The sequence below is a fragment of the Talpa europaea genome (assembly GCF_964194135.1).
Source record: "Talpa europaea genome assembly, chromosome: 4".
Taxonomy (NCBI): domain Eukaryota; kingdom Metazoa; phylum Chordata; class Mammalia; order Eulipotyphla; family Talpidae; genus Talpa; species Talpa europaea.
In genome coordinates, this window is record NC_140070.1 from 108,060,114 (window position 1) to 108,204,292 (window position 144,179).

Sequence of the window (144,179 nt, forward strand, 5' to 3'; positions counted from 1 at the left end):
TCTTGAGTGCACCTGTGTTCTTAAGTGCACCTGTGAGGTCTCACACTCAGGTCATCTCAGTTCCCCCTGGGGCTGCCCCGTAATATAGCCAGATGATGAGCTATGTAATGTGACGTCCAAAAGGATCTTGAGCACAGGAGCACCTGTCCCTGTGAAGCTGGAATATACACCCTGACAACAGGTGGATGTGTTTACTAACTTGGAAGCCCTCTGAACCCTACGTTTTATGTAAGTTTTATTATATAAGCATAACTGATTAAAACATTGCCATTAGGGATTAACTCAATCTCCAGCACCTCTCTCCTCCCCAGAATTGGAAGATCTGAAAATTCTAACCCTTTACTCACTGGGTTGGTTCCTGAGGCAACCACCCCGCCCTCATACAAGTCACCTGGGGAGTCCATTAGAATAATGACATGTAATGAATGCTATTCTTCACACCTATCACTCAAGAAATTATAAATATTTTCAAACTTTATGTCAGGAATCAGGGATGAAGACCAAACATATTTATTTCTTATTATATCATAATATCACAAATTCCCCTCTTCTAGCTGAAAAAAGGGACGTGAATGCTACCTGTGCCATGTTTTACAACTGAAGGGTTCCCAGGGAACATTTAGTGTTTCTCATTATTTTGTATCTCTTCTACCTAATGCAGCAGTTCTCCTTTGTAAGGTCAGGGACCCGTATGAGGACCTACTTAACAACCATGAACCATGGGCCTCCCCGGTGGCACAGTGGTTGAGTGCTGGGCTCCGTGTGAGGATGCCTGCAGCCTCTGCAGCACCGGCTTGATCCCCGGCTGCAGGTGAGGGTCCCACATGGCACAACAGACCTCTCCTGTCGTGCCCGTTGCCCCCCTCAGCAGTGTATTTCGTCAGTCTGCCTGTTATGCTCCCTACTCTGGCTCTGGTGAATTCTGTCACCCTCCCATGCTTCTGACTGTACCCAGTGCTTGTATAAATAAATAAATCTTCGAAAAAACAAAACAAAACCATGAACCATTACCCTATACAAAAATGCACACATACACACATAGATGTGTAATTTTGCAGCAATATGAGGAGTTCATAGACAACTGCAACGTGTAGTCTCCAGATTAGGAATCCCTACCCTGGTGTGTCTAACAGTCAAGTGCTGTTTGAAGGTCTTAGAGAATTGAGCAAAATGCTATTACCTCTATAATATTAGTGGAAGGAGAAGATGAGAAATTTTGATGAATTTTTGAAAGGTGTAAATGGTAAGATGAATAATAACAACAAAAAAGGCTCTGTACAGGGCCTCCCCAGTGGCGCTGTGGTTGAGCGCTGGGTTGCGAAGCTGCCCGCAGCCTCTGCAGTGCTGGTTAGATCCCCGGCTGCTCCCCGGCCACCGGAGGAGGGTCCCACATGGCGCACAGACCTCTCCTGCCGCCCGCCGCTCTCCTCAGCAGTGTACTTCGGTCCCTCTGCCTGCTCTGCTCCCTGCTCTGGCTCTGGTGAATTCTTTCACCCTCCTGCGCTTCTCACTGTAGCCAGTGCTTATATAAATAAATAAATAAATCTTTAAAAAAAAAAAAAAAGCTCTGTACAAATGTACTAAAAATACTATATAAATTTAAGGGATTTGACCACCATTTGTGCAAATAACATGTAGAGTTATTAAAGTAGAAGAGAGGGCCTCCCCGGTGGCGCAGCGGTTGAGCGCTGGGTTGCGAAGCTACCTGCGGCCTCTGCGGCGCCGGTTCGATCCCCGGCTGCTCCCCGGCCACCGGAGGAGGGTCCCACATGGTGCGCAGACCTCTCCTGCCGCCCGCTACTCCCCTCAGCAGTGTACTTGGGTCCTTCTGCCTGCTCTGCTCCCCGCTCTGGCTCTGGTGAATTCTCTCACCCTCCCGCGCTTCTGACTGTACCCAGTGCATGTATAAACCAAACAAACAAACAAATAAATAAGACATGCCTCTAGAAAATTAAAAAAAAAATAAAGTAGAAGAGAAACATTGATCTTCCTCATTCTCTGGTTGCATACAGTTGACCCTTGTTGGGCAGGTTTTTGAGGCAGTAAGCAGTTTTTTGTGGGAGTACAATGTACGAGATGCTGAATCAGACATTTGGGAGAGAAAAGAAAGATTTTGAAGCCTGTTGTCCTGGGAGGGGGGACGATGGAAGCAGAATAAATGCATCTTAAAAAATAAATACACTAAAAGGAATTAATGATTTTTGTAGGGAAGAATTTGAGTATAGGCTGGAGGTAAGGAGGGTGTGAAAGAATTCATCAGAAACAGAGTGGATAACAGACAAGGAAGATTTATTGAAATATGCTTAGAGAAGCAGTGGGTAAGATGGGAGAATTCTGCTTGTGAAGATGGATTTGGGGCTCCCTTTATAATCTGTTTCATGAGCTTTTTATGACTGAGGAGTTGGTTTGGGACAGTTAGTGCTGGGATGTCTGATTTGGGCATTGACCTTTGACATAGAATATGTCCTAGAATATGACATAGAATACTTCCATATTCCTGGCAAAAGTGATCAGTCTTACAGCCTGGTTCCCATAGCAACCTTATCAATTCCCTTTATGTTTTCAAGCCTCCCAAACCTTCCTTCTGGGAAAGGGGAAGAGGTTTGGTTTTTGACCTTATTAAATGATACCCTGCCAATGATGTGTTGAAATAAACCCGTGGACAAGCTGTGGAGAAAGGAGGTGGTATTAATTTTGCCTGGAAGTGAACTTAAAAAGAGCCCTAAAGATTGGCAAGTTTGTTAAGGGGAAGTTTTCTTTTTTCCCCTTTTAGCCACAGGAGGAAAATTGCTGGCTCCCTTTACTTGACTACATTAGTCTTATCACTGGGATCTGTACCAGCTATTTCAAGGAGAGAAAAAGGCCAAAGTACATACAGCCTTGTCTCCAGTAATAAGTAGAGTGGCTAACATGTGCGAGGAACTCTGCCAACCATTTCCTTCTGTTATCTTTAATTCTGACAGCAAAATGGTAGTGAGTGCTATTGCCATTTTATGAAGAAACTGATGAGAGCTGGAATTTGTCATGTTCACACAGCTGGAAAGTGGCTAAGCAAGTCCTGAAGCTGAGTCTATGTGACTTCAAATCTACTTTCTTCTAGATCACATGGCTACTGTGGGCGGAATTAAGGCCTTATGATATGTGTGGTGCACTTTGTTAGAAAAGAAATATCAGGACCAACATGGAGTCATCTGTACCAAGCCCCACCAAGACTTAATACCTAACCTAACTGTAGTTTAAACCTCTCCCAGAACTGGAATTCTAAGCCAATCTATCTAGAATTTCCTCGTCAGCACTAGTGAGGTCCTTTGCACAAGTTCCCCTACTTTCCCCTAAAGGAAAGTGACTTTGCTTGAAATAATCTTTCTTTTGCTAATAACCTTTTCTCACTCTCTTTCTAACTATAAAAACCTTCCATTTGTACTTTTTCAGTGCCTTTCTACATGCTAAATGGGATGGTGCTCTCATTCTTGAATTTATTTAATAAAACCAGTTCGATCTTTAAATTTACTAGGTTGAATTTAACAATGCAAACACACACACAGCAGACATGTGACACAGGTTTAGTGAACAAATAATAAAGGTAAAGAAAAGAACAAAACACTAAACTTCCCAGCAACAGTGGCTGCTAAGAAGTCAGTGCCCGCCATCTTCTTCCTGCCGCTGTAGGTGGAATAGTAGGTCCTGAATAAACTCCACCCACTGATGTCTTACGGACTCCACCCCCACCTCTTTGCCAAAGAGAGCCCAGGTGAGGAGCACAGCAAATCCCATCATGCCCAGAAACTAAAGGGGGATTGCTGGGAACTAAGGGTGGAAGTAAGCAGCCAAGATTGGTGTAAAACTGAACACTTATGGGCCTGGAGGGGAACTCAGTTTTCCAGCCTTCAGCATGCCCTGGGATCCCAGCTCAGACAGCGTTACCGGTAGGATGTACTGACCAATTAATCTCTCTCTCTCTCTCTGCTCCTCTTCCTTTTATTCCCCTTGTAAATAAGCCAACCATTTATTGGTCTTGTTCTGAGTTTTTAAACGCGAGGGTAAGGACTCATACCCAGGCAATCTCATTTCCCTTTGGGGTTGCCTAGTAACACTGCCATATAACCAGTGAGACCCCAGAGTGCAGAGGGACTCCCCAAACTCTGGAGAAATGTCATTCTTCCAGCTGAAGCAGCACCTCAAGCTCAAGTGTATTCATTTAGTGGTTACTGAGGAGCAGACCCTGTGCTTGGTCCTACAGCTCAGCAGGGAAAATATGGTTGGCTATAGGAGAAAATTCTCACACTGATTTTTGGGTTCTTTTGAGGATGGACAAAGAAACAAGTTAACTTTGGACATATTAGTAGGAGAAAAAAGCCACTGTCCCTCAGGTGAAGTTATCTCATTGAATAGATTATCTCATTAGTGCTGACCAGGGAACTCCAGATGGGTTAGCTTAAATTTCCACTTTTGGGAGAAATTAAAAGTGCCATTAGGTTCAGATATTAAGTCTTGATGAGGCTTGGCATAAGCAACTTCATTTTGGGGTGTTGTTTCTTTTTTCTTAAACAGGTATAACAAACCCCTTTGATCTCATCAGTTAGATTCAACAATTAGTAACTGGTGGCTAATTTTCTTTTATCTCTAATTTCCCTGTGGTATTCTGAAGCAGATCAGATCATATCATTGTCTTCCGTGAAAATTTCAGTACAACTTCAAATCCCTTCTACTCCAGAGATTGATTTCTTCTCTTTGTAAAATATTTGCTGATGAAGCTTAGTCCTTTGTTACATGAAAACATCACAATTTTGGTGATTGTACCCAGTGGTATTATTTAATGCAAACTACATCCTTCATAGCATTTCCTCTTATCTAGCAACTGGATAGATGGTAGTTGATCAAATACAGGTTGTCATTTTGTCAAGATTATTTCACAACTGGTATGTTATCAGGAGATATCTAGGATATGTGTAATATCAAAAGACATTTTGATAGTCATAGCTGATCAAAATCTGAATTCAGCATAATTGCCCATTACTTTATTACAACAAACAGACAAAACAGTCTCAGGATAACAACACCAACACTACATTTCACATTTCATTACTAAAAACATTTAAGGTTAGTTTGTTTGATATGCTTCCATTTGGTCTTTGGGGGATATCCCGGCAAGGATATATAGTTAAATTCCTAAGTTTTAAGGTCATTTGAAAGAGTTTCTTGCTGTGCAGTTTTCCACCAACTTGATAAACAAATTAGTTTTGTCAAATCTAAATTTGCTTTATGGTTTTCTAATATAATTACAAACTTCTGAAATAAATCCACTAAACGAAAGTTTAGAAAAGACTAGGAACTAGCCTATCTTACCACTCTGCTCCTTTTCTCTCCCTACATACAAACTTTAAAATATATTTTATTGTGCTTTTATGGTTCATAACTTTGATAATTAGATGTTTATGCTCAACTAAAATTTCAGGAAGCAATTTAAAAAGCACAGTATTTTTGTTTGGGATAAAAAAAAATTGCGATTCTGGGCTCACGGATTCAAATAGAAAATCTAAAACTGCCCAAGGAGGGACAAAGTCACGGGTTTTTAATCGAAGGAAAAGAAGAGATAAATGACTAACGAATCAAGAGCTGGTAAGTAAGAAAAGGTTTAAACTGTTTCTGGCTCTACATAATTCATTACTGTTTTTCTAAAAAAGGTTGTAAAGTAAACTGACTGAGTCTATCCTCAGGCTAAAAAAGCCCACAATCATCAGTTTTCAAACAATTGTTTGCTTAGTGGTTTCTTAAAACAATTGTTTTTGGCCCAGTGCAAAGGTCTTTGGTCCAATGAAAGAGACAGGTGGTACAATTTTTCTATAATGTCTCTCTCCCTGGTGGCGCAAGGCGTTGAGATGCAACCTATGAAGCTATCTGCAGCCACTGCAGCATGAGTTAGATCCCCAGCCAGGGAGCGGGCCACATGGCGCAGCAGACCTCTCCTCAGCCGTGTATTTCAGTCAGTCTGCCTGTTCTGTTCCCACTCTGTCTCTAGTGAATCTTCTCACCCCCCACACCTCTGGCCTATACCCCAGCTCTTGTATCATAAATAAATAAATCTTTTTTTAAAAAAAGAAAAAGAAGTGAAAGAGTTTGAGATACTGTAGCAATTTGTTGCTGGAGTTGATTCAGTACTGTCCTTCAGGACACTAAATTGAGGTCAGGAGATGGTGCCATGTGGTTTGCAGGGTACCTTTAAAGAAGACAATGCAGGGCAGAGCTGGTCACGTTCCTTAGCTGGAAAGACGGCAGTCCACATTTCCCTCAGAGCTGCTCCTTCAGTTTCTGATGGCACCAAGATCTCTAGAAGTCCCTGAAGACTCTCAGCTGTCTAAATGTTTCCCCACAGTAAGGGTAAGGGTGTGTTCGCATCTGCCACAGGCACTATCTGGAAGCAGTGTACATTGGCTCCATTGGAAGCCAAGCTTGTGCCCGAGAGGCGATGACACCCTTTCTTAACAGCTCTGCCAGACTTGGCCACTGTCTGCTCTGGATTGTCTCCACATGTGGAGAGACCTTGCTTTGCATATGAGACTGTAAGCTCCCCAAAGGGTCCCATCTATGTCACCACCCTGCTGCCCATGGTCCCGGGGACTAGAGCAGCTTTTGTAAAGATTTACAGAACCATAGTTAGGACATGAAACCCTTTGTAAAAGTCTAATGTCAAATGCAATTATTATTACTAGAGTAGACACTTGATAAATATTTAGCAAATGATTAAACAAGTGGTGGTGTGGAAAAAAAACTATGTTGGAAATAAGTGTTCCAGAAATTTAATGTGGGGCACTGAAGAAGGGAGACAAGTCTGGAAGGATTTGACTATGGTGGGGGGTGGGGGTGAGCATTTCTGGGAGGGGTAAACTCCTCAGCACTCAGTTCTTCAACAAGTACTATTTATTTGCAACAACATTTTGGCTACAGGAGCCTATAAGGAAGTTGTGAGAAGTAGGGTCCAAAGGTAACCAGTGGTAGCAAACACTGATCAAAAGTCACTTTGTGCTGAGCACTGAGCATAGAGGTTTACCTGGGTGAATCTGCTTCATTCTCATGACAGCCTTGTGAGCTAGTTATTATTATGATCATCTTCAGGTAATAGATGATGAAATATATACACAGAGAAGTTAATTAAGTTAACTGAAGAGTATCAAGAGCCAACATATTTAGTGCATTAAAGGTCAAACTAGAACTTCGAGCTCCCACAGATAGGGGAGAACCACTGAAGGTTCTTGAGCAGAAGAGTGATATGGTAATACTGGTGCTTCAGAAAAAAGCAATATGGTATAGTAGTGAGAAGTTTGTACTTTGGCACCAACTGTTGTTGTTGTTTTTTTTTAATCCCAGTCCTTCCACTTGTTAGCCATCCAATTTTAAGCATATTAAATTGCTCTGTTTCTCAGTTTTCTCATTCATAAAATAAGTTTAGAATAAGGCATCTAGCTTTTAGCTGTTATGCGAAATAAAAGGGATGATAAATGTAGAGCACTTGGAACAGGACTGGGGTGTGGGCATGTATATGACAACTGCTAGCTATTATTGATATGTTAGCTGTCTACTAGTTGGACTGGAGGGAGGTCAGAGGCAGGGAGGCCAGCAGGAGGCATGGACTGAAGTACTGCTGCCTAGGGGGATGGCAAGTGGAATAGAGAATAAGATTTTGAAGAATCAGGGCCTCCCCATGTGGCGCAGTGGTTGAGTGCTGGGATGCGAAGCTGCCTGCAGCCTCTCCAGCGCCGGTTTGATCCCAGGCCACTGGCGAGGGTCCCACATGGCGCACAGACCTCTCCTGCCACACCCACTGCTCCCCTCAGCAGTGTGTTTCGTCAGTCTGCCTGTTCTGTTCCCCACTCTGGCTCTGGTGAATTCTCTCACCCTCCCACACTTCTGACTGTACTCAGTGCTTGTATAAATAAATAAATAAATCTTTAAAAAAATGAAAAATTAAAAAAAAGATTTTGAAGAATCAATAGGATTCATTAACTGCAAATACAGGATATAGAAGAATAGCTAATGATGCCTCTCATAGTCTTAGACTCATTAACTGGAAGGAAAAAGGCTTCTGAAAGCAACAGAAAAAAATAGAGGAACTCATTGGGTGGGGGCGTGGCAAGACTACACTTCAGGAAGGCATAGTGGCTGGATGAAGATCTAGGGTTGTATTGCTAGCTCTGCTGCAAGCTGCCATATCACCTTGGCAAGATCACCTCTTCCTACTCTGGGCCTGTTTTCCATGAGTAAAATGAAACTTTTATATTTGAGAGCTCAAAATTCTCTCCCCACTCAGATAATCTCCAGTTTCCCCTGGGTCACTTTATAGGGAAAGGAGAATGATACTAACTTTTAGGTTTGTTGAGATTCAGGAGTACATAGCAGGAAAACAGTAATATAAGTGTTACAGCAGGATTCTGTCAGGTAACCAGGTAGCACTCAGAGAGGAGGAGGGAAGTTATTTACACTGGTGGACCCAGAAGAGATCTCTCTCCAAAGTCTGAACCTGGAGCAAATAGGTTACAGCGTATTTATTGACTAAAGCAAGGGGTACAGTCATCTGGAAATGCATAAATCAGGATGCATGTGGCCTGAGGGTGCTTATCAGCTGTTCCCTGAAACTTTCAGTCTACAGGCTATCTCCCAACTTCAGCTACTCAACAGGTCAGCCTGACATTTTCCATTTCATAAGAAGAGGAACACTCCCCCCCCCTTTTTTTTCCTTCATGCCCCCTTAAAAGTTGTACTTCAGGTCCTGGAATAGCTCCCTTAGTCAGGCTCCATAAAACAGCCCATCCCATAGGTCCAGAATCTCTCAAGAGATTCTGGAACACTGTTAGAGAAAGTCAAGTTTATTTGATTTAGCGGTACTCTCCTCTACTTGATTGGTTCCTAACTGGGCTTTGTTTTTCCACCAGATTAAAGAAGAAAGAGAAGATTGTTTTTAAAAGTTCACTGTCCCTAGCACTGGCGTCAGAGACGTGGTCACAGTGAAATTGGAACCCTGTTGGTAGCAGCAGCCAAAAGAACTTATGTTTACCCAAGGGCACACCCGAGGGGGCGAACCTTCACCTGCACAGGTGTGTGTCTGGACTGACCTCAGGCGGTGTCTGCAGCTTCCATGGTTTGTAGAACACACGATCACTCTTCTAAGAACTATCTTTTGAAATAGAGTTTCACATAAAATATCACAGAAAGATAAAACCAAGAATGAATAGTGAACATGTTCAGTGCTTGCCAGTCGACCCAAATAAAAAAAAACCGGGGGGGGGGGGCATTTTTTTCCCACCAAGTCAACACAGCAGAATAATACTACAGAGAGAGGGTAGCCATTCTCCCTGGTTTTTAAAGCTAGCATATATATTTGTAGACCATTTTTCTCAGGTTGTGACTTTATTTAGTAATTAAAAACTAACTCTAGCATATAGTCATTGAAAGTTATTTTAAAAATCTTAATTTTGGGCCTCCCTGGTGGTGCAAGGGGCTAAGTACTGCACTATGAAGCAATCCACAGCCTCTGCAGCACGAGTTCGATCCCCGGCCATCCAGGGAGCAACCCACATGGCACAGCAGACCTCTCCTGTCTCGCCCGCTGCTCCCCTCAGCAGTATACTTCGGTCTATCTGCCTGTTCTGTTCCCCACTCTGTCTCTGGTGGATCCTCTCACCCCCCGCATCTCTGGCCTGTACCTCAGCTGTTGTATGTATAAATAAATCTTTAAAAAAAAACTTAATTTGTCTCTCAAATTTAATGATTAGAAAAACTTTGACATTTAGTAGATTTCTTTCAGTTCCCATGGAATTACCACTACCATTCATGTCACTAAATATATATTGGGCATTTTTATATTTAATAGGATCCTGATTGTCAAAAGAATTTTAAAGCCCTGTGCAAAGATGCTAGTGTTGTTGGTAGATTTATAAACTGAAAATATGGCCCACATTTTACAGATAAGAAAACTAGGGCCCTGGGAAGCAGAAGGACTTACCAATCATTTCCCTTTATTTTAAATAATAGTGCTGGGCTCTGGTGACTCAAGTAGATGAACAAGCAAGGAATTGATAATCTAGCTCAAGAGAGAGGTCACTGAAAAATTAAATCCATAATATCTAATTCCTTGTTTATGCTTTATTCAAAGGGTATGTCCTGGTGTCTCTGAGGGTAAACTGGTGACTTAGGAATCCAAGTCTTCAAAAGAAGTTGGAAAGCTGTTAGAAGTAGGGACAGCAGTGACTGGCTCTACAGGTATACCCACGGCTTCCTGGAGAGATCACCGGCTGCTGAGACCAATAGTACTGAGCCCTGAGAGAAGGGTGAAATCTCTGTGTGAGCCATCAGGAAATCTTTTTTTCAACCAGCACCCACAGGTGACCTCAATGACTGTTTAAGTACCAACACAGAAAACATGGGAGAGAAGTGAGTGTGGGGAGGTTCAGGAAGGGTGGTGTGGGGGGACACATCTTTTGGCCAAGTCATTTCATTGAAGTCAATCTCAGTGAAATAATCGGAAATATGGACAAAGATAAGTCTCACCACAATTACTTATAATTGCCTCTGTTCTCCCAAAATTTTTCTCCATTCCTTGCACTCATCTGAAATACTTGTTCCTCTAAGTGATGTGCTATAGCTTTTTCATATTTCCAGGCATCCTTCCATCCATCCATTCATCTATCCATCTTGCATCTTTCATTTTTTATGCTTTACCATCCTTCTAGAAGCAGCTAAGTGTTGCCTCCTTCCAGAATAATTTTTTTGTCACTAAGTGTTTGGGGCTGAATTTGTCCTCTAAAAATTCATATATTGAGGTCATGACCCCAATGCCTCTGAATGTGACCATATTTGGAGACAGGGCCTTTAAAATGATGATTACGTTACAATGAAGCCTTAGAGTGAGCCCTGATCCAGCCTGTCTGGTGTCATAAGAAAAGGAAATTTTGATGCACACAGCACGGTTGTAAGCACAGAGGAAAGACCATGTGAGGACATAGTGAGAAGGTGGATGTCTAAAGATCAAAAGAGAGACCTCAAGAAGCCACACCTGGGCCTCCCTGGTGGCGCAGTGGTTGAATGCTGGGTTGCGAAGCTGCCTGCAGCCTCTGCGGCGCTGGTTCGATCCCCGGCTGCTCCCCAGCCACTGGAGGAGGGTCCCACATGGTGCGCAGACCTCTCCTGCCGCCCGCTGCTCCCCTGAGCAGTGTACTTTGGTCCTTCTGCCTGCTCTGCTCCCTGCTCTGGCTCTGGTGAATTCTCTCACCCTCCCGTGCTTCTGACTGTACTCAGTGCTTGTATAAATAAAAATAAATCTTTAAAAAAAAAAAAAAAGACAAAAACATGCAATATCACTCCAGCTTTCATATGTGATGCTAAACAAATGGGATCTTAAAATATTCAAAGATAAAATTAAAAAAAAAATTAAAAAAAAAAAAGAAGCCACACCTACCTATACCTTGATCTTGGAACTGTAAGAATATCAATGTCAGCACACTGAGTATGTGCTTCTTTGTAAGTCCTTTCCTCTTTGGGTTTCTTCCTTTTGTCATCTTATAGAAATTAGAGTGGTCTGTTTCCAGTCATTTTCCTTCTATCTTTTAAGTTTCTGGAGGAACTTACTCAGTTTTTTTGGTAATTTTTTATATCATTTTTCATTTTTGCACAATGTATGCATTTTCATCTTGGTTATAGTCCCCATACAATTCCTACCCCTCTTATTTTGACTGTAATTCCTCCTACCCCTGGCTCATTTCACTGAGCATGATCCCTTCCAGCTCCATCCATGTTGCTGCAAATTGCATGAGTTTATCTTTTTTGATTGCTGAGTAATATTCCATTGTATATATGGACCACAACTTCTTGATCCAGTCATCTATTTTGGGGCATTTATATTCTCCAACTCAGCTCAGTTTCTGACTCTTAAAAGGCAAGAGTTTAATAAATGCCGAATAAATACATTATTATGAATGAAAACAACATGCAATGTAAATGACCAACAATGAGGCACTGGATGCACAAATCATAACAAAGCTGTGATAATGCTTCAACCAACTTTTAATAATGTGAGGGAATGATTATGTTCTTATTATCAAATGGAGGAAAAAGTAGGGCAACAGACTCTACCTTCAGGATGAGTTCAACTAAATTAAAATGAATCAAATGCAGCATGAAGGAAAGATGCACAGTGTTCATAGTGCCTTGCCCAGGTAGTGGCATGAAGGTTGTTTTTGCTTTTGCATCCAATTGTGGAAATTCATAGCCCTGGTGCTTCTTATTGAGAGTCTTCCTTGCATACCCAGGAAATCGCCACAACAATCTGTACCTACCTCCTTCATTGTGTCTCTCTTTTTGCATTTCAATTTCCTGTTTTCTTATTTCTCTGTGTACTAAACTATAAAAACCTTGGGATGGGAACAGTGTTTTTGAACTATTATCTTTGCAGTGCTTATAGATTCAAAACACACAGTGGTAACTCACTAAATTATTCTTCAGTTAATGATGGCAACAATAAACACAAAAAGGGATTTTTTTTTTAAAAAAGTAAACTCACTAACTTTTTTTCCTTATGTCTGGCAATTCAGAAATAGGCGAGCAGAGGCAATGGTTTATTGTTATGAATGGAGGCCAATAATGACTCCAATAACCATGCACCAAAAATAAGGAATGAGCCTGGCTCAAAGCAAGAGAAGGACTTTGTGATCTGGGAAAACTTTCTGAAAGGCCCATACATGAAACATGTTAAAGGGTCAAAAGGAAAACAGCCACATTTTTTCAGAACTTTCAAAATCTCTTATCTCAGTCCATTTGTTCCTCTATTACCTGAGGTCATAATAATATAGGACATGCATGTTTGCAATGAACAGTTATCAGCAAAATATCCAGTGTTGTTTCTAGAAACTAATGCTTCTTCCTCTGTGGTTTATCCTCAATTTTGGATGAATTTTAGCAATGAATCTCCACAACCACTATTGTGGATGGATGGGGACATGTCTCCATAAAATACTAGGTCAGGGTTTCCTTCCAAACTTCAGAACTGCATTGTAACTGTTTGTGAGACCCACAGCAGGCTCAGCACCTTGGGTTCATCTTAGTTTCCTTACACTCGCAACAAGGTGAAACCCAGCGGGCCTGAAGCAAAGGTGGAGAGTTCAGAAAAACACAGCTGCAAGTTGTCGCTTGTGCGTAAATGTTCTTCTGCATCACACACATGCTGCTTTCTGATTTGCTTGGCTCTGAAAGCTTAGCTTTCGGGCTTTAAACTTAATCCCAACAGACCTGAATGACGCCTTTAATTATGCCTGTGATGTAGTAAATCGACACCCTATTAGAAAATCATTCAAGTATTAAACATTTGGGAACTTAATACAAGAGAATTGCAACATTGTAAGCCCTCAGGCAGAAGGAGATGCTGCTGTTAATCTGTTTTATGTACTGAACAGGGATAGTTGACATTGTGCAAGACAGAGCTGAGTTATGGGTCATAAGCCCATTCATATATTTCATCAAGCTAAAAACTTAACTCTGACCTTTTAAATGTGAAATATCCAGTATACCTATCCCCACCCCCATTCCACACCTATTCTACTTAATATTTTACCCTTTGTAGTCCCTTTTAAGTTGAAATTAAGTCCTGATTTGCAGGCAGAGAATATTCATTTGTTCAGTAAAAATATCTAGGATTGAGTACTTTCTCTGTGCCAGACACTGTCCTGGGCACTTGAGCTACATCAGTAGATGAAACAAAAATTTCTGCCTTTGTGGAGCTTATATTCCAATGTGGAAAAAGCATAATGAAAAAGAAAAGTGTATAAGGTGTTTGAAGATGACAGGTGATATGGAAAAATTAATAATTTGGGGAAACAAGTATTGTTGGGAGTGGTGGTGGGAATTGCTGTCTTCAACAAGGGTCAGAATACATCACACATAGAGGCCTGTGCAGACCTGAAGAAGGGGCAGTTAGCCAAGAAAAATGTTTGGAAGAAGAGCACAGTGAGAAGAACCAGCAGAGCAAAAACTCTATGGTTGTGTGCGCTAACTGTGTCAGAAGAACCCTTAAGGACACGCTTCAGCCAGCGAGGAGCTAGTCTATGAGGTAGCATAGTAGGAAGGGATGTAAGAGAGGGAAGGGAGGTGGGGTCCAGGTCGTGCTTTGTACCCTCTGTTAGATGTTTGTTGGCTTTTCTAGTCAATACAGGAAGTAGAAGAGGTCAAGTGACTGAACAAACAGGCTGGTTCTTTGAATAAGCAGAATGGAAACACAGGCCAGGCTCGGGCTTCACTTCTCTTTATAACACTGCAAATTGCCTAATGTTGACCTATTTTAGAGCTTCCTCTTGAGGGGAGAATTAGATCATTCTTTTTTTTTTAAGATTTATTTATTTATGCATACAAGAACTGGGGTACAGGCCAGAGGTGTGCAGGGTGAGAGGTTTCACCAGAGACAGAGTAGGGAGCAGAACAGGCGGAGTGACTGAAATACACTGCTGAGGGGAGCAGTGGGTGAGTCAGGAGAGGTCTGCTGCATCATGTGGGTCCTCTCCATGGCCGGGGATCAAACTCGTGCTGCAGTAGTTGCTGGTTGTTTCATAGTGCTGACACTTAACCCCTTGCAACACTAGGGAGGCCCCAGAATTAGATCATTCTTAAGGCTCCTTTCAATTCTAAGATACCATGACTTTAAACATCCCTCTTCAACACATGATTTGAGCAGAAGGAAAATGTCTTACTGTCCAAAAACCTCACACATCTGCAGTCACCAGACCTAATGTCGCCAGACAAGCCTTAAGACCTCAGCCTTTCTGGAGTCTTTGGATGCCAAGGAAAGATCAGGCAAATGCTACAGAGCTTCTTCCTAGAGAAAGGTAGAGCTATATATGCACATAGAATGCTGCTCACAGCTATGGGGAGTTTATGAGTCCCTTGAAGCATAACTACAGACCCACGCCATTCCACTCTTTAAGAATTAGTTCATTAAGAATCCTTGCAATTTTTCCTTCAACTTGCTGTTATGAAAGTATTTCAGGCATTCAGATAAATTGAAATAGTTCACTCCTCTGCCACTTCCATTTAAATATTTTAAATGTTAACATTTTACCATATTTGCTTTTTTTTAACAATATATATTTTTTTAAGATTTATTTATTTATTTATACAAGCACTGGGTACAGTCAGAAGCGCGGGAGGGTGAGAGAATTCACCAGAGCCAGAGCGGGGAGCAGAGCAGGCAGAAGGACCGAAGTACACTGCTGAGGGGAGCAGCAGGCGGCAGGAGAGGTCTGCGTGCCATGCGGGACCCTCCTGCGGTGGCCGGGGAGCAGTTGGTGCTACAGAGGCTGCTGGCAGCTTTGCAACCCAGCGCTCAACCACTGCGCCACTGGGGAGGCCCCATATTTACTTTTTTATGTATCTACCTATCTCCTATGTTTTGTTGTTCTCAGACTATTTGAAAGTTGCAGATATCATGGCACTTTATCCCAAAATACCTTCTTCATGCATCTCTTAATAAGAACAATTTCCTAATACCACAACACCATTGTTAAATCTGAGAATCTTCTATCCAGTACAAATTCAAAGTTCTCTTCATTCTAAGAACTTCTTTTACAAATTAGGATTCCAAGGAAGGTTCACACATTACATTTGGTTGTATGTTTGTGGTTCTTTTTTTTTTTTTTTTTTTTTCAAAAACAGTTTCTGCATCATTTGGTTTTTTGATTGTTGATTTTTAACATATTGCCTGTTTTGGAAGAGTCCCTATTTATAGACCTACAGAATGTCCCCAATTTCTGGATTTGATTGAGTGTATCCTACTAGAGTCTAACTCATTCCTCTATCCCTGGCATTCCCTGTAAACAGGAAATAAGATAAAATGGAAATTTGTGAATTGAATTAGATTAAAGTCAAATCTAAATTTGGGAAGGGGTAATCTGTTTTCTAGATATTGATTGGTTTAGGTTGTTGGCACTTTAGAAGGCCATCTTTAGTCTTGTAAACCTTTATTCCTAGTGCTTACCCACTTAGGTAAGGATGTATGGTTCTATATAGACAGAGAGGGACTGAGAAGGAAGCTTTCCCTAGCAGTAGGTAGAGCAACACTGAATTGGAGATTAGCCTTGAAGTTGATCATTTCTTACTCCAGGGCCCTCAGTTTCCTGTTATAAACATTACAATAGCAACACTTTCTTTTTAATGAATTGTTGGGTTTAAATGAAAGAATAGATCAGGAATTCCTTTCCTCATCAATTGAGAAGATCTATAAAGAAGCAGATCTGCTTCTAATACTGACACCAGGTCCAAAGGGATCATTATTCATCTCAAGTCAGTATGAATCATCCATCCATCCATCCATCCATCCATCCATCCATCCATCCATCCATCCATCCATCCTTTTTGATGAATTCCTGATACTTCTTAACAGTTACTGGAAAGACTGCTGAGGTCAGTTTTTCATTGAAGACTTAATGGCAATAGTTCTCAATCAGGGCAATTTTGCTCTCCAGGCACCAATTGGCCATGTCTGAATACATTTTTTATTGTTAATCTAGGGAGCAGTTACTGGTGTCTAGGGGTAGAGGCCAGGGATGCTACTAAATATCCTATAGTGTATAGGACACCCCTACCTTCACCCTGGCAAAGAATTATCCAAATGAAAATGTCAATAGTGCTGATGTAGAGAAACCTTGACAAGTGTTAGATGATGAACTACTAAATATTACTGAAACTTAGTCCAAAATCCTGGACAAAATCCTCCAAATAAATATTCAGGTTTGAGGTGGCTTAATTAAAATAGATGCAGAGGGGCCTCCCCGGTGGCGCAGCGGTTGAGCGCTGGGTTGCGAAGCTGCGCGCGGCCTCTGCGGCGCCGGTTCAATCCCCGGCTGCTCCCCGGCCACCGGAGGAGGGTCCCACATGGCGCGCAGACCTCTCCTGCCGCCCGCTGCTCCCCTCAGCAGTGTACTTCGGTCCTTCTGCCTGCTCTGCTCCCCGCTCTGGCTCTGGTGAATTCTCTCACCCTCCCTCCCGCGCTTCTGACTGTACCCAGTGCATGTATAAACAAAAACAAACAAACAAACCAGCAAACAAATAAATAAAGCATGCCTCTAAAAAAAAAAAAAAAAAAAATAGATGCAGAGTTCCAGACTGCCCTTTCCAAGGGTTTCAGCAAACTTCCTACAGAGTTCAGCCTTGCCTAGCCAACACCCACAATCAATTCCTGGCAGTAAATCTCTGTCTCCTACAGATTCTTCTTTGAACTCTGCCTCTTGTAAGAAGGGTCAAATTTACTGAAAAAATGTTAAGGATTTAAGCCTCTTCCTACATTTACTAAGGCTGTAGGCTAGTTTACTGAATATTTATAGCATAGCTACTACCTGTTGGTTATTGTTCTAATTGCTGGGACTATGAGGAGCAAACAAAAGAGAGAAAGTTTCTATCTTCATGGAGGTTACATATCAATGACAATAACCACTTGGGCACATGTTGTAGAAGATCAAAAGGTAAAGTTGATCTTCTCACCTGGAAATTGTGGTCTGTGAATATTTGAATTGGTATGGAGAAAGGTGAAGCAGAGCAAGTTTGTTTATTTGTAGGAACACATAATTTCTAATGAAAAGATAAAATCAAGTATTTGGGGGACCAAAGGATCTATTAGGTACTCCTTGAAGGAATATTTGAGTTATGTAAGGTCCCAAGTCTTCTTTAAATATATGTATATTTTTAAAGTGAAATTAAGTTCATACATTTATTTAAAGCCCTAAAGAGTGAAGGCAAAGATAAACAGCTGGGACTACATCAAATTAAAGAGCTTTTGCACAGCAAAAGAGACAATAACAAAAACAAAGAGAAACCCCACCAACTGGGAGAACATTTTTGCACCCAACACTAATGATAAAGGACTGATCACAAAAATCTGCAAAGAGCTGATGAGACTCAACAACAACAAAGAAAATAATGCAGTCAAAAAATGGGCAGAAGAGCTTAAAAGAAACTTCTCTGAAGAGGAAATGCAAATGGCCAACAGGCATATGAAAAAATGTTCAACATCACTTGTCATCAGGGAAATGCAAATCAAAACTACCATGAGATACCATCTTACACCAGTGAGAATGGCACATATTAAAAAAACTAGCAACAACAAATGTTGGCGAGGGTGTGGAGAAAAAGGAACTCTTCTGCACTGTTGGTGGAAGTGCAAACTGGTCCAACCACTGTGGAAAGCTGTATGGAGATTTCTGGACCTACTAAACATAGAGCTTCCATATGATCCAGCAATTCCACTCCTAGGTCTTTACCCAAAGGACACAGAAACATCAATTCCAAAGAACACCTGCACCCCTATGTTTATAGCAGCACTGTTTACAATAGCTAAGCTTTGGAAACAACCCAAATGCCCAAAAATAGATGACTGGATCAAGAAGATGTGGTACATATATACCATGGAATATTACTCAGCATTCAAAAAAGATAAACACATGCAATTTGCAGCAACATGGATGGCGCTGGAAGGGATCATGCTCAGCGAAATAAGCCAAAAAGAAAAAGAAAAATACCGGATGGTCTCACTCATAGCAGGAATCTAGAAAACTTAAATAAGGGACCAGGAAAATGAATAACTATAAGAAAGTGAAAATCAAAATCAACAAAAAACTATGAACCAGAGACACTTTTAGGGGGGCGGGGGTGGGAGGGGAGGGATTGGGGTCAGAATGGGGGGGCTGCAATTGTATGGGGAATATAACAATAAAATTTATTAAAAAAAATAATAAAAAAAGAAAAAAAGAAAAAAAAAAGAATAAGAATTGGAGCATCAAACAATTCATATGCTATCACTAATACATTTAATTGATTGTTAACTAGAGAAATAATTAGAATTCTCATTACCCAGCAGGGAGGGGGCTAGGCAGAGAACAGTAGATGCAGATATTAAAAAAATAAAACACTTTATTTTTATAAAAAAAAAAAAAAAGCCCTAAAGAAATTGCAGAGCTGGAAACATTGTAAAGGGAACTTCTAATATCGCCTCAAGAGATTTCATTTTGGTTGCCCTTTGCTGTTAATATAAGCTATTGAGTGTATTTAAGAGTAGTGACAAAGGACAACATGGAAAAAGTGAGATGTCCCTGATGTCCTTCACCTCAAATCCTTGTCCTCTTTCCTTTTGTCTGCAGTTGTGGAATTTTCAGAAGTTTGGAATGAGGACTATATTAGATTCCAGGTAACCTCAGAGTGGAGGCGTGTTTTGGATCAACTCCCTTTTGCAATGTTCATGAAAGTCTTTGGCAATGGCTTTTCCACACAAGAACTCAATCAGTATTGCCTTCATTTGCCAATAATTTGTAATGCTGGAGACGCCTTTTTGCTTTGAATAAAAAAAAAAATCCAAAAAGAAATGCAAATGGTTCTTTTTCATGATTACCATAAGGAAGCAACTATCTTCAGTAAACATAAGCTAGCTGTCAGCCTCTGGCTCTTAAGATATTGATTATGGTTTATAGCATGATGAAAATCTACTGGCTTTAGTGTGACACTCAGGTGTCAGTGTGACCTACAGTCTTTTCACTGAGCAATTCTTGTTCGGTGCCAGGAGCCAAAAGGAAATAGTTGACCACCTGTAGCTGGAATTGTTCCTCATTTGCTCTAGAAGCCAGAACTGCCAGCTCTGAAAATAGGTCACAAGTGACTAACAGTCCCCGAGAGGCTCAAAGGAAGTGGTTGCAAAGGTCAGGCTAAGTTTTTAATGACTATCCTGGAGGCCAGCGAATGATAGGCTTTCAGGAGCTTCTCTAGTTGGCATCTGCAACAGCAACGTGGAAAGGAGATGGATAGACAGGTGTGGCGATGTCAGCTTGATGCCAGAACTCATAAAAGAGGTGTCTTTGCTGTGCAAAAAGTGTATGTCTACAAAGAGCAGGATTCAAGGCAAAATCATGAAGGATTTGTGGCATTTTAACTTCAAAAACCCAATATAGTCTCGCCAAGAGGAAAGTCCAGATTGGGATGAATTCATTCTAATCCTATAATGTAGGGATCTCATGAAGTCAAATATGTTTCTGTTAATACACATTTTCACTGGCCATTTGCTCTAAAGTTTACACTTTAGTGCTATTCACTGACACAGTTCTTAGTAGAAATGTTAGGGTACAGTTACAACTTAGCCATTAATTTTTTACTTGTCCTATTGGCCCACAACACAATTTCACAATTTCAGAACCAGCTTAATTCCAGATACTACCAGTGTCCAAATAATAATCATTGTCTCACCCATACAAATAGGGAACTGTAGAGGCAGGACCAGACACAATGCAGGTTTTCTGATCCCATGCAGACCGGGTAAAGGAGGAGTCAGAGTCCTCAGTAGTTTTGCAGGTTTTTTTATTGGGGTTCAGCGGGTACGTGGCAGGCAGGGGTGCTGGCTGGGGGGCTGGGAGGCTGGCAGGCCTCCCAGCCCCCAGCAAGTCTTCACTCTATATGGGCTCTCTAGCGTTCGTTCTGCTGCTTCTCGGCTTCTGCTTCAGCTTCATACTGCTACTGCTGCTGCTGCTGCTGTCCCCGTGACGCCGCCCTTAAAAGCACAGTCTTAGCTCAGCTGAATCCCATCTACCTATGCCCACACCCTATTCCAGGTGCCCGCCATCAGGCATGCATTCAGGACAAGGATCCATCATCTCTCCTGATGGCGGAAGGGCAGAAAAGCCTGACATTCTCTTTACCCTACAGTCCACCCCCTCAGGGTTTTCTGCCATACAGTCTATACACATATATACAATTTTCTAAACAAACAATGCAGCCATGGCCCACAAAAGCAAATACATCACAATATAACAAAATACAACAGAACAAAAATAAGTCCAGGCAGGGCACCAACTTAGTGCAAAAGACAATTATTGGTACCAGCAGATAAGCCACCAAATCTGCTGCCGAAGGAACTGCTCATACGAGGGAGGGGAATCACTCACAGCATCTACTGTATCACACCAGGAGCCGTCAGGCTTCCTGGCCTTCTCTGGCTGTAGTCTCGGCTACAAGGCACACACAGCATCCACCCCCAGGATGCACTAGCTCTGGGATTGGCAATTTTATTCTGTTGGGGGTAATCGCCAACCCTCAGGGTTTCTGTCTGCAGTCGCTCCAACACTCGGCCTTCATGGCCACCAATGCGACTCACAGACCCCTGCACTCAAGCCAACCCACTGCACAATCACATGGGTCGGGATCCAAACTCTGCATTCAGCTTGGGCTCCACCCCAAGCCACGTTCCCCACCCGTCCCCCAAGGACAGGTTCCTCAGCTCCTCACCCTCACTTAAGAATGAGCAGGGCATCACCCACAGGTGATTTTACGAGACTCACAGGGCTTCAGCATATCCAGGCTGCTTAACAGCCGCTTAGGGCTTCTCAACTTAGCATCAGTACCAGCTTTTGCTGCCTTAGTTGGCTTTTCTCCTCCACCTGGCTGCTGGGCATGCACAGGCTGCTTTTGGCCATCAAGGCCCACTGGCCACCCCCAGATTCTCAAAAAAAAACATAACCTGCCAAGGTCCTCCGCCTTTTGGCGGGATTGTCAGTCCAAGATCATCAGTTCATCAGTCTATCAGTCCAAGTCCATTGGCCTCTCCCTGCTTCAGCAACGGCCTGCTGCCTCAGGGGTCATTGGCTGGTCCTTTCCGGTGTCGTTGGCTGGTCCTATCCGGTGTCGTTGGCTGGTCCTTTCCGGTGTCGTTGGCTGGTCCTTTCGGGCGTCTCCTTCACGCCAGGTCTCGTCCTGTAGCTCATGGACGTATCCATCTTCTATACCGCCATGGCGCCTCCAGCGTCGTCACAGGCAGTCTTTTACTCCTTAGTCCCTCCAGGTCTTTGGAGGGCTCCAATACCCGTCTGCATGGATCCTGCCGACTTACGCCAATTGTAAGGGCAGGACCGGGCACTGTGCATGTTTTCTGATCCCATGCAGACCGGGTAAAGGAGGAGTCAGAGTCCTCAGTAGTTTTGCAGGTTTTTTTATTGGGGTTCAGCGGGTACGTGGCAGGCAGGGGTGCTGGCTGGGGGGCTGGGAGGCTGGCAGGCCTCCCAGCCCCCAGCAAGTCTTCACTCTATATGGGCTCTCTAGCGTTCGTTCTGCTGCTTCTCGGCTTCTGCTTCAGCTTCATACTGCTACTGCTGCTGCTGCTGCTGTCCCCGTGACGCCGCCCTTAAAAGCACAGTCTTAGCTCAGCTGAATCCCATCTACCTATGCCCACACCCTATTCCAGGTGCCCGCCATCAGGCATGCATTCAGGACAAGGATCCATCATCTCTCCTGATGGCAGAAGGGCAGAAAAGCCTGACATTCTCTTTACCCTACAGCAACCTACTATACAGCAGGGATAAGCACACTTTTTCTGTAAAGGGTCAGATAGTAAATATTTTGAATCTTGGTATTATAACATAAAAGTCACTATAGATAATCTGTAAATGAAAAAACATGGCTGTATTCCAATAAAACTATTTATAAAAACAGGTAGCTGGCATTGACCTGGGAACTTAGAGGGCAAGAAATTAGACTCAAGGCAGTTTCAAATCCTGCCACTATTACTTGTTAGCACTGTGACCTTAGAGAACTTTGTTAACTTCTCTGTGCTTTGGTATTTTCATCTAAAAGTTGCTAACTATACTTACCTTACATTGTTGTGATAGATTAAGTTAGTAATTTGTAAAGTACTTAAAAGAGTGCCTAGGAGATAGCAAGTATATGAAAGGGCTTGTTAGATAATCAGCCATCCTGTGAGGTGGACAATATTATTTCCACTGAAATTTGAAATTCAAAGAAATATATATATAGGTATGTAGGGTAAGGAAAAATGTCAGGCTTTTCTGCCTTCCCGCCGTCAGGATAGATGATGGATCCTTGCGGCCCTGAATGCCTGATGGCGGACACCTGGAGTAGGGTGTGGGCATAGGTAGATGGGATTCACCTGGGCTAAGACTGTGCATTTAAGGGCGGCGTCACGGAGATGCCAATAGAAGCAGCAGCAGAAGCCAAGTGAGAGAGGTCAGAGAGCCCAGATAGAGTGAAGACTTGCTGGGGGCTGGGAGGCCTGCCAGCCTCCCGGACCCCCAGCACCCTTGCCTGCTGGGTACCTTGTAAATCTAAATAGAAAACCTGCACTGGTCCATTCCTGACCTTACAATGTATGTTACTATTAAGAAAGTTAGACTTGAACCTAGTTTTCTCATTTCCGATATAATTGCTCTTTTCTCATCAGAGATGAAATCATCACATCTAAACAAGCAAAATTCCCTGTAAAGTCTAGGAGGCGGGTCTTGCCCCTAAAACCATCATTTTAAAGGATGGCTTGTGTTTCTTCCACTCCCAGTCCACACAAAGACCTACTATAAGCTTCAGTGTGCAGGAGCCAATTTGTATTGGCTCATTAGAGCAGATTGCCAAATTTTCAGGAATTTCATGAGCTGCTTAAACTGTTGGTAGCTTGAAATTGGCTGTGGTGGGAGTATTTACACCATGAAATTGGCAGGTGCTACAAATAGGGCTTATTTCCTCTAATGGACCAGTTAGCTAGCACATGCCTGGTCTTATGCCATGAGCGGACAATCCTCCAACAGAGAGTTGGTAAACAGTATTCAGTGGCATGTGATCCACCATATCCTAGGGCACTATGGCCTAAGAAGAATGCCTGGCTCATAGCTAGTGCTTTGTGGCAGAGATTTAAAAAAAAATTACACACTTTGCTTAGCAACAGAAACAAATCAGTGGTGGCCCCTGGTCTCTGATTTCTAGGCATCTGACTCACCATTCTGCTCCTTGTTCCTGTTCCAACACACACACACACACACACAAACACACTTGTCTGCATTATTCAAGTTAAATAGGGACAGAATTACCTAGGAGGAGCCAAAGGAAAGAGTTTACTGTGCAAACATAATTAAATTGCCTTTTTTTACTTACCTTTTTTTCTAGGAAAGGCAGTGAGTGTGGGGGTATTGTTTTAGTCTTTCTTAAAGTGAAGTCTTCCTAATCTAAGCATGTGTGCTCTAACCTTTTGTGGAAACAGCAGAGGAAATACAAAGGGGGCCTAAAGCCAGTAAGAAGAGCTGGTAGACAAGTTGCTGCTTCTTGTGAAGTTGTGAGCCTCAGTTTTCTTCTCCATAAAATGGGAATCATAGCCATTTCATCACTGGTGTGACATAGTGATTGTAAAAATCAGTGATAGCATATTCTCTTCTTACTTAGCATACATATTACTATAATGAACTGCATCATGTGTTGGGTGGGTCCTCCACTGAGGGCTGAGGGTCTGGAGGTGGCTTTGTTAGGTCTTGTTCATGGGGAATTGAGAATTAGCATTATTAAATAGATAATACAAGGAGCCTGGATCCAGAATGGAGCGCTGTGACTTCACTGGTCCTGTGGGGAGAGTTTGACCCCAGACCAAGTTGATTGGGTTGAATCTTGGCTGTACTATTTACTAGTTCTATGACCTTATGTGCATTATTTAACATCTTTTCCTACTCTGTAAAATGGAATTGTAAGCTTTCCTTAATTTAATCTGTCAACAGGGGTGATAATAGAACCTACTTCCTAGTATTGTTCTAAATATTAAATGAGATAATACATGTAAAGTTCCCTTAGTTTCTTTTCTATGAAAAATACAGATAATGGTAATGACTTCACTTAGTATGGGCATTAGTGTGATGCTCAAATAACACATGAGAACACTTAGAAGGGTAGAAACAAAAACATGGCTACAATATAGACTAATAGACAACAGGGGTGTTGAATAGATACTTACTCAAGGTGGTAACTGGAGTGAAAAAATACACAGAAGAGGGATTCTTAACAGCCTGGGAGTCAGAAAAGGCATTTGAAGGAGCTGTTGTAAATTGTAAATTCATTCATTCATCAGACAATAAACATTTGTATATCTACCATATGCCAGGCACATATACCCATAGGCTGGGTATGTAGTGATAAACCAAACTGACTCAGTCTTTTCCAGTAGCAGCACTAAGAGATGGCCTGGAAGGAGGGAGAACAGGTGTGGGGGCACTGATTTATTTGTCTATTCCCCATAATTTCAAGTTTTTGCTTATTTGCAAGAATGGAAAACCGATACTTTTTCAGTTTTACATAAAGTGCCATGCAAACACAATCTCAACACAAACTCTCATTTCAACTTCCAAAAAAGATGTCGACTTTTAAGTCCTTTCTTGAAACATTTTGGAAGTGCGACTAAATGGTTCCCATTTTTACAGAGCTTAAAGTATGGTGGGAGAAAGAGATATTAAATGCATACATAAACTCTTCAGAAATAAAAATTGCAATAATGGTTTTAAAGAAAATAAGGGGTTCACTAGAAAACAAAACAGAATGAATGGCCAGGGAAGGTTTTTCTCAAGAACTGATGTATACATATTTAAGCCAATGGCTGAACTGATGAGAGTTTGCCAGACAAGGGAAAAGGGGAGAAGAAAGAGTAGTTAGTTCAAAGGCCCTGAGGCAGGAAAGAGATTGGTGTATTTGAGGAACTCAGAAAAGACCTGCTATAGTTGGAATGAAGTAGGGAAGGAGATTTGGGGTAGGAGCAAGACGAGGAGTTCCAGCGAAAGAGGTCTGATGGGCAGGCCACATCCAACAGTGGATCTTGTGGGTCAAAAGTTCACATTTTATTTTCAGTGAAATGGCAGGCATTTGAAAGCCTTCATCAAGAACTGTGCTAAAGACAGCACTATCAAGCTATCACCACCCACTGCAGCACAAATTCGATCCCCGACCTGGCAAGGGAGCAACCCACATGGCACAGCAGACCTCTTCTGCCTTGTCCACTGCTCCCCTCAGCAGTGTATTTCAGTAGATCTGACTGTTCTGCCCCCCACTCTCTCTGGTGAATCCTCTCACCCCTCTCATCTCTAGTTTACACCCTGGTTCTTGTATACATACATAAATAAATATTTAAAAAAAAAAAAAAGAACTGTGCTCCAAGTCACACACAGCAATAAGCTCTGACTGCTGCGTAAAAATGGATTGGAAGAGGATATGCATGACAGTGAGAAAATCAGCTGGAGGCTAATGCAGTAGTCCTGAGAGAAAGAGAGGATGGCTTGGGCTATTCAGGTGGCAGTAGAGGTAGAGAAGTGTAGAGGGATTGGAGGACTTGGCATTGTATTGGAGCAGGTGGCTTGATCATAGTGCCTTTTGCTAAGGTTGAGAAACCAGAGAAAGGAGTTGGTTGGCGGGAAGAAAGGCAAGAGTTGAACATTGTATAAGTGAATCCATGACGTAACAGTGAGACATCATGTGAGGATGACAAGGAGGTATGGCACAGGACCTGTGAAGAGAGACCTGGGCTGTGCATATATGGTAGAGTGTTATTAATGGACACATAGATGGTAGCTGTAGCCATGGTGGAGAGCACGTGTGGATCAGGGCTCTTATCCTTTTTTGGGGTCCCAGACCCCTTTCAGATGCTGATGGAAGCTATACTTCTTTCTTTAAAAATATAAAAAATATAAAATGGAAAAAAATTTTGCATTCAAGTTTAAGGAATTTATAGACCTCCTGCAGCCTATCCACATCTCTTGTAAGGTCGATAGATAACAAATTAAAACAGCAAGTTACACAACTTGTGAAGAGAGAGACATGGTTCCTGGATTGAATCTTGGGAAACAGCATCCTTTAGCACCATTAGGTAGAGGAGGCACCCATAAGAGATTGTGATGGAGTAGGCAGAGAGGGAGGAGGAATTCCAAAAGAACATCATTGAAACTAAGAGAAGGGCCTCCCTAGTGGCGCAAGGGGTTAAGCAATGCACTATGAAGCAATCCACAGCCTCTGCAGCTTGAGTTCGATCCCCGGCCAGGGAGCAACCCACATGGCACAGCAGACCTCTTCTGTCTTGCCTGCTGCTCCCCTCAGCAGTGTATTTCAGTGAGTCAGCCTGTTCTGTTCCCCACTCTGTCTCTGGTGAATCCTCTCACCTGCCCCCACACCTGTGGCCTGTACCCCAGTTCTTGTATGCATAAATAAATAAATCTTAAAAAAAAAAACAACTAAGAGAAAAGTGTTTCAAGAATGGCAGATAAATGTTGCTGAGAGGGCCAATAAGATAAGTTTGAAAAGTGTCCACTGAAATTGGCAACAGCGGTGACCTTTGGGAGGCCCAGCACTAGACTACAAAAGATTGTCTCTCCCAGGAGGAGGCATTGCTCCTCTGTAAAAATGGTTAGGTAAGGGAGGAACACTGGAGCAGATGAGGGTTGATGCATACATTTGTGGGTGGCAAGAGGAGGGTATGGTATTCCCTCTTGTTGGTCTGCATTTTCTGAGTGAAATAGGAAGCAAGGTGACCGTGAGAGGGGAAGGCAAGCAAAAATGGAGCTTTCAAGGATGGAGTACATGGGAAACAGTCTTTTTGGAAAGTAAAGTTAGAGCTAACTAGGAAGACTATTATCTATTTGGGGTTGTGATCATGGATTTGTTTTTTTTTTTTTTTTTTTTTTTAAAGGGGGTGACCCACAAAGGGGGTGACCCACTTGCCCGGGTCCCACCCACATGCTTTTTTTTTTTTTTTTAATAGAGGCATGTTTTATTTATTTATTTTATTTGTTTGTTTTGTTTATACATGCACTGGGTAGAGTCAGAAGCGCGGGAGGGTGAGAGAATTCACCAGAGCCAGAGCGGGAAGCAGAGCAGGCAGAAGGACCGAAGTACACTGCTGAGGGGAGCAGCGGGCGGCAGGAGAGGTCTGCGCGCCATGTGGGACCCTCCTCCTGTGGCCGGGGAGCAGCCGGGGATCGAACTGGTGCCGCAGAGGCCGCGGGCAGCTTCGCAACCCAGCGCTCAACCGCTGCGCCACCGGGGAGGCCCCCCATGGATTTGGTTTTAACAATTAAGTAGGATAAGAGGAGGCAAAGGTTGGGCCCAAAATGAGCAGGGGCCTGGACCCAGAATCATCAAGGGCCAAGAATCAGCAAGACTTCTAGAACTTCTCAAGACTTGCTCCATTCCTTTTCTCTTCAGATTCAGGCTTCTCACTTTCTAATCCATTTTTTCCTTTAGCCTATAAACATGCTTAAACTTTTCCCAGTGACTCAGCATGTGCTCTCAAGTCAATATCCAAACTGTTTTCTCTCCATCCTCAAAACATCAGTAGTAGCAGGGAGCTTTTTAAAACATGCAATTGCTTTTTTTCTCTCTAGAGTTTTCCCTTGCCTGCCTGTGTGTTGCCTTACTTTGGGGATTTTGGCTGCTTCCTAAAATCTGGGACTCTTCATGGTCTTTAATAGCTGGCATGCATTGACAGCATCCTGCTTCCAGCCTTGAGGTACATAGTGTAAAAGAAGTATGAGGCAAACACCTGTAGCATTTTTTAAACTTACACATTCTAGATGTGGGTCTGCTACTCCTAAGCGGCCTGTTCAGCCACCATTTTGTTACCTGCAATTCTGCATTCCTATACAAGGTCAGAACTGCCTAGTCAATCAGTCATAGCCAAACCTTACAAGATGCTTTTCAAATCAACCAAGAATAGAAAGCTTGGGACTTCTCTGGAGGTGCAAGGGGTTTAGCGCAGCACTGTGAAGCTGTCTGCAGCCACTGCAGCATGAGTGTGATCCGCGGTCAGGGAGCTACCCACATGGCGCAGCAGACCTCTCCTGTCTCACCCGCTGCTCGCCTCAGAAGTGTGTTTCAGTCAATCCTCCTATTCTGCTCCCCACTCTGTCTCTGGTGAATCCTCTCACCCCTCGTCCCCCTCTAGCCTGTACCCCAGTTCTTGTATGTATAAATAAATAAATCTTAAAAAAAAAAAAGCAGAACGCTTGATCACTCTCGGAAGGGTAATGCATGGTGAAGTATGACTGGGAACGCCTGGGTGGGGGGAGGCTGAGTTCCGCTGTTTGACAAGGGACCCCAGAAGCTGATCAGTGGAATGCCTTGTTGATAAGATTGAAACCCTGGCTGGGGATCTAGGGCTTGATTTTTTTTTTTTTTAAGATTTATTTATTTATTTATACAAGTGGGTACAGTCAGAAGCACGGGAGGGTGAGAGAATTCACTAGAGCCAGAGCAGGGAGCAGAGCAGGCAGAAGGACCCAAGTACACTGCTGAGGGGAGCAGCGGGAGGCAGGAGAGGTCTGCGCGCCATGTGGGACCCTCCTCTGGTGGCCGGGGAGCAGCAGGGGATCGAACAGGTGCTGCAGAGGCTGCGGGCAGCTTCGCAACCCAGCGCTCAACCATTGCGCCACGGGGGAGGCCCCTAGGGCTTGATCTTAATTACAGTACCAAGTCATCAAGCAATGAGAAGTGAGAAGTGCGTGGTGGTGGGGGGGGGGGGCGCAGACTCACAGCCCCTGATACTATAGATGACAGAGCACATTTTCTAGTTTCACTCCTCCCTTTTCTTTTTGTCCTCCTTTCCCTCACAACTGATGCTGTATAATTATTCTATCAATAAAAAGGCCAGGATCTTGCTTTTTGGCAGCATCATGCGTCCTATAACTTGCTCTGAGACTCCCATTTATCAGTGTGGTGTTGTCAATGCAACACTAGATAGTTCACTCTGGAGGCTAGGCGAGCTTGTCTGAAGGAGACGGTTTAAAGGCTGCTGTTAACAGTTCAGTCTGGAAAGGATAGCTGAGCTCACGCCAGGGGGAATGGAGGTAGGGATTTCAGGTATAGTAAGGAGGTAAATTAGATAGGATTTGGTGTTGGGACAAGACAGAAGACTGAATCAAGTATGAATCACTCAAGGGCTGAATCAAGAATGACTCACTCATTCCCAACTTTCTAATTCCTGATGACTAGCTGGTGATGCCAAAAGCGGAGGGAGGGGCCCCTATGGAGGCAGAAGATGAGTTGTTTTGGACATGTTGAGTTTGGGGTGTCCTTGTGTTATAGGGTAGTCCTGATACAAAATGGGTTGCCTGACTGTGGGTCCTCACCTGCGTGCTTAAAAGGATTTATCAATGCTCTACTGCAGGCACACATGAAAGGTTAATAAAAGGTTTATTTACAAGGGAAGGGCAAATGAGGAAATGTACAGCTCAAGGAGAAAAGTGGGAGACAAAGTTTTAAATGCGTCCTACCCGATCCGCCGATCAGGAATCCCAAATGGCACTCTGAGAGCTGGCCGCGAGCCAGGAGCCCAGCGAGAGAGCGAGCCCCCCAAGGCCCACGTGTTTGGTTTTTATACCCAACCTGGCTGCTTAACTCCACCCTCAGGTCCCAGCCACCTTCCCTTTGGTGGCGACAGATTTGTCTTTCCCAATGTCTTGATGCCTTTGGTCTGGAGTGGGGGTGGGGCCCACAAAGCCTCCATGGAATTAGCTCAGGACATCCTTTCCCCCCAACACTTGTAATATCTAGCTAGATTTGCCTGGCAGGCCATTGGATTTTTGGGTCCAATTATTATTATTATTATTATTTTTAAAGATTTATTTATTTATTATTTATACAAGCACTGGGTACAGTCAGAAGCAGGAGGGTGAGAGGATTCACCAGAGCCAGAGCGGGGAACAGAACAGGCAGACCGACGAAGGACATTGCTGAGGGAAGCAGCGGGCGGCAGGAGAGGTTTGTGCGCCATGTGGGACCCTCCTCCAGTGGCTGGGGAGCAGCTGGGGATCGAACCGGCGCTGCAGAGGCTGCGGGCAGCTTCGCAACCCAGCGCTCAACCGCTGCGCCAATGGCGAGGCCCTTTGGGTCCAATTATTGTGGAAGAGGTCTGTACTGGAGACAGCTATCTGATAGCTGAAACTATGAGAGTGGAGGCAATCCTCCCAGAGTGAGTGGAGTGAGAAGAACTATGGGTTTCTACTGGCGTCTTGCATTTAAGGTGCAGACTCACAATTGATAGCACTTGACAATACCACCAAAGGAGGCAGAGGCCTTATTTACTGAGAAGTGAGAATTGGAGAAGTGCACTTTTTAGGGGACCAAGGTAATATGAAGATTCCAGAAGGTGGTTGTCAGCTGAGGGGTCTAATGTAGCAGAAAGATCCAGAGAAAAAAAGGTCTGGAGAATGCCAGATTTTGGGGAAATGACAGTCTTGGGTCACTCTTGCTTGAGCAGGGTGAGGGAGAGTGGTGGATGGCGGTGGAGAAATCAGTAAGTGTTGAGAAATGAGGGAGGAAGTGTAGATAGGGCACTGTTAATAGGTCTGCATGCAAGGGAGGGAAGCAATTTCTTGGACGCTGACTGGAGAGGGCACTTCGGGTGGAGGGTTCTGCTTGACAGTGTTATTTTGAGGACTTGAGAAACTTGATTTTGTTTCAAGGTTGAGGGGAAATGGCCGGGAGATGAGAGAGGTGGGAATGGAGGTTTTACGGGCTCACCCCCACCAACGCATTTTCTACCAGTGTGCCCAATATGTCCACATCCCTTATGTCACTCAATCCTTTGAATACTGAGATCTTTGAAAGGGAAGGTGAGCCTAGGGGTTGGGGAGGCAGCAGTGGCTCCATCAGTGCAGTATGCAGTCCACACTACCTACATAGTGTGAGGAAAGGAGAGGAGGCTGTCCAGGGCCGTGAAACCGAGGGGAGCCAGGAGAAGCGTTTTCCAGGCTCCCAGTGAGGTGTCATCGTGCTGTGGCTTGGGGCGGTGTGTTGCCCCAGGTGAGGCGTCACCATGTGTAGTGGACCAGGGGTGACAGCCTCCCATTAAATGTTGCCCTGTGCTACAAAATAGAGGCTTGCTGCTCCCTGCCCCTGGACAGGTATCCAGGAGAGCAGCGCACCAGAAACAGCGCTTGCCAGCGTCTTTTTTCTTAAGCTTAAGCAGTTAGAGCTTCTGTTAGCCGCAAGGTGTAATAACAATGACAGCAGGACCGAAAGGCGTAGGCGAGGTAGACTCAAGGTCGAAAGACTTCTACAGCCAGAGGCAGCTGGTTTTTGTGCGCTCTCCACGCGCACCCGGCGCGGTCGCCCTCGCCAAAGGGAAAACCAAACTTGCGATTTGGATGTCCGGCCGGGGGCGGCGGGTAGATAAATCTTCTGCGGAGGAAAGTATTTCATTTGCATTCAGCACTGACGGAAGAGACTCCTTCCCGCCGGAGGCACTGGAGCGGGCGCGAGGAGCTTTCTCTTGCCTCTGCCTCCTTCCCCGCGAGCCTAGCCGCTTGTGAAATGCGGGTTCTAGTTTCTTCGTTTTCGGAGCAGGCTGGGAGGAGGGAGAGTGTTAAGGAATCAAAGAGACCGGGGGGCCTTCCTGGTGGCGCAAGGGATGAAGCGTGAGCACTATGAAGCTATCCGCAGCTGCTGCAGCAGTTCGACCCCCGGCCAGGGAGGTGACCCGCATGGCGCGGCAGACCTCTCCTGTCTCGTCCGCTGCTCCCCTCAGCAGTGCATTTCACTCAGTCTGCCTGGTCTGTTCCCCACTCTGTCTCTGGTGGATTCTCTCACCCCCCACATTTCTGGCCTGTACCCCAGCTCTTGCATGCATAAATAAACCTTAAAAAGAAGGAAAAAAAAAGAAAAAGGAAAGAGCCCTGGACTGGGAGCCAGGATCTGGCTTCCTCTCCATCCTAGCACCTCCACTCTGGGGAATTCTAGTCGGGGACCCTCGCAGGGCCTCAGTTTCCCTGTTCACAAAATGGGGATTTGGACTATGATTTTGTCTTTCTACGGTGAGTTGCAAATTCACCTCCTCCCGCCAAAAAAAGCCGTCCTCCTAAGTTAGTAATTTCTTTCCCCAACGCGCAACTCTTGAGGAGCGCCTTTCCCCGCCCTTTCTTTGCACGCCGGGGGAGGGCTAGAGCTTAGGCCCTGAGGGTGGGTGGGGCCAGCCACTCGCCCCGCCCGACACCGTCGGCCCCGCCCCTCTGACGTCCCCTCTGCGCCCCTCGGCCCTCGGCGCGGGGATGAGGCAATCACGTGACCTCACATCCGGCGCGGGAGTCCCGAGCTCGCCGCGCGCGCTCCCCCGCCCGCTCGCCGGCTCTCCCCGCAGCGTGATCTGGGCGCCACGGCGGAGGGGGGGGCCCGCTACGTAGCTGGCGGCTGGAGGCTGTTTCGGAGCGCAGACCGCCCCCTCCCCTGCCCGCCTCCCCCTGCCGCCCTCCCTTGTTCTCTCCCTGCCTCGGCTGCACGCCGCCGCCGCGGGCGCGGAGGAGCGGAGCGCGGACGCCCCTGCGCCCGGCTCGGCCCGGGCCGCGGAGCCTCCCTCTCTCACCCGAGCCGCAGCGCGGCGGTAGCGGCGGCGGCTGCAGCGGCGCCTCGAGCCCGAGCGACCCGCGGCCGCCGGCGCCGGCCGAGGGCGATGGGGCTGGGCTGAGGCGAGGCGGCGGCGGCGAGACCGGCGGCCCGGCCCCGGCCCCCCGCGGTCCTTCGGCTGCTCGGGCCGGGAGGCCGCCGAGGAGACGGCGCGGCGGCGGCCGGTAAGCGGCTCCGGCTTCCTGAGGTGAGCGGGGCGCGGAGAGGGTGGGTGGTGGTGATGGGGGAGGTTGCTGGAGGGAAGGGTGAGATCGGGAGCGGCGAGTACCAGGGGCGCCTGTGGTCGGCCTGCCGGAGCCGGAATCGGGCATCTGCTTTCTGGGAAGGGGCGTGTGGGGTGGGGACTGAGCGCTGCGACCGCGGAATGTCAGGGGCAGGTGAAGCGAGGCGGGATCCACGTTGTGGGTGTGAAGGCCTGGTTTGAACACGCTGCTTGAGGGGAGGGCGATTGTTCTGGGGCTTGGCAGTGGGAGGATGGACTCACCCTTTTAGGACGACCGGGAGGTGGTGTGGTCGAGGACAGGGGGTATGGGCAGGGCCCTTGATGGGTTTGTGCGAGCGCTGACTGAAGGAATGTTGAGTTCGCTCTTAGCCACCGAACCGTAGAGCGCTTTGCCAATCTCGCCGCATTTTATTGATAAACCCAGAGGGGCCCCCGGGGAGAAGTGACTGCTGACTTGCCTAAGCCTCTCACTTTGACTTGTAGTAGTGAGGGCTACAAGAAGTCCAGGGCCCTTTCCTCTAGTACCTCCGGGGTCTGGCTCTTCGTGACCTTTCCTTCTGCCCATTCCCATCACAAAGTTAGGTTCTGGTGGGTGGTGTGTGACCTTTTTGGGGGGAGGTTGGCGGTGGGTGAGGGAACCAAGTTGGGTTGACAGCTAACTCAGTTCCAGCTTCCCCATAGGAAAGCTTTTGTGACAGGTGTTTACACTTTCCTCTCCTGTAGATCTGACAGAAACATCCTTGGAGCTTGGTGTCTGGACATAGGAGGTATGAATCACTCACACAATTAACTACTTTTAATCATCAGTGTCTTAGGACTATATTTAGTGGTTATATTAGAGCAAAATGACTGGGTATGGAGTCGTAAATCCAGAAACAGAAACCTGTGTTTCCTACATATGATTCTGAATTGAATGAGTAGAACACACGTACACATGTAATGACTGTTTTAGATGTAAGTCGGGCAGTTAGCACTTTTTAAAAAAATCTAAGAAATGTGGGAACCTTAGAGATTATTGCAAAATGGACACCATCATCTAAAGACTTTGTTGCTAAAATGAAGGTGTTCTGCTTCTGATTTGTCTTTTGAAGGGCGATTACATGGTTAAAAGTACTCTACAAGGCACATGTATTAATTTTGTTTTACTGTAACATATGTGGCATTCTTTTCTCAAAAGGATTGTTGCTTTGCTGAATTGGCTACACTTGCCACAATGAGTATATATGGGCATCCCATTTTTGTTTAGCCACCCTTTTAAAAGGCACATCAGTTCCTGGACGTTTGAAATAGTAAACCTATTGTTATGGAAATTTACTTTTTTGCTACTATCCTTGGTTTTTGCACTTTGTTTTATTCAGCATTAGATCAGGTGAGGGTGAGAGTTAAGTGAAGTTTTTGACCATTGTCATAGCAACAGAGCCTGTTTTTGATTAGGGATTGAGTGGAAGTAGTGATAACACTGTTTGGTTGCTTCAGTTTATGAATAGTAGAGAAATAAAGTGGCTGTTTATTTTGAAAATAAAGTTGACAGGCAGTGTTCAAATTATATAGCAGGAGGGCCGATTTCTTTCTATAATCTAACCAGGTAGCTTTATTTGAAATACCCCTGGTAATTAAAATTTTAATTTACTACTAGGAAGATTTGCGTTATTGTGAAAGAGCTTTATAAGTTGTTAATGTTTTCCATGAAATTTAAAGTATCTGAACGTAAACAATACTCAGGGGATAGCACGATAAGAAAACAACAGTCTTAAACATGACAGCACCTAAAATTTAAGTCATGTTGCCTGGTACATTGGTTAAAATGTGGACTTCAAAGCCATAGACAAGTGATTTTTGAATTCCAGCCTCATTACTTATTAGCTATGTGGCCTGGATCCAGTCATTTAACCTTCTTTAGTTTCTTCATTTGTCAAGTGGAGGCAATAAAGCCTACCTTAGACAATTGTGAGGCTAAGAGGCTCAGTAAATGATAACTTACTATATATATTAGTTTATTAACATGTAACATATTCAAAGAAAGTTGTGTGTGTGTAGAGGGGATACAGTTGAGGATTGCTGTATTGTTTTTTAACTGGAGCAACAGGCAATAATGACATGAATTATATTCAGACTTTCATAGCAAAAATACCATGTGTCTTCGAAAGCCCATCCTTAAAACACAAGATATTTAATCTCATGTGTTTCTAATGTACATGCAGTGTATATTTTTGTCTTTATGTCTTTGGGTATGTTGTTAGTCCTTGTCCTCGCCCTCTTCCCTCCCCACCCCCCACTGTTACTCATTGTTTCTTACTGGTAACAAAATTTAAAAATATGTTTAATTGTGTCTAATAGGTTTTTATATGCCTTAATTTCATTTAAAAACCGAATTTGTGAACTAGCTATATCTCTTATTTATGTAGCCTTTGGATCCATTTCTTTAAATGTTTGGCACTCATTCTTCATACATCAAAGAGTTGTCATCTATCTCTAGAATATGCCGTAGCTTTTTAAACCATTAGTTTTCTAACCTCATACTTAATTTTTTCCATGATTACCTAAACTTTCTTTAAATTTCCCCATGTTTTTCTAAGTACAAGAATTGTACTCCTTATTTACATGGCAATTATAATAATTTAGTTTACTAAGTAAAATGCAATGTACTACAGGAAAATCAGGAACACTTAATTATTTGAAAGACAAGAGAAACCTAGCAAATTCTTAGTTAAAATAGATTTTTATATTACAAGTCCTTTTGATAGGAAAATATATATTTTTATAATTATTGCCTCTGCCGTAGAATGAGTTGATGAATAATTTTGACCTTATCCAGTCAGTTTTTGGCAAAAAGGATAGAATTAACTGCTTAGTCAGCTTCATAATCATGAATGATTCTGTCCCCTCCCCTTCCAATAGTTTCTTATCTTTGGGGCAGCCCATAGTCAGTGAGCTCTTTCATGTTCCCTTAAGAGTTGTGGTGATTAGAAATTATAGTAGCACGTAAGACTTGTGATTTTATCCGCAGTAAGGAAGGAGACTTGATTAGGACTTCTTGGTTATGCTTATTAGGATTACGTTGTTACATCAGCTATGCCAATACTTTTTTTAGTGTTTATATGTGGCAATCACAGGCATAGATGGTGGGTATACATTGATGAATGAGTTCTGCCATTTTAGAGATAGTCCTGTAGGTGAATACAGTTCTTGTGTAAGTCTAAAGGATGCCATCACACCAGATTCTTTGGGAATGTGACTCCCTGGAATGGCCCTGGGTTGCTTTCATTTAAAAGTCCAAACTCTCCATCACCTATGAGTCCATCTGTATCTTTATCATGTCAAATAAGGCCATTCATCATCATCTGAGCCGGTACCATCTTTCTTAGCTACATTTCTACCTCTTTAGTAGCCACCAGTGCTCCAAATAGTTGAAATAATTTGTATTCCTGACAGTTTCTGGGATTTTTCACCTTATTTCTGTATGTGGTAATTCTGCTCGGATTCCATCCTTCTGTTATATTTCTGTTTTTTTCCTCATTTATTTGAGGTCTTAGATCAAGGGATAGTTCTTCTCTAAAGTCTTTTCTGGGGCCTCCCCGGTGGCGCAGCAGTTGAGCGCTGGGTTGCGAAGCTGCCTGCAGCCTCCACAGCACCGGTTCGATCTCCGGCTGCTCCCTGGCCACCGGAGGAGGGTCCCACATGGCGCGCAGACCTCTCCTGCCGCCCGCTGCTCCCCTCAGCAGTGTACTTGGGTCCTTCTGCCTGCTCTGCTCCCCGCTCTGGCTCTGGTGAATTCTTTCACCCTCCCGCGCTTCTGACTGTACCGTGTTTGTATGAATAAATAAATAAATACATCTTAAAAAAAAAATAAAGTCTTTTCTGTGCATTACCTACCTCTTCCTCACTACTCTTTTTTATTTTATTGCAGCACTCAACCATTTGCTTTGTATGTTTGCTTACTTACCTGTCTAACCCACTATATTTAGCTCCTTGAGGTTGGAAATTTAATCTTTGTAATTTCCAGCATTTTGCACAGTGCTTGGCACATATAAACTTTGAAATTCTAACACATGACTTTCTGTGAAAGCAGAGATGGTGATAAATCATAATTATTCTTACTAGAATGCTAATTTAACGTTTACAGACTTAACATTGAAGTACTAGGATATTTGGGCAACATTTCTTGTTAAATTAATTTGCTGTTTCCTAAACCAAGCAGTGATCTGGAGTGAGATTTCAACAGTTTGTCTAGAGTAAAGGCATTCTTTTTAATTCATTGGTGAACGTGTTGGTGAGACTTTCTGTCCATAGCAGTGAAAAATTGACCAAAACTGGTCTCTCGAGCAAATAAACAGCTTTTCAATCCAAGAAGAATGGGTGATCCATAGGGTTGCCATAGCATCAGCTTCATCTCTGTCTTTGCCAGTAGCAGCTATTGTTGCTACCATGAGGTGTGGATAGAGTGAAGAACGGGGAAGCTCAGTCAGGTAGACTCCCAGATTTTTATTCTGGCCAGCCTTCCTGTGGTGGACTGCAGTAACCGTGTCTCGCATCGTCATACTTCTTTTAAAATTTTGTTACTTAGAGATTTATCTTAGATTTGTCAGCTTTGAGCAGATATAACTCATTTGTTATTAATTTCTAAACAGAATGACTTTTGGTTAAAGAGGAGAGGAAGTAGTTGATGTAAAAGAACAAAATGCTGTGTTGGGGGTTGAGATCACTAGGTGTCCGGGAAAAGGAGTATGGGGATGAGAAATGAGAACATGCTACAGACAAAATTAACTTTATTGTGCAATTTTGCTCAGAAAAAGAGGAAAGGTTTTACTCCTTTCTCATACCCCGTCTTGCTTGTGTCATTCATTCACTACATTTCTGGGTGCTAGCCTGGTTTCCAAGCTTTATGGTATTAGTCTGCAGTCCAATATTGTGGGATAGATGTGCTCACAGGTACAGAGGAAGGACAAAAGTGGGAGAATTCCTCTGCTGAGAGGTGGAAGGGACAATAAAATCTTAGAGAAGTTACTTTACCAGGGTTTGGAAGGACTAGGAGGAGCTCTTCAGTCAGACTAAGTTAGGGAAGGGCCTTTTTGGCAGGAGGAGCAAAGTATATAATAAGGAAAAGGAGTCAGGAGACAATAGGGTTCTTCGAGGGACTGTAAATCGTGTTCTATATAGACGGGCTGTAAGGTTTGTAAGAAGCGAGTAATAGCCGCTGGTGAATTGGCAAATGGTGTTGACAGTCTTCTTCGAATTAGTTTTGACTTTGTCCTCTTCTTCCTTTCATCCTAATGAATCGTCCTCTTCTCTTTCCCCCACCCCCCAACTCTTCATGGTAGGGAACCACATCCAGATGTTTGGTATAATGCTTTTCAAAATCTTGGTGGTAAGAAAACTGCCAGATTTTATTTAATCTGTATCTTCAATTTATATGAGCACAGGATGCCTTTTTACATTTCTTATTTTGGAGGAACTTTTTTACTAGTTAGGGAAATGCTTTTGCAGACTATGGGAAGCAATTGAAATATTAAGCAGAGAGAGAAATGATACTATCTAGATTGTGCATTGATTTGAATGAGAGAGATTAGAGAGGGCATCAGGACTGAGTTAAGGCAGAGTCAGTGGGGATCGGGCATGGTGATGGATTTGTTAAGACAGAAGCATAGAATTTAGTCCAGCTGGATATAGGTTTGGAATAGGAAGCAACTAGAATGACTTTAAAATTCCTGGCATGTCTTTTTAGTCAAATCACATAAAGGAATAGAAGCAATGGTTGTGGGATGGGGCAGAATTTTGGAAGAAAGATAAGATGAAGCTATGAATTTTAGTTGTGTGCAAAACATGTAGTAGATGCTTGAATCTGTGGGTCTGGAGCTTGTGAAAGACAAGTGCAGAAAATACTGTTTGATAACCACCGTAGATGGGCCAGCAGTGCCATTCTTGTGCTTTGGTGATGTTGTTACTTAGAGAAAAGCCTGGAGTATTAATAACTAAGAAGTGGGCAGAGGGAGTGGAGGCTTGGTAACCTGGCTACCTGCCCTGTCACCCAGGCTAGTGTAATATGAAGTAACACTCAGCAGAATTGTGGGAGGTAGAAAAGGTCATTTGTGGGCTGTCTTGGGAAACCAGTCACTGTTTTCCTTATAAAAGAATATATTACATTTTGGGACAATAGCTGGTTTTCAAATGAATTATGGGAAAATAGTCCCTTGAAAGATGATGCTGTCTGCGTGTCATTCCTTAATTGCTGATTAGACTTTTTGAGATAAAACACTGCATGCTTGACTTTATAGAGAAAGTGGAAAATGATAATCCTGGTTAACTGATGATTATTTTTTCCCTTGTTTTAAAGCACAGTATTGACTTAACAATTGGTAAGTAAAGTAGGTAATACTCTAACAGTGTTCTGTAAACTAAAAATCCCTGTACAGATGTCAGTTTCTATTAATATGGTTGACACAGTATCCAAGTACATTGATTTTTTAAAATCCTGAATAAGGGGCTAGAGAATGACCACAGGAAATGATAAAAGTTCTTGTTTCTTTGATGGTTGTACTGTGAATAAGGCCATTATCTCTGCAACAGCAATTTAAAGTGGTGGATTTTTGAAATAAGTTATTGTGTGCAGATACAAGGACTTTGAGCTACCTTTCTATGCTAAGTCAACATGGATAGATTTCAAATCAGGAAAAATGAGTGAAGTGCAAAAAGACAGGTTGACTTAATTTTAAAAGGCTGATCCAAAGTGCCTGTCCCTTTAATTGTAAATTTGCAGGATTGGACCTTTTTGTACAGGTGGTTCCTTGGTGATTTTATGTTGCCTTGTGGTAGGATCTTCATGTCTGGAAGAAAGAAATGAGAACCATACTATAGTATAGATCATGAGTTAAACTAATTTTGCTTTCTTGAAAACAAAATACAATAATTCTGAAGTAAGCCAGAATTAACTCTGCTGAGTTAATGAAGAAAACTTCTAGTTTGGGCTCATTTAGAATTTGTTTTGCTTATACAAACTGTTACTAGAACTCTTGATTTGTCAGTTCCAGTTTTATTAAATGTTATTGACACATGATTGCTTTTGTGCTGTTTTTAAAATATTCCTGCTTCAGCTAGGTGTTTTTGCTTGTCAGTACCCACTTTTACCCTCAAAGGAAAAAAGGACAAAACTTTTATACTCTTATAAGTACTCTGATAATACAGAGACGTTTGAAGAAACCATGAATGAAACATACATGTGTAGGTATACGCGAAAATGATTTCTAATTGGGTTTGTTGGATCAAAGTATGTGGGGTTTTAAATTTTAATACACTGGCAGTTGGTTTTCCAAAAAGGTAGTACATAAAGATTCACTGTTAGCAGCAGTGTATAAAGGGTGTTGGTTTTCTTTTTCTTTTTCTTTTTTTTTTTTTGCCATTTTAATTGGCAAGTAATGTTTTACCTCATACATTTATACTTTACCTCATCTTGTTCTCGAATAGATTTATGTACTCTTTAATTGTTATTGCTCTGTTCTCTTCTGTTATACAACATTGTGAGACCCCTCAGTTCTAGTTTCAGACAATTGTGAATTTGGGAGTAATCTTTACAAAGGGAATAATAACGTACCTGCCTTTTTCACTCCCTACCATAATTTGCTTCTGTTTATTGCAAGTCTTATTTTTCTATTGAGACACATGAAACAGCAACTTCTACTTTTCCTATGTTAGTGTCTGTAGTGGTTCTAAGAAAATTTTACATGTAATTTCTGTTTAATCACTCTTGATCAACAGCTGTTCCCTTAAGGCTTGTGGAAACAATTATCCTCTTTCCTTACCAAAGCTGGAACGTCACCTAGTGGTACAAGGGTGAAACAGCAGACTATATACAAATTATATATTTAATGAAGATCATCATGGTTGGAATGTATCATGTGAATTACATCTCATTTAGTGGAGAAGAATTTGAAATCAAGACGGTGAAGGAACTTGTAAAATAGGTTCTGTTGAGTGAATTGTCTTTTACGGACAGGTCAAAGCTGACTCTTAGTTCTGTGCTCTTTTGTTTTTGTTTATGTTTTGGGGTAAAAGTTGCATATCTCCTATTGTTCCTGGTAGTAGTGAACATAGCATACATGTTCACCTAATTCGTTTTATAAAATAATTTGGAATTTGCTGTTGTGTATACAACATCACAGGCTAGTGCTTTTCCTCAGAGGGACCAAAATATGGGGGGGGGGGATATAAAAATAAACATCATCTGTAGATTACTAGACATATACTTGATAAAGGAGCCTTAAAAATGACTATTTCATCTTGTTCTTAGGGTAAAGTGACTTTAACTAAGTGTGTGGTCTAGGCAAAGGATCTGTTCTGATAGATCACCAAAAAGTATTTTAGAGGTTCCCCTATAAAGTTAAGATCAAGGTTGATCAGATGTTATAGGATTAGAAATTTGAACTTATCCTTAGCTTTCTCTCTTACCTGTTTTTTTAATTCTTTTTTTAAAAAAAAGATTTTATTTTTATTTATTCGTGCATACAAGAACTGCTGGGGTGTAGGCCAGAGGTTTGTGTGTGTGTGTGTGTGGGGGGGGCAGTGAGAGGATTCACCAGATAGTGAGAAGCAGAACAGGCAGATCTATTGAAATACACTGCCCAAGGGAATAGCTGGCAAGACAGAAGTCTGCTGTGCTCTGTGGGTTAGCTCCCTGGCCGGGGATCAAACTCATGCTGTAGTGACTGGCAATAGCTTGATAGTGCTGTCTTAACCCCAGAGCCACCAGGGAGGCCCTCTTAACCTGTTTTAAGCATATTATTGCATGTAGATGGTGAAAGCATTCTAAAAGCACTGAAGCCTCTTCCTCACTCCCACCCCATCCCTAGGACTCACTAGCACATTTTCATTGTTGGATTTGTCACCATTTTATTAATGTATTTGACTTTTTGGTTATCATAGGAGTGGGTCTAAGCTTTCTTTCTAGGTCTTTTCAGTTTTGCTAGTTTGGAATATTCAGTCTGTAGGCCTGGTCTTACCTAGTGGTGCTATCTATGATTTATGATTGCCCACTGCACCCTTTCATATAATAGGTGGTAAAATTTAGAAATCACTTTAGCAATTGGAATACTTAAAATTTTCAGTCATTGAATATGAAATTTTGAATATGAATATGAAATTCATTGAATATGAATGTGACATAAGGAAGATTTATGGGGAAGTATAAAAGTTTTAAGATCAAAGTAACAAATAAAAGCAAAGCTCTCATAAGTAGACATTTAAAAATGTTTACTGTATTGTGGGCCTCCCCTGGTGGCACAGCGGTTGAGCGCTGGGGCAGCCTGCAGCCTCTCAAGCGCCAGTTCGATCCCTGACCACCTGCGAGGGTCCCACAAAACAAAACAAAACAAAACAAAACAAAACAAAACAAAACAAAACAAAACAAAACAAAACAAAACAAAACAGTGTTTACTGTATTGCATTCTATGTAAATGATTTTGAAACATTTCCTTTTTTATGAAGTGAAAGTAAGACATGATATCATTTGTTACTCCATAGGTATACTTTTTCCTGCTTTTTATTAATTAACTGCTGGATGATTGTAATAGAATTACTCTTTTGTGAAATGATGACTGTCTTACTCCATGGAGTTTCTCTGAATAAAGGGTTGATTTCTTCCTTAAAAATAGTTTTATAGTGAAAGTGATAGAAACATTGACCCTAAGGTAGGTAATCACATTATCTTTCCTAATTAGAATTTATTTAGTTATAGCTCTCACATTGTTTTGTAACATACAAAAAGTGTAACTATGTAAAGACTGTGCTTTACAAATGTAAATACAGTTTTAGTTTGTTGTATGTTGGATACAATAGTTTTCCTTAAACCTAAACACAGAAACAAAAGCTTGTATTATAAGAGAAAGTTCAAGATGGGAAGTGATAAAATGGTTATTGAGTAGAGCTTTGTTAAAATTTAACTGGTATCCTTGTAAAATTTCCATGTATTCATTAAATTATATTATGTCATTCTTATTGTTAGAAGCTGGTTTGAAGTGTGGAGTTTTGCCCTCAGAGAGTTGTCACAATTTGGTTATGTAGTTAGGGGATTGAGATTTTCTTTTATTTTTGTATAAATATTTGCATGGATGTGAAATTGAGGTTGTCCAGTGAGTAGAGACAGGATTTTATATGTATTAGGGTATATTTTATTTTGATTATACAGGGAGAACTGCTTTTGAATTGCAGAGGTCATCTTAGTTTCTGTGGATGCTACAGATTTGAATATGAAATAATGCTCAGAATGCTGGTAGTACTGCTTACTTCACAGTCTTTCAAAACACCTTTTGCTGAGTGGTCCTTGAAGATGGGTTTTTCAGTTCTTTATTTAACATAGGTAGGTATATTTAATTATCAGAAAAAAAATCTAGAATTACAAAACAAAGTAGGATGATGCATTTTGTATTTTAGCAATACAAAGTGCCCCAAAAAATCTTAATTTAGTGTATTTTTTAATTTTAAAACTCTGGAAGTATATGTTACAAACTTATGAACATCATTTGAACACTTAAATTCCTTTTATTCTTAGTTTTGTGAATTTTGAATAGTACATTTTTAATTTTAGTTTTTACGTTAGTCTGAATGTAAAAAATTAAAAATGTACTGTTCAAAATTACTTCAAGTTTTACTTGAGTTACAGATCATTCTCTAAATCACCTTGTGAGTCACATGCTTTGGAATTCTGTTCTTAAAACCCTTCCATATATTCTGTTATACTACTATTGTGACACAGCCGTGAGAAACTTGAGTTTGAAATAAAAATGGTTAAGAGATTTGGGGAGGTCTGTTCCTGTTGAGACTACTTCGTCTTGTTTTAGGAGAAGAGATCTGTCTAACTCCTGTTCTTAATTAGAGACTATACTTTGAGTGGTTCGTAGTAATTATATAATGTAAAACCAACAAATAAGCTTTCAAAAATTAGCTTTAGATTTGGTGAGATTTATTCCTAATTTCACTTTGTCTTATGCTGTTTTTACTCACACAAAATCAAGTTCATTATAAATGCAAGGAAGGGTTTGGTTAAGGACAATAGCCAATAAGCTCCTTGCTATTTAGATGACATCAAGGTTCAGGCATGCACTGTAGAATTGGGACTTCAGTGAGCTAACTAGATATGATTTAATTAACGAATGGGAGCTGTATTAGTGGCAGTCAGATGGCAAAGAGTCTAACTTTTGAAAATCCATTTTTGCCATAATCAGTGTTTTACAAAATCTTAAGTTTTATGTCTTAATCATTTTGAAAGCAGTTTAAAAAGAATGAAAACAAATTTTTGGCAGAAAATTTATTTGAAGTGAGTTTTTATATTTAATTTTATTATTAAGAACCAGCTTCTGAACTCTGCTAATATCAGCAATTGGGAGGAATGATGATAAGGTGAGATAGGTAAGAAAAACTTAACTTGTTTTCTATGATCTAGAAGTTGACTTGATTGAAAAAATACATGCACTCTAGCAAGTCATCAAAATTATACCTCTCTAATTTAAATGGATTTTACAGGTTTGCTATTAAATGCTTCAAATGTCTAATTAGATATGTCATAGAATAACAATTCATTTTCATCTCAATGAGCAATGTATTTAAATATGTTTATATAGGTTTTTATTTTCATGGAAGTGAAATGTTAAGGACTTTGTGTCTTAAAATTTTAAATCTATATTTGCAATTGTATGTGTTTTAAATGTAAGCTGTTGGAGTTGTCTCATTGGTGTTTGGTTTTTACTGGAAGTTTATGGGAAAGATGAATTTGAATTCTTAGTAATAGCCTATGAAGTATAATGTGTTTAAAGGGAAATTGGTGATTTTTAGAGCAACTTTTAATTTAAATTTTAAATATTTCAACTTTGGTAAAATTTGATAAGACTTAAGAATTTTGCCTTAATAAGCTAAATTTCTAGTATAACTCATAATAAAAAGAGTAATGAGATGATGGGGTCAAGAATGGACCTTATTGGGTTTCAGTACTTTGACAAATGGCATGTCTTAGTATAAGTTCTTAATGTTTATGCCTGGCGTTAATCGGACTTACTGAATCTTTGGGTTTAGTTTCTTTTCATCTGATAGGGAAAAGTTTTGGAAATTACCATTACATATTTTTGTTTTTCCTGCCTTCCATGTATATTTGAAGTCTCACAGCCTGTTGATAGATGCTGTTGCCTTTTTTTGTTTGTTTAAATCTAGTCATTTTTCATTCTGTTGTTACTTCCATCTAATATTTTTCATTAAATAAATTGTATAAATCTTTACATTCAATTTGGTTCTTTTTTCTTACCAAACGTGTTCAGTCTTTCCTCTTTCTGAACGTATGAACTACACTTAACAATAGCTGTTTTACTGTCCTTGTTTTCCAGTTCTGTTGTCTCTGTCATTTCATGTTGTTTACGCATTATGTATTTTGCTTATTTGTATAACTGTTAAGTTTTAATTGGATGTCAGACATTGTGACTTACTGGAATTAGATCTTTTGTTTTCTACAAATCTCCTTGAATTTTGTTGTGTGAGGCAGTTACATGGAAACAATTTTATTCTTTAGGTCTTTTAGCTTTGTTACACAGGAGTAGCTTTTAATTTAGGGCTAATTTGATCCCACTACTGAAGCCAACCTTTCTGAATACTTTTTGTGATTCCTTTGACTCATGAGGTTTTTCATCTCTTGGTGGGAACAGGCACTCTTCGCCTAACTCTGTGTGAACCTGGTGCTAATTCACCCCAGTCTGTAGCAGCAGGTAATAAATAGCTCTTGAGAATGAGTGTCACTTCAAGTTGTATCGATTTGATAGATTGGTCTTACCTGGGTGGAACCACTCTGTAAGATTTTAACACTACCCTAGGCTGAGAATTATTACTGTAGTGTCCAAAGTGTTTTGAATGATAATGCAACTTGTTTTGGAAAAGTTGACTAGATACTGCTAAGGCTTCTTTTTTAGGATCACAGTATTTTTTTTAGGATAACAGTATTTTGTTGCTTACCTAAAATAAGAGATTTTGGTAGTCTTGTGCTTAGGATTAGTTAAAATCCTAACAGTTGGTTTTTTACTTGGCTATTAATTTACATCATGTAAACATTAAATAGCTATTTCTGTCTTAGCACATATTCATCAGGTCGTTTATTCAAGAAGAATTTTTTGAGTGCCTGACACATCAAGCGCCTGCTATACAAAGCATAGATGAATAGAAATATGGCATCTGGGATTAAAGACGTAATGTTCCCAATAGTTTTCCAGAGGCGAGCCTACTCTATCAACCAGTAGCCCTCAAGCTCTTTGGCTCTGACTCTTCCGTATTCTTAAAAATTACTGTGAACTGTGAGCTTTTGTTTACATAGGCTGTAGGAAACACATTAATTAAAACTGGTTATCTTTAGGGCCTCCCTGGTGGCGCAGCGGTTGAGCGCTGGGTTGTGAAGCTGCCCGCAGCCTCTGCGGCGCCGGTTCGATCCCTGGCTGCTCCCCGGCCACCGAAAGAGGGTCCCACATGGCGCGCAGACCTCTCCTGCCGCCCGCTGCTCCCCTCGGCAGTGTACTTCGGCCCTTCTGCCTGCTCTGCTCCCCGCTCTGGCTCTGGTGAATTCTCTCACCCTCCCGCGCTTCTGACTGTACCCAGTGCATGTATAAAACAAACAAACAAACAAACAAATAAATAAATAAAACATGCCTCTAAAAAAAAAAAAAAAACTGGTTATCTTTAAGAATATTGATAAAACATAACAAATTTATTACATATTAAGTAAGATTTTCTGAAAAACACTTTCCAAACCATCATTGATATTTATTTTGCAAATCTCAATATGTGGTTCACTATCTAATATTTGCCTCTCTTCCCTTAGTTATCTTCAGCTGTTCTGAAGCACAAGACCTTTCTAACCACTGTAGATATGGACAAAGAAGAAAGGAAGACTATCAACCAGGGTCAAGAAGATGAGATGGTAACCAACTTTTACAATTTACTTGTGAAATATGAAGAATTTATCTCTGCAATTTATTATTCTGAGGGAGTAGAAAATTGTGTATTTAACGAAAAATGATAGTGAAGTCATTGTGCTTCTTTCCTCATTGTCTTGGGTTACCTATTAATTAAAATTCATTATTATATAACTTTTATGCTACCAGTGATAAGCAAGAAACAATGCAGATTAGGAAAACTTTATGAAAATAATCCAATAGTTTTTAGTCTAGTGGAGCCCTTTTCATTATCTAAGCCTGGTGGGGGATGGAAGGTAATTGAAATAATCTGGACAGTGAGGTCAAATTGAGTAGTCACTGGTTTTAGGACAATTAATAAATCATTGGGGAAAAATAAGGCTAAAAGCTACTACATCTAAATGCAGTGTGATATTCTGGTTTATATCCTAGAACAGAAATGAGCAATGGAGAAAACTGTTTAAATGCTAATGAAGGCTCATTTTGGTTAGTAGTAATAATGTGTCAGTGTTAATCTCTCGATTTTGAAAACAGTACCAAGACATTAACATTAGGGGAAGCTGGATGAAGTGTATGTAGGAACTCTAATATTTCTGTAACTTTTCTGTAAATCTAAAATTATTACAAAATTTAAAAACTCACCAAAAAATAAAAAACAACTACAAGATAAATTCTGGAAGAATTTAAAAGACAAATGTAGAAATGAAATTACTTCTACATAATCTCTACATAATTTAACAGGGCATCTTATATTTTATCTAACAATCCTATCTGTCATAGTTCTGGTAAACTATGAATATACACTTTCCATGGAAAAGTACTTACTAAGCATAACATAGATTGTGAAACCATAATATATAAAAATATCAACAGATTTAACTAAAAATTGTAACTTTAAAAATGAACTTAACAGAAAGAAAATTTAAAGGTAACTATGAGTTGTGAAGATATTTGCAGTGATAAGGCAGTGATACCCATTTAGAGAGCAACTTTGGACTTTATCTCTGACATAATATTTAATCATATGATCACTTCCATGCAGGAGATTTATGGCTATAACTTAAGTCGCTGGAAGCTTGCCATGGTTTCCCTAGGAGTGGTTTGCACTGGCGGCTTTCTCCTCCTCCTCCTCTATTGGTTGCCTGAGTGGCGGGTGAAGGCCACCTGTATTAGAGCTGCAATTAAAGACTGTGAAGTGGTGCTGCTGAGGACTACTGTAAGTTCATGTATTTATTTGTAATGTCTTTATATATGCTTTGTTCAAAATACTAATATGAAAGAGTACCTCTGTTAGGATGTTATGAAAAATTCTGGTCCTAGTATTTTGAAAACATCAGTGTTTGAAATAAATAATATTATGGTGACTAGAGTTTAAAGAAACCTTAAAAATGATCAAATTCACCTTGTTTTTATAGCTCTTGATACATGAGAAATTGGATACTTGCCTGCCAAGGTCCCTGGAGAGTTAGGATTGTATCCCAGATATCTCATTCATTAGACCTGCTGCCTTTCTACTATGTGATGCTACTGCAGCCCAGATTTTTTTTATCTGAATTGGGAACATTTTATAAGAGGCTTTATCTAGCCTCAGCATGTAAATGTGTAAATTAAGAAATTACTCATGATCTTTTATTGCATATTGTATCAGTTAAGTATGTAGTATAAATTGGTGAATAATGCGTAGCACTTCACATTTGAATTTATGGCTTTTCATAAAATGGGTTTAACATTTAGCGAGTAGATTGTAATGCTTTCTTGATTAGAGTTGAGTAAATAATATATATATAATGGAAATCAAAAGGTAGACATTTATGTAATATATGTAATTGAGTCTTTATCTCTTCTAAGGATGAATTCAAAATGTGGTTTTGTGCAAAAATTCGCTTTCTTTCATTGGAAACCCACCCATTTTCAAGTCCAAAATCTGTGACCAATAAGATTTCAAATGGCCATGCTGTTCATTTATCTGAAAATCTGACAGAAGACAATAGGCATGAAATGAGTAAATATTCACAGACCCAGTCACAACAGGTATTGTGATCTAAGTATCAAAGTTTCTTTAAAAACCAGAATAGTTGCATTTTATGCTATTAGGGAAACCTACGATTTTGCACAGTTATTTGAGATAAATGTATATCATATAAAAATCATAAATGGCACAGTTTAAATATTATTAAACAAAACATACTACATGTCACTCTTGTGAATGATTTTAATATGTCTTTGTGTGATAGACTTATGTTAATAAATTTAATTGTTAATGCTTTTTGATATGTGTTCTACAGATTCGTTATTTTACCCATCACAGTGTAAAATACTTCTGGAATGATGCCCTTCACAATTTTGATTTCTTAAAGTAAGTGTGTTTCTCTTGTTTGGATTATGGGTATCTTGAAAATGTTCTAGTTAGAAATAATTCTAGTGTTACATAAAGTTGAGGAGGTTTTTATTTCATAACTGGTGCACATATTCATTAACAAGTCCCTCCTGTTACTTAAATACTCATTAACTATTTTAGAATAAAATCCCACCAGCAACATATCTTGCCAAAATTTATATGAAAGTAAGAAGTATGATTCCAAAACCCACTGAATCTGAGTTCTTGTTGAGGGTTCGTTTGTTCATTTACCCTTGTTGTGGGTAAATTTTGACTATACCTTATATACTCTGTTAGAATGTCTGAATTATCACCTCCCATTTTGCTGAAATGAGGGCTGGAGTTGATAGATGAACAGAAACCTAACTTTGCTATGTGCAAAGGATGGGAAATTGCCAAATGTGTTAATAAGCATTGGGTAGGACAGCTTGGGGTAATACCTTCAGAGGTATTTTTGTGACGACTTCAGTTGCATAAGGGTTCTATTTTTATTGCTTTTGTTAAAGTGATTGTGATTACTACAAGCACTCCTTAAGTATCATTATATTAAAGGAGTTCTTAATATTAGCAGTAAAAAAAGAATTCACCTTGTGAATATTTGAAATGCTCATTCATGCCTGGATTTATTTCTCAGACACACTAAAGAATTGGATGTTCTGGAATGGACCTGAGCATTTTCATATGCTTAGTACCATTCCTAGTTAGACCTTTCCTAGTTAGAACCATTACTTTATAGAGCAGAATCAGTGAGCTGCTCCCAACCCCCTACCCCTCTGCTTTTTTTGTTAACTGACTTGAAGTTTATCTCTGCTTCCTTTGGAGAAAACTCACCAACCTCAGTGGCCTTTTTCCAACCATAGAAACTTGTAGAACTTGAAACTCTTAACCAATGATAGGAGTTAATTATTGAGCTTAGTTTTTCTGTCTGGGGGGAAAAAAAAAGTGAAAAGGCATTAGAATTAAATGATTTTTAAGACTCTCTAGAAAAATCTGTGATTAGTATTTCTGTTAAAGTAAGCATAATTAAGACATTTTGGGGGGCGGGGGGGAAGTAGATATGTTTGTTGACTCCCAGTTAGAATTATTACAGATTTTAGAAATTATGACTTATAAATTCTTTCCTTCTCTTGGGCATGTGTTAAATTGGGAAGATTTGGGTGATGCTTTTGTATAAGAAAAAAGTAGGATTTCTTAGTGTGCAGTTAAAAAAAAAATAAAGAGGGAAAACTATATGGATAACAAGTAAAAAAACTTTAAAATCTTTAGTTTGGAATTCTCAAGTTAGTTATACCTTAGTTAATTTTATTAGTTTGTTACCTCTTATAGCTTTAGCACAGCCTTAGAGGATCATATTATCAAAACTTCAGTATTTAGAGGCATAATACCATGTGATAGATACAGTGAGTAACTTAGAAGTTTGCCACATTTGAAAATTAGAGCTTTCATTATTTTATATTAAGATCTTGAGATTTAAAATTTCTTATCTCAATTTTTGTTAAGGGTTGCTGTTTTTCACACTTTAAAATCAGGAATATAGAAAAATGAGGCATTAAGAAATTTGGATATTTTAAACTTTGTTTAAAGTAAAAACTTTGGATTTATTTAGGGGACTGGATGAAGGTGTTTCTTGTACGTCAATTTATGAAAAGCATAGTGCAGGACTGACAAAGGGGATGCATGCCTACAGGTAATTTTTATCCAACTAAAGTTAGATCTATTATCAAAACTCCTAAGTAAAGTAGTATATGTAGTCCACCCTTTTATCATGTAGTTGTACATACTAGCAGGTATTTGACTATTATAAATACAGTAGTGGACAACTTAATTGATACTTTATTTGGGTAAGAGCATCTCTCAGCTTAAGAATTATTAACATGTTGAAGTTAATACTTAGAAATTGATATTCATAAATAAAAACATGTCATATTATTTCATCAATTCTAAGATGCACATTTTCCCAGATTTTAATATCTCTAAAAGGGGGATGTGTTGTACAGTTGGTGGAGTGCTATCATTTGCTTCACAAGACTTTTATCTTTTTTCATGCTATATAAAATAGAGGTATGTCTTACAATCATTAGCATCTTAGATTTTCTGAAATATATTATTGTAAGTATGAGCTCAGATTTGCCACAGTGGAAATTTGTAAATTGGAAGACATCTTTTTTTATAGTGTTATTTTTTGCTAAAGTATTAAAATGTACCAGCATATTAGATATTTTAAAGATAAATGCCATTTTCAAATTAAATTAGAAATATTTGTTGAACAGTTATAGATTGTTCTTCCAAAGGGTTAGAATATAAAAAGATTCATTCAGACTGATACTTCATAAAAGGCAAAAAAAATTCTATCATATGGAAGGTACTTTTAAATTTTAGATATTTAAGTGGGAGAATTTAAGCAGCTTTTCTTTAACATTTTTAAAAAAATGTCAGATGTACATGTTTTGAAATACATGTTCTTAGTACAATATTAGAAAAATGGTGCAGTACTCCTCAAATTTATTTAGTCTCTTTTAAATAATAATTGCAATTCAAAATTGTTGAGACTTAATGTGTTGAAAGATGGGGAAAATGGCTTTCACTGACATGGTTATTGTAGACTGGAAGGAAAGATAACTTGTCACAAAATAGTATGAGAATGATAACTGTTGAGTTATTTAGTATTGACTATTTTGATTTAAATACTGAAGGAAGAGAATTTAAAGACGACAAATACTTATGAAATGATTGTTTTAAATTCCAGATTTTAGCAGTCTATGGTTTGAGCTTTATCTAATGCAGTACCTTCCCTAAATTGTACTAATGCTAAATAATACAATGTAATATTATTATTCTATTTTCCTGTTATAGAAAATTGCTTTATGGAGTAAATGAAATTACTGTGAAAGTGCCTTCTGTTTTTAAGCTTCTAATTAAGGAGGTAAGACTATTGTACGTGTCTCAAATTTGTGCTTAATATATTTGCCAATTTGAAAAGAGGCATGATTTAAGTAATAACGTATTTTTCATTTTCTGTTTACCAACTTCTTGTGGCTTATTTATTTCTTTACTTGGAAGATAAAGGTAGCAACCCTGGGAGATAATTTGGGGCATGAATTATCTTTCTTATTTTGTCCAGCTTTGCTTTTCTTGTCTGTAATTGTGGTTCCCCTCTCCCCCAAAAAGGAAGTTGCAGGAGGTTTTGCCCCAACCTATCTTTTCTTTTCCCCTACTTTAAAACACCTTTTCGTGTTTTCTGTAAGTGCTGTTTTGTGATTTGCTATTGGAAACTAGATATTGCACCAGAAATTGGTATATAAAAGGTCACATGGTGATTGACATTGAGAAACTTGCTCTTAGTCTAGGAGAAAATGCATCAGTAGTTGTAATCACTACTCAGTTTTAAGTGTCCTAGAAGAGGTGTGAATGAAGGACTTGGGGCATGTGAATAATGGAGTAAGTGAATTTGCCTTAGCTGACTGAGGGTTCCAGTCTTCCTTCTGGTTTTTGGCTAAAAATCAGAAGTTGACTGTGTTGGGTTCCTGAGAGTACTCATACAGTGTTGCTTTAGAACAAAGTAGAGTATTAGCGAGTAGCCTTGTTTGTTACATGGTTTCATCAGTAAATAGTTTTGATCATTAGAAAACTTCCACAGCTGTTCCTTTATAAAATTATAGTAAATGCTCTCTAGTTACTTCATTTGATTGTAAAGTAAAATGGGACTATGTATGTGAAAATGCTTTGAAAAATGCAGAAGCAATAATTTTAAGAACTCAGAGGGGTTATTAATTTGTGTTTTAAGTTCATAAAAGCAAATATTAAAATTTTACATTCTTAGTAGTTCAGTAATTATTTGAAGTATACTTTATTTTTAAAGTAGAGTGCAGAACAACTAAGTTAACATAGTCCGTTTCTAGCTGAATTTAAATTTGGGTTTGGCATAAATGTAAATGGACACAGATAATTTAAGTTAAGCTTATTTGGCCAAATATTAGTAGCTTTATGACAACGAGTACTATATTAAGTACATCTTGCTCTACTCTTTGGGTAATAGTATATGTTGCTCTGTGATACTATAGAACTTACACTCTGTTTTGCTAGTTACTCCAATGAAAAGGTGGAAAAGCTGTATGATTATATATATCGCATTCAGTTTAATTTAAAAATCTTGTTTTTCAGGTTCTCAACCCATTTTACATTTTCCAGTTGTTCAGTGTTATATTGTGGAGCACTGATGAGTACTATTACTATGCTCTAGCTATTGTGATCATGTCTATAGTATCAATTGTTACCTCCCTATATTCCATTAGAAAGGTAAGTACAATTTATTATGAGTTTTAAACTGTATTTGTATTTTGTAATAATAGATTAGTACTTGGTACAAAGTAATGTAGTTATTTTTTTAGTTATACAAATATGTCCTCCCCGTACCCCCTTTTTTTGTGAGATGGAGAAGACAAATGCTGTTTATAGTCTTAACTACCACTTAACTGCTTAGGGATGGGTCTATAATTTCTTGTAATAGACGAGAATACCAGAGAGGTGATTCTGATATTTTTAGGATCGGCTCAGTAAAGTGCTTATTTTGTTTGGAACTAAACATTGAATGATCTTTGAATCATTTAGTCTTGACAATTTTAAAGGCAGAGTAATATGCATTTGCCTTATTTAATAGAACCCTTGCTTTTTTCTTTAACGTCTTGAAGAGTGTGTTTATTTTAGCTCTTTACAAATTTATTTTCTCTATTTCAGCAATACATTATGTTGCATGATATGGTAGCTGCCCACAGTACTGTGAGGGTTTCAGTTTGCAGATTAAATGAAGGTAAGTAATTCAGATGATGCATGGAAAATTAAAGTGATACCCATTAAACACTGGTGTATGAAGCAAGCCCTTTGTATTATACACATAATTGCCATTTCTGAAGAAATAAAAATGCATGTTTAGATTTGTATTCTGCTTTTCTACCAAATGTATTCGTTTATGCATAATTGTAATTTTCTTATCTACAGTGTAACAGGTACCATGTTGTATTCTGGGGATGCAGTGGTTACTAAGATGGACACAGTCCTTGCCATCATTGAACTTAAGTCTTCTGGGAAAGACAGATTATGAACAGTAACCATAAAGTATGAAAAATATTTGGAAACTTAGATATTAGAGAGCTCATTTATTGTATGTGTCAGGGATAACTTCTTTGGTAAGTTACCAAGTGGTTGAATTAAGCAGATCAGAGGTAGGTGAGAGGATGGTATGGTGGGGATGAAAAAGAGACAGGAGGGTTCCAAGTGCCCAAAGCCATGGGAATTAGTAAGCATATGGTCATTGTAATAACTGAAAAATACTCAGCTTGGCAGATGCAGCAACGTGATGATGGACAGTCTTCTATGGCTTGTTAAAGGATTTGGACTCATTCAAAAAAGCAGTGGAAAGCCATGGAAGGATTTTAAGCAGGAGAGTGATAGGATGATATTTGCCTTTTTGAAAAAATTATTTTGACTGCTATGTTCAGACTAAGAAGAGTAAAATTGAAGGCATGAAATGATCAAGGTGAGGGCTGTGGAGATGGAGAGAACTGAGATGGACTGTAAGATACTTGAATGTGGGCATTGAACAGTATTTGATGATTATTGGCTGCAAGGAAATAGAGCATTGTTAGACCAGGGGTTTGGGCATTGTGAGGCCATTTAATTAAATAAGGGGCACTGGAGAAGCAGTATTGTAGGGGGGGAGGAAATATTTTGGACATATTAGTTTGTCTGGTGAGATATTAAAGAAATAAAGGGAGGGTAGCAAAACATCATTGACCTTGGAGGCAGTAGCTACTTTTTTTTTTTAAGATTTATTTATTTATACAAGCACTGGGTACAGTCAGAAGTGTGGGAGTGTGAAAGCATGCACCAGAGCCAGAGCGGGTAGCAGAGCAGGCAGCAGAGCAGGCAGCAGAGCAGGCAGAGTGACGAAATACACTGCTGAGGGGGGGCAGTGGGTGTGGCAGGAGAGGTCTGCCGCGCCATGTGGGACCCTCGCTGGTGGTCGGGGATCGAACTGGTGTTGCAGAGGCTGAGGCAGCTTCGCAGCGCAGCGCTCAACCCCTGTGCCACCAGGGGAGGCCCTGGCAGTAGCTACTTTGATCAATCAAGAATACCAAATCAACTTGCTTTCTTTTGGCTCAGTACACTTCATCTACATGTAAAAACAGTTGGGTTTAGCAGATTCTTTTCCTATGCTTCTGATTATTTGCTGCTTTAGGTGGGGGTATCTGCCTCCCCTAGCTGCAGCCTCAGAGATGTAGCTTATTGGTGTACTCCTCTTTCCTCTCTGTTGTTGCTGAAGGTCCTGGGCCTGGTAGGAGAGACTACATTTAACTTGTATCTTCCTTATCCCATTTATGTAGTCTAGCAGGTTATTGATACTGTGTTTCCTATACCCATGAGAGGAATAGAATTTATGTGAAGTTAAAGCTTTAAAAGTCAGGTCTTTAAAACAGGGATCTTATTTAAAAATGAAGATTATTTTACCTACTATGTACTAAATTTCACTAGATTTCTTTAAAACTTACTTTCTCATAACTTAGTAAACTACATTATAGACTAAGACTATAGACTAACATTATAGACTATAGACTAACTCTACAAACAATAGGTTTTTCCTGACCTGTCTCCGTGTAATTCTCTTCTGAGCGTGGAATTAAATCTAGAAGGGGAAAAGAATGAAAGAGAAAATGTGCAAATATGAGGCAGCCCTAAAGAAAACCCCTGCTAGAGAAAATAATTGCAATGTTTAATTTATTTTGAATATAGTCATAAATGTTAGGGCTTTCAGGAATTTTAAGAAGACAGTGAGACTTTATGGGCTATAAATGGTGGCAACCAGAAGAAGAATGCTGTAAAAAATGATATTGAAATGTTACTAAAGAAAGTATGATATTTCCAGTCCTTTTTGTTTGTTTGTTTCCCAAAGATTATAGAAATCTGCTTTTATTTACACATTGCAGAGGAGTCTTGTGTGTGGACTCATGCCTATTTACTAAGGACTGATAACTAAAATCAATCATTGACCTTGAAACCCACCTACCTGTTTGATTAGTGAGGACTTGGCATCACCTCTGTGCAATTGCTTTCCTGTCAGACGACAGATTAGCTGATATGCTGAAACACCATGCTTTGTTAGCCTAAGATATTTGTTGAAAGTCTTCTTTTATTAGAATTTTCCTTTTTAGCTTCTGTTTTTAACTTTTTGTTAAGATCTTTTTGCTGCATTTTTATTCCAAGTTAAAAAATATTCTTTACAGACTTTTCTTTCTTTAAATACAGAAATAGAAGAAATCTTTTCTACAGACCTTGTGCCAGGAGATGTTATGGTAATTCCATTAAATGGGACAGTCATGCCTTGTGATGCAGTACTTATTAATGGTACTTGCATTGTAAACGAAAGCATGTTAACAGGTAAGAGGAGTGGTTTATTAACAATACTAGGGTTAAGTTACTGTTTAGATTATCTCAAGATTAGCTATGTGGTTTGTACCCTTTCCTCATCAATGCCATGAACGTGAGTGGACCATATTCTGCATCATACTCTACTGTATTAAATCACTATGCAGGTGTTCACTGTATCTCTTGGCTTGCTTCTAGCCACTTTTCATATGAGCAAATGCTTTATAGTAAGGGAAGAGGAAAGAGGGTTTTTGTCCCCAGAGAATGCATGTTATTTCCGTTTTGATGAGTAAAAAGTAGGAATAAAGATTTTGTATTTTTTCTTAAACTGGGAAGAAGTGGACAGTAAGATGACTTTCCTTTGGAAATACACATCTGCTGGTAAAGCTTAATATCTTTTATCACACAATTTTTTTTTATTATCATAGTCACTCTGGCAAGAAGGTGATTCTATATAATGCGTTTTCAAGAGTTGTCTTAAAACTCATATACATAAATATCTCTACACACTTGCTGCCTTTGAAGCAAGAAATATTACTCCTACAGAGAATTAAAATTTAATATTAGAAAGAACTTGAGTGTTGTTGGTTGACAGAACTCCCATACTACTCATTCTCTCCCTTGTCCAGATGCCTTTTCTCTTCTTGGGGGGCATGAGGGGATGGTGTAGAGTGGTGATGGATGTGTAGTGAGTGGTAAGGAAGGATGCAGAGTGCTTTCCAGTTCACTTCTTATGGGTCAGAGAAAAGGTGCTGGGACTATGACAACCACCTGGTCTTATTTGAAACTTGACCCAATCATTTCCAAATGATTACCTTTGAATTATCCATCACTTTCAGGGATTGCTGTGGGAGACAAGATTTAATGTTTTTTGGGTAAGGAAATTGATAGAAAGTTAAATGGGTTAAGCTTTATTTTTCACATATGTGAACTCTTAATACCTGTTGTAAATAGTATGATAACATTTAGGTTATCTAAGATTTGTGTATTTGATACTGATTTCTATGCTTTAATTTTATGATTTTTTTTTTTTTTCTCAAGGAGAAAGTGTTCCAGTGACAAAGACTAACTTGCCAAATCCTTCAGTGGACATAAAAGGAATGGGAGATGAATTATATAGTCCAGAAATACATAAACGACACACTTTGTTTTGTGGGACTACTGTTATTCAGACTCGTTTCTACACTGGAGAACTTGTCAAAGCCATAGTAGTTAGAACAGGTAGAAAACACTTGTCTCTTCTTGCATGCTTTAACATATTTGTCTACTCCGTTTTTAAAAAGATTTTGGAAGATAATTCTTTTTTTTTTTTTTAAAGATTTATTTATTTATGCATATAATAGCTGGGGTACAGGCAAGAGATGTGGGGGGGTTATAGGATTCACCAGAGAGAGTGGGGAACAGAATAGGCAGACTGACTGAAATGCACTGCTGAGGGGAGCAGCGGGCAAGACGGGAGAGGTCTGCTGCGCCATGTGGGTTGCTCCCTGGCAGACTGGGGATTGAACTTGTGCTACAGAGGCTGCTGATTGGTTCATAGTGCGATGCTTAACCCCTTGCACCACGAGGGAGGCCCCTATTTTGGAAGATAATTCTTAGTATAAAAATAAAATAATTTTCTTCTTTTTTTTAAAGGATTTAGTACTTCCAAAGGACAACTTGTTCGTTCCATATTGTATCCCAAACCAACTGATTTTAAACTCTACAGAGATGCCTACTTGTTTCTCCTATGCCTTGTGGCAGTGGCTGGCATTGGGTTTATCTACACTATTATCAATAGCATTTTACATAAGGTATGCACATGGGACACAATAGGATTTGATTTGTAGGTATTGGCAAGTGGCTGAGGATTTGAAATGTGACTAGTCAGACTGAAGAAGTGAAAATGGAAATAATTTTAAAACCATATAAGAGTAGTAACTATTATATTAGAAAATGTAAATAATAAAATGTTTTCATCGTAGTGGAAATTCCTTTGCTGATTCTTGTTTGTTTTGCTCATTACCTAAAAGGGAGAGGTGGCCTCATACTGAAAGCTTTGTTTTTTCTCTCTTTTTTTAAGAGATCCTGTCAAGTTTCTTTCCTGTAGAGAGTGGCCTGGTACAGTGCTTGTCTAGTATGAGTCAATATCTGACAGATGTTCGTTGAACTTTGAGATGTATAGTGGGTGACATAGAGCTGTAACACGAGAGTTTTCTTTAAATAGCTGTCATTCTGCATTCCATTGACAGTTCATTGGACTTTTTCCTTTTGCAAAACTTCTGAAGGGAGAAAACTTTAGATGGTTAATAGATGTTGGTTTGTGGATTTTTCCCTAAAGAAATACTCACATTAGATCAGTAAATATTGCCAGTCTTACATGTATTTTTGTGTTAATTGTAGGTAGAAGCTGGGTCAATAATTATCGAGTCTCTTGATATCATTACAATTACTGTGCCACCTGCACTTCCTGCTGCAATGACTGCTGGTATTGTGTATGCCCAAAGAAGACTGAAAAAAATTGGTATTTTCTGTATTAGTCCCCAAAGGATAAATATCTGTGGACAGCTGAATCTTGTTTGCTTTGACAAGGTTAGTTCAGTTTCATAGATTATTCAAAGGTTATTTTGTAGCTTTTAATATTTAATTTTTTTGATCAACTAATATGCACACATTTTTTCATGTTCCTTCAATTTTCCTCTTTTTCAACTTACTGACATAACATTTTTCAGTATTTTTCTCATTTTTTTCAATTTTTGGTCCTTTGATTATTGCTTATTTGCCCAGACCTGAAATTGCATAATCATTCATATCCAGAATTGTGCCTTGTAGTAGTAGTGAGGTTTATTAATCTCTCATGTATTTAACAGGATAGGCTTCATACATATACACTGAAATTTTATTGTTATTAAGTAGATATGTTGATTGTTCTATGATTTTATTATGTTTTAAAATTATGAAGTCATTTAAAATTTTATGTGAACATAACAGATCTTGTACCTGTTTGAAATGTGCTTTGCATGTCACATTGGATTCCCCCTTAGCAACTGAAATTAGTTTTGTTAAGTTTTATTTTGAGAATTAAACTGACCAAAAGACTCTTCCAAGGAATTTGTTTTTTGTACATTTTCATTATTAAGGAAAAGGAAAATGGGCCATATCCCATGACCATATATATGTCTGGAAAATTTCACTTACATTTGTCTTTTTGGGGAAACATTAAAATATATGGAGGAAAAAATTACTGGTATAATGTACTCTTACGCAGCATTAACAGTTATCAACATTTTGTGAATGGTACTTAATCTATACCCTCATTTTGAAGGTGGCAGCACCAGACATTGTATTATACCTACTTCAGTATGTATTTCTAGAAGATACGATATTTTCAAAAAATTATCACTGCTTATTACACTTATCAAAATTAACATTTCCTAAATATTGTCTAATATCCAGTCCTCATTCAGTTTCCCCGCATTTCTAAAAATATGCCTCCAATTTTATTGTTCGATTTTGTTTAAGTCAAACTCTAAATAAATATTATAATGGTTAAGTAATATAAGCGTATAAACCTATCCTCTACACATAATTCCCATCCCCTTTACATAGAGAACTGTACTTTAACAAATAATGTTCTTGTACCTTCCCCCCCCACCTGAAGTCATTATATAAGTAAGTGTACACAGATCTTACTTCTTTTTCTTTCTTCTCCTTTTCCTCCTCTTTTTACAGCTATATAGTATGCTGTTGTGTGTCTATAACATGATTTTCCATGATTCTTGTTTTTAGAGGCATTATTTATACTTTTTACATTTGTGGTTTTTATTTTTAGACTGGAACTCTTACTGAAGATGGTTTAGATCTTTGGGGGATTCAACGAGTGGAAAATACACGGTAACTATTAGCCAGACTTGATCATTTGTTGGCTGATTTTAAATAAGTATTTTAATATATGAACTCTCAAAAATACCGAAAGTAATATAGCAGACAGCTGTGTACCTACCACCAAGATTAAGTAATTGACACTTTGCATATTTCCTTTAGATTTCATTTAAGAGATTTAAAGTATTACTGATATTACTAAAATCTTAAATCTGTCTCCTTCCCTGTCTCTACCATTGTTCTGAAATTGTGTGTTATTATCTTTACATGTTTTTATGTTCTCATTGTATACATACCTGTAATCAGTAGCTATCTATAAATATACAAAACTGATTCATTCTACACATTTTGCTTTTTTTGTTTCTAGTATTCATGTTGATAATGTATAGATCTAATTTATTAATCTTGACTATTTAATAGTAGTCCATTACATGATTAAACCATAACAGCTGTCCAAGGAACAGCTTCAGTTTCTCCTTCTCTCCCCCCTCCACTTTCACAGTGAAGCAAGTATATTCTTAGTCACAATTTCTTGTGAGCATTTGGTTGTATTTCAGTAAATTAACTTCTCAAAAATGTCAACTCTGGGTCATTTACATTAGCTTGTACATCTTTGTTAGGTGTTGCCTGATTTTAAGTGATGTGTTAACTTACTTTTCCCCTCAGTAAATAAGAGATCCCATTGCTTCACATAATTGCCAAACTTGGTATTGTTGGACTTCTAATTTTTACAGATGAGTGGATAGGAAATGGTATTTCATTGTGGGTTTATTTGCATTTTACTCATACTTACAAAGTTGAATATATTTTCACATTTTGGAAGGAGAAACATTTAGCATTCTTAAACACTTTGTCAGTTTATATCTTGATTTTTCTGTTCTGCTATTACTCTTTATCTTACTCATTTGTTAGAAGTCTTGTATTTTCCTGATGTTAATCTTTTTCATTAAGACCCTCCACCTCTGCTTTATCTTTTCACTTTGCTTTTTGTTGTCTTTTGATAACTTAGAAATTTTATTACTGTTGTGTTTATGTAACTTTTTTCTCTTAAAAATCTATATTTGGCTTATATAGTTGAAAGGCTATTGTTTGGTTCTTGTAATTTCAGAGTTGTTAAATCTGGAAATATTGTGACTTTATCTACAATAATGTATGTTTGCTTTTAAATTCCTATTATTGTGCTTTAGATTCTGTGTCATCTAATATTTAAATAACATGCCATCTTTTGCCTAATGTTGACTTGGTAGCTTTTCCTTCCATCTGTTTGCTTATCAATCTTTTTGTGCCATTGTATTCACAGTTACTGTGATTTCAGATATTTGAAATTATTGCTACCAACTCTAAACCTAATTTAATTTGCACACAAATTTTCTCAGAATTTATTCTTCCTAATCTTTTACTACTTCTCAAATTATTAATATTCACATTTGTAGAGTCTAAAGTGCTTGCTGTCTTTACTGGTTTCTAAGCCAAAACCACATGGACTATAGAATATACATATTTGTTACATATATTTTGTGATTCTGACTTTGGTTATATACAGTATGCATACTTACATTTAACTAAGTTTATGAATATCTTTGCTAACCCTGGCTTCTTGTTTTCTGTTCCTCTAGGTTAGATTGTCATCTTCCAAAACTACATTAATTAGTAAATTTCTGTTTCATTATCGCTCTTGAATGATAGTGTAACCATCAATTTCTGGGTAGACAGTTGTGTTCTTTTAGCATTTTGAAATTTTTTTCCACTTCTCTTGATTTGTTATAGCTATTTTAAAGTCTTGTCCTTGATATGTGCACTTTTCACAATCTTTTCATTTGTGTAGGACTCATTTTGCCCTTTGATTTAAAGAATTCATGTTTTGGGCCTCCCTGGAGGCCTTACGGTTAAGTCTCAGCACTATCATGATATCACTGCTGTGACCAGAGTTCGATCCCCAGCCAGGGAACTAACCCACATTTGGCGCAGCACACCTCTCCTGCCTCACCCACTGCTCCCCTTAGCAGTGTATTTCAGTAGATCCACCTGTTCTGCTTCCCACTCTATCTCTGGTGAATCCTCTCACCCCCTGCACCTAGCCTATACCCCAGTTCTTATATGCAAAATAAATATAAATCTTTTTTTTTAAAGAATTCATGTTTTCATATATTCTGCAAAGTTTTTAGCTTCTTTCTTTTATGGATGTAACCCCATTTTTTTGTTTTCTACCCATCTAGGCAGCCTAACCATGTGTTGGACAAGACATTTCATTTGTTTCTTTTCAAATTTTCTTCTTCCCCCAACCCTCATATCTTGGTCTTTGTTTGCATCCTTTCAGTTAGCTATTCTATTGTTTATGGGATTCTGATTTTGTCTTTGGGAATTGTTTTTGAGAGTGGATTGAGTTTATGGATTGATCTTTAGCAAGACTTTCCTGTGAGACTTTTTTGTGGCTGTGTTTTGGGGGCTCCTCTCCAGAGACTTTTTGCTGTGCTTGGTCAAGTCTTTAGCCAGAAGTAGCATTAATGTTTTCATACAAGGTTTAATGTTATGGTCATAACTAGAGGATTTCCAGACCAAGAGATAGTATTATATTCAAAGTCCAAACTCATCCTGAGTAGTGTGGTGTTTCAGAGTTTATGCCCTAAAACCAGTGCTTGAATTCTTACTCTGTTACTCATCCACTGAGTAACTTTGGCAAGTTATGTAACTGCTCTGCTTCGGTTTTCTTCATCTATAAAATGGGGATAATAAGAATCTTCCTGTTACGGTATGAGCATGAGATGAGTCAGATATATTTAAGGTTTTTAGACCAGAGCCCAGTACTTAAATACTATATAGACATTAACTGCTCTTCTTGAACTTTGGGTGGAAGGAAAAAATAATTGTATTCTTAGTTATGCTGTTGGGTCTGTGGGTAATTTTCTTGTAGGATGCTCTTCTCAGAGGTGTGAGTCTTTATGATCACTGGCTATCTTGGGTAAAAGGAATTCTCTTAGTTCCAACTTCCCACTTTATTTGTGACCAGGACTTTGTCTCCTCTTTTGGTCTGGTTATTAAAACTCATGTGCTTGGGACAATGAGATGGCTCTCACCGTTTTCCATCATACTGAGATGCTCATAGCATCAGCTCAGCTCACTCCCTTCTGGTTTCCCTTTCTCTCTCTTACTGGTCATATTATTCCTTTCTTATGAGCTTAGTTTTGCTTTTAAAAGAATATCTCACACATTAAGTTTTTGTCATATAGCCATAGGTAGAAATTTCGTTTATTATTTAGAGTCAAATACTTTCTGTATTGTTACCTCTGAGTTAATTATTCAGAATCTAAGATAATTGTATTTTAACGATGTTTAACTTTCAAGGAAGAAAATGTTTTTAAATGCTAGAAATTACAGTGAAAATTACATGCAGAAATGTAAACATTTTATTTCCATTTTAAAAATTACAAAACCTGAATATTGTTGGAATATTGTTTTGAGTCTTAGGATTTAAGAATCTAATTCAGTGCATGTCTATTTAGTTTTCTTTTGCCAGAAGAAAATGTTTGCAATGAGATGTTGGTAAAATCTCAGTTTGTTGCTTGTATGGCTACTTGTCATTCACTTACAAAAATCGAAGGAGCGCTTTCTGGTGACCCACTTGATCTGAAAATGTTTGAAGCCATTGGATGGGTAAGTTCAATATTTAAAAGTACAAATAACTTCAGTAAAATATAGTAAAAATTGCCTTGCAGGAGGATTAGTTTTTGCTAATCATTGCTAATTATTTTGTTGACAGTCTTGTACCACAAAGGAACTCTAGTTTTGAAGGATGCATCACTGAGAAATACTTAGAAGTGTGTAGAAAGATGTATCTTAGTTAAATTGACTCACTTAAATACCTTCAATAGAGGGTGATCTGCTCAGGCCACTGCTTTAGGTTCATAAAGAAACTAACTGACTAGGGCAGTAGACTGCAACGGTGAGATGTTCATTCTTCAGCAGTGCAGTTGATTGGCCAGAGATAAAAAGTATAGTCAGATATCTTCAGTGATCTTCTGTCGCTGTCTTCTACTTTCTATATCCTTATGCATAGACACACCTGTGTTTTTGGTTTGTTTATAATTCCCTTATGTTTATTTTACCATTGATTGTTTTCTTGGTGCTTGCTTTTGATTGCTTGTTATTACTATTTTATAGCATTTAGTTCTTTATAGATATAGTAAGTTTATAAGGTTCCTTCTGGCTTCTGAACTGTTTATTTTCTCTGGGTTTGCTTCCCCCCCCCCAACATTTAAATCTTTCTCTTTCCGTGCTTTTGGTTTTGTTATACATTTTCATTACCATTAGTTATTATACATTGTATACATGCCATTATACAGTATACGTTTTAGTGGTTGAAGAAAAGAGGATCTGTTTTGATGATTCTGGCTACCTGAGTAAGGTGTTTTGTCCTTTCCCATATATGGGTTGGTCTGTTTTCCTGAAGTTTTTCCCTGAATGGAGGGGCTAATTAGAAGGAGTTTGTGGTTGTGGTGTCTTGGGGCTGCTGGGAGGTGGGTGGACCACTCATTAGCAGACATTATTCAGTTTTAGAGGAGCAGAATTAGTCTTCAGGTTGCTTTCCTCTCACTCCCACAATACTGCAGAGGCAGAACTTACTTTCGAACAGTAGCCCTCCCTCATATTAACAGCCCTTCCTTTAAGGTAGGCATTTCATATTCTCATGAGTGACACTAATTGATTCATTTTTTCACTTTTTTCTTAATTCAGCTATTCTGGCTATAAAAAAATGTTCTTATCTTTACTCTACGTTGTTATGTTTATTCTGGGTCACTGTTTCCATCGCTGCCATACCCATCAGTATGTTTCAGTTTACCTTTCTATTTTGAAATCTTCTTCCCCTGCTTTCCTTTCTGTTTACTTTTACAGGTTTTTTCCTTTTTTGGCATTTTGTTAATATTTTGAAAGGGAGGGAGATGAATGAGTGAACATATGCTCTGTTACCTTCTGAAAGCTCATAACAAACACTCATCAACTTTAATTTCCTAAAAGAGACACACTTCATTTATAAAGAGTAAAGCAAAATATGGCTGATTTCATCTTTGATGTTCTCTAAAGTTTCTCTCCAAAGGAATAGCTTTTCAGTAGATTAAGTATTATGTCAGTGGATTTTAAAAAATACTTATTTTTGTTTATGCATATAAGAACTGGGGTGCAGGCCCTGGAGTGGGGTGAGAGGATTCACCAAAGACAGGGTGGGGGAGCAGAACAGGTAGATCTACTGAAATACACTGCTGAGGGGAGCAGCAGGCAGACAGGAGAGGTCTGCTGAGCCATGTGGGTCAGCTCCCTGGCTGGGGATCGAATTCATGCCACAGTGGCTGGCAGTAGCTTGATAGTGCTGAGACTTAACCCCTGCGCCACCAGGCAGGACCAATATGTTAGTGTATTTTTAAAAAATGAATAAGTTTATGTGGTAGCATGTTTTGTAGATCTTTCGATGCCTTGATGCTTGAGAGTGTTTTCACGTAACTGCTGTTTAATGTCATTGATGCCCTAAGATACACCTCAACTTCAGACCTATTAAAATGAGTTTTAGAGTTCTATAATTTAGAGTTGTATAAAATTTGGCTACTTGGAAGCAGTTCCTTTCCCTGTCATTTCTCCATTGATTCATCCAGTTATAATAGAGTCAAATTTGTTTATTGTTTGCCATGAATATGTACTTAATACACTTTCTCTTTTGAATTTTTTTCACCCTAAGAGTTTTAAAAATAAATTTTAAGGGGTATTAGAGTCATGGTATCTAACTCAGCGTGTGTTAGGCTAAAACAGTAACACATCATTGGACCCAAGTATGTTCTTGACTTAGTAGTTCTGTTATCCATAACTGAGCTCCATGCAATAGAATCCTTTCCTATTAGCACAAGGGAACCCCTATATGATAGACTGAAAAGTTTTGAACTACAAAAACCTTACGTTTTGTTGTAGAAGTAGTGTCTACAGTCAACAGTATAAAAATTAGAAAAGTTTTTATTTATTCTGTACTCTGCCTCTTCTCTTCAAATGGGTTGCTGGAACTTTGAACACACACACACACACACACACATATATACATATATATATATATTTATTTAATGATGTAGTAATGCTCATTTGCTTCTTGGCCACTTTTGTTTTACTTAACTGAAAATAGTCATAATGTTTGATTTAAAGATGTAACCAGTGAATTGAATTTTATGAAGCACATGTTGAATATTTTCCTTTCAGATTTTGGAAGAAGCAACTGAAGAAGAAACAGCACTTCATAATCGAATTATGCCCACTGTAGTTCGTCCTCCAAAACAACTGCTTCCTGAATCTGTACCTGCAGGAAACCAAGAAATGGTAGGAAATTGCTTTAAACTACATAATACTGTTGCTCACATTTAATCTTTAGTGTGGAATGTTGGTAGAAAATGAAATCGTGTTTCCTTTATGAAATTTTAACTGCATTTAAAAGAAACTAAACCTGGTATGTTGCAGGCATTTTTTTTTTTTTAAAGAAAACACTGAGATTTACTTCATAGTCCTTTTACTTTTTCTTCCTGTTTACAATGCAGCTTAGTGCCTGGTGATTAATCCTTTTCACCTTTGCATCTACATTTCTAAAATTTAATAAAAAGAATGTGTAAAAGGTTTTACATTCAGGCAGATGTTTAAATGCATTCCCTTAGCTTATTTAAGCACTTACTGTTAATATCTTTAGGATAACAGAATATTTGAAAATATTCAAGGTATATTTTTAATAAATAAGAGATGGTAGAGAAGTGATCTTGAAAACTGACTTGAAATAGTCAGAGTTCGCTGCTATTTCCCACATGTTTTATGGGTAGTTTATTTTTTTGAGTATGTTATGAACTTAATCTGTACTCTTTTTTTGTTTTTAGGAGCTGTTTGAACTTCCAGTAAGTGAAGAATGTTTACTTATTATACATATTTGTTTCAATTCTTAAGTGATAAATAAATGCTTTGTACATCTTTTGAAATTATATAGGCTATTTATGAGATAGGAATTGTTCGCCAGTTCCCATTTTCTTCTGCCTTGCAACGTATGAGTGTGGTTGCAAGGGTGCTAGGGGATAAGAAAATGGATGCCTACATGAAAGGAGCACCTGAGGTCATTGCCAGTCTTTGTAAACCTGAAACAGGTAAGGAAACAATTGGGCTGTGAACAAAATTCTGGTATTTGTGTAAGCCTATACTAGTAGTTTTAACAGTGACACATTTTTTTCTTTTTAAAAAAGTTCCTGTTGATTTTGAAAAAGTTTTAGAAGATTACACTAAACAGGGCTTCCGTGTAATTGCTCTTGCACACAGAAAATTGGAGTCAAAACTGACATGGCATAAAGTACAGAATGTTAGCAGGTAAGCTTGGTAAACTTTTTGTATAGTTTTTACAATAATGAATCATTTATTTTATGTTAGTGACATAAGATAAATTGTAGTTGTGTATATATTAAATATTGAATGTGTGCAAATAGATACAATACGTTTGTTTTAGGTGATTGAGATAAAAATAAAGAACAGCTTTTAGGAACTACTTTTAATTATAATTGCTAAGTATTTATTGAGTGCATGCTATGTGGCAGGCATGCTTATGTTTTAGTAATATAATTTATAGAAGATAATCTTCCCCTGATGCTATCCTTGTTTTTGAATAGTGGTTGGAACCAAGTGCTAATTTGCATGTAAGTCACATAACTAATATAACTAATTTTCACCCCAACTCCCACCCTACCCCCTACCATCAGGCAAATGATACTACCAGTATTACATTTATTTATGTATATACATGGATTTCACATGTAAGGATTGTCACTTTTATTGTAACTGGTCTAGACTTACCCTTCGAGGATAACAGTTTTGTTTCATATTTCCTGGTGTAATTAGCATTTTGTAAGTGAAAAGAATAGTCATTAATTGTTCTGCTAATTCTGTCAAATAACTTCTTTCTCCTTCCCTTCTGCCATGGTCTTTTATTCAGAGAGTCAGCTTTTTTCTCCTGTCTTTCCTCACTGTAATGTGTGTCCCTTGTTAGCCTCCTACTAGGAGTTCATAATCAGGAGCATACATCAAGAAAGGAACAATAAAAAAAAAATTAACACACACATACTTAATTTAAAAAGGGGAGAGGCAAATAATACAAACAGATAAATATCAAAAAAAGACATGCAAATGACTGATGCAACATGAAAATGATAGATAATTCAGTTCTTGGGGAGCTATAAAATAAAACCACAACATGCTGCTTTTCTCCTAAGGTTGCTAAAATATGAAAGATTGATAATGGCAAGTGTTAGCAAAGATTTGAAAAAGTTTGAATACATATTGCTATTACACTAATGTATATTTGTAAAGAATATGCATAGTATCCATCACAGTTTAAATTTGCTTATACAGTTTAACCCAGCAAAGTCCCGTTCTAGGAATCCAGCCTAAAGAAACATTTCTAGGGCCTCCCCGGTGGCGCAGCGGTTGAACGCTGGGTTGCGGAGCTGCCCACAGCCTCTGTGGCGCAGGTTCGATCCCCGGCTGCTCCCTGACCACTGGAGGAGGGTCCCACATGGCGCACAGACCTCTCCTGCCGCCCTCTGCTCCCCTCAGCGGTGTACTTCGGTCCTTCTGCCTGCTCTGCTCCCCGCTCTGGCTCTGGTGAATCCTCTTACCCTCCCATGCTTCTGACTGTGCCAAGTACTTGTATAGATAAATAAATAAATCTAAAAAAAAAAAAAAAAAAGAAACATTTCTACATGTAGATAAGGTTCATGTTTAAATAGTGTAAGTATCATAATACTCATCAACAGGTCAGAGGTTAAATTACAGGCTATTAATAATTATGTTAATTATTCCAGCTACATTAAGTGAGAAAGGTAGGCAGTATTTTAGTACAGTTCTGTTTTTCTGAATGAGAACTAAAGATGTGAAGTGCATAATAACTGAAAGGAAATGTAGGAAAAACTACATTAGGAATTCTACTTATTAAAACAGAATCTTTGGGGGCTGTGGTCTAAGCATTAACATTTTGGGAAAAAAGTGATAACCAAGTAAGCTAATGCATATGTAAAATAAATACTATATCCTAATTCCTATTAAAGGCACATTAGGCTCTCCTTTCTCTAGATCTTCATCTTTTGCCATTTCCCTCCAATAAAGTGTAACTAACTCTTGAAATGTCTATAGTTCTTGAGCCTGTCATATGTCGACATCCTCAATGCCTTGTATAGGCTCTTCCCTCTGCCCAGAATGCTCTGTCCCTCCCTATCTCCTTCTCTTTATCCCTTTTTTTCCTCATCTTTGAACCAAGACTGTCTCTGTGTTTCATTGTTTCATTGTACTTATAGGAATAGGGCTTTTTCTTTTTTTGTTATTTTTTCAATAGGAATAGGTTTTGACATATTTCTTAGATTTAAGTTGACTATTGTTTTTCTCATTAGAAGGTAAGATTTTCAATGCTTTTATCATTCATAGGGTTAGGAAGCAGAAACACCTGCAAGCAGAAACTAGTGCCTCAGGAGAACTACTGCAGTGCTTCTGAGTCAATAGATTCACATTGATACAGCTTTATGCTTTAAAATGCTTTTTTAGATTTCAGAGCTTGTTTTTCTTTATCCCACTAGCAGTGTCACTTGTATTGTTTCATAACTATTTCCTAATATCCTTACCAACATTGTTAAGTTTACCATTGTTAAACTTAGTATTTCAAAGATGTTTAGTTTTCATTGCTGTGTGCTTCAAGTACTTTCTTGTACAATTTTTGGGTAGAAAAACCACTTGGTTGGTGCAAGTCTGAAATTTTGGTCCTTAACCTCACATTTTTTTCTGTTGGCAAAAATATTTATTTGATAGTATTTTAGTAACTTGAAATTTCTTAAGAATGTAGCTATCACTGAGTAGACTTTCTAGTCCCATTATAGTGCCGAAGCACATATTTTTTCCTGCATCTCTTTGCTTACATGTCTGTTTCCCCACAAAAACATCATGAGAGTATTTGCTTTTGACCTCCTAGTTACTAGTACCATACTTGGTGCATAGTAGATATGAAACTCTTTCAAGGAATAGCATCTTGGTAACTGTTGAATATTAAAAAATAGTCTAAAAGACCCATATCTGGGTCCCAAGTGGATCTCATTTTCAAACTTGCTAACAGTTTTTGTATCATACTTCCAGGATCAAGAGTTTTATAAAATTCATCAGACTTGATAAATAATATAGTTTTTTTTTTTAAGATTTATTTATACAAGCACTGGGTACAGTCAGAAGTGTGGGAGGGTGAGAGAATTCACCAGAGACAGAGCAGGAAACAGAACAGGCAGACCGACAAAATACACTGCTGAGGGGAGCAGCGGGCGCATCAGGAGATGTCTGCGCGCCATGTGGTACCCTCGCTGGCGGCTGGGAATCGAGCCGGAGCTGCAGAGGCTGCGGGCAGCCTCGCAGCCCAGCATTCAACCGCTGCGCCACCAGAGGAGGCCATAATAGAGTATAGTTATATCAAAAGGACTTGTACTACAGTTTTTCCCCTGTAAGATGTAAATTAGACTATGTTTTGGTGACAGTCTAAAGAATAAACTTAATTATGCTTTTTCATTTTGTGGATAGTTTACAAGATGACTACTAGAAGTTTTTACTGTCTGACAAAGACATATTTCCAAATGATCCTTGTAGTCCCATGTTTCAAAGGATAAAAGTTTATTTCAAAACTTATTTCTTGGAAATTGTTTTTCCATATTTAAATTTTTTGGGTATTGAAATCAAACAAACACATAGTTTATTGAGCTAGTTGTGTTTTATTTTAAAATTTATAGCCTCTTTAAATTGCTTTATCGACATAGCAAACAATACCTGTTTTCTTCACTGAGCATCACGTGTTAATAATTTTTTTTTCTGTAGAGATGCCATTGAAAACAACATGGATTTTATGGGATTAATTATAATGCAGAACAAATTAAAGCAAGAAACCCCTGCAGTACTTGAAGATTTGCATAAAGCCAACATTCGCACTGTCATGGTCACAGGTTAGATTTTACGAATGGATACAAAAAAATATTGAGTGTGATTTAGCGTTCAAATTATAGAATAATGAGAATCAGTAAGTTATAAAAGTTATTATATAATGGCTTGATCCTACATTGCTCTATATTAGCTCTGAATACTTTTCCAAGGTATAAGATAACCTTACTACTCTCTTGAGATGTAGCAAATACTATTTATATAGAGTGTCATAAAATAGTGTCATAAAATAGTTAATTATTTGTAAGTCTCTTTTTCTCTACTAGAATATAAGATTTTTGAGGGTTAGGAGTTACCCATTTTTGGATAATCTACAATTTTTAGAACTGTGCCAGATGCATGGAACATAGTTACTAGATATTTGTAAGGGTTACACTTTTATATATGATAGTATACTTATTAGCATTGCTTGAATACATAATAGTGAAAATAACCATTTGTTTTAATTCTTTCATCTGAATGATTTAATTCTTTCATCTGAATGAGTGGTGGTATACTGTTGTAATATTAGATAATTGCCATTCCTTAGTTGTGTTAAAATTGTGGTAGCTCTGCTTGTTTTTTTCTTAGCAAATAATCAGATTTAGGATACTTTGTGACATTTATGTGTTCATTAAGACTTATGTAGAAAAAGCCCGTGTATATTTTTCTGTTTCAAACTCTTGAGATCCATCTTATAGCATACTTATTACCATATAGCTCAAATAACTAAGTATATTAGCATCCCTGTAATTCTTATTTCTCACTGTTTCTTCAAAATTGTTTCATCTGCATATCTCTTCTCCATCTTTCTATTCCATGACAGATTATGACTTTGGGTCTGTAATAGGGCTGTCTGGTCACAGGAAGGTACCCATGGAAATAGTGTGTGAGGGTTGGGGGATAAAGTAACATTGCCCTTCAGTTTTAATAGCAGTGGTCTCCAAGCTTTTGTCTCCTTCTAGCATAAGTTTTTTTCCTATTGATTCTGTCCTTACAATGCTTTTCATCAGCTCTTATTCTCATGACGAAAGTTGTCTTTCTTGCTTCTCTTTAAATCTTGTAAAGATTGTATTCTTGTTACCTTGCCTATTGTTTTATGTAATCTTTTGTATTTCACTGTGTATATGTGATAATGCTCTAGTAATCTTGTATAGATCACCAGTCACTACTAGGTTATTTCAACAGATAACCTACTCTGTATATAGCACTGTGCCAGGCATCAAGTGGGTACAATTAGTGCACAACACAACAAGTTAATGTATTTATTTATTTTTTAAAATTTATTTTAAAAGATTTATTTATTTGTACAAATAAGAGCTGGGGTGTGGGCCAGAGGTATGGGGGTGAGAAGATTCACCAGAGATAGAGTGAGGGGCAGAACAGGCAGATCTACTGAAATACTCTGCTGAGGGGAACAGCGGTAAAGACAGGAGAGGTCTGCTGCACCATGTGGGTTATAGCTCTTCTGGCCAGGGATCCAACTCATGGCGCAGTGGCTGGTGATAACTTAATAGTGCTGTGTCTTTAACCCATACACCACCAGGGAAGCCCCTGTATTTGATTTTTAAAATTATGAGTGAGACTATTCTGTTTCGCATCTGTGTGCTTGAATTATTCGAGGCTTCCTTTGATAAGTGTGTTCTGATTTTGTTAAGCTCAAGAGCAAGAACAATATATTACCTTCATTTGTCTAGCCCATTCATGTAGTAGAGTCTCAATAGGTACTTGTTATTTTATTACATTCAAGTTTCCATTTTAATTTTTAATATATTTTCATTATTTTAAAAATTAGGTGACAACATGTTGACTGCTGTCTCTGTGGCTAGAGACTGTGGAATGATACTACCTCAAGATAAAGTTATTATTGCTGAAGCATTACCTCCAAAGGATGGGAAAGTTGCCAAGATAAATTGGCATTATGCAGACACCGTAGCACAGTGCAGTAATTCATCAGCAATTGATTCGGAGGTAATGTCATGATGAATTTTCCCTTTTGAAGCTTGTTTGGCTCTAGTCTGAAAATGACAAGCTTTGCATTAAAATACAACAAAATAAAAGAACCTGGAAACATAAGCCTGTGCTATCTGTTCTGGAACTTGATTCATTAAGACTGAGGTAAATCCAGAAGCATGGTTCAAAAGGATAAGAAAACAAACTTTTATCCTGTTTTTAAGATGATGGCAAATGATACAGGTGGTACATAATGTTCATTTAATAGAGCATTTCAAGTTGAAACTAGTACTTAGCCTCACTTAATTTTTTTATTTTTGTTAGACCTGTAATGTAGGCCAGAGGTTTGGGGGAAGAAGGAGGAGTGAAGAGGAGGATTTACCAGAGACATGGTGGGGAGCATAATAGGTGGATTGACTGAAATACAATGCTAAGGGGAGCAATGAATGAGACAGGAGAGGTCTGCTATGTCATACATGGGTCAGCTCCCTGGCGGGGGATCGAACTCAGGCCATAGCAGTGATAGTGCTGAGACTTAACCCCTCGGCTACTAGGGAGGCATCTCACTTAAGTTTTTAAAAAATAAAATTTATAGATAGATTACCTTAAAGTTCAATTTCCTCTTCCAATAAGTGTTAAACTTTGCAAATGAAAGAATTTAGTTTTGTCTCAAGTATATTTAAAACAGAATTGTGTTACTTAGTTTATCTAAATATTGTGTATGTCTTATATACAGGCTATTCCTATTAAATTGGTCCATGATAGCTTAGAGGATCTTCAGGTAACTCGTTATCATTTTGCAATGAATGGAAAATCATTTTCAGTGATACTGGAGCATTTTCAAGACCTTGTTCCTAAGGTTAGTGGTTTGGGTTTATGTATGTGTCTAAATGAATACATTGTTAACAGTATTTTAAATAAGTCATATTTTTTCTAGTTGATGTTGCATGGCACTGTGTTTGCCCGTATGGCACCTGATCAGAAGACACAATTAGTGGAAGCATTGCAAAATGTAGAGTAAGTACAAGTGGTTTGTTGTTGTTTTCACTTTTCATGAATTATTGTTTAATTTTCAAACCCAATGAATAATTTAAATATATAAAATTGTCATCTTTAAGATTGGTGATAACTAGCCTTTGAGTTAGGCTCATGTATTCCATCATTATTTCTACAGTACTGTATCCACAGTTCTTTTTCCAGATACTATCTATGAGGTGGAAGTCATTCACTCAGTTTGATAGGAGTGACTTTATAGTTTTAGCTTTTATTGTTTATAGTTGTATTGTTTTAAGTTTTTAAAGGAGAAATCTTGTCTTATAGCCTTAAAAAGAAGCACACTACAGATGACACTGGCCCAACTCCTTTTTTCTAAAGATTAGGAAATTGAGATGCCAAAATGATAAACTCATTGACCTATCTTATGATAGAAACATACCTGGGGCATTTCATTTTGCAGGCTGGTGCTATTTGCAAAACAGTATGTCCAGTGGTAATTGTAATGGATGGATATATTAGTGACCTGGTAGAAATTTGCTTTTCATAATACTGTATTGGAAAAAGCTTACATGTTGAGTGTTTGAAGAAATTAATCAAATCTTAACAAAATTTTTGTTTTAGTTACTTTGTTGGGATGTGTGGTGATGGTGCAAATGATTGTGGTGTAAGTATACTTTTTGTGGTTTATAGTTCTTTTGCTAGCGTAAGTCACATTCACAAAATTTAAAACAATTTTTTCTTAAAACCATTAGGCTTTGAAGAGGGCACATGGAGGCATTTCCCTGTCAGAGCTTGAAGCTTCAGTAGCATCTCCCTTTACCTCCAAAACACCTAGTATTTCCTGTGTGCCAAATCTTATCAGGTACTGAAAATTGAAAATTTTCATATTACCTCTTTGTACATGCTCTAATAATATAGAAAAGAAAATCACAGGTGATAGGAATTTGTTTAGTGGTACATTAGTATATTGGATCTGTAACTTATTAGTAGCAAGTGGATTGCTGCTGCTCCTCTCTTGGTAGAAAAGTACTTTGTTATAGTTATTTATTGTTGGTGTTTATCTGTTAAGATAGAATTGTGGTTTGAAGGAGGAGTTTAAAATGATTTTATTGACATGTCAACATTTATTTTCACAGGGAAGGCCGTGCTGCTCTAATGACTTCCTTCTGTGTGTTTAAATTTATGGCTTTATACAGCATTATACAGTACTTCAGTGTTACTCTACTGTATTCGGTGAGTACTGACATTACTTACAGAGATGGCACTTAGTTTTATGACATTTAAATTAAGATACTGAGTATGCAGATTTGATTTTAAGTGCATCCATTAATTACAAAATTTACATAAATAGTATCTGTAAATTTCCCTTTAGTTTACTCTATTTTGAGGAGCAGATTGAAAATCTCAGTAATATGAAATAGCATTTTACTTAATGCTAACAACTATGGGTAAAGCAGTAAAGCCTTGTGAGTTTAAAAGATGATTGTATTCACTTTTGCCTTTAACAGATTGGGCATTACAGAACTCTTCGAAATATCATAGGGAAAGTCCAGAGTAAGAAGAGATGTTTCCATAATAGCTTGTAGCACATTATGCATTTGGAGAAAAAGCATAAACAGTGGTGTTCATGGGTACTCCTTTGGATTTTATGATCAAAGTGATGTAACTTTAGGTTTTTCTCTAAATGACCATTGGTAACATCCCAAGGAGTATTTGTTAAACTGTCCACTTTTAACATTTATAGAAAGAAACAGGAGGAATGATGTTAGCTATTAAGGAAACTTCAAAATACTAATTTTCAAGAATATTGAATATTGTGAGTAAAGGTTTGTTTCCTCTTGTCAAAAAACTTGCATGTCCAAATGTCTCATTTTGACGCTGTCATTATTGGGGGTCAGATAGTTCCTAAAAACCTACTAATTTTAAAAATTACTTCTGCAGATCCTAAGCAATCTTGGAGACTTCCAGTTTCTCTTCATTGATTTGGCAATCATTTTGGTAGTGGTATTTACAAGTGAGTGGTTTTTTTGTTGTTTATTATTTCAAAGCATATAAAATTCTGATGTGATTTATTAAACTCTGATAAATTTATATCAACAATTGTAACGCAGTGCATGCATCTCCAGATTCCCTGTAACTGTGTTCTTTATCCAGTTGTTTATATTTGGCCCCATTTCTTTTGTTATTCTTTCTCAGTTTTTTCCTTGAAATATTTAAGAATAATTTCATTTATGCCTCTGAATATTTTCATGTTTTGCTTTAAAGAAATGACCATTCTTTTACATAATTAAACACAGTTACATAGATGAAGAAATTTATTAGGTATCTAATCCATAGCCCATATTCAAGTTTTGTCTTAATATCATCGTTCATACGTATTTTTCCCCTAGTTTCCTAGTGCAGGATCTAATGTACACTCACAATTTTCATTTAGTTAGCTTTCGCCTTTTTAGTTTCCTTTATTTATTTTAAAGATTTATTTTATTTATTTATACAAGCACTGGGTATAGTCAGAAGCACGGGAGGGTAAGAGAATTCACCAGAGCCAAAGCGGGGAACAAAACAGGCAGACCAACAAAATACACTGCTAAGGGGAGCAGCGGGCATGGCAGGAGAGGTCTGTTGTGCCATGTGGGACCCTCACCGGCAGCTGGGGATTGAACTGGTGCTGCAGAGGCTGCAGGCAGCTTTGCAGCCCAGTGTTCAACCGCTGCACCACCAGGGGAGGCCCAGTTTCCTTTATTTTTAAAAACATTTTTTTTAAAGATTTATTTATTTAGGCATACAAGAACTGGGGTACAGGCCAGAGGTGCGGAGGGTGAGAGGATTCACCAGAGACAGAGTGGGGAATAGAACAGGTGGATTTACTGAAATACACTGTTGAGGGGAGCAGCAGGTGAGTTAGGAGAGGTCTGCTGCGCCATGTGGGTAGCTCCCTAGCTGGCTGGGGTTCGAACTCATGCTGCAGAGGCTTTGGATAGCTTCATAGTGCTGTGCTTAACCCCTGTGCCACCAGGGAGTCCCCTTTTTAGTTTCCTTTAAACTAGAATAATACATCAGCCTTTTGAGCTTCATGACTTTGCTATTTATGAGAGATAAATAGTTCTGAGTGTTTGGTGAATTTTACTGAATTCAAGCTCTGAATTCTTGGCAGGACTCTCACAAAAGTGACTCTATAGCATCTGGCTGCATTGTGTAAGGAAACACAAGATAATAGTGTGTTCCAGTATTGGTGATGTTGACATCAAAATAAATAATGATGATGGGATGGGAGCCATAAGAATTCACAAGTTCACACTGGAAATCAGTAAATAATTGGAGAAGAGAAAGCTCTTTTTTACAGTAAAATGCTAAATAATATATATAGAAGAAATGATGGATTTAGACCATGGAGGTACCTTGGTCTTATTGACATTTGAGGCCAGATAATTATTTGTTGTTAGTGGTAGGGAGATGTTCTCTACATTGTGGGATGCTCTGTGGCCTTATCCACTGGATGTCAGTAACACTATCCCAGTTATGATAACCAAAAAATGATTTCACCAAAATCAAATTGGGTGGGGGGCAAGAGATTTGATTTCACCAAATTGGGTGGGGGGCAAGAGAGGGCAATCCTAGTTGTCTAACTTATGAGTTAGCTATTAATTTCACCAATTAATAATTTAATCAATGAGTTAGCTTAAGCTAATGAATAAAAGTTAAATGAGGAGCAGTATTTTTACACAGTTTCAGTATCTTTTAACAAAGTAACATGATTACAGAGAGACAAAGGAAACATAGTGAAGAAATTGGTAGGTGCTATTTTAATAAATGGCCAACACTTTTTTTTAATATACTGCTATGTTTCTGTTGCTTCAAACCTTTACTAATATCTTGTTAAAAGGAAGCAGTACATATTTTAACTGTAAATTTGCAGTTGAAGATTCAGAAGTAACTTTTTAAACATAACATGGTGATTAATCTTAAGTTTATGTGCATATATCTAGTATTCTTTTTACTTGTACTAAAATTTCCTCAGAACTTCAGTAGATCAATGCAAAAATATTGGGGCTTTTTGGAAATAGCCTAATTGTTTGACAGATTATTGAAATATCTATATTTCTGGCTTGGTTTTTGGACAATTTTGTATTAAAAATTAATCAACACTTTTTTTAAGTTCCTAAATGCCTTTAATAGTGTCTTTTGTAGTGACAAATTAATATAAATACAATACTTTTGTTTTTCTCAATATAGTGAGTTTAAATCCTGCCTGGAAGGAACTTGTGGCTCAAAGACCACCTTCAGGTCTAATATCTGGGGCCCTTCTCTTCTCCGTTTTGTCTCAGATCATCATTTGCATTGGATTTCAATCTTTCGGATTTTTTTGGGTAAAGCAGCAATCTTGGTATGAAGTATGGCATCCACATTCAGAGTAAGTTGGTCAAACAATGAAAAATAAATGTGTGCAATATACATGCATGTAATCATTAGTAAAAATTTATATAGAAGTTTGTATACAGCTTGATTAAACCCTTAAATAATTTGGCTTGTATTCACTATTATCACGTTAACTATATCTGTGGGATAGGCTAGGTCCTAGTTAATAACAGCTACCAACATGATGACATTGAACCTGTTTCTTAATTTGCTAATGTGCCTTCCTGATCTGTAAAATGAAAAAGTTAAAATGAATCAACCAGGGCCTCTTCTAAACACAGAATATTTGCGCTTTTAACTTTTCTACTCCCACTTTAGGAAATGATACAAACATTTTTTTTTATGTTCATTTGATTGAGGGAGATTATTTGTCTTTAAAAGTTTTAGAAAACTTAAATTTAACATTGCTGTTATATGTCCATATAAATATTGCACATGAAAAAGAGTAGATGGGATTATTCTCAAAAATCTTTCCATAGTTCACTTTGTGGTACATTAACATTTTGTTACCACTTTCCTATGTATATTGTGGTTTATGTTTTAGTAATGGATAATGTGTCTGTGATAGTCCTGCCCTTCTGGAAGTGGAAATAAGAGATAGGCATAGATAAGAGAGTACTGAAGCCATCTCAGTGCTAAATGCTTTGCTCAGCATTAACACAACTTGTCTTACTTATTCCCCATAGTAAATGGGCTCAAAAATAAGTATTTCCTCAGTTATAACTAAAGAGTGGTAGAGCTGAGATCAAAACCAAGGTCTGTTTACATTTATTATGCAAAAATTGTGCCCCAAATTTAAGAAAAGGAAGAGGTATATTAAAAGCGAGGGCAGGATTATTAATTAAAGAAGTTCATTGCCTCTGATTTTTTACTGATTAGAATGTCTGACTAAAGAAAACCTTCTAATGCTCTTATTGTTCTATATATCTTACCTTGATATTGTTGGATCTTTTGTTGTAATTAGTACCTCATTTCTATTTATGTTATTATAGTGATTTAAGGCAGTTGAGGTAAAATTGATTTCTTTCGGGGAAATTGATATTTTGTAGTAATACTCAACTTTTTGTGTGTTTTAGTGCTTGTAATACAACAAGAAGCCTATATTGGAATTCTTCACATTTATACAATGAAACTGAAATTGATACACATAATATACAAAATTATGAAAATACTACAGTGTTTTTTATCTCCAGTTTTCAGTACCTCATAGTGGCAATTGCCTTTTCAAAAGGAAAACCCTTCAGGCAGCCTTGCTACAAGAATTGTAAGTTTGGCATTTATTATGATTTCCACCTTGCTTCTCTCTCTTTTTTTTTTTTTTTTTAAAGATTTATTTATTTATACGAGCAGCGGGTACAGTCAGAAGCACGGGAGGGTGCGAGAATTCACTAGAACCAGAGCAGGGAGCAGAACAGGCAGAAGGACCGAAGTACACTGCTGAGGGGAGCAGCGGGCGGCAGGAGAGGTCTGCGCGCCATGTGGGACCCTTGCCAATGGCCGGGGATCGAACCGGTGCTGCAGAGGCTGCGGGCAGCTTTGCACCCTAGCGCTCAACCGCAGCACCACCAGGGGAGACCCTGGAAAATTTTTTTAAAATTAAAGGCTAAATGGGAGTTCATACTGTCAAAACATGCTCCCCCATATAGTAGAAACAATAAATTTTTTGTATACATTTTATTAATTTTCTCATCTTTTCTATTTGTCTATTATTGGAGTTCCCTAACATTGGAATATTGTTACTGATGAGTAAAGAAAAAAATGGAAAAGAAAATAAGAAATGACAGAAATAAAGAATAAATATATGAAATAGTATATAATATAAAGTATAAATATAGGTGATTATGAATGTGGAAAGGTTAAGGCTTTACTACAGCTAACTTTCATTTTCTCCTACAATATAGACAATTAGTGTGTTAAGAACTGCTGTTGCTAATTATATCTAAAAGGTAAAATTATACAATATTTTAAAACTATCATGAGATTATTTTTAGAAATTATGTCAGTTTTAGACATTTATGGCATTCTTTACAGGTTTTTTTACTCTCTAATAGTTCATTTTGATTCTAAATAAAGTCTTATTACAGTGTACAGTTGCCATTTTCAACTTTAGTTTTTGACCCAGCTGTATTTCTCTTTTGCCTGTGTTGTCATTCTGAGGACTTTGATGCTATGAGCTTAATTATTACAGTCTCTCTTAGCTAGATGTGATTTCTTGGGATTTAGCTTCAGTTTTGTTACAGTTTCTTACTTGATCCCTGTGTTTACTTCCTATGAAGTCCAAGTCCTTTCTCAGTCTAAGAAGACTGAACTGCTAGTATTTCTCCCATTGTGGGCCTGTGTATCTTTTTTAGTACTCATCTGCCTTTCATGAATTGGTTGGAACAGAGACCAAGAAGCCCAGGCAAATAACATGGCTGTTCAAAGACAGATACCTGTCTTTGAGTAAGGGAAGGAGAAAGGGTAGGAATAAAAAGACTAGAAATTGTGGTTATAATTCAGACACTCCCAGTTAGTACTTTTGTGCAAAGAACAAGAAAGTGCCAGACACAGGTATTGTGGGTGTATTGATTCTAAGCAAAGTTTCATTTTTGAGTCACTTACTAAGGGGAATACAAAAGAAATACTTTACTGCCTTAATTTGATGCCATTTTCCTTCAAAGGGATCTGGTATCATTAACAAATCTGTTATCATAAACTAGAACCAATTTAATTATAACTTGAAGATACATATTGCTTTACATTTCAAGTACCTATTTTTACTCTTTTTACAATTCAAGTACCTATTTTTACTCTTTTCTACAGAGTCCTTATATCCCCATTTTATAGTTAAAACAATTTGACTGTGAATGACTTATTCATGTTTGTATAGCTTTGTGACAAAATTTAAATCTTTAAGGAGCATTCCCCTGTTCCCTCATTACCACCAGTATAGAATTTGTTTTGATAGTTGTGGTCTGGTGAAGTGTATTACTTGCAGTTCAGTAGAATTACCAAGGACTCACCAAAGATGTCAGGAGAATCCAGGACTTGAAACATAGTCTACTAGAAACTCATACATCTCTGAAGTGGATTGTCTAAGATTTTTCCATTCTTAATTCAGATCTTTATTGATCTTTTCATTTTGGTGGTTCTGTAACTTTGTTCGCAGTTTTATTCTCCTGTCAAATTCCTGGTATTCAAGCCTTTTTTACCTTCTCAGGCCACACAAAGGAAGAATTCAGTTATTTACTCTCTCTCTTCTTACAGAAATCTTGGCAGATTTTTAGAGATGTGATCAAATGGGGTGAGTGTAGAAAAGAGATGAAAATTTAAGAAATACTGCTAAGGTAGATGTAAGTTTCTTGAGGCTGAGTAAAATTTTTCTTTCTGGCAGTGTGTCAGGAACTAAATTGCAAATCTATTTTTGCTTCTAGGATAAAAATGTAATAGGATTTGAAGACATTCAATATGGGCTATTATTTTATAGAAACAAACCCTTTTGTCTTTTGTATTTTTGTCTCCATATGTCTCTTTAGTATTTACATTTTTACCAATTCTTTCTGTCCTTTTACTAATTCTTTTTCATTTGTGTGTTTTCATACTTCCAACCATTACTTTTATTTATTTTTTTTTCCAACCATTACTTTTATTTTTTTTTATTTATTTATTTTTTTTAATAGAGGCATGCTTTATTTATTTGTTTGCTGGTTTGTTTATACATGCACTGGGTACAGTCAGAAGCGCGGGAGGGTGAGAGAATTCACCAGAGCCAGAGCGGGGACCAGAGCAGGCAGAAGGACCGAAGTACACTGCTGAGGGGAGCAGCGGGCGGCAGGAGAGGTCTGCGCGCCATGTGGGACCCTCCTCTGGTGGCCGGGGAGCAGCCGGGGATCGAACCGGCGCCGCAGAGGCCGCGCGCAGTTTCGCAACCCAGCGCTCAACCGCTGCGCCACCGGGGAGGCCCTCCAACCATTACTTTTAAATGATCATAGTAGCTACTTGAATGACTCTGTACCTTGTGTAGTGATTTAATTGTTGCATTTATTGAATAGAACTTTATAGTTCCTGTTTTCAGTTATACCTAACATGGGCCCCAGTTGTTATTTTTTATCCTGTTGGTGAATGGCTCATAATAAAAAATATCCCCACTTTGTGTGAAGAATGTTAGTATAACATTCTAGTAGCTTAAGGTACTAGAAAAACATGTACAGTTGTTCCTCAATATCCAAGGCAGATCCGTTTCAAGTCCAGTATATAAAGTGGCACAGTATTTGATTACAACTTATGCATATCCTTTTTAAATACTTTAAATCATCTCTAGATTACTTATAAAACCTAATACAATGTAACTGCTATGCAAATATTTACACTATATTGTTTATGAGTACTGACAAGAAAAATGTGCATGTTTAGTATAGGTATAACCATTGTAGGCCTACCTACATAGTTTATAATTTCAAAAAGTCTGTGATTTATTGAATTCATGGATATGGAACCTGTAGAAGGGCCAGCCAACTGTCTGTTAATAATACATACACATACACAAAACAACACATTCATATATAAAAAAATACAACGTTTCTGTTGAACAATAAACATTGACTTGTAGTTTTGAACTGACATGCTAACAAAGTTTGTAGTTACAGATGACCTCACATTAAAAAAATAGCATTGAGGGGGCCTCACTGGTGGAACAGGGTTAAAGTCTCAGCTATCAAGCTATCAGCAGCCACTGCAGCATGAGTTTGATCACCAGCCAGGGAGGTGGCCCGCGTGGGACAGCAGACCTCTCCTGTCTCTCCCGCTGCTCCCCTCAGCAGTATGTTTCAGTAGATCTGCCTGTTCTGTTCCCCACTCTGTCTCTGGTGAGTCCTCTCACCCCCACAACTCTGGCCTACACCCCAGCTCTTCTATGCAAACAAAAAATAAAGCTTAAAAAAAAATAGCATTGAACTCTTCATTTACAGTTCATAAAGTAGGATATTCACTTTGTCCAATCCGAAGAGTTCATGATGAGATTTTGGTGACATGTAGTGTTACTAAAGTTTGAATTTAAAGCCAACATCAAATAATAACTGTAAATTAAAAAAAGGGAACTATGTAATTGGGAAATAACTGAGCAGCTTTTAACTCATTAAGAAGTGTATGCTTGTATACATGCATGTGTATATATGTATACAGTTAACAAATGGCCATCAGCAGGGAATTTTATGGATGGAATTTTTCATTCTTCATTATTAGAGCAATCCATAGGGTTAATTCACTTCTAAAACAGTAGATCAGCTCAGTTTCTGACTTTTAGCTAATATTTTCTGTGCAAATGTTTTCACAGAGCAAGTCAATGAAAAAAGTGGGATTCACTTAAAAATATACTTACATTGAATTTAGAATGACTATTTAAGGTTATAATGTAGTTTAATTCTGAGAATAAATGTTACTCAGCATTTTTTTTAGATTTTTTTTTTTTTTTAATTTTTGCATACAAGAACTGGGGTGTGGACCAGAGGTGTGAGGGTTGAGAGGATTCACCAGAGAGAGAGAGTGAGGAACAGAATAGGCAGGTGCACTGAAATACACTGCTGAGGGGAGCAGTGGGCAACACAGGAGATGTCTGCACCATGTGGGTTAGTTTCCTGGCTAGGGATCTAACCCATCTTGCAGTGGCTGGCAATAGCTTGATAGCACTGAAACTTTAGCCCCTGTACTACCAAGGAGGCCCTACTGAGGATTTTTATAACAATACTTGTCTTTGTATACATATTATAAATAGTAGTTTCATTTTGTCAAACAGTCTTTTTTGGTACCTGTTTTACTCTAGTCTCCTATTTGTGGATTACATACTGGCTTCAGAACCTTTTAAAGTAGTTATCAATTGGGAAAAATACAAATCTCCATAAAGACCTCTCTTATTGTTACAAATGCTGATTATTTTCATATCACAAATGGATCCTTTGCAGAGGCCTGAATGATCTGTCATACTTTAGGAAATTAAATAGAGCACATTTATATATATCATCACCTAAATTAGAAGAATTCAGAATCAAATTTAGAATTAACAGTAGCCAGCTGTTGTTATATGACTTTTTATTTAAAGGAACTTAATTTAATTGTTCTTTTCTTTTTCAGATTTTTTTGTTGTGTCTGTGATTATTTTGTATGTTTTCACATTATTCATCATGTTGTATCCAGTTGCCTCTGTTGACCAGGTTCTTCAGGTAAGGCTTAAAAATATCACTTATTACTGGTTATCTGAGGAGTTAAAGTATTTGGGATAGCAGTTGTAAGACATAATACAAAATGATACAATAGGACTATCTGAAATTTACCCAGCCAGATGAGACTTCTGGGTGCTTGATAGAGCTTAAGATATCTCCCCTCCTTTTATGTTACCAAGGAAAGAGACTAAACTATCTACGTTTCTTTTTTCAAGGATCTCTTTCCAAATTTTCTAAGATGTAGTTATATTAACCCTGAGAGAACTTAAGAAGTATGAAGAACATGATTAAAACAGTAGCTTTTATTAACTTTTATTTTTCCTTTACCATTTCTTCATTCTTTGCTTTTGGCTTTATTTTCCTTTGTCTGCAAATTTAATGGCCTTTGGTCTTTGAAAAATTATACACTTTGACCCCATTATTTAATAAGTTCTTTACCAGACTACTTCTTGAGCAATCTGCACATGCTGCCTCTTTTTCACTGTCCTTTTTCTTCATTCTTTTTTCATTAAAAACATTATAAATAATGAAATACTTGATCTTTTTCTTGAACTTTTTCTCCATATAAAATTTAAGTTTAGCTTGTTCTTTTGGTCTTCTTAAATATATTCTAATAAAATTAGATAGTTTCTCTTTAAAGGTTTTTAGGCAAGTTTTTATTAGATTTTTTTGCCCCTGGAGTATTAATTGCAGATTTTGATTCTCTTTAAAATTATATATTCTAATTCTTTTATGCTGGGGTATGCAGTCAAGTTATTTTGGATATTCATCTTATATTGAGCAGCCTTTTCAAACTTTTATTCTTACAGTTTTAAAATTCTCTAGGATTTTGTTTTAGTCGTTGTCTTTAATGACAGATGTTTTGTTTCTAACATTTTATTCCTTACACTTCCTATATACTTTCCATGTATCTTAATTGTATTAATACTGGTTGTGTTCACAGCAATGTGCTTGTCATTTTCTGAGCCTAAAGCTAAAGGGAATGTTAAAAATTTTACCATTAAATATTATGCGGATTGCAGGTTTCTGACATATACTCCTTAATTTAAGTATTTATTTTATCTAATAAAATGCCAACTTAATTTGATTTTATGTATGAGAATGTGAAGTTTCTACAACTCTTGGGAATTGTAAGTTCTCATGGAATTTCCATTTCTTCCTCTTTCTTTCAAAGGAAACTTGTTCTTCCCTGAATTTTGGGATACTGTCTGGATATAATGCTGTCTTTTCATGATACATGCAAGTTAATTATCTGATAAAGCTAACTAGGTTAATTTCTGATTATTTTAGTGTATACTTTATCAGATTGAGAAAGCTTCCTTTTATAGTGTTTTATTTTTATTTATTTATTTATTTATACAAGCACTGGGTACAGTCAGAAGCACGGGAGGGTGAGAGAATTCACCAGAGCCAGAGCAGGAAACAGAACAGGCAGACTAACGAAATACACTGCTGAGGGGAGCAGTGGGCGTGGCAGGAGAGCTCTTCGCGCCATGTGGGACCCTCGCCCAGTGGCCGGGGATCGAACTGGCGCTGCAGAGGCTGCGGGCAGCTTCGCAACCCAGCTCTCAACCGCTGCGCCACTGGGGAGGCCCCTTTTATAGTGTTTTAAATGTAAATATATACTTAATTTTATCTAATGTTTTTTCTACATTTATAAAACTTTTCTCCCTGGAGAATGCTGTAAATTATGGATGACTGATAATCAGATGTTGAACTAATTAATACTGCATTCCAAAAATGCATCTGGTTATGATGCATTCTTTTTTCTAAAAGAAAGGATTTGATTTGCTGTGATCATTTTATAAGATTTTTGCATGAATGATACCAAACTTAAACTCGCTCTTTTTTTTTTTTCCTTGATATGTTATTGACAGCTTTGAGAAAACTTTGAAACTTTGAAAGTTTTATGAGCCAATTTATGGAATGAATATTCCGTTTCATGGATGTTTCCATAATTTAATCCCCCTTGAATGGACAGGTTGTTTTCCTATGTTTTGCTAATAAAAACAAGGTTTATTTTGCAAGTCCCTACACACTTCATTAAGAAAGACAACGTACATTTATAAAGTAAATGTGCGAATGTAGGATTGCTTGGTTAAAAGGTATCTAGAATTTGTTTTTTATAAATACTATGTTATTGGAGTTTGAAAAGATTGACAGTTTACGCTCTTCATAGCAGTGTATGAAGTGTCTGTCTTTCCACAGATTTCATCAGATGATTTAGATAAGCACTTTAAGCAAAAGAACTTTGAGACAAAACACATTTATGTTTTTCTCCCACCATGTGTATCTTCTACTTCACAGCCTAATTATTTCTTGATAGTGTGTTATATTCAGCTCACCTTCCAACAAGGTAGAAGGCTCATCAACTAGTTTGACTTTTACGCCTGCCAGTCTACTGAGACTGCCCTTGCCAAAGCCATCAACAACCTTCTTATTAAGTCCAATGACTTGTCCCCTTATTTTTTTTTCCCCAATGTTACTTGACTCTGGCAATATTTGACAAGGTAACTATACCATTATCCCTGAGACATTCCCCCGTGAATTCTTTCGGGCTTTCTCTCTTTTGATTTTGTCCCTACTTTTATGACTTCTCATTCTTTATGGTTCTAAGCCCTCTGTTCTTTAAATTATTGAATTTTCTATTCTTACCTGTTGTCTTAAACTCTGTACATTCAGGTGAACTCATTTATAGTCGGGCTTCCATTGTAGCTGCTGTCTATGTGTTGAAGACTCCCAAGTGTTGTGTGTATCTTCAGCCTAGCTCTCATAACTTCAGCTTCAGACCTGAATAGCCATTGAACATTGTAGGCCTGGTTCATCTGTCAGGTTCCTCATGCAGCATTTTAAAACTAAGCTCATCATGTTCTCCCTCAGCCTTGCTTATCTTTTTTGATATCACCATTTGCCCAAGTCAGATGTATATTTACTTGTGTGTTCTTATCCTTGTCACTATGTTGCTAGGTTTTGTTAGGTTTATTCTGAGTTTTTGTTTCTCTCTTTACCCCAGTCCTACTTGCCACCTAAAAGGAAACGTCTTTTTCTTTACTCACAACACTTTTAACATCAATATGTGGGGGTTGTTCCATCTACAAACCAATTTTCTAACTCTCTGACATCAACTGGGTATCTTTAATTCAATTTTGATACTACCTGGAGTTAGCATAGGTGAGTCAGGCTAATGGCTCAATCCCGTGAGACGGTTTCTCTCTCCTCCCCCCATCCCCCACATATTTCAGTTGCAAATCCCCAGGTTGTCGTTTGTATTTCTAACCAATAGCTGTAAATTGGGGTTCCCCACAACCCCCTTCTCAGTTTCAGTTATTTGCTGCAATGGATCATAGAACTCAGGGAAAACTTGTTTATTGGTGTATTATAAAGAATAAAGGTACAGATGAACAGCCAGATAAAGAGTTATGTGGAGTGTCTGGAAGGATCCTAGTACAGGAGCTTCTGTACCTACAAAATTAGGGTATACCACCCTCCTAGTACATGGATGTGTTGAACAACCCAGAAGCTCTCCAAACCCTGCAGTTTAGGGATTTTATAATGGAGTCTTCATTACATAGGCATGATCAATAAACTCAGTCTCCAGGGTAGATGGTGGGGTGGGGCTGAAGTTCAAAGCTTCTAATCATGGCCTAGTCTTTCTGGTGGTCAGTCCCTACCTTGAAGCTCTCCAAGAGGCCACCAAGAGTTTCTCATTAGAACAAACAAACAAAAAAAGATACCTAGGAAATCTTGGGGATTTAGAAGCTCAGTGTTGGTGGCAGGGCAACCAGACAGAGACCAAATACGAATATATTATGCTGCCTTCCTCACTAGTTCAGGCTGTCATTATTTCTGCCTGAAGCACTGTAACAGTCTCCACCCTGCAGACCCTGCTGGAGTCATAAGTGTTTTTTGAAAACATTGAATCCTAAGTGCCCTCCTGGGCACTTAACACAGTATCTTAGTTGTTCAGTAAATACTTGCTTACTAAAAGACCGTGTGCATAAATGGGATTGTTTTCTATTTTTAGGCCTTACAGATTGATCCCAGATCTTACAGTGAAAACATAGATAGTATTTAAGTTGATCTGTATGCTTCTTTTACAAATCTGTCTTCATAGCAGTGTAGAGTTTTGAATAATACTTTGTAGTTCAATCTGTATCTACCTCATTGTTTAAAGATAGGATTTTATTTTTTAAGCAGGCACCTGTTAGACGTTCATGATCTAGTAGAACATGGACTGTTGAGTTCCATGAATAGAATTTGACCCTAACTTGGGCACTTTTTTTTTTTTAAGATTTATTTATTTGTGCATACAAGAACTGGGGGATAGGCCAGAGGTGAAAGGGGTGAGAGGATTCATCAGAGACAGAGCAAGGCACAAAACAGGTGGATTGACTGAAATACGCTGCTGAGGGGAGCAGTGGGCAAGACAGGAAAGGTCTGCTGTGCCATGTGGGGTAACTCCCTGGCTGGCTGGGGATTGAACCTGTGTTGCAGTGGCTGCAGATAGTTTCATAGTGCTGAGACTTAACTCCTTGCGCCACCAGGAGCCTCTGGGCACTTTATTTTTTTAACTTTGAGTTACTTAAGCTTTGAGCTTTATCATCTGAAAAGTGTATATATTATAATGAGTTTTGTAAATTTGGAAATTATGATGTGCTGTAATATCAACTACCTACTACAGTTTCAACTTAAACTTTTTTGTTTTACAGATAGTATGTGTACCGTATCAGTGGCGTATAACTATGCTCATCATTGTTCTCATCAATGCCTTTGTATCTGTCATGGTGGAGGTAAGCACTGCAGATAATCAGACACCTACCGTGCTGCTTTAGGATTCTTGGTGATTTAATGGAAACAGGGGATTGAGAAAGGTAATATTATGGAAGCCCACAAACAGCTTCAGTTTCATTTTATTTAAATTCATTGTACTTTTTCTTCTCATCTTTGAGCTATGGTCACATAAGGGATATGAATTGACTAGACTGCTACAATAAATGGTGAGATAGTAAAGTTAGTGATTGATAGAAAGGACAGAAGATTGATGCTCAGGCAGCCTATAAACTGGTAAGTCATTGACTGAAATCAGTGGGGGTGTACTACTGGAGTCCTATGATATAGTAAGCTTTCCCATTTAAGGAAGAAAAGGAGGGGACATTCTCCATGAAATGTAGTACATATTCATAAGAACTTATTTGACAGTTAAAAATAATCACCATTATGAATTTACCTAATCAGCATTTATTATTGGAACTTCCTCCTTAGTATTTAACTATTCTGATAGAGGTCTCAAAGACTCTACAATTCATTGTATATTATATAGTTACTTTCCTATTAGGATTACCTTAGGTCTTCTCTAAAAGAAATAGGACTCATTTGCTGCTCTTTTAATAAAATCTTGTTTCTTCCTAGAACTACTATTGTAATTCACCCCTAATGTAGCAATATAGGAAATAGGAGATACAGTTGTAATTTTTAAGGTAGGGGTTTTTTAGGTTAGATTTTTAAATAAAAAGCAAGTAATTTGTCAAGAGATACGTGTACTTAGGTGATAATAGTCACAGACCTGCAAATTTTGCTTAATTTTTTATCATTCGAAAAGATGGTGTGGCATTTATATTTGGGCTTCAATAGGCAGCGTAAATATTATGGTACTTATGATTTAAGTTACCCAGTGAAATGTATTTTTGCTATTTTATGGGCTCTAGAAAGCACATCCAAGATACTATGTATTTAGTGTGTTTCTACAGTATAAATTCATCTTTCACTCAAATGTTTTTTATTAAGATAAAAAGGTTTAAAAACATTTAGAATTTTAAGAAGTTTTAGGGAATCCTTTCATAATCCCTCTTAATTTACTGTCAAAAGATTGTGTTGTATAATATATTCATTTATAGATGCAGCTGTATATATCATTGGTATTATATATTCAGTTAAAATAACTAAGAAAAAGACTAGATTGTAAGTGTTTATGGGAAAACCTGAGGATTCATGTTAAAAACAATATTTTATGTAAAATTTAGAAGTCCCATTTTATCAAGAATTTTATGATTACAGAGAGCCTGTTGTTTTTTTTATCTTTTTGCCGTATTAATTGAAATTCTCTGCAGTAGTCCCCCCTTATCCGCGGTTTGCTTTCTGTAGTTTCAGTTACCTGTGATGAACCTCTGTATGAATATACTACGTACAAAAAGATATTTTGAGAGAAAGACCACATTCATATAACTTAAACATAACCGTTTAATAGTTTAAACTGTAGTTTAAGCTATTATCCCATTTTATTACTAGTTACTGTTCCTAATATTTTTCTGTGCCTAATTTATAAATTAAACTTTATCACAGGTGGATACATATAGGAAAAAAATAGAATATACAGGGTTGGGTACTATTTGCAATTTTAGGTTCCCATGGGGGTCTTGGAACTCAGCCCCCGCGGATAAAGGAAACTGCTGTATATGTAAACCAGATCGTGTTTTTCACTAATAATGCAGCATTGTGTGAGCTGTTTTAAATGTGCACATTAATAAAGAATGACTTAGTCATTTTTAATTCTTAACTCACTGGAATATCTCTCAGAACTTCTTCCTTGACATGGTCCTTTGGAAAGTTGTGTTCAATCGAGACAAACAAGGAGAATATCGCTTCACCACCACACAGCCACCACAGGTTGGAAATCAGCACTTACTCTCAATTCTTCCCCTTTCTAGGCTCTTTCAGTTGTGTATTGTGCATTCTATAGGTTGTTCTGTTGTGTGTTGCTTCAACCTTTTTCCCTGTGCTTGGCATTTCATCATTTCTTATAAGGAGTCCTAGAAAATTCACAACAGACATTTGTTACATTTTCAGGACTTCAAATTTCATAAGTCTCTTTTCTTTCCATTCTAGTCCTTATCTTCTATGTTTGTAAGGTCTTGTCTTCAGTGGTGGGAATTAGTTTATCCATTTGTGTGTTTTCAATATCAAGTTTTTGTGAGTCCTGTTAGAAGCTAAATTTTATGTTAAACAGTTATTAAAAAAAAAAGGAATTGTTTCTTCATGGATTTGAAGTCCTGAGGTCAAAAGTTTGAGGAATTATTTCTGATTTCTTGTCAATTACTGTGCTGTTATTTTGGGTGGTTTTGTTATTCTGATCATTCAGAATAATTTCCAGAGACACAGTGCTCATTTTTATACAAACCATGATATAGAACTTTAACTTTTTGGATTCATTAAGTAACCAATTATTTGAAATATATGCAAAAGAGAAAAAGTAAATAAAACCCATTTCCTTGTGTTGAGATGTTTATAATTCTTTATAAAAAAATACAAGTTAGTCTTATTTTTCAAACTGTACCATTGAATTACAACTCGAAGTCAGCCTTTTGTGTATAGAGAACTTGACACAATAAAAGTCTTACTGCATCGCATTGCCCATTGATGTTTGTAGGTGGGTAAGTTCTAAATCTTTCACTTATCCTGACTCACCAAAAAGTCTTCAAAGTTCAAAAGGATTCACTAGCATTTCTAAGTTGGATCACTCACTTTTAAGCCTTGTTTTATCCAAAGAGCAGCTTCATGAGCTCTTATTTTGGTAGTTAAGCTGCTTTGATACCCAGTGTAATATTATTGGATTGTTTTATAAGGGGTCCTGTAGAGTGCCACTTCCTTTTTCCAGTACTTTATGGTGAACAGTGATAATTTTATCATAATGGGATGAGTCTGGAATTAGCTTCAGTTCCTTTTTGTTAAAGGAGTATAGTGCCCAGTTGTCCCTAGTAGTAGGTATGACCAGGTCCTATATAGCTAAATCTTATCTGTGTCTAGGTTTGTTTTTTTTTTTCCTTATGTTACTGCACCTTACTTTAAAGGATTAACTTTGGTTCCTATCAAGTGACATTTATATTGACAAGGCCTAAGGACCAGGAAAACATTTACATTGAGTTTTAGCCTTCTCTAAAGTGATTGCTGATCTAAACAGGAAACGCAGATTCTGAGGAGAGCTTATATCCCCATTTAGTCAAGAATGGGTAACATAAGTTTCCTTTAAAATATTTAAGTTGGAAGTCCCTTCTCACTTTTCAACCAAGATTAAATGGCAGAAAATGCTATCATTTGTTAAATATTTATATATTTGTATATTTAGCTATTTCCTAAGTATTTGTGAAGAAGTGCCTGTCTCCTTTAAGAGTTTGTGTCTCTTGTGTAAAGTCTTGCATCCAAAGTGTTCAGGGGAAAGACTGAAGGAAGAACGTGATCTAGAGCAGGTAGGCTCAAACGTGCCCTCCCTGTGGGCATACTAGTTCTGAGAGTCACTGAGCGTATAATTTTAATGTTCAGTTTCTATGATTATGATTAAGAACTTTTTAAATAATTGGCATTAGAAAAGAGTTCTTAGAATGATTCACTTTCATCTTCTGATACTTCTATATTTAATGTAATTTCACTACTCACATTTCTGACCATTCTAGAGCTAGTCAGTCAGTTATATTACCACAAGGCTGTCTCTCAATAGTTATACTTCCCTCTGCCACCTTCCCCAAGGCAAGGGATTTATTTGGCAGTGTCTGGAGGCATTTTTGGTTATCACAATTAGGGAGTTTGCTGTTGACACATAGTTTCTAACTGTAGCGATCAGGGATACTGCTAAAGAAACATCCAGTAGTAATGTTGTGAGGACATTCCTTCACAATGAAGAGTGCCTAATTCAAAATGTCAGTAGTCTCAAGGTTGAAAAACCCTGCCATAAAGTCAAAAAGAAAGTAAAGGTGAGAGTTACAAACTCCTGGGACTTTTATAGTTGCCTTAATTTTCTTCATCCACAAACTCCTGTTCTACTCTGTTCTCTTTTCTAACAAAACTCTTGTCAATTCTGTTCTCTTTTCTGACAAAATCAGTTGAGGTCTCAGGCTGTAACTCTCAACCTTCTATATTAATGTTAGGCAAAGAAGCTATGTTTCTTCTTTTACTTCTTTGCCATGTAGACCCAGGGACCAGTGAGATGGATTAGACCTTTCAAAGGTAGGCTGGACTAGACTTTATAACTTAGGAGAGTTGAATTGGGAAGTCAGGAGCTTCACCTGCTATCTCTGGAGTTATGTCCAAAATGCCTGGTCATCTACAAAGTACTGTATAACACCTTTAGGAGCCTCCCAATCTTAAGGTGTTTTTAACTTAATTTTACACATAAGCAGCATTTAATTGAGTTGCTAAGGTTATGTATCTAATGAATGGCAGAATGGGGATTTGAAATCAGGATTTCTGATTCTCATTGCCATACTGCCTCACACATATCACTTATGAGACCACAGAGATATAAACTAACGTAACGGTCATATGGCAGAATTGAGACAAGTATAACTACTGTCAGTACTGACTTTTTGTGGTAGATACTATTTGAGGCATCTTGTATGAATTCTAATTCTTAAGCCCCTGTTATACTCATACCTCCCTACTTCTTTGTTGCACAGTTGCTTGCCTTTCTCTTGTTGTCACCATCTTCGCTCCCTTGATTTATTTCTCATTCCACTTTGCTTGTAGCACCTTTCATTTTCTCTACTAGTGAAGTTACGTTTGAGACTGAATGCTATGTTTGTAAACTAGCAAAATGGTATGTTTATAATGTATTAGTTGTGTATGATATTGAAGAAGTGAGGGTATGTGCATGATACTGGGGGAGGTGAGGCTCCACGAACAAAATATGTGTCTAATTATAGTGCATGGGGAATCCCTGATGTTCCTTACGACTTTATTATTTAAGTTATAACAAATGGTACATTGCTTTTAATAGGGACACGAGGTTTAAAAAGAAAGAAAAATGCGTCTTTAATGTTAAAGAATACTACTGAAATTTGGTTTAATTTCATTGCTTGACTCATTTTCCACTGGTAGGGAACAATGGAATTAGAGATATATGTTTGTATCTTACATGTGAATACATTTGGCTGTAACTTTCTTTAACTCAGCTTGCTGTGCATTGCTCTTCAATCCAGCCATCTCATCTGGTCAGACAAGATCTGTGTTTCTCCTCCCACCCCCTCCTTAAAGAAGTGACAGCTTTCAGATTAATTTAGGAACATTGATCTTTCTTACAATTAGACGGAAGAATTTAAACATTTTGGAGAAAAGATAGTTCGAACCATCATCTCTTATTAAATATTAAGTTTTGTTGTGCACATGACTACACTGGAAAGAAATTATTTGTATTTGGATCACCTGAAGATTTCTATATCTAGTCTCTATCCTAATGTCAACTAGTTTCCTTGTGGACTTCTTTTAAGGTGATAATAATAATAATAATAGTAGTAATTTTCTTTTTAGTTAGGACAGTAGACTACTAGACAATCTTCAAGTCTATATTTCATCAACCCACCTTCCCAGAATCTAATATAGCTTACTTGTGATCACAGTTTTGAACTTTAAATTCTTGGTAGTTGTGTAGCATCCTGTATTTTGTTTACAAGTAAATGAGACAACCTTTAGAGACTGTTAGTTATTGTCACAATGCCCACCCGCAGTTTTTGAGAAGGAGGAAAGAGTAGTAGGTTCATGGTGATTGTCTTAATTTTACCAAGTGAAAGTATGAAAAAGTTGTTAAAACAGTTTTCATTTTAAAGTATTTTTGTTGTTTTCCATGACCAGAGTATGTTTCAAAATACATGTAAAAGCAAATTTGCCTTTCTTGATCATGAAGGTATTTGGGGTGTTAATGTCAGAACACTGAACATCTATGAATATTTCCATTTTTGAAGATTACTTCAATTGAGATAAGACCTAGTTGTAGCTTGGGTATATGTTGATGGCAAAACAAAACAACTTGAAATTTAAATTTTGCTTTGGAGAAGTAATAGCCAAAATAAGAATTGACTTCTTCAGAGGTGATCATAACTATGTTGTCATTTAGTTTTATTTCAGATTTCAATTAAGACAAATTTTGATGGTCTCTATTGAATTTGCACTTCTATACCAAAACCAGGGACTCTTCTCCCAGAATTATTTATTTAAGATTGCCTTCATCAAAAACATCAGGATTGGTCAGAGGGATTTCAATGACAGCACAGATTTTGATAATGAAGTGATACTAAGTACTATTTTATACCTCTCTGTATACTTCTTTCTAGCTCTGGAGCACCATGGGAAAGCCATTATTATGAAATGAAAGCTTTTTTATATTAATGAGAGTGTGGTTTTAAAGACAGATATTGCCATTACATGTGTGATCTGAGTTATAATTTTGACCTAACAAGTTTTTAATCCTACCAAATGTTTTGAAAATGATATTAACAGTAACACTATTATGATTTTCTTCCAAAATAGTCAAGTGACTGAGTTGCTAGGAACAGTACTACCAAAATGTAGTTTGGGATTGAATATGAGTCTCCTACTAAATACTAAAAATATGTTCTCTTTCTGAATAGTTTTAAGTTATTCTTAGTGCGTTAGATGTTTTGTGTTATAGAATCATAGAACCCAAATCTACAACTTATTCTTAAAAAATGTACCTGTACATGAGAGGGATAGGTACATAACTCTAAAAGAGAGTAAGTTACATTAAAAAATAAAAAACTAATCTTAAAAAAATACATGTTCCTAAATAATTGAAAGCTGACTTTTTTACATGTTTTTTAAAAATTTGTTTTTAAAAGTTATTTCCTCTTATTTCCCTTTGCTTATGTGTTGTGCTATAACAATCCTGTTTTTAAAAAGCAGACTTCATTACGATGTTCTTTCTTTTCCTTATTTTCTTAGGAGTCAGTGGATCGATGGAGAAAATGCTGCTTATCCTGGGCCCTGGGCTGTAGAAAGAAGATACCAAAGGCAAAGTATATGTATCTAGCTCAGGAGCTCTTGGTGGATCCAGAATGGCCACCAAAACCTCAAACAACAACAGAAGCTAAAGCTTTAGTTAAGGAGAATGGATCATGTCAAATCATCACCATAACATAGCAATGAATCAGACTCAGTGGTATGCAAATAGTTTTGAGGAGAAAGTATTTTAGGACTTCCTGATCCTGTGTGTCTGAATGGTACCATTTTAATTTATGTCCCTTCTGATAGAGTAATTAATTTCAGAGGTTAAAAAAAAAAAAAAAAAAGCAAAGATACTGGCCCATCAGTGAAATTGATTATCATTGTATAAAGTCCCTATATCCATTCAGTAACTCTTAAGTGTTATCTACATTTCCATAATTTTCTTGTCTGTTCTTCTCAGTGATATTCTCTATATTGGGTGCAGAAGAAAATTGATATTTGGTAGGTTTTCAGACATTGGCCTTTGAGAATTACTTTTACAATATCCTTTAAATTTATTTTCACAACTCCCTTAAGTAGAAAAAGTCCTCACTTATAAACAAGGCTCTAAATTTGTGAATGATAAATAAAATGGCTGTTAATTAGCCTCCAGAGAAAACAAAGCATATTTTTTGTTTGATCCCATTATTTCTTCCAAAGAAGTCTATACCCACATAGACAGACACCAGTTACCTTTGATAGCCTAGAGTTAGAAGTGAGTTTTATGGTGTTGCTTATAGAACAACTCAGGTAATTTACATTTATGGTTTTATATTTTCTGTACAAACTGCCTGGGTTTTACTTTTCTAATCAGCAAGGTGCTTCACTGCCTTCTTGAGATGTCCCTCTAAGCTATTAAATGATCTTGTGCAATGTCTGGTGTCAGTAGTATAATTGGCTTTAGTTAAATGTTAAAGAACCCTTTTCACTAGGAAATAAGATCATTTCTTTTGACAGTAGATGTTGATCTAGCTTTCTATACCCTTCATGTCTGTTTTTTCTGCAGGTTTTATTATTTTAAAAAAGTCAGTTTTTCTACATTCTTCATTACCTAAGACATAGGATAATAGTTGCTGTTTTGTTTTTAGTTAGAATTTTACCTCCTGAGGTTTGACATATGTCTTCTGTCAATAATGAGGCTTGAAAAATGAGTGGTTTTGAATGACTGCTACTTTTTTCAAAGCAATATGAACTTAGAGTTTGTTTTATGCCATTAGGTGGTGCCAGAGGTCAGAGCTTACTCATTATGGATTGAGTGCTTACTTTGATCAAACATATTTTTTTGGTTGTGGATATTTCTGAGAGGAAAACATTTTGAAATAAAGAATTAAGACATCCACTGAACCAGAGGAAATGTGGAAATTATTTTTCATCTTTGTTTTGCCTGGTTAATGTTTAAATGCAAAACAAAATTAAGGTGATTTTAAAAATGCCTTCATAGGTAAGATCCAGCAGTTTGACAAAACCCACAGTTATGATAAACGCTAAAGTACTAAAACTGTGTGATATTATCCTATGTTCTTCCTTAATCAATAGCATGCTTGTGCTTTCTACTCCTAGCTGATCATTATTTTCCTGATATGTATTTACCAATTTACAAAATGTTACCCAATACTATAGGACCAAGTGGTTCTCATTTTTTGATGCTGCAGAGACCTGAATGATGTTTGGTAACTGTAGAAAAATGTAAGTTACACTCAGGATCACTGTTCTTGCTATTGCCACTGATAATTTTTAACAAAAACATAATTGAAGTTTTCCATATCAAAGTATAATATGATATTAATACACATTAGATGATACGAACAATTGTTTCATGAATGATTCTATGAAGCTATGCATCTTAGACCTCTTGAGCTGTGAATTAGCACTGTTTTCTATAGTTACTCTCTCAATCATTTTATAATTTCTGTACTCACTTTCAGTATGAACAAGTGTTATTCTTCAGTGATTTCCTAGAATTGTAAATTTTATTCTTTAAGTACTGAAGCTTATAATGCATTGTTAAGTAGCACCTTCAAATCCTATTATCAGGAGTGTTTAACATCTTTAAGCGCATGGTCATAAAGAATTATATTTTTGACACCCTTCCCCTTTTTTTTAACATTTAGATTTTATAAGGTTTTTTATCTCATCTGTCCAAACTGTTCTCAAAGAAATGAAATTTTTGGGTAGGTGAGAAAGCGTTTATAGGAAATTAGATTGAACAAAAACAAGGGGTTGTTCAAGTTGTAATTGATGGTTTCCAGAATGTTATTTGAAGAATGTTTGTAAATCCAGGTATGGGTCCTACTTGGTGCCATAGATAGACTGAGTCCTCTCTGTAGGTCACCATTACACAGTGATTTTAATTCTGAATTTCACATTAAGTTATTTGAGTGTATACATACCTAAAATTTAAAAATCTGTACATATATTATTTTGATGTATTAAGATTAATAAATATTGCCGATTTAAATTTTATTTATGCACATACTTAAAGGACAGAAATGTCTGGGAAAGTAATTGTTAAATAATGATATGTAACTTTTTTAACTTTTTAAATAAATAACAAGATTTTTAATGTGTGTCTCCCTCAGGGTTGTTTAAAGTTTTTTTTTTCTTCCCTCAAATATAAATAGTGGTAACTATATGTTTTGTATCTTTTAGCACCAACTGCTGTAAAGCAATGCTGCAAATAATGCTTGAATAAGAAGTGGCTAAGCCAACAACAAAGTAATTTTTTATATTAGTTTTATAATCCTTACATTCGAAAGCTTTCCAAACTGCACTTGCGTTTAAATAAAACTGTCGCAGTTTTTTAACTCTTATTTATTTTGTTCCCTGTGTTTATGAATATACTACACAGTTTCAGAGGCATGAAATATATCATTGTTTTAAGTATTCTTTTCCCAAAATGGCTATAGATACAATATCCAGAGAATAGAAAAAATTCAAGCTTTAGAAAACAAATTCTAAGATTTTTTGCATGCAATTTTGACATATCTGAAAGTAGGTTTTTGTATATTTTTGGTGGGAGGTCGTTTGGGGACTTTTAACAAAATGTGGGATGTTAATTTTTGTACAGTATGTGGGCATTTACACATTTTTAATGTATTAAAATTTGGTAATTATGTGCACATGAAATTAATAAAATAGTTACTTCCTGTTATGATTTGTGAATTCCTTAAGACTTTGGATTTTTTTAAGTAACTTTATATCAGAAATGATACTGCATCTTTATATTTTTAAAATTGTATTGCTGCTCAAGAATGGTACCCTAATGTCAAAAAGGCATACATTCATAATTGTACATTTAGCACTGTAAATAACCTTATGAGATCTTTTTTGATTGAAACTATTCGAAATAAAAATTTAAAGGAATGAAATAACATTTTTCTCTGTCTTTATGCATTATTTGCTTTTTAATGACTTGAATATGCCCTCCTTATTTCTTGTTTTATAGTTTTCTACTTCCTTTTTTTAACTATGGATTTTTGAAAGACATAATACTATACGTCCTATAGCACTTCATGTACATGCCCATCCTGTGGAAACCTATCTGTCAGATAGAATATAGAGCCAAATGTTTAGTATCTGAGGGGAGTGGTAACATATACAACTAGGCAATAACCTATTAATAGTTGATTAATCATGCCCAGAGCTAATATGTAAGAAGCGGTAAGTCTGAAGTGAAATGGTGGTATCCATGAGCATGGAAAAGAACATGCCAAGGAGAAACCATAGAACTAACCAGTGGTCAGAGATTCCAGAGAAGGCAGGAATGTGTAGGACCTCTGTGCCTGGGTAAAAGGTGTTTCCTGGTGCGGAAGATTCTACAGGAAGCATGCATTCTCTGCTGCTGGCTTTGTGGCTGGCTGTGGTATGAGCACAATTCTGCCTGAGTGTCTCCTTCCTCTTGCCCCTACATCACTGCTAGGTGCTTTAGTCTGAGTTTATTTTGCAGGGAAGGACAGACAGTTCTAGGGATTTGAATAAGACTACCTCTTCAAATTTGTAATTGTGGTTATTCAGGTCTCTGAGTCTCTTCCACAGAGAGAAAAGCACATTTCAAGAAGATGTGGTATATATATGCAATGGAATATTCAGCAATCAAAGAAGATAAACCAATGCCATTCACAGCAACAGGGAAGGAGCTAGAAGGAATTATGCTTAGTGAAATAAGTCAGAAGGAAAAAAAAATATCAGATGGTTTCACTTATAGGAAGAATGTAGGGGAACCAAATAAGATATCAGGGGAAAAAAATAACTACAAAACAAAACGATTATAAACCAGAGACATCCTGCAGTTTGCTCAAAATATATTTCTACTGCTGCATTATGAGAGTGTATTTCTTCACCCTTCACAAAACACTGTATATTTTCAGATTTTAAATATCAGAAAGGTTACTTCTTTGTGGTGTTGGCAGACACATTATCAAACAGGCCAGAAACAGACCCACAGATTCATGGGATGTTGGACCATGGAAGGGCTGACCTTGTAACTCTGAGCGAAGAAGGGAGATTTTATGTTCAATATATATGACTAGGATATTTGGTTAATGGGAAAAAATAAAATTGTACTCTTCATATATGAAAATGAAGTGAAGATGGAGTAAAGACAAAACTATAGAAACGGCATTTTAGGGTAAGATTTTTCTGACTTGGGAGGAGAGGGGAGCTTATTTTAACAGACAAAAAGTACAGATCATAAAAAGAGATTGCTAACTTATATGAAGACTTCTGTCCAGACAAAAACATCACAAAAGGGTGAAAAGGCAGGTCACAAAGTAATTGAAGATAGTTGTAACACCTGTAACTGACCAAGGATTCATATCCAGAATACATAAAGAATACAATTCCGTTTTGAACGACATAGGTGCACATTTTGCAAGTAGAAAATGGGCAAAAGGGAAGATTCTCAGAAGATGAAGCACAAATGGCCATAAAAAATATGAAAAGATGTTCAAGTTTACTTTCAATGGGGAATTGAAAAAAAAACAGGTAATTATTTCATACAAATGGCAAAAAAAAATCAGTTCCAAGTGTGGGCAGAGCGATGAAGCCCATCAGGACCTCCACACACATACCTTGTGCAACTACTTTGGAAAGCAGTTTGACATTGCCAAGCTAACTCAAACGTGGACCAACCCAGCAGTGCCATTACTGAACAAGAATCAAAAATATTCTTAGTCTTATTCCTAAAAAGGGGAGCAGGAGGACTGGATAGAGAGCTAGGGCAATGTGGCAGAAAAGGAAAACCAAAGGAAGTGGGGCCTGTGTAGGGGTGTGGCTGCTGCAATGATCCAGCTGTGGCACTAAACTCTTCTAGCATTAGAGTCATACTGGACCTTTTATGGAGAAAATTCACTGCTGCTCTTGTTGGCGTTGACAGTAGGATTTGGGTTATATATGGTCTCTTTCAGTTTGAATATATTTGTCATTGAAAACCAGAATATGCCTTCTGAGATAGGGCCCTCTCCATGACTTCTATTCTGGTGAAGTCTTTATCCTCCGGATGCAAGAACACCTCCCTTTTCCTTTGTAAAGTGCCAAATTACAGGCAAAGCTGTAAGCCTCTCATTTGCCTTGGGGAGCATTACCATTTCAGGTAAGGTCAAATACTTTAAAAATTAACATGGGGAAAGGGAGCACTTGATTTTTCTGTGTGTGCATAAAAACTAGAATTTAGGACAAGAAGTGATTTTTATAAAATTCCACTAGGGAAATTGTTTTGGTGGATTAGCATTGCTATGTATCGCAGGTAATGCCATGAGTATTAATTTTTAATTAAGCACCTTTGAAATGATGGCTCTGCAATTATTGCTCTGAAATACTACTCTCAAATTCTAGCTGAGTGACACTGTTTAAGTTACTTAATCTTTCTGGGCCTTAGTTTCTTCATCCCTTAATTGATGATAATAATAGTACCAACCTCATACGGTTATTGTGAAGCTTAATGGATTCATTTAAACAAAGTGCTGAGAATAATGCATGGCACTAAGTAGTATTATTACCTGCTTTTCTCAGTGCGACTGTTAACTGATGGCATTTACTATTTGGGGGTGTTCATTATTTTAGTAGAATAAGTGGATACCGTGGCTATACCATGATTGTGATACAGGAATTAGGCAGAGGTTGCTGCTGTTAAACCGATTTTGCTGCTACCTTTTGGACGATGGGTAAGTTCTGGGTAAATCCCGACGTCAAGAGCAGAGCTGCTTTCACAGCGGACACTGCTCTGTGATGTCTGTGGGCTCCAATGTGGGAATGATTAATTCTGTGCGAGTGTATTGGTAACTTGAAAGCGCTTTAATGTCAACGCTCTTAGAGGGCAGCAAATCATTGCGGGAAAAGAATGAGACCTGTAAGCGTAGAATGAAAGACCTCACCACCCAGGAAAATGTGCATTTTCAAGCAGATAAGTCGCTCCCAAGGAGAGAGAGTTGTAACTGGATAACATTCAAAGTCAGCGATAATCCCGAGGAGGATTATGCTTCCGCGGGGTTCCAAGAGCGAATATGAGCACTTGCTTTTGTGTATTGCCCACAGACCTCCCACTGTCGCTCCTTCGGACATGCTGAGGAGCGCGCTGCTGTGCGCGGTGCTGGGGCTCCTGCGCGCCCAGCGCTTCCCCTGCCCACCCACCTGCAGGTGTGTCTACCGGGACGCCGCGCAGTGCTCGGGAGGCAGCGTGGCGCGCATCGCTGCGCTCGGTCTGCCCACCAACCTCACGCACATCCTCCTCTTTCGAATGGGCCCCGGCGCCTTGCAGAACCACAGCTTCAGCGGCATGACCGTCCTGCAGCGCCTGATACTGTCAGACAGCCCGATCTCCGCCATTGCCCCTGGTACCTTCCACGACCTCGTAAAACTAAAAACCTTGAGGTTGTCGCGCGACAAAATAACTCATCTTCCAGGTGCGCTGTTGGATAAGATGGTGCTCCTGGAACAGTTGTTCTTGGACCGAAATGAGCTAAAGGACATGGATCAAAACATGTTTCAGAAACTGGTTAATCTGCAGGAGCTGTTTTTGAACCAAAATCAACTGGCTTTGCTTCCCGTTAGCCTCTTTGCAAATCTGAAGAACCTAAAATTGTTGGATTTATCGGGAAACAATTTGACCCATCTGCCCAAGGGATTGCTTGAGGCACAAGCTAAGCTTGAGAAACTTTTGCTCCATTCGAACCAGCTTGCCTCTCTGGATTCTGGGCCGTTCCGCAGCCTGCGCGCCCTCGTGGAGCTGCAGCTGGACAGGAATCACATCCGTTCCATCGCCCCCAGTACCTTCGACCGGCTCCGAAATCTGAGCTCTTTGACTCTTTCCAGAAACCGCCTCGAGTTCCTGCCCTCGGCACTCTTTATTCATTTGCACAATTTGACTCTCCTGACCCTCTTCGAGAACCCGCTGAAAGAGCTCCCGGAGGTGCTCTTCGGGGAGGCGCGGGGTCTGCAGGAGCTGTGGCTGAACGTCTCCCTGCTGCGCACCCTGCCGGCCGCCGCCTTCCGCAACCTGAGCCGCCTGCGGGCCCTGGGGGTGACTGCGAGCCCGGGTCTGAGCGCGCTTCCAGAAGGCGCCTTCAGCGGCCTCGGCGAGCTCCGGGTGCTCGCCCTGGACTCCAACAACCTGACCTCTCTCCCCGACGGTTTGCTGCGCGGCCTCCGCAGCTTGCGCCAAGTTTCGCTGAGCCACAACAGGCTGCGGACCCTGCCCCGCCCGCTCTTCCGAGACCTCAGCCGCCTGGAAGAGGTGCGGCTCGACCACAACCAGCTGGAGACCCTGCCTGGCGACGTGTTTGGGGCTCTGCCCCGGCTGGCGGAGGTCCTGCTGGGGCACAATCCCTGGCGCTGCGACTGTGAGCTGCTGCCATTCTTGACCTGGCTGCGGCTGCACCCCGACCTCGTGGGCCGAACCGAACCTCCGCGGTGCTTCAGCCCGGGGCAGCGCGCCGGCTGGCAGCTCTGGGCCCTACCCGACCGGGACCCGGGGTGTTTGGACGCCCGGAGTCCGCCTCCCCACCCTGCCAACAGCTCCCCCGAAGCCCCCAGCCAACCAGACCTCCCCAAGGCACTTGTCCGACTCGCCTGGGTGCCCAACAGTTCAGAACCCTGGGCCCGGGCCCAGATGGTCGCCAAGGGCACACGTGAAGACCATAGTCTGTTCTGGGGTCTTTATTTTCTGTTTTTAACCGTTCAAGCCATAATAACCGGATTCATTGTGTTTGTTATGATTGAGCTCTGCCGGCAATTTCGAAAATTAATCAGAGCCAGTTCTTGTTCCTGGTCAGTGGAAAACCCTTGCAACTAATTAACCAGAGTGTTGTCAGATGTGGCTCTAAGGAGAACGCAGACTGGCTGCTGCAGTCCTGGTCTCCCCCCCCCCCCCATCTCACCTCCCCCGCAGTGATGACAGCTTGCTTAAAGGTCTTGGCCTCTACTGTGTGCTGCTGGGGCAGGGCTAGTGTTCGACTCACCTGTCCACTATGCCTGGTGCGGGACAGGGAGCTTTTCAGTGTTTACTAAGAAAATGCGCAAACAAACCAGCCAGCTCCAGGCCAGGGCCTGTCCCCTGCACTAAGTAGGTATATGGTTTGATTGTGAATTTGATGAATAAAATGAATATGGTGATTCAAGTGATGATCCAAGTCATCCTTTTTCTGGGGCAAAGGATAGATTGCTCTCTTTATTTTTATTTGAAAAATAGAAACTTGTTTATTGCAGTGCTATTTACCATAGCTAAATTATGGAAGAAGCAAAGTGCCCCACAACAAATGAGTGGATCCAGATGTGGTTTATATACACGATGGAATATTGCTAGTGATCAAAAAAGATGTACTCTCCATTTGCAGGAACATGAATGGAGCTAGAAGGGACAATGCTAAGTGAAAAAAGAAAGGTAAATACTGGATGGTGTCACTAATATGTGGAATATAAAGTAACTAAAGTAATAGTGAGATTAAGACAAGCTTCAAAACTAACCTTGATAGCTAATTACAGAAATGAGACACTAAGGGGAGGGGGGGTGGGCTGAGAAGAAAGAACAAAGAGGGAAGGAAGCACAATGGTCTAAGGTGGTGGAATAAGGGTGAGTTGGTGGTGGGTGCACTACTGTGGTGATACCTGACCGGGGATACCCCAATATTATTTCAACTAAAAATAAATCTAAAAAATTAAATTCAGGGCCTCCCTGGTGGGCGCAAGGGGTTAAGACACAACCAATGAAGCTATCCACAGCTACTGCAGCATGAGTTCAATCCCTACCAGGAAGCTGACCCACATGGCACAGCAGACCTCTCCTGTCTCGCCCTCTGCTCCCCTCAGCAGTATACTTCAGTCAATCTGCCTGTTCTGTTCCCCACACTATCTCTGGTGAATCTTCTCACCCCTCTGTACCCCTGGCCTGTACCCCAGTTCTTGCGTGCATAAATAAATAAATCTTAAAAAAATTAAATTCATAAAAAGACTAAAAAAAAATGAGCTTGAAAAAAGATAGATGAAAAGTAGAACTCTTCCACTTCTTTCCCTTGTCTTATTTTTTTTCCTCACTTTTTGTCTCTCTGACTTGTGGGCTATTTGGAAGAGTGCTGGATTCCATTCATTCAAAACTATTTTCAGGCTTAAACTGCTATAGAGCGAGAGAGAAAGAACACAGCCTTCCCTGGGGGGGGGGCGCGGGGGGGCGAGGGCCGACACCCAGGGAGAGGGTAAAGGGTGTGGAATGGACCTTGAGGGAGTAGCAGAGGCACAGCAGCAGGTCTGTGTGGGTAGGGGTGGGTCTCTGATTCAGACAGACGTGGTGTGCAAGGCTGCATGTTGTGTGGTCTCCAGGGAGCTTCTGCTTGCTTCCTATATGGGCGAGGTATGTCATTTTGACACTGGGATGGTTTTCACTTCCTGAAACTAAATGCCACATCATTTTACAAACATTTATGGAGCACTTAACATGTGACAGGTGCTCATGGATGTAATGGTAAGCTTGGTTTCTAGTTTATTATGCTTGGATCATGTTCTTGTTTATTCGTCCAATTGAAAACCATAAAAGCCCTGTTGCTTTAATTGGATATCTGTGCTTGTGAGAAACAGTGGTTAAAATATATGGTTGGAGAGTTGACAACTGCAGGTTCAAATCCCAGCTCCATCACTTACTAACTGCATAGGACATTGGGCAAGACACCTAAATTCTCTAAGCCTTCATGTCCTCATCCCTGGAAAGGAATAAATAGTACCTGCCTCATAGAGTTGTTGTGAGAATTAAAGGCAATAAAGCATATGATGACTTAGCCTAGTGCCCTACATACAATAAATGTTAGCTCTTATTATTAAAGGGCAAGCAATTACAACTGCTGTCATGATTTCTAAAGATGAGCTTTGAGTTGACTCTTTCTCTGAGTATATAAAGGTGAGAGCAAACTTTCTCAGACTGGAGGTTATATTCAAAGTCACCTGTGGGTCATCTCCAGCCTGTGTGGTCAGGCTCTGCTCACAGTCTAGAGAAATGGATCTTCCGGAACACCAATTGCTTGTGGAACAGGAAGAGCTGGGTTCTTGGCATTTGTAGATTCGCTTTTCCTTCAAGACCCAGTGCAAATACCCCTCCTGGTAAACCTTCCCTGGATGCCTGGGCAGCTACAGGCTCCCTTCTCAGGCTGTCCTGCACAGGAACCCTGCCCCTCCCGCTTGGCCCCGCGTGCCTTCACTCTAGGCTTGTGTTTTTGTGCCTCCTGCACTGTTGGCTCCTTGGTCTTACTTCGTCTTGTTTATTTCCACTGCTCCAAAATTTGAACTATCTACAGCAAAAAAAAAAAAAAATGCACTTTTTTTTTAAACGCAATATGGACCCTGATCCTCACCACTCTGCTCTCAGACAAGATTCCTATTTCTCTCAGCCTCCCTCTCCTCTCCTGTGAAGTGAGGATAAAAAAGATTCTTACTATTATTGCAAGAACAAAGTGAGACATTGATGCCAAATAGAGAAGTCTGATGGCTGGCGCTCTGCAGAAGTGGGCTATTGTCATGGTGAGCTCTTTGGGCTCACCCCATGTTCCAGCATGCCTCAGTGCCTGTGTGTGCATGTATTGTGTGTGTGTGTGTGTTCACACAGCAAACCTTGTTGGGTGCCTCCTCTGTACCCACAATCTCTAAGTGGAGGAGGGGGCAGTTGGTAAAACAAAGCACACACTTCCATGGAGCTTGCCTTTGGAGTTCCCTCCAACTAAAACATCTTTCCAAACTCTCGGCCATTATCTTTAAACATTGCAGAGAAATATGGAGGACAATTAGGACACCTCAACCAACTTTATTAAATCTTTATGCTTTGCTATATTTGCTAGCAATATTTTTTTCCCCCCACAGAGTAACATTTGAAAAAAGTTGAAACCTTCTCTCCTTATAGGTAATCTACTTAATAAAATTGATGTTTCACTTCCCTATACATGCTTTTATATTCTTGCTACATGTATCTACAACTCTGAACAAGTTGAAGTAATTTGCCTGTTTTCAAATTTTTATGGCTGGTACTCTGCATGTAGCATTCTTCAACTTTATTTTCTGAGCTAATATTTTTGAGATTTAATCATATGAAGCATTTGGCACTAGTTCATTCACTTTAATGACTGCACAATATTCAGTCAAAAAAAATATACCACAAATTATCTGTTCTCTTGTTGGTGGATATTTTTTTCCAGGTGTTTTTTTCTTTTTGTTTCCCATTACTCCACATCTTTCCAACTCTTGATAATTTCATACGTTTTAATTTTCATAAACCTGATACTTAAGAAATGGTTTTATTTATTTATTTTTGAAGTAACTTTGGTTTACATTGTACAGGATGGGACCCTACAGGTGTAGTTCTATAGCACACCACCACCAAAGCACCGGTAGTCCACCACCATAGTCCATTGTGCTTCCTTCCAAATTTGTTCTTGCTCACCACCTCTAGATGTCTCATTTTTACTGCCAGTTTGCAACAGTTAGTTTTTAAGCTTGTCTTTATCTGACCCTTTGTCTGGTTTCTCTGTATTCCACATATAAGTGATAACATCCAGTATTTGTCTTTCTCCTTCTGGCTTATTTCACTTACCATAATCCCTTCCAGCTCCAACCATGTTACCACAAATGGCATAAGTTTATCTTTTTTGATTGTTGAGTAATATTCCACTGTATATAAACACATCACATCTTCCTGATTCACTGTTTTGTTTTGGGGCAGTTTATCTGTTTCCACGTAGCTTGGCTAGTGTAAATAGAGCTTCAATACACAGCAGTGCAACTTCCCTTTTGAATTTGTGTTTTTGTGTTATTTGGGTAGATACCTAGAAGTGGAATTACTGGGTTGAATGGCAAATCCATTTTAATCTTTTGTGAAACCTCTATAATTTCTTTCCATAAGACCAGTCTACATTCCTTCCAACAGTGTAGGAAAATTCCCTCTTCTCCATATCCTTGCCAGCACTTGTTTCTGTTCTTCTCCATATGGGTCATTCTCATGGAAGAGAGGCGGTATCTTATTTAATATTGATATGCATTTCCCTGATGATAAGTGATGGACATTTTTTTTTCATGTGCATATTGGCCTTCAGTTTGTCTTTACTGGAGAGCTGCCTGTTTAACTCTTCTGCCTGTTTTTTTGATGGGTGGGTTATTTGTTTTCTTTTTGCTGAGTTGTGTGAGTTCTTTGTAGATCTTCAATATCAGTCCTTTGTCAGATATATGGTGTGCAAATATTTTCTCCCACTCAGTTATGTGACTTCATTTTGGTTATAGTTTCTTTCGAGGCACAGCAGATTTTTAGTTTGATGTAGTCCCAGTTGTTTATGTATTTTTTTGTTTTCCTTGTTGTCAGAGACTAATCTGCAAAACCGTCATTGAAACTTGTGTTGTGAAGTGTCTTGCCTATGTTTTCTAACATGGTTTCAGGTCTTACATCCAAGTCTTTTATCCATTTTGAGTTGATTTTTTTGTGTATGCTGTAAGATAGTGGTCTAGTCTCATTCTTTTGCTCACACCTGTCCAGTTTTCCCAACACCATTTATTGAGGAGGTTTTCCTTGCTCTGGTGTATATTCTTGGCTCTTTTGTCACAGATTAAATGTCCATATAGTGTGAATTTATTTCTGGGCTCTTAGTGCTATTCCATTGATCTGTGTGTCTGTTTTTGTTCCAGTACCATGCTATTTTATTTTTTATTTTTAAGATTTATTTAATTTATTTATGCACACAAGAGCAAGGGTGCAGGCCAGAGGTGTGTGGGGGTGTGAGAGGATTCACCAGAGACAGAATGGGGAGCATAAAGTCAGACCTACTAAAATACACTGCTGAGGGGAGCAGCGGGCAAGACAGGAGAGGTCTGCTGTGCCATGTGGGTTAGCTTCCTGGCCAGGGATCGAACTCATGCTGTGGTGGCTGCTGATAGATTCATAGTGTTGAGATTTAATCCCTTGCACCACCAGGGAGGCCCACCATGCTATTTTAATTACTATGGCTTTATAGTATAGTTTGAAGTCTGGAAATGTAATAATACCTTTCTTCTTCATTTGGTCAGGATTGCTTTGGCTATTCAGAGTTGTTTTGATAAGAGTGGTATCATATTATTGTTTTATCTTATATTTCCAAGATGACTATTGAACTTGAACTTATTTTTAAATTTTTTTTTTTTTTTGTGGGACCCTTGCCGGCAGCCGGGGAACGAATTGGCGCTGCAGAAGCTGTGGGCAGTCTTGCAGCCAAGCGCTCAACCGCTGCGCCACCAGGGGAGGCCCTATTTTTAAATGTTTATGCAACATTTGGACTTCTGAAAATTATCTGTGAATACATATTAATCAATTTATAATGGGGCATTTTGTCTCTTTCTTATTGATTTTTAGGAATTCTTTACACATTCTGGACACTAATCTTCTGAAAGTTGTATGCTTTGCAACATATTTTTATTTCACTTTATGCTTCCTCATCAAAAGCATTTATTTGATGTAGTCAAATTTAGCAACATACTGTATAATATGTGCTTCAAAAAATCTTGTTTAAGAATTTCTTCTTTTAATACTCTCAAGTCATAAAATATAGTCCACTATATTTTCTTCTAAAAGTTGTATCGTTTTGTTTTCACATTTAGGTCTCTGATCCACATGGGATTTATTTTGTATACAGTGAGATTCATAGGGAATCAACTGTGTTTTTCCTAATGTACATCCTATTGTTCCAGACCATTTATCACATAGCCCATTTTTTGCCCACTGATTTGCAAATCCACCTCTGTCATTTGTCAAGTTTCCCTATATAAATGGTTTGGCTTCTGGGTTCTGTAGTCTAAACCAATGGTTTATTTGTCTATTATAGTCACTGTTTTCATTGATGCATCTTTAATCATTCCTGGTGTGGGATCACCCTTCTACCTTGTTATTTAGAAAAGTCTCATCTGTTCAGGGACCTTTGCAGTTCTGTGCACATTGTGGGGTCAGCACGTCAAGCTCCATTGAGAACCCTCCTGGTATTTTTATAGGAATCATGGAGATTTACATACAAAATAGGGAAAGAATTTGCATTCTTTACAATACCTAGTGCTCTTGACTGTGAACATGGTTCATCTTTTCATTTATGTAGGTCTTTTCTAATCTTTCAATAATAAGGTATTTTATACATAAAAATATTGCACAGATTTTGTAGATTTATTACTTAGAATCTGCCCCCTTTTTTGAATGGTTGCTATTGTACAAGACACTTTTTTAAAATTACATTTTCTGCACCTCACCAACCCCATTGTGAGGGCAAGAGCTGGCCCTGGCTGGCGTGGTGTGAACAGTGTCACAGAGGGGCGCTTACGTGACAGAAAGATAGAAGGACTTTCCCACAGGAGTATGTGGCATGGGAAGACGTAGCCCGTTAACAGTGGGGCCCAGGGGAGGGAGGAGGAATGCAGCTAGCAAGGGGTTGAACATGAGGTGGAGATGTAAGTGGGCTGGTGTTTGATGGCGGACTTTGAATATGACGCTAAGAGGAAGCTTACTTTTTCTCAGGTAACATGTGGTTGGTACCAGAATTTCATTAAAAGAGTGGCCTGGTGCACTCTGGGGTTTTAGAGGGAATACGGGGAAGATGACTGGACAGGGACTAAAAAAAATAAATAAATAAAATAAAATTTTATTTTCTAATTGTTTATTAGCCATTAGATAGGAATGGAACTAATTTTGTGTAACTGTTCTATATCTGACAATAATTCTAATAGTTTGCTTCTTCCTTTTAAAACGTATACTGTTGGGCCTCCCCGGTGGCGCAGCAGTTGAGCGCTGGGTTGCGAGGCTGCCCGCGGCCTCTGCGGCCCTGGTTCAATCCCCGGCTGCTCCCCGGCCACCAGAGGAGGGTCCCACATGGTGCGCAGACCTCTCCTGCCTCCCGCTGCTCCCCTCAGCAGTGTACCTCGGTCCTTCTGCCTGCTCTGCTCCCTGCTCTGGCTCTGGTGAATTCTCTCACCCTCCCGTGCTCTGACTGTACCCAGTGCATGTATAAACAAAAACAAACAAACAAATAAATAAATAAAAACATGCCTCTAAAAAATAAAAGTTAAAAAAAAAAGTATACTGTTATTTACTTTTCTATTAAATATTTTATCTGCACTGATTCGAACCTGCAAGACAATGTAGACTAGAAATGGTGATATGAACATCCTTGAAACATCCTGATTGCAGATGGAATAGTGCTGGTTCATAAATAAATATATGGCATTTCTAGCTATAGTTTGCTAACTACTTATTGTAATCATGAGTAGATGTTAACTTTTGTCACAATTTTTTCATCTATTAAGATGCTCATATACTTATTCCTTCTTGAATGTGTTGAAGTGGTGCATAACATTTATAGACTTTGAAAATAAATTCGATCTTGCATTCCCGAAGCAAACAAAACTGAGCCATGCATTTTTAAATTACATTGTTGACTAAAGTGCCCCAAAACAGACAAGTGGGTCAAGAAGGGATATGTATACAAAGGAATATTTCTCAGCAATCAAAAAAGATAAATTCATTTGCAGCAACATAGAGTGAGCTGGAAGGGACTATGCTAATTGAAATAAGGCAGAAGGAGAAAGACAAATATCAGATGGTTTCACTTATATGTGGAATATAGAGAAACCGGGCAAAGGGTCAAATAAAGCCAAACTCAAAAGCTAGCACTCGAAAGCAGATTCTGGCTCTGAGACATTCAGCGGCGGAAGGGAACTACGGGAGAGGGAAGGGAACTAGGGGAGGGCAGGAACAAAGTTGGGAGAGAGGATCCTCCCTGGTGGCACACAGCACTATGAAGCAACCTGCAGTCTTTGCAGCATGAATTCCATCTCCGGCCTGCCAGGGAGCAAGCCACATGGCCCGGCAGACCTCTCCTGTCTCGCCTGCTGCTCCCCTCAGCAGTGTAATTTGGTCAGTCTGCCTGTTCTGTTCCCCACTCTGTCTCTGGTGGATCCTCTCACCCCATACCCCCCAGCACCGCATCTCTGGCTTATACCCCAGCTCTTGTATGCATCAATGAATAAATCTTAAAAAACAATAAAATCTCTGCTGTCCCCTCCCCATTGTCATTTTTATCCAACTTCCTCTGGTCTTTATCTATCCTGTAATCTCTATTTCTATTTCATCAGCTTTTAGTATAACAAGCTCTGAGTTTTGTCACATCTCTGGGTTGTACAGCCTTTTCTATTTCATTCTTTGTCCTCTTTTTTCCTTGTTGTTTCCGTCCTCTGTTTTTTATGAATCCAGTTAGTTCCTTTTCCCTCATATTTCTCAGATTTGATATATAGTCTGCTAATTTTCATTCTTTTTTCTTTTTAAGGTTATAAATTTCCCCTGAGCTCTGCTTTTGCGGTTATCCCTGTTTTAAGCTGTGCTACTGTTGTTAATGTTAATTCTCTGTTATTGGTTCTGTATTTTGTCATATCCATTATCACTCTTTCTTTGAGCTGAGTTATTTAGAATATATACTTTTTAATTCAAGTTTTTTAAGGCCTTTCTATGATTGTGTTCTAACTCAACTGTTGTCTGTATACTCCGATTCTTTGCACGTTTTTGAGACTTGTTGTATGGCCTGATATATAGTCAGTTTTGGTAATTATTTTCTACATGCATGACAAAAAAAAAAAACCTGTCTTCCAGATATATTACATATCAGATAAAGTTTCTTGACTGTGTCATTCAAGAATTCTGTAAACTTACTAAGTTTTGGTTTGCTTAATTTAGTAATTATGGAGAAAAATTTGTGAATTTGTAAAGTTCCTGTTATAATTCTATCATGTAAATAAGCTACATAGCTATTTAAATTTTCTCAGATTATGTAATTAAAAAAAAAATTATTATATACTATTGTTGCCTGAATTGCCAGTTCCAGCTGCCTGTCAATACAGATGCCAATCAACAGAGACAGAAATTAAGTCTATAAGCAGCACATTTATTTAGATAGCTGGCCAGCTGGTGGGCATATCACCCGGAAGAAGCCGTCCTGACATCACATATAGAGCTGGCTGTTTTATAGTAAGTTGAATAAACACAGTCATCAGTGAGTCAGTCTATCAAACAGCCCATCATAGTTGATGTTCCTGGTATTCATCACATTCAGCCCCCAGTTTGTTATCAGTTTCCCGATTGTCTTGACCTTGCTATACCCTAGTCTGCTTGGTTAATTTCTGGGGGTGTCAATGTCCCGCACTCTTTCAGGCATCATCAGGGCAGGAGTCTCAGTTCAAAGCAAGAGTTTTAGCTGAAATGAAACAGACCAGTAGTCACACAGTGTGCACGTGCAGCCTGGGCTAGGTGTGGATGTGCAGCTTCCTAGCCTAGGCATGGTGCGTCCTCTTCCTTCCTAACCCCTATCACTTCCCCACTGTTATTTTAACCCTTATATCTGTAAGGTTTATTTAAGATTAAAAAAATTTAGAGGGGGAAGAGTTTTTCTGTCCAACGCAGGAGAGATATTGCTGTTACCATGTTCTTCTCTGTTGAGTTTGGCCTTCCATTTCTAGAGGAGATTAGGGTGTCGTAGTCTTCTGGCTGCTTCCTACTGAAAGGGGTTTTGTAATGGAAGCCTGTACCCTTGATTCCATACCTGTTGATGTCATTTTAAGGCTTTCGTGGTTGTATAGCAGCAGTAAGGGCGGGGTGTAATATAAGATTGCCCGGAAATGAAGGTGTTTCATTATCCCACTGGTAGGACAAGAAAGGCAAAATACAAAATGTTTAACTCTCAGTCATTCAAAAATTTCGGATCCAGCCTGGTTTACAGGTGGAAAAAACCAAGAGATGCTCAAAATGTTTGAGGACTAGAATTTGATGTCCACAAAAAGATATAGCCTGAAATAGTTTTTTGTCTCTACCTTTACCCCAATTTTACTAAATAATTACAACAATCAATAAACTTGGAAAGTTTGCATAAATTCAGCAAGAACAGAAATTATTTTACAGACCTTTTAATTTTGCTTGGTTGGAGCTGCTTTGTGTGTGTGCAAATTCCTATCCTAGGTGTGGTCTGTCCTCTCCTCTCTAGGCTCCTGTGGGTATAAGTCTATCCCTATAATATTCTCTTTTTAAATTCCCTTAAAAGTCCATTTTATGTGGTATGTGTACATGGTTTTTTTTAGTCACTCCAGTATCACTATAGTATATATTTTTCCATTATATTTTTACCTTTTCTTTTATTTCTATTTTATTTTATTAAAATTTTTTTAGATTATTTATGCATACAAGAGCTGGGGTACAGGCCAGAGGCGCAGTGGGTGGGGGAGGTGAGAGGATTCACGGGAGCCAGAGTGGGAAACAGAACAGGCAGACTGACTGAAATACACTGCTGAGGGGAGCAGCAGGTGAGACAGGAGAGGTCTGCTGCGCCATGTGGGTCAGCTCTCTGGCCAGGGATCAAACTGGTGCTGCAGTAGATGCAGACAGCTTCACAGTGCTGACACTTAACCCCTTCAGTCACCAAGGAGGCCACTATTTTTATTTTAGGTATGTCTTTTGTAGACAGCATTAGTTGGATTTTTCTAACTTTCATTTCCATGGCATCTTTTAATAACTGAAATTGATCTGTTTACATTTTTTTAAAGTTGGTTACTGATGTATTGTTTTTCCTTAACTACATTTTTATTGAGCATTGGTTTATAATGTTCAAATTATGCAAAATAAGTGCAAAATTATTTTGTGTGTTTTTTTTTTTTAAAGATTTATTTATTTGTACAAGCACTGGGTACAGTCAGAAGCGTGGGAGGGTGAGAGAATTCACCAGAGGCAGAGTGGAGAGCAGAGCAGGCAGACATTGCTGAGGGGAGCAGCGGGCAGCAGGAGAGGTCTGCGGGCCATGTGGGGCCCTCACCCAGCGGCCCGGGGATGGAACCGGTGCTGCAGAGGCTGCGGGCAGCTTCGCAGTCCAGCGCTCAACCACTGCGCCACTGGGGAGGCCCTATTTTGTGTTTTTGATTCCCATTTTCTTTCTTTGCTTCTCCGCATGTGCCCCCCCCCCACCCATGGCCTCTGGTGGACTGACAGTTCATATTTCTCTCTCTCTCTCATTCTTTTAGTATTTTTATTAAACCATGCATATTTAATGATTACATTTTCCACAATTTATTAAGTATTCAGTCTTTCTTTTCTCTTTCTAAACACAGCATGAGTTTTATTTCTTAACTATCTGGTAAACACATAGACCAATAGCCTCAAGTCATTTAACTTTTTGGCTTGATCTTTAAAAACTTAGTTGAAAATATTTTTTTGTAATTAAATTTATTTACTAAAGTATTATACATTTCTGCTCATCTAGAGTATGTTGAACCAGATAAAATTCCTGATAGTCAACTGTTTTAACGTTAAAAACACCAGTTTCATGACATTCAGCTTAAAAGCTCTTATATTTGTAATTTTAAGTTTTACCTTCATGTCTTGTTCCTTCTTCTTCAGACGAGCTCTATTGGAGCCTTTCTCTGTATGACAGCTGTGCTCCCACCTAGCCCTACCCCTCCCTTTCCTCCCCATGTCCCCCTTTCTGTTGATTGATGACTTTTGTATTTGCTTATCACATGACTAAAATTTGGGTGACTGCTGAAAAACTTTAAAATGAATATAAAATTGATGTTGTTTCTTCATAAATATTGTTTACTATGGTGTGAAGTAGTACTTGCACTTATACTTTCTTTCTAGCATTTCCTTCATTTTTCTAGAATTTCTGGAAAGTATTCTAGAATTCTCACTCAGCTGTTTCCTAGAACTCTTCATGGCTTTCCATGATTGTTCCCTAATTCCTAACTTATTCACTTGTTTTATACCTTCCTAGAAAAAGGAATACAGGGGTGTCCTCTTTTTCGAGTATCTGCCTGTAAATTTATTCTCCTTTTATACTTGCTTGCTGATTTAGCTGGAATAGAATTCTAAATTCAGACTATCTTCTCACACCATGATTGCTAGTAAGAATTTGTTGTCATTATCTACAGCTGACTCATTTTTCCTTCTTGAAAGCCTTTAAGACCTTTTTTTATGGCCTTTGTGTTCTGATTTTTCACACAATATTCCCTGTTGTAAGGTAAAAAGTATCAGGCTTTTCTGCCCTCCCGCCATTAGGATAGATGACGGAACCCTGCGGTCCCGAATGCATGCCTGATGGCGGGCACCTGGAATAGGGTGTGGACATAGATGGGATTCACCTGGGCTGAAGCTGGGCTTTTAAGGATGGTGTCATGGGGACGCCAGCAGAAGCTGAGAGAAGCAGAAGCAGAGAACCACAAGAAAAACAGAGAATGGCGGAGAGCCCAGAAAGAGTAAAGACTTGCTGGGGGGCTGGGAGGCCTACCTGTCTCCCAGCCCCCCAGCACCCCTGCCTGCTATGTAACTGGTAAATCCAAATAAAAGCCTGCAAAAGCCACTGAGGGCTCCAGGACTCTCTCCTCCTTTACCCCGGTGTGCTGGATCAGGAAAACCTGCCCTGTGGCCTTCCTGCCCCTACACCTGTAAAGCGCTTGTTTTCATTAAAGCTGCTAGAAATGCCCAGGGCCTCTGAAGATTTTTGTCCTTAAGTTCTGTGAAATTACTTTATACTATTTCCTTGATAATTTTTGGTGTGCTCAGTCTTTTTTGTCTTCTCTTTTCAAGCTCTCTTTTTTATTTCCTGGTGACTTCTCAACTCTATCTTCCAAAATTTCATTGGGCTTTCTCTTAGGATGCTGGAGTTTAAAATTTTGTAGTTTTTAAAGTGTCCTTTTACTTTCTGAACTCTGCCTGTTTTCTGTGGGATGGTTGTTGTTATTGTTTGTTGCTTGCTTACTTCTCTTAACTCTTTGGTTGTCAGTTTATATTTTAAGAACAAAGCAACAAAATTAACCAACTTTGGGAGCTTTGTGCACACATGCAAGAGTTGTTGACTGCAGAGCTTCATTTTAGGTGTCCGGGATAGCAAGCTTAGTATTTTACTGGAAACCTCTACAAGCCAGTATATTTGTGGAGGCTTGTTTTCTCTAGGCCCTTGTAATGGCTTTAAATAACTTTTTTGTTTGCTTGTTTTCCTAGGTATGGATACAGAGACCATATAGTATGTTCCATATAATTCCTGGCTCTTACTCCCACATCTCACATCAGTCCTGTGTTGTACCTAGTGTAATCAAGTTTCAAGTCTCTCAGGCTCTGTTAAGAAAATGGAATCTCTGCTCACACTAGCTGTGGTTTCTTTCTCCTCACCCACCTCCAACTGTTCTGTTTCACAAATTTGCTGAAATCTCCGGTTTGTTGGTAATATTTCCCATCGCTTGCGATGCTGTGGATTTATTTTAATCCTTACTGCTATCTCAGTGGGGTCCAAAGAGGGAGAGGAAACAGCTGGGTATGATCATTGTACACATTTCACTAAAAGTCTATTTCTGGTCTCCAAGTTTCCAGTTCTAGAAGTTTCTTTGACTTTCCCTGGGCACAATTAAATCCCCCTTGTGCTGGGTCCTGGGTTCCTCCTGTATTTTGGGTTTCCCACCTTTCCTCTCCACCACTGCATGTCGTAATTGGCTTCTCTTTCTAGAATTCCCGTAGGCTGGGCTTTGAATTCCTGTTGACATTGGAACTGACCGCATCTGTTTTGGGAGAAGTCACTGTGGGCTTCCCAGCTTTTAAAAATCACCATTACTACCAGGGCGTGCCAAAGGCAGGGAGATTCCAGGACTCACTGCCCAGTCGCTGCACACACCCTCTCTCGGCATCTGGAATGTTACAGGATGATTTCATCAACACCATAAAGAGACAAGCATTAATTGAGTTCAGTAGCTGGATCCGCAGGACTGGAAAGAGCAGGAGGTGCCCAGGGGAAAACAATGTACAGCTGCTGCCCAGCGACTCCATTCCCCGTGCCCCTTCCACCTCAACGTTTCCAGGTGCTTCCTGGCTTTAATTACCCCAGCATGGATGTTGATATTTCCAAGTCCAGCCCTGGGAGGATTCTGTGTTCCAGCTGCTGCTACATTCAACCAACCTTTGATACAAATGTCATACATGCCTGGCACCATGAAGTCAGTTTTCAGAAACCTCCCAAGGCCCTGGGAGGTAGGTATTGTCATCCCGCTTTGCTAATAAGAGAACAGGGTTCAAATGGGCAGCAATGCACCTACGGTTGACTGATAGCTGCCGTTTGAGCTCAAGTCTCCCAACTTCTGGCCCGGAGCTTAACCAAGGCCCCATCCCCATGGCTCTCCTGCTCTGCAATTGCTGGCCGGGAGAATACAAGTGCCAGGAGGGCACTCACAGGCACCGTCGCACCCATTCTGGCCCAGGGCTTCATGCCCCACAAGCCTGGGCAGGGGGCCTCCCTGTGAGCTAAAAAGCAATTGTGAGGGCTTCAGCTGGTGAGTAGGAGAAGAGAGACTAAAGAGAAAGTGGTGGAAGAGAAAAGGGTGGGAAGAGAGGATCAAAAGAGAGAAAAGAGATAGAACTCTAAGTGTGGTCTTTGCTAACAGTTGTTGCAGGTCGGCCCTGACCCAGCAGCATCATCCAGAGCCCGTGGGAGGCAGCCTCGTGTGCTGGGAACAGCACAGACGTTTCCCACTGACTCAGTTTCCCCATCTTCACCTGGATGTTATAAGAGTCAAAGAAGGTAATGAACATAAATGTGCATTATAAGCTAAAGCTCTGTTCAGCAGGAAGGGCCCCCTTGTTGTTGACACAACTCCAGTGGAAGGTGGGGTTTGCACCATCGCCACCACAGCCAGAGTGTTACCCAGAACAGTCCCCTCTGGCACAGAGCAGACCCGGGGATGAAAGATGTCAACGGTGGAAGCAGAGAGACAATAGCCGTGCAGGGTGCATCTCCTCGGCCAGCCTTTCTGTGATACCTCCCTCCACAGCCCAGCACGCCCACCCCCTGCCCCTGGCCTCCCCAGCAGGAACTGCCCGACAGAGGCCTGCCAGCACCCCAGCTTGCACCAGCAGAAGGCAGAGTTGGGCTTCTCCCCGTCTCCAAACCGCTAGCACTTTATGTTCGAAGTGATATCAAAAGAGAAACAAAAACATGTCAGTATTTCTGCATTTTGTCCCTTCCACTTCCACTTCAAATTAAGTCTCACTTTAAGTTCTTTTCAGCTGGTTAGTAGGGCAGCTGTGGAAGAAATTCCGGGGCACCATCCTGCTTTGAGAATGGCGTCTCTCTGAGCAGTGACTGCTCGACGGGGGGTGGTGGGGGTTGCCCCGGCGCTCGCTGCCCACAGCCTATCCGCAGCAGTGTCAGAGACCACCTCAGCTGCAGCAGACCTCTGCGTGAGCAACCTCCTCACAGCCAGTGCCCCTTTGTGCTCTCACTAACGCGACGCGTGGGCGCTGTGAAGCCTGGTAACAACTCCAGTGGTGAAAACCTAAAGAAGGGGTTCCACTTAATGAAGAGTCTTCATTGCTCAGGCCTGTCAGTAGGAAGAAACAAGCTTCCATGAAAGGCAGTGACCTCTCAATCCTAGAGGCAACCAGGCAGAGGCTGACTCTTTCTAGAAAAGAAAAGTAAGGGAAAAAGGGGGCAAGCCCCAGACATGCTTTCTTGTCTCCATGCCTTGTAAATTCCCTTTCCTTTTCCTGCCAGGGCGCTCCTGCATGCAACCCCTGCTGAGCCTTAAAGGAGCCATTCAAAAGTAATGTCTCTTCCACAGCAGAGCTAGCTGTTCCTTATGGTACACGGAGTAATGGCACCAAAGATGTCCATGTCCTAGTCCCCAGCACCCTGGATGTGTTACCTTATCTGTAAAAGGGACTTTGCAGAAGCGATTAGGTTAAGGACTATGAAGATTTTCCTTGATTATCCAAGTGAGCACAATGTATTCACAAGGGTCCTTCAGGGGAGGCAAGGAGATGGGAGGTCGAGGGAGGGATTTGAAGAAGCAGCAAAGCTGTTGCCTTTGAAGGTGGAGAAAGGGGTCCATGACCTGAGAAGCAAGGAAAAGGGAACTTCTGGGGTCTCCAGAAGGCACCCAGCCTGCTGACGCCTTGATTTTAGTCCTGTGAGACCCACTTTGGGTCTATCACTGCTGTAATAGATCCATTTCCATGCCTTTCCTATAGCACCCAACACATTTTATTGTAATTCTATATGAACCCATCTTGCCTGGGTTCCTTGGGGTGAACACTGTATATCAGGTAGTCTTTCTCTCGTGGGGTGACGGAACTCGAATTAGCTTTCTCTGGGCTCAAGATGGACCAGATAAGCTGGTCCCCAGAACCATGTTAGACAGAGATTAGCTTCAACATTTTCTGTGTTATTGGGGAGTTCCAGCCTCACCCCACTTCCCCTAGGGAGCTAAGTGTTCTCATTAGGAAAAATCAGGATTTGCCACACATAATCAATTATGAGCCACAAGTGCCCATGATTTTGCTCCCTCTGAGCCAGTGTGGGTGTCCCATCCAGTCTCTGAAGCCCGCATCAGGGAGCACAAGCCCAAGATAACAGGAAAAAGAAGGGGAATATGGATAAGTCACCCTTTTAGGTCTCCAGAAGGAGGGTGATGTGAGAGGTTGATCTTCAAATGAGTATAATATTCAATGCTGAAGAGCCTCTGTTAATCAAGTGGAGAGAGTTTAATAGAAAATACCTAGGCTGGAAATTGGGACCAGGGACAGGGGAAAGGATTAGAAGCCAGTCAGGGATGTTCAGCCTGGAAAAGAAAGGATTTGGGGGTGCTGGTCATTGTGTTTAACCAAGGGGAAGAAATAGGAATTCATTCCATGTGGTTTCAAAGGATAGAATGAGGGCCAAGTGGTAGGAGAGACAGAGTGGGCAGGGAAGAAGAATGTTGTTGTCCAAGGAAGAACTCAGTACCATCCAGGGCTGGAGTAACCCACCACGTGGGGCGCTGAGCTGTCCTGGAGCGTTCAGGCTTTGGTGGAGCAATCCCAAGAGGAAGGAATTCTGATGTTTGATGGAGATAGGTGTGAGCTGGTAAATGCTCTTTAAGCTCCATTCTCCCTCACACGGTCTGTGATTAATCGACACTGCCCTGGGTTGAACTGGGTGGATATGGGTGTAACCCACTGGCCAGACACTGGTCACTGCAGGCATTGACCATGGCTTGTTGAGCTGACCAGTGCTGAGTGGAAGAGCAATTTGCAGGCATTGTGTTGGCTTGGGTGCTAAATGCCCGGGGGTCAGTCCATGTCCTCAAACAAACACATGTAAAAACAGCGTCCCCAATAGCAGGCTTTTTGCAACTTGCTGTTTCCAGGGAGGGGCTTCTCACAGATGGTAGAGGCTCCCTGGTTTTATATTCCTAGATTGCTTTGGAAAAACTCAGCCCTGTGTTCACATAGTCCTCCCCATGCTGGTGCCTGGCCAAAGTGGGTGTCTAGTTTCTCCCCATCTCCCCTGTCTCTTCCTTTGCAGGGTCCCTCTTCCAGGGCGCTTCACTCCACCCTTCCCTTGCCAGGGGACTCAAGTGTCTGACCTCTCTCTCTTTATTGTCATTTGTCACAACTCGAGTCCTTGCCTGCTAAATGATCTGTTGGAGTTAGGAGGGATGACAAGCGAGAGAGGTGAGGGACAATGGTTTGTCTGCAGCTCCTGGCGCGTATCAGTGGAGGAGGGGGCCTCTCAGACGCACGCCACACTCAGGCTTGGGATTGGATTAGGCAGAAAGAGTGGTGAGGCATCCCTAGAAGCAAATACTGTTGCATTTTCTTTTCTTTCTTTTTTTAAAGATTTATTTATTTATGCATACAAGAACTGGGGTGTGGGTCAGAGGTGTCAGTGGGGGTGTGTATGAAAGGATTCACCAGAGACAGAGCGGGGAGCAGAACAGGCAGACTGACTGAAATACACTGCTGAGGGGAGCAGTGGATGAGACAGGAGAGGTCTGCTGTGCCATATATGTATCTCCCTGACCAGGGATGGAACTCATGCTGCAGTGGCTGAGGACAGCTTCATAGATTTCCTCTTAACCCCTTGTGCCACCAGGGGAGGCCCTACTGTTGCATTTTCAAGCAGCATTCAAACCCCTGTCCTGCTACTGACCAGCCGTGGGACTTTGAACAAATTCTTTCCTCTTCCTGGGTCTGAGCATCTCCTTCTATGAAATGGGGATCTGGAATAGATAGTTCTTCTGAAGCTGATGCTACAGGAAACCAGAGTCTAGGTCCTGATGGAATCAATTCCCCTCCATTGCCCTTCTACCTCTGTCCTTTCAGAGACACACGGGGTCACCAGTCCCCACCCCAGGTTGCACTCGAATGTCTGACCTGCTCATTTCCCTCCCAACACTTAAGCACTTAAGTGGCAAGAGAAGCGTCCTTTCCCAGAAGATTCCAAGACTGTCAGTGCCCGTCCCGTGCCCTCCCTCCCATGCATGCCCACCATACGCAACATGCTTTGCAGACACACACTTTGGCTGGTGGTCCTCAGGGTGCCTAGTTGGAGGGAAGCTTGGCCGGGTCCTCTCTGAGTTCTAGGTCAGTCCGTGTTGTGGCTGGGCCTCAGGCTCCCTTCTAACTGGGAACACTGCCTGTGACTCCACAGCCACTGCTGCCTGTCCCGGTACACAGAGAACCCAGCCTCCGGCACCAGGGCACAAAGCCTCATGTTCTGTGGTGTGACAGCAAGAGGTCTCCTAAGTTTCTGTGGCCCTGTGCCTGCCCCTATTGGCAGCTGGGGATAGTTGGTTTTGGACCAGTCATGGTGAGACACTTCGAGAAAGTGCTTTGTGTCCTGCAGAGTTCAGCATGAGGAAGCCCAGCTTGGCCTGGCCCTAGGTGCATCTCTGGATTCAGTTCCCTAAACTAATTCAGTTCCCTAAACTGACTTTATATGAAATTGAGTTGCCTAAAAATGGAGAATCTTTCAATGCTCAATAAAGGAAACTCTTGATCAATCTGAGCAGTGGCAGGGATTCCAGGGGAAAAAAAGGAAGACAGTTCCCTAAACCGAATTCAGTTTCCTAAACTGTAAAGTGCCACAGACATCCACACACCCGATGGTGGGTGAGGCTGCGGGCTCTGTCTCCCTGGGACTCCTGGACCACCGCCCCTGAGTTGTCATGGAGGCTGAGGCATCAGGGAGACCAGAGCGCCCTGGGCAGCTCAGTGACTGGCTGTCGGAGCCAGGGAGACATGGAGATCCCTGCTGGGATTGCCCCTGGGCCTCCTTTACTCAGGAGGTAGCTGTGGGAGAAGCAGGACTGATTCCTAGGGACCCCTCCTTACTGCAAGTGGCACAGCTGCCCCAGCACATCCTCCTGACAGACCCACAGTGTCGGCCTCTTAAACAGAGCCCAGCATTTGCACTTGGTTTATAGACTGAATTATGGATGTCACTTAAATATCCAGTTGAAACCAATTCCCGTATCTTCCTTTTTTCCCCGAGGAATCCCTGCCACTGTTCAGATTGATCAAGAGTTTCCTTTGTTGAGCATTGAAAGATTCTTCCTTTTTAGGCAACTCAATTTCATACAAGTGAGCTCCAGCATGGGTGGGTCTGTATTTTCTAGAGAAACTCTCCACCTCGACACAGGGCCAAGAGGGCAGGGCTGACTTCAAGGCCACCTGATGTTTAAAATCTCAGGCGAGGGCCTCCCCGGTGGCGCAGCGGTTGAGCGCTGGGTTGCGAAGCTGCCGGCGACCTCTGCGGCGCCGGTTCGATCCCCGGCTGCTCCCCGGCCACCGGAGGAGGGTTCCACATGGCGCGCAGACCTCTCCTGCCGCCCGCTGCTCCCCTCAGCAGTGTACTTCGGTCCTTCTGCCTGCTCTGCTCCCTGCTCTGGCTCTGGTGAATTCTCTCACCCTCCCACGCTTCTGACTGTACCCAGTGCATGTATAAACAAAGAAACAAACAAATAAATAAATAAAACATGCCTCTATAAAAAATAAATAAATAAAATTAAAAAAAATAAAATCTCAGGCGAGAGGAATGAAACTTAGGGAGAGTTGCTGGAATGAGACTTGGCTACGCACTGCTCTGACAGCTAAGACGTATCCTTCACACAAGCCAGAGCTGACAACTAGGGTCTGGGCCACACACACTGGACCCTCCAGAGATCTATTTCTGATGTTAGGGTGATCCCGCTTGTTCACGGGGAGAGACGTGGACTGAGGCCACCCCGGGATGGTTAGGATGTTTGTTGCGGAGGACATTTGGACTAAGTGACAAAGTGTCCCCTGCAAAAGAGCCCTCAGGGGAAGTGCTCATCTGGCCTGTGTCCCACTTGTCTTTTATCTGGTGCTTTAACTTGGTTTTCTTTTTCTCTCAGACGCTAGAAAACTTATGCTCACTCTGGCAAGGTCTCCCATCCCGTCTGATTCTCTGGTTGTCTCAGACTTCCCTGCAGGTGCAGCCTCTTCCTCATAACCATTGCATGCCGGGAGACCCCCAAGCATCTGCCACCCCCCTCCCTTCTCAGCCCCTGCTTGCTTCCTTGGCCGTTTCACGAACTCTTTGGCTTCAGCTGCCTCTGGATCAGAACTGCAGTTGCCCTCATGTAACAGAATCGCTGACGACGCAGCTCTAGCCTGGGCGCAGATGACTCTTCATGTGCCGATGAGCCAGAGGCAGCCCATGCAGGGAGGAGCAGCTGCTCTGCGTCTCTGGTGTGTCCAGGTGTGGCTGTTGTTCCACTGCACTGTCTGTGGCCTGTGGTATGTGTTCCCCTGGGGCCTCTGCAGCCCCATTGTCTAGATTTCAGGCAGGGAGGAGGGGAAGGCAAAACTGCATGCCAGCTTCATTGAAACTTAAAAAAAAAAGGATTTTAAAATTGCCATTCATATGTCCACACAGAAAGCTCATAAATCACACAAGCTGGAAGAATTATAACAAAAATGGATTTTGAGATCCTCATTCCTGGATCTCTTTTAGTCCTTGAGTTTTGCTTTACTGCCAGTTTTTACCTTGGGGTATTTTGTCACATTTTATTTGAGCTACTTCAAATCCTTTGGGAACCGGAAGAGATAAGAATATGCAAATAGATAAATAGATGGGTGGATGAGCAGTTCTCAGGTGTGACCAAGAAGCTGATTTACCCAGTCCCCTGTCCTGGAGGACCAGGACTTGTCCTGAATGAGAGGAAGTGCCTCATAGGAGGGGTGAAGTGGGGGATCATTTCAGGGGAGGCCTTTATCACTGGTCCTCTGATTCTCCACTGTCAACTCCTTGTTCATTCCTGGCTTCCTTCTCTGCTCCCAGCTGTACCAAGCATCCCCCTGGCACGCCTGCCTTCAGTGGCCAAGCGCAGAACCCAGGCTGCTGCTGCAAGGACCCAGGCGATGAGTTCGACTTAGCATTCCCTGCCTTCCCCTTCTCTCCCTACTCCCCCAGAAATAATTATTAGGAGCAAAGATATTTCAGTTGCCTTACTTACTGTTGTTATTTTTTCAATGTAGCTGTCTTGTTTCTTATGAAGAAACAGTCTTAAAAGCAGCAAGTTGCTTTTCAAAAAAAATATAAACAAAGCCAAGAGCGTGATGCAAGACGGAACACTGAATGTTAATCCCGACCTTTGACTGAGACTTTTGTGAGACTCAGTTCTCTTTTCTAGAGGAGTATAGCTATTAACTAGACGACATGACGCCTAGGTCCTGCCCCCTTTCCGAGCCCTCTCTCCTCTCCCCTCTCAACAAGCGCTCGGCTTGGGGTTGGTAGTGCTGTGAGCATCCTCACTACTCTTCCATGGCAAAAAATGTTGCTGGGTAATAACACATTATAAGCAGTTGTTTGAACAAAGGGAAGAACCCAACTTCTTTGGATACTGATTTTATTTGGAAAAACTTACTGGACTTACTTATTTTTGACAGGCTCCTTAACAAAGGGGGTGGGGGTAGAAACCCAAGTCCTGAGATAAACATTTCTAAAAGAAAATTTGACTTTCTGAAATGTAGACACACTGTATGGAGCTCTTTCAAGGTATGGGATAAAGCAAATGGACTAAAAACACCGATTGGACTTTGGAGTTTTTCAAAGCAAATGAGTAGGCAGAACCATAGATGCTCTCCCAAGGGGCTGCAGTTTGAAATAGTCTCTTCAGATCTTGCGATGGAAGTGAGTCCTGAAGACTCTAAGAGCAAAGGAATGACTGTGATGCTTGAGACAAGGGGACAGACCGCCATACGCTGTCGACTAAAGTTACATGTTAGCCAGACCCACTCCAGGCTGAGAAGACAAGAGATGCTGTGAAATCATTCCCCAGGCCCCTTGAGCCTCTCTCCTTCACAAGACTCAGGCTTCACTTGAAATTCTTGTCTACAGTGCCCTCGGTTTCCTTGCTAGTCCTGTCAGTTTCCTAAGAGGAGCTTCTGCCTGCTCAAGACCCTCTTTTACCTTCTACAGCAGCCACCATCATGGTTCATGCTATGCACCTGTGTGCGGGAAGGCTGGACAGAGGGTCTTGGTCAGCATTTATTAACCAATGATTTGTGCTGTGCATTGACATGTGTGTGATTGGCCGTTCAAGGAGTCAAGAAATTCTGAAATTAGTCAAGATGGATGCAAATATGAACCAAGATCAAATATTGCCCCCCCACCCCGTTTCCCTCCTTCCTCCCTCTATCAGATGACATGAAGTTCCAGAAAGACGGGGGGGGGGGGGGGGGGGGGGGGGGAGGCGCTTATCTTTCTGAAAAGATAAGATGTTTCAAATGGTTATCTCATGAATGTCTACACGTTATGATTGGGAAAACTGACCTCCAAAAAGGGAAGTGAGCTGCTGAAATCCAAGATCTGGGCTCTTAGCCTTCCAAGTCTTTTTTTTTTTTTTAAAGATTTATTTATTTATACAAGAACTGGGGTACAGTCAGAGGCGCGGGAGGGTGAGAGGATTCACCAGAGACAGAGTGGGGAACAGAACAGGCAGATGGACCAAAGACACTGCTGAGGGGAGCAGCAGGCAAGACAGGAGAGGTCTGCCGCGCCATGTGGATTTCTCCCTGGCTGGCCGGGGATTGAACCACGCTGCAGAGGCTGCAGACAGCTTCACAACGCTGCACTCAACCAGCTGTGCTGCCTCCGGGGAGGCCCCCATGTCTTTCTGAAACCTGTTTATCTGGCTAAAGGCATATCCTGTTCCTTTTTGGGTTGTACCCGAGAGGAACGTGTAGAGGGAGTGATGAGCAAGGCCTGTTTCTCAGAGTGGGGAGCAAGAGAAGAATGGGCTCCCTGGATTGAGTCCATACACCCCCTGTTTCTGGGCAACCCTCAGTCATGTAGGGCACTCAAAACAGACCTGTTCACTCATGTAATAATTAAGGAAAACACAGCAGCTCTTACAGCGCCCAGCCCTGACCTTTAATTAGGTGTGGTGACGCGCTGGAAGCTGCTCTAGCCATGAGGACGACCAAGTTGCTAGTTTAATCATTTCAAAGCCTGTTCTGTTTTATTGTGGCATAAAATTTGGAAGTCTCATATTCAAATGTACAATTAAATGTAACTCGAATAAATTGCTTTAGGCCAAAGAGAACTTTTCCCTTTTTCCTCCTGTCACCAGCGCCAACCTCTTCCCATCCCCATCTGTTAACTGTCTGTTTGCAAACTCTGAATCCCTTCAAGGGAGAGGAATGGATACATCTCTTGAAAATCCATGTTCTGACACTGTGGGCAAGCTTACCTGTCAGCAACCTGACCAGACTCCGACGGTCGTCCAGGCTGATGGGTCAAGAAGGCGGACACAGCCTCTCTCAGTCCAGATAAGCTATTGTCTTGATAACACAAATAAAATAATAACAGCCACCACCCTTCCTGGCTCCCAGCCACCTATGGAAAAAAGGCATACAAGAACTTCCCAGTCCAGTTACCTGTGAAGGTTCACCCTTAAACACAGCACCTTTTCTTGACTCTGGGCCTTTGTTTACCCTGTGGCCCTCACCTAGGACACTTATCTACCCCTCAAAACTTTTAGGAATCCCATTCATACTCCAAAATCCTGCAGCCACCCCACCAGGCCTCCCTTGATCCATCTTGGCTGGCCAAAGCTTTCCTTCCTCTTTCTTTTAGGGGCCTATGGCTGGCATGAGGTCAAGACTGGTTTTAGTTTGAGGGGGCTGAAGCTCATTCAGCTGACCTCTGCAGACCCTGAGGAGAGTGTCTGCCTGGAGCCCCGCTGATGACCACAAAGGTTTGCTGGGGCATCTGTTCATTTAGATGTGAGCCTAGCCCATCACTCTGCCCCTACTGGCATGACAACCTGGGAGAAGCATGTCTCCTCAGCGCCCAATCCTGACCAGTGGAGGTCCCACTTGAGAAACACTGACCCTCGGTCAGAAGGAATGGCATAGAGGAGGATCTTTAAAATATAGAGCACTTAAGGAATGTTTTCCTTGTTATAAATATCATCAAATCATCTACAGAAAATGTGGAAAAAATGACAAAATTATAGAGGGGTGACAAGATGGCTCCTATTCCTGTCCTTCCAGAAGGGCCAGCCTTCCTCAGAGGCACACACACCTTGGGGGAGCTAAATTTAGCCCACAGAAGAGGATGAGTTCTCACACCTGTTCACATTTAGGTGAGCCAGGGCCAGCTCCCTTGCATTCGGTTTCTGTGTTCTTTATTTTTGATAATGTCTTGAGACAGGTCTAATTTTTAATTTCTTGGAAAGATATTTCACCAGGTAAACAATGATCTTCAATTTAATCCATTAGCATTTGATCTGAGGATTGCATTTTTTTTGTGGGAAACAAAAAAATTTACTATTTTAACTGTTTTTAAGTGACAGTTCAATGGCATTAAGTGTATCTATGACTGTTGTGCTGACAAAATCATGATCCACCTCTAGAACTTTTTCATCCTTCCAAACTGAAACTCTGTGCCCATTAAGCATTAACTCTGAATTCTCCTTCCCCCACCCACCCCCTGGCACACACCATTCTACATTCTGCCTCTGTGAATTTGAATTCTCTAGCTACTTTTTATAAATGGAATCATGTGTCATTTGTCATTTTGTGACTGGCTTGTTTAACTTGGCATACCGTCCTTGAGGTTTATCCATGTTGTAGCACGTGTCAGATTTTTCTTCTTTTTCAGGGCTGACTAATATTCCATTTCCCATCTACATGCAATTGTTTATCATCTGTTGATAGACACTGGGTTGCTTGGATATATTGGCTTTCATGAATAGCACTGCTAAGCATGTGAGTGTATAAATATTGCTTTGATCCCTGCTTTCAGTTCTTTTAGATAGAAGTGGAATTGCTGTCTTATGGGAGTTCTAGCTTTCATTTTTTGAGGCCCCATCGGTACTATTATCCTTTGGGACTACACGATGTTATATTACCACTGGCAACATGCAAGGACTTTTTTTTTAAAAAAAGATTTATTTCTTTTTTTTTTAAAGATTTATTTATTTGTGCATTCAAGGACTCCAATTTCTCCACAGCCTTTCCAACATTTATTATTTTCTTTTTTTGATAGCAACCACCCTAATGGGTACGGAGTGGTAACTTTTGTGATTTTGGTTTGCATTTTACCAATGATTAGTGATGTGGAATTTTTTTTTTTCATGTGCTTATTAGCCATTTGTCTATCTTCTTGAAGAAATGTTTACTCAACTTCTTTGTCTATGTTTTAATTGTGTTGTTTGTTCAAAGATTGCTTTTTCACGTGTGAAATCGTCTCTCCTCCACCCCCTGCTCCCAGGCTTGACAACTTCCGACTAAACAGCCTGGAGCACTGATGACGCTAAACACATCACCACCACCACCACCATCATCAGAAGCAACAGCAGAATGCCGGGAACAGAGCAATCTCATGACACTTGTCTTTGCCAAAAACACCACTAATAACCAGGTAGGGATGGGGATGAGTCTGGGAGCTGTCCGTAGGGATTTTAAGAAGGTGACTGTGCTTGTTTGTCCCATTATTATGATTCTATATATTTTTAATGTTTCTGGCTTCATTCTTTTCACGTGAGGATGGTGTGCAATACTTTACATAGACTAAGATCTGCCTCTTTGGAGCCAGTGGGGCGACTATAAAGTCATATCCTCAAAGGGTGCCCTTTTCTTGTGAAGCAGCAATCTTATGCGGGGGGGGGGGGGGGGATGGGCACTCCCACTTACTGAATAGCCCCGAGATCAGGACCTGAACTGGACATTTCACTCACGGCTTTTCTTCTAAGCCTTCTTAGGCTCACATGAGGCAGGTGGTTTTCTGAATTCACCCGTAGAGCAAGGAGCCTCAGGGAGGTGGATTACTTCCACAGAACCCCAGCCTTTGAGAAGCAGAGATGCGAGTTGGAAACCACCTCCAAAAGCTTGATCCCTTCCTGTCACAGTAAGCACCTCTGCCCTGCTGCTGGGACCACACCCGAGCACTGAGGTGTGTGTCAGGAACCATTTCAAGAAGAAAATATCATTTGCTTAGTATCTGTTCGCCTCCATCCCTTTCCACAGGTGCTTCCACTCACTGTGTCATTTAACCCGCTGCCATCCCCAAAACACCTGTGTTCCCTCCAGGACTCTGCCTCCTACACCCTCTCCTTCTATTCCTCACCTCTGACCTGCCTTCCCAAGACCCCCCAGCCTCACCCAGTGACCACCACATTCTTTTTAAACTCTGCCCAAGGCCCCTCTACAAAGTCTCCCTCTCGCCACCCCTGCTCTCTCTCTTGAGGCTCTTTCTTGGCCTCTTTGATCCTCTCCTCTTCCTCTGCCTGCTTTGGTGATGTCAGGGGCCCAGTCTGCCTTTAACTCTCAACGGCCTTGCTGAGACTCCTTGAGAATCCGGTGAATGACAGGAGCTGTCTCCTCTGAAAAATACCCATCATAGCACATCTCATATACTTTGACATGCAGAGATTCCTAGGCCACATCTCCCTCTCAGTCCCTTACATGGACTTAAAAAAACCTGTTTTAAGACTCCAGATTAAACACCATTTCTGGATCATCTCCCGTTTATCTGTCTCCACCCAAACCCTTCCCCTGGGCTCAGACTCTGATTTCAGACTTAAGGGATAGTCCAGATTGTAGTCTCGCAGGCCTCCAATGCAGCCCTACCAAAATGAACCTGCCAGCTTGTCCCCTACTGCCCTCCCCACCCCCCATCCCATCCCTACCCTCTGGTCTTAGTTCTCTTATGAAATCCACCATCTGCTTGGTCACCCAAGCTGAATCTCACTGGTTCCCATCATAATATTTTCTTTTTTATCACCTGTAGCAGGGGCTGCTAATAGCCCCCTAGTGGCTGCTGGCCCTACTTCTATAATTAGAAGAATTTTAATTTTGTACATGGTACTCAGCTAGAGACTGCATTTCCCTTGCAGGTAGGGACAGCCACAGTTCTGGCCAGTGGAATGCCAGCAGACTGATGTGTGTAGCTTCCAGGCCATACCTTTCAAGGAAAGGACTGAGCTTTTAGCTTTCTATTCCTTGTCTTTCTTTTGGCTGGAATATGAATGTGAAGGCAGGTTCTGCAGCAGCTGTTTCAGACATGAGGTGGCTACCATAGATGGTGGATGGCAGTGCAATTAGACAAAGGAGGGTCTTGGTCCCTGATATGTTTCAGCCCTCAATGGGAAATAAAAATCCATCTTCTTTAAACTCTTGCTACTTTGGGCACATTTTGTTATGGCGTCCTAATGTATCAGAACAGTCCCATTGCTGATTTATAATGATGCACACTTGAAACCTAAATAATGTTGTAAACCAATGTTACTTCAATAAAAAATTAAAGGAGCTTTCCTGGTGGTGCAGGGGTTGAATTCTCAGCACTATCAAGCTTTTGCTAGCCTCTGCAACAAGAGTTTGATCCCTGGCTAGGGAGCTACCCACATGGTGCAGCAGACCTCTCCTGTATCTCTGCTATTCCCTTCAGTGGATCCACCTGTTCTGCTCCCCACTCTGTCTCTGGTGGATGCTCTCACCCCTGCACCTCTGGCCTGTACCACAGTTCTTGTATGCATAAATAAATAAATCTTTAAAAAAATAGAACTTTGAATTCCCTTGAATTCTCCCAATAGCTGCCCCTCTCCCTCTTCCCCAGAGCAGACTTAGGTGATCTCTGAAAGTGGTTCACTAGTCACTGGACCCAGAAAACCCTATGAAATCATAGAAAACAAGAGTTCAAATCTTTGTTCTTGGTCTAAGAACACTCGTCAAATTGCCCAGCACATCAAGGGTATGTATATTTGAAAAACCACCAAGTGTCTGAAGGACATCGCTTTACACTTTCCTGTTGTTCCGTCATTACAGCAGTGCTCTTGGTACGCCCTGGCCAAACAGTAGGGCTGGATGCAGAGTTGTGATCCCCAAAAAAGCTGGATGCAGAGTTGTGACCCCAAAAGAATGCTGAATTTCTACTGCACATGCTTAAAAATGCAGAGTGTAAAGCTGAACATATGGGTTTGGATGTAGAGTCTCTGGTCAGCGAGCACATCCTGGTGAACAAAGCTCCAACAATGCGCTGCAGCCCTGCCACAGGGAGAGGATGCTTGCTGGAAAGAGCAGGCCTCTTTGTAAACAAGAAGAGGAGGTTGCACAGAAGAAATTGAAACAATGAAAATTGATGGCTTGGGAATGGATTCAGCATAAAATAAATGCAAATTAAAGTAAAAGCAGAAGGGTAAACAAATATATAATAGAACTTTGTTCTTTGCCTTTTAATTAGTTGTTCTAATGATCAATTAGAGGCAATTCAGGAATGTATGTTCATTTAAATGAAACATAAAACAACACAGATAGAAAAAAATCCTATTCATCGTTGCTCCCTTCTCCCACAGCCACAGCAGTTTTGAGTGTGTTCTTCCAGATCTTCTATGCGTTGTGTGTAGGTATAGATAAAGCTACATGTATGCGTGTCTGTGCATGTGTGATGTTGGTATTTACTGGGTGAGATTTCCTTTCACCTGCACTGCCCCCTCTCGTTTCTCCCCATCTGTGCTGGGAACCTGGATTGATGGCCTTAGGTGGCTGTGTGCCCCTTCAACCCACACAGTCCTGTTAGGAGAGACTTACAAGAGAGCAAAAAAGGGGAGCCTGCTTGTCTTTGAGAGTCACTGTTCTGAGGAGCAAGCTGAACTTCCTCCTGCAGATGAGTCAGGGCTGTGGGAATAACTGGGAGCTGTGGCTGCCCATCCAACATTCTCTGGCTCCAGTGAGGGGAGCAGCCAGTGAAAGCCAGTAGGTTACTGAGAAGGGAAAGACGTGGGGATGCAGGCAGAGACATGAGCCCTGGTGTCCATCCCAGTCCAGTGCTGTGGACACAGAAGGGCCATTCGATGGGAAAAGGGACACTTTGCACGACTTCCTAGCATTTTGTGTTAGCATGGTGGACACATTGTGAGGACGCTTTCCTCACTAGGTTCCCTCACATGCTGAACTAGAACTGAGGAGCTACACATTTATGAGTTTCCCCCAAAACCAGTAAGGGCAAGCATATTATATAATCTGCTAAATGCATTAGATATATTTTTCTTTCTCAACAAATAAAGAGCAGCCCATGTGTTAAACTGGCTACCTGCTACTGTGGGCATGACAGTGGAGTCTCTGTCTGCCTGTGGACAACTGTGTTTATAATGACCTGCCATTGCACACGGTGTGTTGAGCACTTTTGAACATAGAGCTTTGTGTGCACATATGGCCAGGTCTGTGTAAGTGGCAAGGGCCTTGGTAACTGGTTTACACATTCTGAATTTTGATAGCCACTGTTTGACCAGTTCCTATTCCCATCAACAGTGCATGAGACCATGCCCACCCAGGCCAGCCTGTGTTCCCTCCATCTTTGTTATCTGCCAACCTACCAGGGGGACTTCGTTGTGTGGTACTGACACCCTGCCCCCCTGAAGTAGACAGAGCAGCATCATAACTTCAGGGATGCTAGGTCACATGACCTCCAATTCCAAGGATTCTATGCTCATTAGCTAGAGCACAGAAACATACGTGGGTGGGGGCAGTGGGACTTCTCTGAAGCCCTGAGGCAACCCTGGACTTCTGGATCTTCAGGGGGCCTGGAAAGTGAGCCTTGAAGTTTACAGGGCCTGTGGGTGGTGATTCAGGCTTTTACTTTCACCATAATAGATCTCATTTCTGGGGGCTGATGGGCCATTTTGCTTTCTCTGAGGTAGTGAGCGTGTGTTCCAATGAAGGAGAGCTTGTCAGTATGCAGAAACTCAGAGGTGCTGTGACTGGACCCCTAGAACGACCCCCAATCTGGGGAGCTGGTTCTTCCCGCATGACTCAGCCCACATCCTGTCATGAGGCCCAAAGGGGATGACAGGAGTGCTTTGCCTTGTGGGCACCCAAGGGCGGTCCATGAAATCCTGAACCCCTGCCAGATGCCATGACCTGCTGTGTGGCTCAGACTCTGTCTCTCCTTCCTCCAAAACCAGTGGTAGTTCCTGCAGAGGAACCTCACACTCCTCAGGGAGGCTGCCCAACCTCTCTGGTGAGGCCTGTTATACCCCCTGGGCTCCAAGGCTCTGAGTGTGCAGTCCATAGTGCTCCCTCCGTCCTGATGATGATTCTCCTTGCCTCTCTCTCCTACATTTCCAGATCCATCTCATCCTTTATGGCTACTTTCTACATAAAACTCAAGTCCTATCCCTTCAAGTGTGCCCACGTTTATCAACCTTACCCAGAGGAAGGTCCTGTCAGTGACCTCACTTCCCTGATCCTCCTTCAGTCTTCACTCTGCATCTGTCTAGACACAGTCACTCTTCTATCTGTAATAGATGTGCATCTGAGCACACAACCCAACGGGGGTGGAAATAGCGTACAATTCACAGTCTAGGCTTCTGCCACTTAGCGTGTGATCGCAGGCAAATTAGTCAACTGCCCTGGGCCTCAGCTTTCCTATCTGTAAAATGGGAGTAAAACTCCCACTCACAGGATTAGTTAGTAGATTGTGGTTCTCATTTGTGTGAGTGTGCGTGTGCATGTTTTGACACTCTTGCCAATGTGTAGAGGTATTTTTGGTGGTCAGGCCTTGGAAGAGATGCTGCCACTGATATCTAGCCAGTAGATGCCAGGGGTGCTCTAAACACCCTACAATACACAGGACAACTCTCCACCACAAGGAATTCTCTGGCCCCAAATGTCAGCAGAGATGAAGTTGGGAAACCTGGTATCAGTGAAACAGTGTGTAGATGTGATGTCATACCTGTGGCTCTGGTTCACACAGTTGCCTCATGAACATCCATGCGGCTTCCCTTGCCCCCTGAGTCAGTTTTTTAGGGCAAGAAACATCTGATTCATCCCTGGGTTGCCCACAGCTCTGTCACAAGGCCTAGCCCCAAGGGGCTGGATAGAAGGGTGAGGCAGGAAGGAAAGATGAGGAGAGGGGTATTGTTATTCTTGCAAGGTCCATGAAAGGAAGCAGAAGACCCTGATTTTGGGGTTTGGAGGTGCCGGGTAGTAAGAGCAAGGGTGTTTTCCACACAAACTTTATTTGGAAGGGAGGTTGGTGGCTGAAGTGATGGGGCTGCGAGCTGTGTGGAGCAGTGCCTGTCTGCGGACCCAGGTCTCTGGATGGACAGGGCACTTTTTGTTTCTGGTCCAGGATCCCGGTGCTGGGTGAGGAGGAATGCGCATGATTCAGGCTGCCAGGCTGGCCGTGTCGCGAGCCACCCAAATGACTGTTCGGTAATGACTCTGCGCACTTTTATGTCAGTCTTTCATCGCAGATCTCAAAGCACGGGCAAGCATTAATTAGGGCTCTGGGTACTCAGTGAGGCAGTATGTAAATATCACTCTCCCCAGCTGGCTGAGAGGGTAAACTGAGCCAGGGCAGGGCAGGTGGCTGCAGCCCAATGCAGCTCACGCTTTGTTGACGTTCCGTCTCAAATGAGAAGTTGAGGTTTGGCAGCCTCCTTGCCACTCCCCAGCCTGACTTTTTTCTTTCCTCCCTTCGCCCTCTTGGGGATACCCTGAATAGAAAGGGTTTCTTGTCCCTCTCTGGGGCATCAGGTGCAGGCGCCCATGCAGAGGTGAAGGACATAGCACCTTTCCTTTCTCCAATAAGCCCCTTCACTGCGGTGTGTACCACTTCTGGCAGGAAGCAGTGAGGGGACAGCGGACGATGTCAGAAGCTCACTGAAACATTGTCCTTAGGAGACACAGCTGAGGGAGGGCAAATTTCACCTTTCCTTGGAATTTAAAATAAATGCTTCCCCCAAATTGTTGAGAACAGGCGTGTTCCTTGTATTACCCTTGCAGCTATTCTATAAATTTGAAACAACCTCCAAATAAAACCTTTGCAAGAAGAAAGAACCTGCCTTTTCTCGAGCCTCTGCTCTTCTCTAGAGCCTCGTGGCCAGGGCAGCAGCAAATCTGAAAGAAACATGGAGGGAAAGTAGAAAAGAGGAAAATGTGCGTGTCTGTGTTAAGAAAGCCCCTTCGGCGGTGGAGCTCCCAGTCACCCTGTTGCTTTGCTGGGGCTTCAGTGGCCGCTGTCGCCCCTCCCCGCCGCCCTTGCGACACTGCCCCCTGCGGTGACTCACGCCGGGATCGCTTAAATACCGGGAGGGCAGGGCGAGCGGCACTCATGCTGCAGCCGTGAGCTCTAGTCCTCTTCTACGGCTCCCTCTGGTCCACAGCGGGTAAGTTGGTGGCTGCTGGTAAGTAGGCAGCCCGGCCCCTCCCTCCTCCTTCCCTCCTGCGGACACCACAAGGTCCCAGCCGGCCATCTCCCCATCTCTGCCCCACCTGGCCTTTTGCTAACCCTGTTCCTTGGAGAGAGACTCCAAAAGGGGCAGGGCTGGGGACGCACCCCGAACATTGCTAGCTGGAGCCTGCGCTGGAAGGCATGGCCCATGGCGCCTGGGTCCCTAGCCCCTCTCTGCAGGTCCCTGACTAGCCTCCTGCTCTACTTGCCTTTACCATCCCATGATGTCAGTCCCAGGGGCTGAGAAGATATTTTGGATGGACAGGATGCGTTGAAGTTTGACTAAGCTATCATACCCATTACCCATCAAGTTTAGCTCATTCTGGATACTGGCTCCATTGGAGGAAGCATTTCTTTCTTTCTTTTTCTTTTTTTTTAAGGCTCTCTTTTTAGGACCCCATGTATCTTTCCTGACACCGTGGTGACCTGTGACCTGTCCTGCATTTGGGTCTGTCCAGGACCAATGAGATCTTCCTTCTTGAGGGCTTTCCCAGGGAAAGACCCTCTTTTGTGGACTTAATCTGTTACATAAGCAACTCCAGCAGAATAGGCTTGGATTTCCTATTTGGACTGCAGTTGTGGACTTAGAATTGTTCTGGCTTCCAAGTTTGTGTGTGGCTTAGGTGACCCTGTTCTGGCAGCTCTCCTCTCTTGCCAGCCAGAGGTGGATTTGTGCTGAGGGTGGTATGATTTCAAAACTGTGACTGTCTTACCTTTACTAGTACCTCTGCTCAAATGTAGAGCAGGAGCAAGGCCAAGTTATCAGCTATAGAAACCCAGGTCTTTTCTGCAGCTTCTCACCTGCACCTGAGAGTGAGACATTTTACCTCCAGGGACAAATCTATCACTCAGACTGCAGGTGCTGGAGGATTGTCTGGGATTGTATCTCTCTATATCAGGTAGCGCTCAGTCTCCATAATTCAGGAATTCTCTAATGGAGACTTTCCTTTTATTCTGCATCACTTGAACATCTGGGGCACATTCAGGGCTAGACAGACCCAATTGTCTGTGGTCTTGAGTCACCAGCAGGCTCCACAGTGTTGAGACAGGCATGTGAGGGTGGGCAGAGCTGGGGGGAGGGTTCTGAACAGAGCTGCATGTATGGAAGGCTGTTCCAGAGCGGGGGGGACTGTATCTGGGCTTGCTCACTAAGTAGAGGCAGCGATGGGGAGCAGGTAGGAGTGGATCCAGATGTGGAGAAATAAATAGCGACAGGAGACTTCTCTCCTGTACCAACTTGGTTCTGCCTGCAAACACTCCCGAGGCTGTGATTACACATAGCAATTTGCTTCTCTGAATCCTGACCACGAAGGATCGACTGCAACTTCTGGTTTCACTCCCTCCTTTGGGACCCAGGATTTGGAAACTGCCTAAAATGCTTCGATGAGAGGCTGATCCATGTCTATTTCATTTGGGGCCCCTACTTGTTACCCTGTGAAGGGGCTATAGACCATGGCTGTTTTAATCGGAACCTCATGGGGGAGCTTCTCCTTGCTCTGTTGATAAATTTGTCAGTATCTCCTGCTACTTTTGACAGGCTAATTATAGCCCTGCTTTGGCCTCTGCAAGAAACCAAGTTCTACCTCCCTTAACCCAGGGGGCTGGAAAGAATTGGCTTTTTCTTACTAACTTTTAAAAAACAAATGAACAATAATTTGGATTTGAAAGGCACTAGAGATGGGGGTCAACAACCTTGAGTGAGGCGGGAGCTGAGGGTGTGCCTGGTCTTGTCTCAGGCTCTGGGGTGCTTTGGGTTTGGCAAAGCCTTGAATGGGGCCATGTGGTGAGATTACAGGATCACCCCTCCACTTTTACTTTCTCTTTTCACTCTTCCCCTCCACTCCTCCACACCACTCAAGAGCATCAGAGGGAGCAAAGCCACCTCGTCGCCCCATCCTAGGCATGCCAGACACATGGGTAATAAGATACGGAAGACTAGTGATAAAGTTCAGGGGTTCGCCAAGCATTGTGATTAGGGAGAACACTGATCTAGGTGTCGGGAATCTTCAATAGACCGATGACCTTTGGTCAAGTCCCTTCCTTCCTGTGGGTCCCTAATTTTCCTATCCACAAAATCACCAGATGGTTTGACCAAGTGTTCTTACCAGGTCCTGGCACCTTTGATGCCCTGGGCTCAGTCTAAGCACTGCCTCAGGAAGCAGCATCTACTCCTGGGTTCAGCTTCGCACACACCCAGATTTCTGACAGGGATGCAGAAAGGACCACTAGAGGGAATGTCTATCAAGGAGCCGGAGCAGGCTGGTGGTCTGAGCTGTGAGTGATGCAGCTCAGGAGAGGGGTCCCAGCCATTTAGACTCAAGTGCTGCTGAGTGCGGCTTGTGGACACCTGCAGCGGAGTCACTTGGGGAACTGGTTAAACATGCAGGGTCCTGGGCGCCCCAGACCTAGGGACCAGGGTGTCTGTGGGTGGAGCCTCTGGAGATCCCGATTTTACTCAATAGCATGAGGAACAGTAATTACAACTAAAATTTATTGGGTGCTTATTTTGTGTGAAGACTAAGTGCTTTACGTCTATTAACTCACTTAATCCTCACAGTAACCACGCTATGAGGTCAGCTCTGTCAGCAAGCTTCCCAGGTACTTCCAGGCAATTTTTATGTCCTGAGCTGGGAAGGGGGAGGTTCCCCTATTTAGTAAGAATGAGATGTCTGTACACACTGAGCCTTTCAGCCAGATGGCAACTTCAGGGCTGTTGGGCTGAGCACTGAAGAGAAGCTTGGTTGAATCTGACACTGGCTTAGGGGTGCGTGTGTGTGTATGTGGAGGGAAAAACCCCTCAACAACTTACAACTTCAAGTCCAGCATTTCCCTCAGGACCCTTCAGACTGACCAGGGAAGCATCTCACTGAGGCCATGCTTAGGGAGACCTCTGAGGGGAAAGCCACAGGGTAGGGAGGGAAATTTCTCTGGGCCTCAGTTTCCCCAGGTGTGCTGGGAGGGCCAGGACCACCAGTTCCCTAGGGCCCCTGTCAACAACCAGACTCCATGAAATGCTATTGACAATGTGCACTGATTAACCAGGGGGATTCTGCTTGGAAAACTCTGAAACAAGGTGGGCCTGAAAAGGTGGGCAGATATTTCTCAAATCTTGGTATGAAGGTGAGGCCAAGCCAGGTGGCATTGCTGGTGCTTTGGCGTGCCTTCTCATGAAGAGCAGGTGAAGGGAATGGGTTAGGGAGGCTTCAGGCCTCTCTTTTTGCCCCCCCTCAAAAGATATCAGAGTTATCAAGGGCCTTTGGGAGTCCTTATAGGAAGGAGCTGAGGCCTGGAGAATTTACCTAAATTCAGGTCCATCTTAGTGTCAAGACCAGAGTTATGCGTCAGTCTCTAGGCTCCTTCCAAAAGCTTTGCTCTGTGGCATTTAAATAAGAAGGCATCTCCTACGAGGGAACATCGTATTTAGGGAATGTGAATGTGAATGATGTTATTAAACCAAAAAAGTCCCAACCCTCCAACCAACAAAGCCCAGGGCTTTGAGGCAAATTATGTGTTTGCTTGTGAATCATAGGCTGCTCTTGCTAAGAGACCCCCAGAGTGCCGGTCCCAGCGCTTCTGCTCCTGGGAAGGGATGCCATTGGGTGTCCAGGTGAGCTGTCTGTCCTTCTGTCTGTCTCCTGGTCTCACTGACTTTCCAGGCCAGCACCGTCGCCAAGCGGCACCTCCCAGGACAGGAGCTGGACCAAGTGACTGCAGTGGCTGAGGACATGATTGGTCACCTGGGGAGGAGGGTGTAATTAGGGTAACTTTGTGGATCTTTAACTGGCATTTGTCACAGCTGCCAAGCAGCACCGGGCAGCGTGGGCTATTAGGCTGCATTGTGCTGGGCTCCTGAGGGCTGCAGGCTGCTGAGCCTCTGTCTGAGAAGACTGCTGAGATACAAGGGCCCTACTCCCAGGTCTGCTGGGTAACTCCGCCCTGCCCTGAGGGCTCCGCAGCTGGTTTGAGGTGGACTTTCTGGAGGGCCTTTGGAGTAGGTGGTGCCAGCTGTGGCAGTAACAAGTGCTGGAAAACAGGAAACCACTGCATGTGGTGCCGGGGTGGGCTCTGCAGACATGAGGATTTATAAAAAGAAAAATCTGCAAATTCCTGAAATTTTTGTCAAGCTGAGTATGGCCTACTTTAAACAACAGTGGCTCTGTTCCCATAAGAGAATTATCTTTGCCCTCCTCTTCCCAAGCCTCAGGGTACCCTCCCTGGGGCTGACTTGAAGCCCCCTCCTCAACTGCGGAGGATGAGAGACGGTATAAGATGGGTCCTCAGAGGGTGCCTCGCCTCACACCCTCATTTACACATGGGCAAATTAGAACCCATCTGCCCAGGCTATGGGTTCTTATTTAAACTCTGATGCTTGGGTGTGGGGCCATTTTGAAGCATGCCGGGCATAGCAGTGCAAGCTGGGATGTCCCTAGGGGAATTTAGAGCTTCACCTTTGGTAAGGCAGTCCAGGGGGTCAGTCTCTCCCCCACACACATATGCTACAGAATGGGCAAACTCCCACACCTGTCCATGCAACCCTGGGAGCACAGGTCTGTCAAATGGATGTCATCTCCTTGCTTTGGGATTCAAACTTAGAATCTTAAAGTCTTGGGAGGTGAATAGGACATCAGCTGCCATCTAGGCCATATCCTGCCATGTGTGAGAATCTTCTCTCCAGCTTCCTTGCCAAGTAGTTGCTCAGCTTCCAGTCAAACACTTGCAATGATGGGGAGTTTACTACTTCTCTGAGGCAGTCCATGCTGACTTGAACAAGGTCTCTTTGGGGGTGAACTGGAATCTGCTATCCCATAGCTTCTGCCCACTAGTATTGAGCTCTGGAGCCACTCTGAGTAAAGGTGCCTTTTTTTTTTTTTTAATTCCAGGGCAACTCTTCCTGTATAGAAGAAAAGTACTTGTGGGCTTCTTGCATCTCTTCTTCTGGTTGTTCATCCACAGTCTCTTCAGTGGAGTTTCAGATATTTCCTTCTCTCTCATCCTTCTCTAGAAAGTCTTTAAGAGAGCAATTGTCATTTTCTTCTTGAATTTCAGGGCAGAACTGGGCACAGCACTATAGGTGTGGCCTGATCAGGGCAGTGTAAGACCATCCCCTCCTTTGTTCTACACTCATACTTTTATTAATGCAATCTGAGGTCACATTAGCTTTTGCAAGCTGTCTTCTTTCTTGTTACCATCAATTAAAAGCCCTATATATTTCTCCTGGAGTAGATGTTGAGTCACTTTTTTCTGTGCCTCCTGTTTAAGCATTTAGTGTTCTGCTTTCAGATTCTGGAGCTGACATTTGTCTATACAAGTTTATTCTTTTAGATGTGTCCATAGCTTAATCTGGTCCCATTTGTTTGTGTCTAGAGTCCATTGGCCAAGTTATTCTTCCTTTCTTTTCTTTCCTGTTCTGCACACTTAGTCAAGTCCTTATTGCAACAGTATAGCAGGTCGGCCTTGGATGGACTGTGAATAAGTGAACTGTCAAGGTCTGGCTGGGTGAAGATGAACTTGGCTTCTGTCCTCAGAGTAAACTTTTGGGGAAGCAGGAGAAGGATGTATGGAGCTGAGGCCAGGTTGGGATGCCTGGATTATTCTGAGGCATGGGCTAGATTCAGGACTCCATGGGTTGAGGAGACAAAGGGGCCAGAGAAATATCTTCTCCACACAGCCAGTTTGTGCTTGACATGTATAATTTGAAATTCCTTCCTGTGACTCAGGATTTTTGCTCATTTAAAGGGGAAGTGCTGTATGAACACTCAAAGAATTCACCCAGTAATCTGGAGATGGAGGTTTTAAGCTCTGAGCCTCAATTTCCCTCCTTCCTTCCCAGCCTCATAAAATGATGGCAAT

At 40.4% G+C, this 144,179-nt stretch overlaps 2 protein-coding genes across 4 annotated transcripts; both read left to right on the forward strand.

The window, feature by feature from the left end:
* Nucleotides 1-47,291: 47,291 nt before the first annotated feature.
* Nucleotides 47,292-97,479, forward strand: ATP13A3 (ATPase 13A3; the record flags this gene model as incomplete). 3 transcript variants are annotated; one of them, XM_084231484.1, is made up of 32 exons in its annotated part: nt 47,292-47,357; nt 48,395-48,568; nt 49,201-49,383; nt 49,638-49,708; nt 51,336-51,416; nt 52,583-52,652; nt 53,891-54,025; nt 54,464-54,536; nt 57,029-57,160; nt 58,190-58,369; nt 58,784-58,941; nt 59,531-59,719; nt 60,960-61,021; nt 64,510-64,660; nt 67,241-67,357; nt 67,900-67,917; nt 68,007-68,160; nt 68,257-68,377; nt 71,903-72,027; nt 73,797-73,972; nt 74,691-74,813; nt 74,892-74,971; nt 75,572-75,614; nt 75,703-75,812; nt 76,087-76,183; nt 76,892-76,964; nt 79,184-79,361; nt 80,443-80,630; nt 85,472-85,560; nt 90,270-90,350; nt 92,134-92,223; nt 97,282-97,479. In XM_084231484.1, 32 exons carry the CDS (start codon nt 47,307-47,309, stop codon nt 97,477-97,479), a joined length of 3,771 nt encoding a protein of 1,256 aa, XP_084087610.1. The 3 variants fall into 3 exon arrangements, with proteins under 3 accessions (XP_084087610.1, XP_084087609.1, XP_084087608.1); XM_084231483.1 differs by lacking the exon at nt 92,134-92,223 and having other exon boundaries at nt 47,307-47,357; XM_084231482.1 differs by lacking the exon at nt 51,336-51,416 and having other exon boundaries at nt 47,307-47,357.
* A 6,400-nt stretch (nt 97,480-103,879) lies between these two features.
* GP5 (glycoprotein V platelet) lies at nt 103,880-105,610 on the forward strand (the record flags this gene model as incomplete). Its single annotated transcript, XM_084232695.1, has 1 exon — nt 103,880-105,610. The coding sequence occupies one exon, from the start codon at nt 103,880-103,882 to the stop codon at nt 105,608-105,610; it is 1,731 nt and encodes a 576-aa protein (XP_084088821.1).
* Between the last annotated feature and the right edge of the window lie 38,569 nt (nt 105,611-144,179).